This window comes from Danio aesculapii, chromosome 19, assembly GCF_903798145.1.
Source record: "Danio aesculapii chromosome 19, fDanAes4.1, whole genome shotgun sequence".
Lineage (NCBI taxonomy): Eukaryota > Metazoa > Chordata > Actinopteri > Cypriniformes > Danionidae > Danio > Danio aesculapii.
Window position 1 is genome coordinate 33,882,555 of NC_079453.1, and position 133,736 is coordinate 34,016,290.

Sequence of the window (133,736 nt, forward strand, 5' to 3'; positions counted from 1 at the left end):
CTTTCTTTAGTGCTGTTTTTGCTTCATTGTAAGATGTACTACTTATTTTTTTTAAACAGTAGGTTTTAAAATTTAAATTTGTAAAAATACAAATTTTTTATATAAATTTTAAGATTTTTTTTCTTGGATTCCCATTATGATGCAGTTTGCATCCTGTTTGTTGCCATGTATGGAGCCAGATCAGTCTCAAAAGAATACATTTACAAAATAATATTCATACATTAGTAAGTTCAAAACATGATTCATAAATACGCAAATCCAATTAATTATTAGTTCAAAACATTATTAAAAAATATGCACATTCAATTTGTAAGTTCAAAACACTATTCACAAATACACAAATCTAATTTGTAAATTCTAAAACGATAAAAAAAATACACAAATCCAATTCGTAAATTAAAAAAAGAATGAATCAAAAATAAGCAAATGCAAATCGTAAATTCAAAAAACGATTAAAAAATACACAAATCCAATTCGTAAACTCAAAAAAAAACAAACAATTAAAAACACGCAAATTCAATTCGTAAAGTCGAAAAAAACTATTAAAAAATGCACAAATCCAATTTGTAAATTAACAAACTGATTAAAAAGTACGCGAATCCAATTCGGAAATTCAAACAAGGTTAAATACACAAATTCAATTCACAAATTAAAAACACAATTAAAAACACAAATTTAATACGTAAATTCTAAAACAATTAAAAAATACACAAATACAATTTGTTAATTCATAATACGATTCAAAAATACGTAAATCCAATTCACAAATTCAAAAAGTGATTCAAAAATATGCAAATCCAATTCGTAAATTTAAAAAGCGATTAAAAAAATACACAAATCCAATTCGTAAACTCAAAAAACAATTAAAAACACACAAATTCAATTCGTAAAGTCTAAAACGATTCAAAAACACACAAATCCTATTTGTAAATTCATAAAACGATTTAAAAATATGCAAATACAATTAGTAAATTCAAAAAACGATTCAAAAATACACAAATCCAATTTGTAAATTCAAAAAATTATTAAAATCATGTGAATCCAATTCGTAAATTCAAAAAATGATTAAAAAATACACTAATCCAATTTGTAAATTCATAAAATGATTTTAAAATAAGCATATCCAATTCGTAAATAAAAAAAACGATTCAAAAACACGCAAATCCAATTCGTAACTTCAAAATTAAAAAAAATACACTAATGTAATTTGTAAATTAAAAAAAATTATTAAAAATACACAAACCCAATTCGTCAATTAAAAAAACTTTTAAAAACACGTAAATCCAATTTGTAAATTAAATTTTTTTTTTTAAAATACACAAACCCAATTCGTCAATTAAAAAAACGTCTAAAAACACGTAAATCCAATTTGTAAATTTAAAAAAAATGATTAAAAATACACAAACCCAATTCGTCAATTAAAAATACGATTAAAAACACGTAAATCCAATTTGTAAATAAAATTTTTTTTTTAAAAAATACACAAACCCAATTCGTCAATTAAAAAAACGTCTAAAAATACGTAAATCCAATTTGTAAATTTAAAAAAAATGATTAAAAATACACAAACCCAATTCGTCAATTAAAAATACGATTAAAAACACGTAAATCCAATTTGTAAATAAAATTTTTTTTTTAAAAAATACACAAACCCAATTCGTCAATTAAAAAAAACGTCTAAAAATACGTAAATCCAATTTGTAAATTTAAAAAAATGATTAAAAATACACAAACCCAATTCGTCAATTAAAAATACGATTAAAAACACGTAAATCCAATTTGTAAATTCAAAACCCGATTCACAATAATGCAAATCCAATTCATTTGGTGCATAATTATGATTTTCACTTGTGAGTTGTGTGTTTACAGATGTAAAAAAAAGTTTTTTGTAAATGTGAATTGTTCTGTGCATATATGAATTTTTTTAATGTATTATTTTTAAGACTGATCTGACTCCATGCATTAGATCTAAAGGAATTTTAGTGGAATTCTCCATTCATCTTTGAAGGACACACAACCCTGCTAAATATATATTTGCACTTTGTGCTCACATGACCAGGTTGATCAATAAGTAGACAGGTCAGCGTTGTGCAAGAATCACTCTCAGACCACTCTCTAAACACAGAAGTATATTTGTCAACGTCAGTAAAAGGGGACAATCATTATGTCCTCGCATGAGGTTTTCATGCAACATAATAGAGGGAAAAGTTGCCATAGAGGGTGCAGCATCAAATATGGTCTCGGTACAAATATGGAAGCAACACGGATGCCAGCAAAAGTAAGAGCTACACGTGTACTGAGAGTGTGGGCATGTATGGAGTTCATGAGCTAATGTGTTTGTACAAAGCAGGAGCACCTGGAGAATTCAGGTCATGGAATGTCAGTCATTGCATAAAACAAAAACAAAAAACTCATAAGCAGTGCCGTTCTCTTTACACCTGTTCATTCAATAGTGGAAATAAGCCCTTAGTGATCACTTTCAGTATTCATAGACTCTATCTAAAGGTGAAACATGATCATAAATTATAGTGTTGTACATTCCTGTCTATGTTGTTTAATGGAAACCTAACAATGATGATTTTGAGTACCATAAGATGCAGAGTAAAGTTGCCGCAGGATAAAGTCACGAGTTTGCTGCTTCAAATCGGGGTTTCAAAAACGTACTTGCATACAAAGATATCATAAAGAGCTACACAAAGTGATACTATAAACGTAGCACAGACACACACATACGCCAGAACATGCAAACCTTCACTCTTGCGTATACAAACAAACGCGCATAACCGCACGCACACAGATGAAGCGCTTCAAATGATATGTGCTACCAGTGTCCTCCGTTCAAAACACAGCGGAATGTACGCCAAAAAAAAAGAGAAAAGCTTTGAATTATCTCACATCTCGGTTCAACAATAACAAAATCACCCTTGGTAAAATACACGGCATAAACATAAAAAATAAATCAAAATAAATAAAGAAATATGGAAGCAAACCATGTATTTACAGCAAACCAAATGAACAGAATTCAAGAATGGGATCCTCAGCCTTCTCTTTGTAAAAATAAAGATCATGAGCGCCAGAGCGGAAAAATCCCAACATTCAGTCCATCAGTCCATCGCGGGTCAGCAGGAGGCTAAGATTTGGATACTGTCTGAAGCTACATAATACTGCCGTAAGATGCACGCGAGTAAAAAGACGCCTATAACTGCCTTCCTTCGTAGTCCTAACATGGTTCTATATGCATTTATACTGTATATACACATAAATATCGATATAAAAAGTCGAGCTGTGCCCTCACAAAACAAAGGGAGCAGAGAAACAAAACAGCACAGATTTTAAACACAAGAGGCTCGGGAGCGCATGCACTGCACGATTCCTAAAAAGGAACATTCCTTTCCAAAATAATCTGGACTCTGGAAGAGGATCAGCTTTTTTTTTTGGAGTCGAAAACTCCGCCAGCTTCTGCAGAGACTAGGCCGGATGACACGCAGCAGACAGAAGATCTTGTCTTGGCAGGTGTTGTCTTTGTTCTTCAGATGTATGCATGTCCTTTCTGGGAAAAAGAAACTGAAAGTAAAATCGTTGCACTTTTTTTTCTTGAAACTATTCCGTCTGGAACACAAAGGAGAATGAGATATAAGAGCTTTCATGCATTTAGTGCCGGTTGTCTGGAGCGACTCAAAACTGCGAAGCGCTGCTGGGGTCACACTGCAGTAGCCGCACAATGGAGGGATCACTTTTGGCACCTTTTATGAACTCTTCCAAAGACAGCTTGCCTAGAAGGGGAACACAGAAATGGTGGAGAGAGAAGTTGAGAAGATATTAAAAAAAAAAACCTGATGTTTGCCAAGGACACTGCACAGTTCAGTTCAAAATAACTCATTTGAATTATTTAATGACAAACATTTCACTTGATAGAAAACCCTTTTTAGGATGTTCTCAAGGTAACAATGCTTGTGTAATACAGTGGGTACAGAAAGTATTCACACCCCCTTAATTTTTTCACTGTTATATTGAAGTGATTTGCTAAATCTAAGTTCATTTTTTTTCTTCATTATTGTACACACAGCACCCCATATTGACAGAAAAACACTGAATTGTTGACATTTTTTTCAGATGTAATAAAAAAGAAAAACTGAAATATCACATGTTCCAAGTATTCAGACTCATGTGACACTCATATGTTTAACTCAGGTGCTCTGCATTTCTTATGATCATTGGCTGTTTCTCAATTCCAAGAACGCAGAAAACGGACTTGCGTTCTTGTGGTGACCGGTCTTACCAAGTTACCTCAGAAGAACGAACTTAAGAGACCACGAAAACAGAGAATGCGTCCTGTGAGAAATGAGATGCTGTGTTTTTCCCTGGTTCTTCCTGATGGTCACAGGACCTTTTTAATGGAAGATTATTTAAATTATGTTATTTAAATAAACATTACAGCATTCATACATCGATTTTTTATTTTTCCCTTTTTCACAATATATACTATGCATAAACCTTATGCTGTTCATGCCCTTATTAAGATTTTTATGGTAATGTTTACTTTCGTTGTTTCATTTGAGGAAACTCCTGAGATGAATAAGTTATATCTCCGAACTTCAATAATATATCTATATAAAATGCTGTGCTTCTCACCTCCTTTATTCAGTCATGACTTCTGGGACTTCTAGAGCAGTGCTCAAGTCTGCATCGATGTGTCCTCGATATCAAGAGCACATCCTGGAACTTTCACCCGTTTGGTTTCAACTTTGGCGGTTGATAATGACGTTACACGAGAACATGAGGATGCAGGATCGCTGAAGAACGCATATTGAGAAACAGCCAACCTTGAGATGTTTCTACACCTTTGAGTCCAGCTGTGTTTGATTATACTGATTGGACTTGATTAGGAAAGTCACACACCTGTTCATATAGGACCTTACAGCTCATAATGCATGTTAGAGCAAGTGAGAATCATGAGGTCAAAAGAACCGCCTGAAGAGCTCAGAGACAGAATTATGGCAAGGCACAGATCTGGCCAAGGTTACAGAAACATTTCTGCTGCACTGAAGGTTCCGAATGCCGAGTTCAGACTGCATGATTTTCACATTATGGCCTCCATAATCCTTAAATGGAAGAAGCTTGGGAGGACCAGAACCCTTCCTAGAGCTGGCTGTCTAGCCAAACTGAGCTATCGGGTGAGAAGAGCCTTGGTGAGAGAGGTAAAGAAGAACCTAAAGATCACTGTGGCTGAGCTCCAGCGATGGGAGAAAGTTGTAGAAAGTCAACCATCACTGCATCCCTCCAACAGTCAGGGCTTTATTGCAGAGTGGCCCGATGGAACCCTTTTCTCAGTGCAAGATGCATAAAAGCCTTTGGTCTGATGAGACCAAGATAGAACTTTTTGGCCTTAATTCTATAGCATGGTGCTGGCAGCATCATGATGTGGGGGTGTTTTTCAGCTGCAGGGACAGGAAGACTGGTTGCAATCAAGGGAAAGATGAATGCAGCCAAGTACAGGGATATCCTGGATGAAAACCTTCTCCAGAGTGCTCAGGACCTCAGACTGGGCAGAAGACTTACCGTCCATAAAGACAATGACCTCAAGCACACAGATAAAATAATGAAGGAGTGGCTTCACAACAACTGTGTGACTTTTCTTAAAAGCCCAGCCAGAGCCCTGACTTAAACCCAATTAATCCTATCTCGGGACAGACCTAAAAATGGCTGTCCACCAACATTTACCATCCAACCTGACAGAACTGGAGAGGATCTGCAAGGAGAGGATCCCTAAATCCAGGTGTGAAAAACTTGTTGCATCTTTCCCAAAAGACTCACGGCTGTATTAGATCAAAAGGGGGCTTCTACTAAAAACTGAGCAAAGGGTCTGAATACATGTGATATTTCAGTTTTTCTTTTATAAGAAATCTGCAAAAATATAAACATTTCTGTGTTTTACTGTTAGTATGTGGTGCTGTGTGTACATTAATAAGAAAACTAAATCAACAAATTTTAGCAAATGGCTGCAATATAACAAAGAGTGAATACTTTCTGTACCCACTGTTTATAAAAACCCTGATATACGTCAAGCGAAATTGAAGAACAAACTGTTATGTCATTTTTAACAAAATCAGGACAAAATTCAATTTCAAGAGTTCCCACTTAGATATGCTTGGCGTTTAAAGCAGGTTTGGCATGCTGTCCTGGGAGAGAACCCTGAGCTCTGAGATATTTGAGCCCAGGGCTCCCGCCCAGTCGATAAGCATATCAGGAGATCCGAGATCAGGTAGGTCTCGAAAGCTCCCCTTTTAGAAAAGGGAGGAAAAGGAGGAGAAGGGGTGGAAGGGGGATTCTTCCAAACGAAGATAGAGCAGTAGGGAGAAAATGATCCATTTATAGTAAACTAGGATCACTCTGATTGGATTATTACTGATTACAGATGAGTGGCCAGACGTGCTCAATCATATCACGTGTCCTCTCGAAATTAAGTTTATGAAACTTCACTTAATTGGTTTGTATTTCAGGAGTGTGAAGTGTGAAACAGCTTGGCAAAGATTTCTCACTTTATTTTAAAGGAGTCCCATACACTCACCAAATGTACATTTAAAAATACACAAAATACAGTAACAGTAACAAGAACAGTTAATTTGACAAAAAGAGAATTGCTAAATTATTATAATTTCTGTCACTTTACTGACCAAATTAAAGCATCCATACTAAATAAAGTACTGGCTTCATCCGTGTTATATTGTATATTTTGTTTATTATATTAAATGTATATTGTACAGCTCTGAAAGAATCACTTCAAAGTTATTATTGGTTCTATGGATTTTCCATTAATGGGTATGTGTTTTGAGTAAAATGTTCATTTCTGTTTTATTTTATAAACTACTTGTGTGTGTTCAAAAACAATATTTGCAGAAAATGTACATAGGTCAACGTAATAATATTCCATGTTTCAGACCTCAGAAAAAAATGATCTACACGTGAAATACTTTAGATCAACTTATTAAAATTGTCTGGAAATACATATATTAATTGATAATTTTCGTATTTGACATTTCCATTTAAATAACACACAAACATTTTAGTTAAAACGTATTTTTTCCCAGAGCTAAGTTCATTTAGCTAAAATAAAAAATATTAAATAAAACCTTTAATTTGCTGTAAAGTGTGTAAGAGTATAGACTATACGTTTAATGAAATAACTCGCTATTTAAAAATGACACCAGGCCAAATTGAATTCAAATACTCAAGACTCTGCTTACCATCATTGTTCAGGTCCATTTGTCTGAATATCTTATCTGTCCTCTTCTCTGGTGTGGATTCATCCTCAGGCATTTTCATCACCGAAGACACCATCTTATAAATGGCCTGTTAGAGATATGAATAATGAACCAGGTTAAAACAAATGACCTAAAGTATCAGCAGACCCCCTTTATCTATCCTTCACAGATTTAACTGAGTTTATATTCTATTTTATGTTGAATTCTAAGGTGCCATTGTTTTTTAGATAAGAGCATAGCTAAAGTAGTTTCAGCCAGTTCTTGACAGTATTAAGCCGTGGTCACACTGGACTTTTTGCCCCCTTGACCTCCTTTTATGTGCATGCAAATGTATTAAACCAAAAATTTTCACAATCGTGGTTAACTTTGGTAAACCAATGGGAGATTAAAATGTGATCAGTATCAGTATCGTATCATCTTGTTTTATCCCACTCCTTTTCGCAGCATCGTCCAACCAAATTTCGCATATTCAAACTTTAGTGACCACGGCTTTACAGTTCCATATCATAACACTGAATTCTGTTAGTTATTTCACAGTCTACACCTGTCAAAAATAATATTAAAACAAAAAAAGTACCTCATTGCATACTATTCATCCTAAATAGTATATTAAATTGAGTATTCCAAAGATACCCCAATGTTTCTGGTAGAAATTCAAAGTGCCCACAATACACTAAACATTGGATGTGAATTTGATTACAACTACAGGCTACAAACATGGTGGCTGCATATCATCAAAAGTTATGTGGTTAGACTATCAGTTGCCTACAGAGCGCAATGAACTGCCAATTACTCTGGCATATGTTTTATGCAGCAGATTATCTTTCAGCCACAACCCCAGCAATGTGAAACCTCCCATCTGTTATTACTAAAATACAGTGTTCAATAGTTCATTGTCAGTTATACCTTACACATAATTACCAGTTTATTATAGTTCACAGTTTCACCGTGAACTATAAAGCAAACTCAAACTCCACCAGACAAACTTCATATGCTTTTTCAGCTCATATCCAGTAAATCAGAGATTAAGTCAATCAATTATGTAGTGTTTTTGAGGGATAATGATATTCACAGTCAGGCAGACTACTCTCGGCTTAGCCCTCCACCTTTTAAAAGCAGCCGCCGTGATAAAATATGCAACACGCTGCAATCTCTGAGTGCCAGCCAACTGTAACCTCCATGAGCTTGCGGATAATCCCGCCGTTCTGCACACACAGGGATAAACCCCGGTTAAATTTAACTCGTTAATCCCGCAGAGTCCAAGACCATCGCGCAGAATGAAGCTCTGCCAAACCTGGCTAAGGTACCGACCGAGCACGCTAAGCACATGCTAATAGCTTCTGTACTCCCCAGTGCAGAGCATTCAGATCTGGGACGGCACACACTGATGTCTGCACTTAATCTGTCCACCAGGGGTCAGCCTTCACATCTCAGAATTTCTGCAAATTATTAAGACTGTACTGTATGTGTGCTTTGAAATGTCTGCTGGTTAAGAAGAAGAATGTATGAATTTATTACGAATTCAAGATTTATTAAAGATTGTTTGCTAATTAAAAAAAAGACCAGTCAGGCCTCAGACATACATAGTATTTATATACATACTATAAACAGAAGAAATACTAATAGATTTTTTAGAGTATGTATGGTCAGAATTAAAAAAAAATATTAAGAGGAAATGTACAGGTTTGGGGAAATAAACACAAATGGTAAGTTATTACTTGGTGTGTGTTTTGACTAAAATGATCATTTTTGTTTTGAATCATATAGTATTAATTTTGTTTTATTTATCACTTCATTAATGAAAAAATACTAATAATGTGCATTTAAAACATCAGATTCTCAATATTATTATTACAAGAATATACATGAGGAAATGACAAAGGGTTGATAGTAGGGGGTTGGGGGGGGGGGGGGGGGGGGGGGGGGGGCTGGTACGTCCTCCTCACTTTTAGAGACAAACCATTTAGAAGCAGGTGATTAATAATTATTTAACTTTAACATGTCCTCTACGCCCTTGGTTGATATAGACACTGGATATAAAAAGATATTAGATAGACAGACAGACAGACATAGATAGATAGATAGACAGACAGACAGACAGACAGACAGACAGACAGACAGACAGACAGACAGTTAGACAGATAGATAGACAGATAGATAGATAGATAGATAGATAGATAGATAGATAGATAGATAGATAGATAGATAGATAGATAGATAGATAGATAGATAGATAGATAGATAGATAGATAGATAGATAGATAGATAGATAGATAGATAGATAGATAGATAGATAGATAGATAGATAGATAGATAGATAGATAGATAGATAGATAGATAGATATATAGATAGATAGATAGATAGATAGATAGATAGATAGATAGATAGATAGATAGATAGATAGATAGATAGATAGATAGATAGATATCCCTGGGGTATGAAATATTTTAGGCTTGACTGTCAATATAAAGTTGACATCAGAATTATTTGCCCCCCTGAATTATTGCAATCCACCCACCACTTTATTTTTTTCCCCAATTTCTGTTTAACAGAGAAAATTTTTTCAACATATTTCTAAACATAAAAGTTTTAATAACTCATCTCTAATAACGGATTTATTTTATCTTTGCCATGATGACAGTAAATTGTACTAGATATTTTTCAAGACACTTCTATACAGCTTAAAGTGACATTTAAAGGCTTAACTAGGTTAATTAGGTTAACTAGGCAGGTTAGGGTAATTAGGCAAGTTATTGTATAACAATGGTTATAAAAAATATTGTTAAAGGGGCTAATAATTTTGACCTTAAAATGGTGTTTAAAAAATTGAAAACTGCTTTTATCCTAGCCGAAATAAAACAAATAAGACTTTCTCCAAAAGAAAAATATAATCAGACACACTGTGAAAATTTTCTTGCTCTGTTAAACATAATTTGACATAATAAAAACATAATATTTATATCTAAATTTTTATATATAGCCTATATATATGTGTGTATATATATATATATATATATATATATATATATATATATATATATATATATATATATATATATATATATATATATTATAACTTTTTTCATTTATACAATGTTTTCTAAGGATGGATTGAATTGTTTTATTTTTTAATTGTTTTTAATTACCCGATTAATTGGTTTTTATGACCAAATATTTAAATGCAAGTTGCTTTTACAAACAGTTGGATATACTGCAAACTGTCACCATTAATAAACTGCTACAAATCATATTTTATTATTGTTGATTAGCGAATATTAATACAATTGATACGAATTGACATTGATTTATCTTCAGCCATTACGGGTAAATGGTGTAGGAGTGTTTTTTTTTTTTTTGCCCCTTATCTTGATTTCTGCCACAATTCCCCCATTAACTTCTGACCCTGAAATAAAACAACCCTGAACATTATCTGTCAGTTTATGATCAGTAAAATAGCTTATAGTATATACATTTTAACACGTTTGAGAAACATCAAAGCACACTGCAGCAAGAAGAGCTATGAAAGGCTATGACTGCACTCCTAATTAGTCTTGTATTAGGAGGGACAAGAAGAACTGCTCAACATAAATTAAAAATTGCATCTGCTTCTTTTTTGATTCTTTCATTTCTTCAATGATAAAAGCATTTTCCCCTTTTCATCTGACATAATAAGGACACAATAAGTCACTCAACAAGTCAACAAACATGAGAAATATTTTGAGCAATGATTTGCGAGATGCTAAACACTAAATTCAAGCCATCATAAAACTAGTGTTGCTTATTAAGGCTAAATTTTAGAATTATCCCTTATGTACTGTTGGGGATGTTTTCATCCACTCTGGGGTGATTTTGAGTCTAAATTTGGCCACAACATTTTCTGTGTTTCAGCTAGCAGCTAGCAGCTTTTGGTGACAAATCTTATTTTGACACATATTGTAGGAAAATGTTTAGAATTTTTAGAAAAACCTAACAGGGCAGGTTTACTACCCTTCGTTATGTTCATGATGAAAACATCCACTCAATTAAACTGCTGTAAAAAGGCATCAGATAATTATTTTTTTCAATTTTGTTTGCATAAATCTCTTAATTAAGCTCAGTCTTGATCAAAACTACAAAACTGTTTGGAAAATTACAGGATTTTAACTCTTTTAATTGCCAAATTCATAAATGATGTCACTGATTTGATGAAAAAAACACACAAAATGACTGGATTTATTTGGTCATGTGAAACAACATTGCCTTTAATACATTTTTTTGATTAATTTTCATTTTTTTTCCCCCTAATTTACTGTTGGTGGCTGTTTTTGCCCCATTGACTTTATTATTACTACTCTTGACGTCTCAGAACGACATGAAGTAAAAACAAAGACTGTGTATTTACCATCAAATGTGGTTATAATGGAAGTTAATGGGGCAAATACAGCCACCAACAGTAAATTAGGGAGAAATTACCTTGTAATTTTCTAAACATGTTAGTAGTTTTGATCAGGAATGAGGTTGATTTATAGCTGTATGCAAAAAAAGAAAAAATATTTATCTGATGCATTTTTACAGCAGTTTAATTTAGTGGATGTTTTCCTCCTGAACATAACAAACGGATAGTAAATTTGAACAGTGCACAAAGGGTTAAATATATGCGTGTCTGTGTGTGACCCTGGTCCAAAAAACCAATCATTCATACTGTAAGTGTCAATTTAAAAAAAATGAGATTTACATTTTACCTGAACACAGAATAAATATGCTTTCCATTGATGGGTTTGTTGGAAAGAATAGGACAATACTTTTCAATATTATCATTATTTGTGAAAATCTGGAAACTGAGGGTTTAAAAAAAAATCTAAATATTGAGAAAATCACTTTTAATGCCATCTAAATTAAATCCCTAGCAATTAGTAATAGCAGATATTGCTAATCAAAATTGAGTTTCGATATATTTACAATAGGATATGTACTTACTTACAGGGCCATTTACATCGAAGTTGATATTTAGTTTAGCGGCACCATATTGATGTATCGTAACATTTATTTTTTATGAGGAGAGTTGTTAGCTCAATGCTCAAGCCCCAATCTGGAGGACCAGGACATACACACATACACTACAGACCATCTAGCTTATCCAATTCACCTATAGCACATGTCTTTGGACTGTGGGGGAAACCGGAGCACCTGGAGGAAACCCACACGAACACGGGGAGAACAAGCAAACTCCACACAGAAACTGACTTAGCCAGGACTCGAACCAGCGGCCTTCATTCAGTTTTGAACACTTCGGTATGGAACGACATGTAATTATGGCACCCTTGATAGTTTTCACTCTAAAGTGCACTTCAGACGGTCATAAATCCTGTTAGAAACTCACCAAAAGACAGTCACTTGGAGGAACAAAAGAACTAATCCTTTTATTGAAGTATTCAATGAATAACTCATTTAAGAGTCTTAATTTTGTCTCATGATGTTTTCAGGTGTTTTTCCTGCTGTGAGGCGACACCGTTATCCACTGCGCCACCGTGTCGCCGCAATAGGAAATGTCCAAATCAAAATATTGAGAAAATCACCTTTAAGGTTGTCTATATCAGTGGTCCCCAACCTTTTTATCACCGTGGACCGGTCAACGCTTGACAATTTTACCGTGGACCAGGGGATGTTGAGGTTTGTAGGTTGCTAGGCGACCATCAATCGTTTTCATACAGGATGACAAGCTGACAAAACATTGCTGTCACTCTGATACAAGTTTTATTTATGGAGAAAATTTTAAAACAATGCAGTGTTTGGGCGTTCTGTGTTTGTCTAAGGTAATTAGTCTACCGAAATGTGTATATTCCATACAAGCTGAAGCTGATTGATCAGTTCTTATCACGTGACTCGTGGTGCACTGGAAGGTGCGAGCACATCTTAGTGCTTGTGCGCACAAGCCACACACCTCCATTGGAAATAACAAACTGCTAGTGTGAACTCTAAAAAAGACTTGATTTGCGAACGGCCCCTAAAAGGCCCTGTCATTTGCAATCTCCAGCAGTTGATCTTCTTACACAGACATGGTGGATTCACCTGATTTGTTGACAAATGGGTTGCAGATCTATTCCTTGGCAGTTCGTGGGTCCTTTACTGGGCCTTTTCCCCTTCGCAAAAAAACTTTTGTTTCTTACTTATTTTGCCTCTTGTGGGTTAAAATTGGCCGCTCAAGTGACCAAGATGTTAGCGAGAGAATGCAGTCAAAAATTAAAGATTTTTCAAAATAAAAGATCGTTCAGTCTCAGATAGTAAATAAAACTGAAATAATTAATGATTTTTTTGTGCCAATTGATGCACGGGCATGCTTGAGAACCACTTGTCTAAACGAAGTCTAATCAAAAATTAAGTTTTGATATATAAACGATAGGAAATTTACAAAATGTCTTCATAGAGCAAGATTTCTACTTACAATTCTAATTATTTTTGGGATAAAGGAAAATAAATCCATAATTTTGACCCAAACAATGTATTTTGGACTAATTACACAATGCAATTCTTGTTTTGTGGTCATATACACTTACAAATACTGCATTTCTGGCTTCCATATTATGCAATTAATGATTACTATACAATTTGAGTGTGGAACTGGCTGGTTTTAATACCATTATTCAAAAATTTGACTATGAAATAGCAAAAATAGTATGATAATATAAAACTATAACTTTACAAAACAACAACAAAACAACAAATGTGTACATATAATATCATTTTACCTTTACCTACAATTTTTCTAATTGCATATACAGTTGAATTATTAGAATTATTAGCCCCCTTTGATTTAGATTTTTTTTTATATTTCCCAAATGATGTTTAACAGCGCAAGGACATTTTCACAGTGTGTCATATTTTTTCTTCTAAAGAGAGTCTTATTTGTTTTATTTTGGCTAGAATAAAAGCAGGTTTTTTTTAAACACCATTTTAAGATCAAAATTTTTAGCCCCTTCAAGCTAAATTTTTTTTTGATAGTCTACAGAACAAACCATCGTTATACAATAATTTATCTAATTACCCTAGCCTGCCTAGTTAACCTAATTAACCTAGTTAAACCTTTAAATGTCACTTTAATCTGTTTAGAAGTATCTTGAAAAATATCTAGTCAAATATCATTTACTGTCATCATGGCAAAGATAAAATAAATCAGTTATTAGAAATGAGTTATTAAATCTGTTATGTTTAGAGATGTGTTGAAAAAATCTTCTCTCCATTAAACAGAAATTGGGGAAAAAATAAACTGGGGCTAATAATTCAGGGAGGCTAATAATTCTGACTTCAACTGTACATTTTTTATTTACATAGTCTGTAAAGACATTGTATACAGTAATCACTTCATTACATTTCAAATGGCATGAAAGCTCTTTGAAATGAATCTTTACTATCCCTAAATCAGGCTTGTTATTTTGTATTTTAGGCTCAATTTGATCTCTTTGTCAAATATTGCGAGTATAACCGTATTGTATTATCAGTTGGTCAAAGAGCAACAACAGTTGAGCAGCCAGCATAATGCCAGATCAGCTATAGCCAAAGGTTCAGGATCATTGAGCATACTATCCTTGACAGTTAGCATTTAGCACTTAGCATCTCACATCTCAAGTGGAAATAACACAAGATTAATGTCCCAGAATGCCTCTGACCTGCACGATCTCTAGCATTTCCTCGCGGCTGATGTAACCGTTGCCATCCAGATCGTACATGCTGAAGGCCCACTTCAGCTTCTGCTCCAGTTTTCCCCGTGACGTCACGCTCAGAGCAATGATGAACTCCCGGAAATCGATGGTCCCGTCGTTGTTGGTGTCAAACGTACGGAAGACGTGCTCGGCGAACTTCGAGGCGTCACCATACGGGAAGAAGTTGGCATAGATCTTCTTAAACTCCTCGACGTTCAAGTGTCCACTGGGACAGTCCTTCAGAAACCCCTGTTTGGAAGGAACAAGATATATTACGATTAGTTGCATGGTTCTTTATTAAAATATGACATCTAAAGTCAAATACAAGCATCCCAAGATCCCCAAACTCATAAAGCAATTCTCTTGATGATGCTGTAATTTCCTCTTAAGCCTTCATCCTTCACAATCAGCCATTTAAAAACAAATGGAAAGATGTAGTGATGCATTCGTGTCCTACTTTCAGGTTTGGACATTGTACTTCAAACATAACGTGTGTTCAAGTAATGTTTTTTATATTATTTGAACTGATTCACCATATAATTTCATAATTCTGTCTTTTTTTATATCCCCTCCAAAAAAGACAAGGCTTTGTTAGTACTAATACAACATAATGAAAAAGAAAATGATCCATTAGGTGTGCAATTATGAAATTTGTGTACTTTATGATTTTGGGTAAGTGATGGAAATGTAGATGGTTTGTTGATTTCCATGTTTGGCCTCAGACAGCCTCAGGGCCTCATGTTACAGTAGCTCAAATATACATATACATACACATACTGTACATAAACCCTTAACCTTCTTTCACAAGGGACAGTCATATCTCAGCTTGGGGAAACAACTCTGGGATGTATATTTTACTGAAAGTCATTTCCCACGACCACCACTTATGGAGATATACAGCTAATGTTACATTTGCCCCACTTTTGGGGAAGCAGTGACTGTTATTTCTCCTCAAATATAGTTACTATTCAGAAATGTTTGATGATTATATTTTTAAAATATTTCCCAAGGGATGTTTAATGGAGAGAAGATTCTGTCAAGACTTTTTAAAATCGAATAGTTTTTATAACACATTTTTTAAAAGCTAATTTCCTTATTCATGATGATAGTACAAAATATTTTACTAGTTATTTTGCATGATAGTATTCAGCTTAAAGTATAATTTAACGGCTTAATTAGGTTAAATAGGTTAACTATTGTCAAATTAGGTTAAATAAGTAGGTCACTGGACAGAGGTGGTCTGATCTGTAGCCATTAATTTTCCTTCGGCTTACTCTCAGAAGTTGCCACAGCAGAATGAACCGCCAACTATTCCAGCATATGTTTTACGCAGCAAATGCCCTTCCAACTGCAACCCATACCAGGGAAATACTCATTCACATACACACTCATACACTATGGCCAATTTAATTTATCCAAATCACCTATAGCGCATGTCTTTGGACTGTGTGGGAAACCAGAGCACCTGGAGGAAACTCATGCAAACACGGGGAGAACATGCAAACTCCACACAGAAACGCCAGCTGGTCCAGCCGGGACTCAATCCAGCAACCTTCTTGCTGTGAGGCGACAGTGTCCCTATTGCCGCCCCTGATCTGTTGCCAATTGGGAAAAAAAATTCTATAATGTTGACCTTAAAAATTATTTTTACAAATAGAAAAACTGCTTTTATTGCAGCCAAACTAAAAGAAATAAGACTTTCTCCAGAAAAAAAATAAATACTGAAATATTGTGAAATATTGTCCTTACTCTGTTGGAGACTATTTGAAAAAGAAGAAAACAAATTCACAGGATGGCTAATCATTTTGACTCACTGTGTGAAACATTTGAAAAGTGAAAAGTTCTGTAAATTGTTTGAAAATAAAAAGAGATGATGCATAAAACCATAAATCATACAGGGGTTAGAAAAGAAAACTAAATCTCATTAAAATGAATAAACTGAATTAAACATCATTAATTAGCAGATGTAATTAACCTAATTAGCAGATGTTTGTTTTTGCCTTAAACATAAACTCATTCACTTAATTTAATTATTTATTCATTAGAAAAAACTATTATATTAAGCAGTATGTGCGTCTTAATTAACCCTCTGACTGCCCCTCTATCAAACGGTTGACCATGTTTTTACTGTTTTAATTAATGACTGTTAAAGTAATTTAAAGAATGACTGTTTTAAACAATGGTTTACACACACGGCATTGTTGGTCTACAAAAAAAAAATCTAACATAATCCTGTTGCACTATTACACTTGTTTTCTTGTTGTTGTTTTTTTTTACAATAAAACCAAAATCATGTTAAATAAAATCTTAAATGTTTTATGACATACTTAAAAAGGCGAATTAGCACTCAAAAACGTTTTACTTAAAAAAAAAATAAATAAAAAATTGGTCTTACACTTAATATTTTCATAAGAACCGACATATCAACTATTTGGTAGAGTTTGATATTTTAGAAATTATGGGATGTGTTGAAAAAAAATGCATTGAGTGTGTTAACTAGCGACATTAGGAGTTAAGAAATGCAATCCAAAAAATGTTTTCTTGATAGGGTAGGTAATGGATTAAAGAATGTTGAAAATTACTGGCACCTAAACTATGAATGTTACTGAACTAATTAAGGCTCAATCCCAATTCTATTTTTGTACCTGTACCTCTAAATTTTCTTACCTCTTTGTTTCGAGTGTGCTCCTGAAAAATCTCAGCTTTAAGGGTTATCTAGCCTTTCCCCTTAGCCCTATATCTTCAAAGAGAATTGGGACAACTCTACCGCTTCACATGAATGTGCAAAATGAGGGGTAGGGGTAAAGGGGCCATGAAACCCCCCTCTTTCGATTCAAGTCTACCTCTGAAAATTTAAAAAAAATGCTCCGAGATGGGTGTGGAGCTCTGCGAGCAGAGGGAGGAGTGGGCGTGGCTGGCAGAGCGGGAGAAAAAGAGGGGAGCGATCAACTGTTGTCTGTAATCTGGAGGATTTAAAAAATAGGTGAACACAGCAGCGCAGTAGGCCAAAGTCTGCCATTCTCTGATTCTCGTACGGCTTTCTCGATAAAAATGCTTGCTGCAAATCAATAGCTTTGGTGTATCTGCCCAGACAGAATCGTGCGGAAAAAAATGCAACAAACTCTGTTGATCATGGAAACAAACACATACAAGCCTTCGTGGACGACTATATACCTGTGCACGGACGCGGTCTCACCCAGTCATTGGATCTCACAGCTTTGCAGGTCTGACTTGCCTTCAAAAAGCATGTGCTCTTCTGAATAATTAAGAAGCAGAGTCTTATAGGATAAGAAAACTCCGTTATGAATAATAATGAGAAACCGCCGCGTCATCACTCTACTAGTAGCTACATGTAGCTCGTGCTACATCACCGATTTTGATCCTGCCCCAAAAAATTATTTTAAACCCAGAAAATGGAATTAGCTAACAAAAATGATCCCGTTTTCTCCACAATTAAAGCTGACAGATGCTAATGTTGTCTCAACTTATGCTCAACACACACAAATCTGTTAAAATCTCAAAAAAGTACTCCAGGGTTTCTTGAACCTTTAATACACATTCAAAACGAAAACTAAAAAGTGTCTCATACAGATGTAACTTGCACTGTAAAAAATGCAGGGTTCCACACATTTCCTTCATATTGTTCTAACACAAATCGATTAATTTAACTTAATTTTTTTTTATTTAGTTGTCCAAAAAAAAAACCCAGGAATTGTGTTGATTCAGCTCATTTAAATAAGTAAATGCAAACACGCAAGCAGACATCCTGCAGCACAATTCACGGAAATGACACAATCGGAAACACAGCTGAAAGCGGCCATCATACAGGTATAGTTTCTGGAGGAGTTGATGAGCTCACAGAGCTAGATGCACCTCTGAAAGGATCTAGTGAACTCAGACATGACGCCGAATGAATATAAGCTATTTTTCAGCCTTCCTAAAGCATATAAACACAGCTATTCATTCAATAAAATCCACGTCAGCCATTTAGCAACGAAGCTAGAGTCACTGGTCAGACAGAACCCCTGCCCATGACGGGAATCCGCATTTGTTGTGAAGTGAATTTCATGTGCAAATGAAGGGAATTTGACACACATTTCCTTCATTTTTTCCTAACAGAAATCGATTAAGTTGAATAAGTCGATTAAGATTAAATTGTTTTTTTTTTTCAAATTTAAGCGGATTGAACATGAAACAATTAAGTTGTCCCAAAAAAGCCGCAAGAATCGTGTTGATTCAACTCATTTTAAATAAATAGTTTGAACAATCAGGAAAAAAACAAACATTTTTTAGTGTGTTTTGTTGATTTGTAAATAATTCAAAATTCAAACTTGTTCCCACGTAAGATCCCATGTTTCTCAATATGTTCTCACCTTGTACCATTCCTGCAGCTCGTGGTCAGTGAACTCTGTGTTCTCCCTCAGGTCCTGTAGCATCTCGGGCCTGAGTTTGCTGTTCTGTTTTCCCATGATGATACGTCTCTGTGCTCGCAGTGACAACACCAAGGCCCCAGGTCAAACCTGTCCACAAAAATGACATAAGAGCCAATGAGGTGAGACCTGGAAACATTTCACAGCAGGAGACAAGTTCAAGTGATAAGACAGAGTTTTAGTTATGAGGCCAGGGCTCAAGTGATTAGGCACAGCAAACATGAAATTTCAGCTAATTAAGAACCGTAGTCTTCTTCCAAATCATAACAAGTGTGTCTGAACTCTCTTGCTACCGGTGTACCACCCATCAGGGCTCAGTGTACTCTAATGTCTCCCCTGACATTACATGGATAATTAGAGCCAATGTGTTTGTGTGTCCGTATATGTGCGTTTGAACATATCCATTAGTGAATGAACAGCACCCTTCTGAGCTGACTCATTCTCACTTCCTGCGCTCTGATAAAAATACATAAACTGCCTGTACGCCGGCTGTTCATAATAGGAAATGTACAAATTAATCGGTCCAAATGTGCGGCAGAAAAACAGCCGTTCTCTCTTGATGTTTCGTTAACATAGTTAGCTACCTGCGCTAATTAATAACAGAGCCGCCTACAATTACTGCGATCTGAAGCCAAACAGTGAACCGTGGTAAAAACACTGGAGGAGGATGACTGCACACAAACAAGACTCTCTGAGATGTATGAAAGCATCCAGCAATGAACACTAGAAACATTTATCTCAAACGCACAGGGAGCGCTAGGAGCTCAATGAAGAGCGATTATCTGACAGTACGAGACTGAGCTAGAGTTTAAGCTAAATTACCTTACATAAGCATTGAGAAAAAAGAACATCCTCCAAACTGTATCACTTTCAGGGATGCTAATTTTTTTTTGCGCGATTATGGATGATAGCAGCCTGTCTGATTTGATTTTCCAACCCCATGCTGAGTGTGTGTGCTCTCTGGAGAGAAATAATTCCCGGTGGAGAGGGATGAGATGAGGAAAACCTAATTTAAAGCTACTTTTTAGCTCTCCAGATGCATTATCTGGGGGAGGAGTCCGTATTTTTTTATGAAATGACACAGATCAAGTTTATTTGAGTCCAGGGGTGGGGCTAAGGTCGGGTTTGCAATAAAAACTGCCAATAAAAAAGTCACTTTCAGCTGCATTTAGAAGAGACATGCTGAGAAAAAAGATTTTACAAGTCTCTGGTGGCCTACAATGTGTCTGTGAAGTTCTAGCTCAAAATACCTCACTGTTTATTTATTGTACCAAACTTTAAATGCCTCTTTTGAGCTGCATGCACTGCTTTTAATGAGCGCACCTAACCCCGGCCCTAACCCTACCCTTTACAGTGATGTCACTAGCTCCATTGAGTGCATTGTGTCTGACATTGCATGTCTGAGACTGAATGTCTCAGCTTGCATTTGTAAAAGTCTGCAGTCAGATGCTATTGGCTTTTTTGAGTGCAAGCAAAAACACAATTTGCTCATATGTGTCTCTTTAAATGTAAATTAGCCGTTGTTCGACGCCCCTTTTTCAGACAGGTGTGATGGTGCGTTCACACCAGACACGGATAAAGCGTCAAGCGCTAGTGATTTACATGTTAAGTCTATGCAGAGATGCAAACAGACATCCTGCAGAGCGATTCGCGCGAATGACGTGATCGGAAGCACGGCTGAAAGCCTCCATCATACATGTATAGTTTCTGGAGGAGTTGATGAACTCACAGAGCTAGGTGCATACTGAAAGGATCTAGTGGACTTAGACACGGCGCCGAATAAATATACGCTGTTTTTCAGCATTCCTAAAGCACATAAACACAGCTATTCTCTCAATAAAATCCATGTTAGCAATTTAGCAAACAGAAGCGAAAAGCGTTTTAAAACGAAAACGTATTAGTGTAAACGAGGCCTAAGTCAACAACAAACAAAACATCTGAACGCAGTTCTTTATACTCAGGATACATGTTTAAAAAAGTTTTGTTGTGTCAACTATTAAATGCACATAAATATACATTACAGCATGCACGCAAAACTAAGCAAAAATAAATTTGCTAAATGTTGGCAAGGGCTGTGAATATAAGTAGTTTGTGGTAAATAGTTCTTTACCAGTATATTACATCTGTGTGTGATTCCTGGACATACTTTGAAAAAAAATTATTTTTTTTGCTTGTTTATGTTGCTGGTTTTTATCATATGATGCAAGTAAGTTAAGTCCGAAATGTCTTTGGACCCCAGTAACCTTCAGTGTATATCAGTGTAAAGTAGTTCTTAAAAATATCAAAACAAATTTAAGTCAAATAAGTTTGAAATGACATTAGGAAATATAAAAGAGGAAAAATAATATCTTTACACAATTTATAAATATTTACTTAATTGTAGTACCAGTAGGCTTTTTATTCATAGTCGTTCATATATTTTATTTAGTCATAACTAAATCATTACTATCATAATAGTTAATAATATTTAAAATCACAATTATAGGAAGTTTGACATTACACTATTTATTTGAAATCACAATAACAATGTACACTACCTGACAAAAGTCTTGTCGCCAATCCTTGTTGTAAGAGCAACAAATAATTAAAAAATAATTGAAAAAGTGGCAATAGGTAGATTTTTCAGATGAATCATCTGTTGAACTGCATCCTAATTATTACAAATACTGCAGAAGACCTATAGGAACCAGCATGGACCCAACATTCTCACAGAAAACAGTCAAGTTTGGTGACAGAAAAGTCATGGTCTGGGGTTATAGTCAGCATGGTGTGCGAGAGATCTGCAGAGTGGATGGCAACATCAACAACCTGAGGTATCAAGACATTTGTGCTGCCTATTACATTACAAACCACAGGAGAGGGCAAATTCTACAGCAGGATAGCACTCCTCAAGAGTCAAGATGCTCCAGGATTGGCCAGCCCTGTCACCAGGTAAGAACATTATTGAGTATGTCTGGAGTAAGATGAAGGGGGAGGCATTGAAGATCAATCCTAAGAATCTTGATGAACTCTGGGAGTCCTGCACGAACGCTTTCTTTGCCATTCCAGATGACATTTAATAATCATAATAATGAATTATTAATAAATTGTTTGAGTCACTGCAGAGATGTATGGATGCAGTCCTCCAAGCTAATGGGAGTCATACACAATATTAATTATTTTTCCACTGCACCATGACTTTATATTCTATACTCTACATTATTTCTGTTATGTGACAAGACTTTTGTCTAAGCAAAGTCAGATCTTACTGTCCTAAACCAATAATTAAAAATCAAGACATGATCATATTTTATTTTGGTAAAATAAGCGTAATCTAGAGGCCTTTGCCTTTAATAAGCCACTTCTGATACCAACCAGATCAACCAGAAGTCAAGTTATTATTTGTTGTTACTAAAACTTGGATAGGCGACAAGACTTTTGTCAGGTGGTGTATATTAGAAAACTCCAAACTTCCTCATATCATGCAGTGCTCATACACCACCAGGATCCAAAAAGCCTTTAACCTCGGCCTAATCCTATGATTATATGTCCCGAACAATTTATGCTTATAGCTTGAGGCTGATTTACAGACTTAGCCATTTATGGTTGAAGCAAAGGCAAATGATTTAGCACAAAGATCACAACCAGGCCAATGACGGAGCGTTGGGGGGAAGGGTGAAAAATGAGGAAGAAAAATAACAACAATGGCAAGAATGCAGAGCAGGAGCTGCTTACACTGGCAGGAGGCCCAGTGATGATGAAAGAGCATCACTGTCGAGTGTTGGTGTTGGACTGACCAGCAGACGGCTCTTTGACGTGCCTGTTGTTTTCATTACGCCATCTGATTTGTGCCTCAACCAGCCCTGTGGATATTCACTGGATTTCAGCGTTTGATGTTGCGCTTTTGCTAGAGCCAGAAATCAGAGAGCCAATATTAAACTGAAACTGGAAATTGTGCCGATAACCCTTTGTATCTGGAAGCAGATACATGTTTACATGTTTTTAAAGCATTTATTGCCCCATACTGATTTGGTCACTAATATATTGTGCATCACTAATTTTTACATGTAAAAGATTTTATTTTACAGTTATAGCAAAGCTTAATTTTCAGCGTTCAGTCTGACTTATTTTGTGCCTCAACCAGTCCAGCCCTGTGGATATTTACTGGATTTCAGCAAACTGAATTTGAAGTGTAAGAAAATGTAAAGCCAATAGAAAACTGAAACTGGAAATTCAAGCGGATACCGATAACTCTTTGTATTTGGAATCTGATAACTGATATTTAGGCTAATAAATACAAATCCTGATATAGAATTTTATCAAACTTAAAAAAAGTAAACAAATACAGCAGACATCTGATTTTATTTTTTTTAATTATGGGCCAATATGGGCTGCTAATATATTGTGCAGCACTAAGTTTAATGTTTAAACCTTGAATATATTCCTGTGATGGTAAATTGTTAGTATCTATAATCCAGTCTGTCTGATTTTGTACCTCAACCATCCTGTGGATATTTACTAGATTTCAGCATTTGTAATTGATGTTGCACTTCTTGTAGAACCAGAAAACATATAGCCAACATTAAACTGAAACTGGAAAAGTGGAAAAGTTCCAAATTACCGATTTGGAAACCTTTTGTATTTGGAAACCCATAACCGATATATAGGTTATAGATAAGTACAAATCTAGATGCAAACAAATACATTGGGCAAACAATTTTATCTTAAAGCCTTTTTAAAGCATTTATTGGCCCATACCGATACAGTCACCAATATATTATGCATCACTAGTTTTTAATTGTGGAAATGTAAAATATTCCTGTGAAGATAAAGCGGAATTTTCAGCATCTTCCTCTAATCTGACTGATTTTATACATCAACCACCCTGTGGATATTTTCTGTATTTCAGAATTTGAATTTGATGTTGGTTTCTACTAGAACCAGAAAATGTAAAGGCAATAGAAATCTGAAACTGGAAATTCAAGCCGATACCGATAGCTCTTTGTATATGGAAGCCGATGTATTGGCTGATAAATATAAATCTTGATATAGATTTTTATGAGCCTGACGTAAAAAAAATGCAAACAAATATAGTGGACAAATGATATTATTTTAAAAACGTTATATTGGCCAATACCAATATGTTTGCCAATATGTTGTGCATCACGAAGGTTAATGTTTATACATTGAATATGCTCCTGTGATGTGAGCTGAATTTTTAGTATCCCTACTCCAGTCTGTCTGATTTTGTGCCTCAACTACCCTGTGGATATTTTCTGGATTTCAGCATTTGCGATTGATGTTGCACTTCTAAAACCAAGACCAATATTAAACTGAAACAGGAAAAATGGACCATTACCAATAACATTTTGCATTTGGAAACAGATAACCGTTATATACAGCAGAGAAAATAAGCATTGAACACGTCATGTTTTTTTTCCTGGGAATAAGCTGTTGACATGAAATTGAACCAGATTTTAATAAAACCCAAACAATACAAACATAAAAATAAAACTAAACTAAAAATCTAAAAAAAAGAGTTGTGTAATAACAATGAAATGACGCAAGGAGAAAGTTCTGAATTACTGAAACATACTTAATACTTTACATAAAAGGCTTTTTTGGTGATGGCAGCTAAAAGATGCCTCTCATATGGAGAATGAAGTCGCATAAATTGTTCATTGTGTGAGTTTTTCACAGACTTCAACAGAGTTTAAAAATCATGATGGTTCTGTGGGTCTCCTTTATCAAATCTGATCTTTAATTTGTATTTTCTATTGGATTCAAGTGAGGTGATTGGCTGGTCCATTCTACGGCTTTATTTTCTTTCTCTGAAAGCATTTGATAGTTTGCTTGTCTGTGTTCTGGATCATTGTCTTGCTGAAATGTCCATCCCGGTTTCATCTTCGTAATCCTGATAATGTACAGTAGATGTTAGACTGAAGCAGCTAATATTCATTTACAATGACGAAGGGCAGAGGGTTGCTGAAGAACTACTGAGAGATTTCAGCTGCTGTCTGGGCTTTCACTGCCTTTCTACGCCTCCCTTTCTTCATGTGTTCAATAATTTTTCCCTGCTTTATGTCATTTTATTATGCATTACTTAATTTGCAAACAATTCTTTGGTTGTTACCAACATCCGGAGAAAATTTCAAGTCAAAGGCATTTTTATAAATATGTTTTCTGAGAAAAATGGTGACGTGAATTCTTCCTGCTGTAAGTTATAGATAACTGCAAATCTTGATGCAAACAAATACATAGGACAAAATAAAAAAAGCCTTTATAAAGATACACTGATATGGTCTCCAATATATTATGCATCACTAATTTGAAAGTGTGGAAATGTAATACATTCCTCTGATGATAAAGCTGAATTTTCAGCATCTTACTTCAGTTCGACTGATTGTCTGCCTCAACCAGCCCTGTGGATATTTACTGGATTTCAGCCTTTGGATTCAGTTTGATGTTGCGCTTCTACTAGAACCAAAAAAAGGAATATAAAACTGCAGGCTGCAGCAACCGTGTCTGCATCAGTGACTGGAAAAACTCCAACTGGGTAGCAGTGCAATGTCAAGCAACATGTCTCTCTCAGTGAAGCAGACACCTTGCTGATATACTGGAAGGAGTGCCGTTCCCCAGGGCTTGAATGTCATCACTCACACTGAGACATGCCACGATAGTTTTAACACTCTACATTCATTAGACTTTATAAAGGACGGCTGATCCAAGCCTGGCTTTAAAAAAACAGTGCCCTTAGCTCCAGCCAAGAAGAGTGGAACAAAAGACATCTGGAGGAAGACGAGGACAATATATAAAGAACCAAGTGACTTCATCCACTTGCTTTTTCTCACATAACTGTTCCAATCCCAGAGGGAAATCACATCTTTCAAATATCTTGTTTCATGAAGGAGGTTAAATTTCCTGCTTCATAGAACTCTACCCAGCGACAAACACTAATAGTCTCCTCTGGGGTTTTAAAGTTCTTATACTATGCTTAGATTAGTCAACAAAGAGTTCAATCAAAACGGTATTTAGTGCTATTTACAATGCCATCATGGCATACACCGTTAAAAAGTTTGGGGTTGTTAAGATTTTGAAATTATTTAAATAATTATTCTCACCAAGGCAACATTTAATTAGCTAAAATACAGGAGTATTATAAAATAATGTTACCATTTATTAACAATTTAAAGTCAATTAGTCATGTAATTAATAATGATGATAATTCCTTACATTTTTAGATGCATTTTTGCGCTTTTCTGGACACTCAAAGCACTTTAAGCGATTTTTGGGGGGAATCTCCTCATCCATCATTAGTGTGCAGCATCCATCTGAATGACGCAATGTCAGCCATAATGCGCCAGACCATACACCACACACCAGCTGATTGGTGGAGAGGAGAAGGATAAAGCCAATTATGATATGGCCCAGCAGGAACAGGAGGTCAACATGATGTCAGATTGATGTTGCACCCCGAAGCCTTGGGACGTTGCATTTTGTTTGGGAATGAAAATCAGGTTGACATCAGAACCCAATGTTACGCTGACATCAATGTCCAATGTCAGACAGATGGTGCATTTTGGTTACTTTCCAACACAATCTAAAAACAACAACATCTAATGATGTTACAGCTTGACGTTGTGTGGATGTTATCACTATGATGTCTATCAGACGTTGGATTTTGGTTGCCATACATGATGAGTAAATGTCAGTATTTGAGGTCAATATGATGTTAGTTTAAGATGTTATCTTCCAAATGACGTTGTCCTTATACATTGGCGACCTAAATCCAACCTAATATTAACATCTTACGATGTTGTATGTTTGCTGGGGTGGATGGTTAGGAGGCCATGATGAACATAGGGCAAATTTGGCCAGGAATCCAGGGTTAAACCCCTACCCTTTTTTTTTCGAAGAACATCCTAGGATTTTTAATGACCTCGTTTTAGGGTCTCATCCAAAAGACGGAGCTCACTGAGCAGTATAGAGTCCCATACTCTAGGCCCCACACATACCGCAGGTTGAGCACCCCCTGCTGTGAGAGTTGCAGAGAGCTAGCTGCCGACAAATGTCTTGATATTTCGGGCCGATAACCGTTTACTCTTGCATTTGGAAGTTGATAACCAACATATAGGCTGATAAATTTTGCTATATTTTTTCTGAACCACTAAAAAATGTAATCTAATAACGTGGACGACTGCATTTATTCAATATTATTTACAGCAGAGTACTACGAAAACTTCCTGTCAAGTAAACATGTAGATCTTTTTTGTCATGTCATGCTAAAGGCACCAATTAAACCAGCAGAAAAAAATCAAGCATTTATAGGCTGATAATACATTTATGGGTCGATAATAGCAACATTAAAAACTAAGCACTACTGACCCATACCGATATGGTTGCCAACATATCAGCACCACAAATTTTAATGTTCCAAATCTGATGACAAAGCTTAATTTTCAGTAATTACTCCTCAAGATCAAACGAAATTTCTTCTTATTTAAACATTCATTCATTTTCCAACGTCTTAGTCCCTTATTTATCAGGCAACCCAGGCTCATTCTGAAAACGTAGTCCCGTGTACGTTTCTGGAGACAGCAAAATACGTCCCGAGAAGTACGTATTTTTGCAGTTTTTGTTTTCGCGAATCCACGAGAGGCCGCTGTGTGCGATTTTCCGCTTCTCAAATGTCTCTCGTGAGTGCCGTTCGCACCCGCGCTGTTCTCGCGTAACCCACCAGAGTCAGATTTTTTTACCACGTTTTCGGATTTTACCACATTCTCACCCTGTTATGAAGTTGTTCACATTATTTCTTGGATTCTGTTTTTGTCTTACCTGATTTCTGGAACCGCTCTTCCCCGGACTCGAACCTGGTCGTCGTCGTCGTGGTCAGCTCCTCTCTGCATCTCAAGTCCGCCGACGTACAGGACGAGCTAACCGGACAAACTGGTTGCGGCAGGAAAGCCCTCCACACGAAGGTAAGAGGTCAGCCGGTAAGCGCTAAAAGGAATGGTGTCATACCGCCCCGTAGCGTTCGCTTAAAAAATTAAATACAGCCATAAGTACCTCCGGCTACATAACTCGCAGTCTCCAGAAACGTCCACTGGACTACGTTTTCAGAATGAGCCTGGGTTGTTATCAGGGGTTGCCACAGCGGAATGAACCACCAACTATTTTAACTTTCCAGCCACAACTAAGTACTCGGAAACACTCATATACACCCATTCACACACACACTCATACACTATGGCCAATTTTGTTTACCTAATTTACCTATCCTGCATGTCTTTGGACTGTGGGGGAAACCAGAGCACCTGGAGGAAACACACACAAACACGAGGCGAACATGCAAACTCCACACAGAAGTGCCAACTGACTCAGCCGAGACTTAAGCCAGCAAACTTCTTGCTGTGAGGCGACAGTGCTAACCACTGAGCCACAGTGCTGCCCATTATTAAAACAGTAGCAATTTTTTAGGTTTCTCTGATGAACACATTCAAAAGACAGCATTTATTTGAAACACAAATCTTCCGTGCACTTATAAAAGTCTTTATGGAATAAAGCACGGTGATAAATTCCTTCTCAGTAATGCCAAGGCAAGTGTATGAACAAAGTAAATGTGATCATTTACATGTCTCCTGAGTTATGAACCTCTGAACAATAAAGAGTTCTGTTGGAAAAGTCTGCAAACACAAAAGTGCACAAAGAAGGAAATCACAAACAGAGCTTGTTTATGACATCGAAGTGGGACAAGAGCTTTTGAAAACCCCTGATGACAGCAGATTCAAGAATGTAAGATACGGCAAACCAGGTTTGCTCACAAACCCCCACAAAACCTCAAACAGAATTTCTCCTTTTCTTGTTCTGTGCAGTTTCTCTTATTCCTCCCCCTGGATGTTTGGGCTTAAGGGGTAATCCTCTCTCTCTCTCTCCAGTGTCCCACATGTGTTAGTGGTTGTTCTGACTGTTAAAATCCAGGACAGCCTTCCCATCCCATGCTACAGACAGCTGTTCCTCTCTCCTATGTGGGTCAGCAACATCTGGACTGCTAATCCAGCTGTAGAGAAATGGATGAAGGGGAGAGTGACGCCGCGCTCACCGGGAAAAAGACGGAGGTGAAAACTCACCAAAAACAATTCTGCACAATTCTGCATCTGCACCACCAAGTGTCAGTGTAGTCCCAACTGCAGTATCAAATAGCAACTCAACCAGAGGCTGTGAAATGTTGTGACATTTCATATGTAGTTTTGCTGTAAGTGATGACATTCAATTCAATTCACCTTTATTTGTAAAGCGCTTTTTCAATGTAGATTGTGTCAAAGCAGCTTCACATGAAAGGTCAAAGTAAATTGAATCCGTGTCAGTTCAGTTTCAGTGTTTAAGTTCAGTTCAGTTTAGCTCAGATCAGTGTGGTTTAATAATCACTACTGAGAGTCCAAACACTGAAGAGCAAATCCAACGATGCGCAGCTCTACAGATCCCGAACCATGCAAGCCATGGTTCCATAATGGAGTGCACATAGATGCGCCTGGATCAATCAAATGTGCCATCTACATATAGATATCTATGGTCAGATGATATAAACAAAAAAGTGTGTTAAAGAGCCCCTACAATGGGTTTTTGAAAATGACCTGTAGTTGACACATGTAGAGTGTAACACAGCCCTAAGTGAAGTGAAATATCCAGCTAAGGCTTAAATCTGAAAGTGCACAGTGTTTTAAACTATTGATTCATTTATAAAAGAGTCTACTCATCATGCTTCAAATGAATCGTCTTGATAAAGAGTCTTTAGCCGTTTCAACGTGACGTTGATACGAAACCCCGCTCAATTGTTGCACACGCAAACTCTGAACTATTGAAACCTGCAGCCCCACCCACAAACACTGTAGCAGATCCCGGTTGAATCAAGTCATGGAGACGCTGTGCTGAGCTGGATATTATTGGAAGTGTGAGGGAAAGTTAGTGTTATTTTCAGGGGGTTACAAGTACAACACTGTACAAAGTGAGCTATTGAGCAAACTGACCACGCCAGAAGTGTTGTCCATATGTATATGTATATTTGAAGCACATGATCCCAAAGAGGTTGTGTTAAGAATAGTTTCACCTATTGTTATTTTTTAGCTTACAGAAGAGTACTGAGTGCGACATGGTGGCACTCAGGTGAATTGGACAGTACTGTATTGGTCGTAGTGTATGAATGTGTGTGTGAATGCAAGAGCGTATGGGTGTTTCCCAGTACTGGGTTGTGGCTGGAAGGGTATCCACTGCGTAAAACATATGCCAGAATAGTTAGAGGTTCATCCCACTGTGGCGACCCCTGATAAATAAGGGACTAAGCTGAAGGAAAATGTATGAATGAATGAAGATTCTTCACATAAACAATGGAAATGAAAGGTCAATTCAGAGGAAGGCTAGAGGGTTTTAAAGCAGGATTGTCCAAACTTGTTCCTGTAGGGCCAATGTTTAGTTTCAAAACTATTTATACACAGCTGAACCATTGAATCAAGGTCTTCGAATTCAGTAGGAACTTGCCGGCAAGTGTGTTGGAGCTGCTTGAAGTGTATTCAGGAGGAGGACTAGAAACCCTTGGCTTGAGGTACCATCTGAGATTGGGCTTTATGCTGCATTCCATTCTGAAGGGCTCATCTCTATGCACTAATCCGTTTTAAGGGTTTACCCTCCAGAATGAGAGATTTGAAGGGATAAATGGTGTAGGGAACCAAAAGACTGTTTATTGGAACACACTTATACGTCATCTAATAATCAAACATGCGCAAAGACTCATGGGAGAAGAAAGGATCCATCACTTGTATCCTTCAAAATACGTCATTACAAAGGATTCTTGTGGCCAGTTTTGAGCAATTCGGTTTGGAATGACGCTTCAATATAAGAATGTTCTTAATCCTAAATGACATTCAGAGGCAGATTTCCTTTGTTTGTCCCATTTAACTATGAATGACGACATGTTGACCATTCCAAGTTTGCTGCCACATTGATGTGTGAGCATATATATCTAAAATCAGTCAAATATGAACCAAAAATAAGCACTGACAAGAAAGAGTTGAGTCCAATCTGTACATTTATGCTGCCTTCCATTTTAAGGGGTTCATTCCTATTCCTTGATCCTTTCGAAGGGTTTCACTCCCAGTTTAAGAGCTTCGAAGGGATGAAGGGTGCAGCAGACAGCTGAAACATGTATGTGCATTATAAATTAAACATGAGCAAAGAACCATGGCAGAGAAAATTGTCCATCAATGGTCGAGTTTATGAAGCGTCTGGTTTTAAACACTTCAGTTAGTAAAGATCATTCAATAATGCCCCTACCATATCATTGACTCCAATGTTATGTTCAAACAGAGATTTTTACATTAGATGTTGCTTACATTTGTGTTGCCTATTAGATGGAATGTGCAGTGGAGGACTGGCCATACAGAGCCCAAGATATATACACATACATGCACTGTTGTTATCAGGCACCCTTGTAAGTAACTTCAAAAACTAGCCGTTACTTCACTTAACCGACATTAATACAAGTTTCTGGCACCGCAGCATCTTGTTATCATATTTCATTTACATTGTTTGCTGATTTTATTCACCACAACTAGCATAAGCCTAGAATTTAGTGCAAGTTGGTGCTACTTTTCTTTATGGTGAATGCAGTAAGTGACTGTATTATCCAACATAGGCTCATTTTGAAAAACGTAGCCCTACAGACGTTTCTGGAGATCCGTATGGCTGCATTTAATTTTTTTTTAATGAACGCTACGGGGCGGTGTGACAACGTTCCTTTTCTGGCTATCAGCTGACCTCTTACCTTCGTATGGACGGTATTCCGACTACGACCAGTTTGTCCGGTTAGCACACCATGGACGTCGGCGGACTTGAGACGACGGGGTTCAAGTCAGGTGAAGAGCCGTTCCAGAAAGCAGGTAAGACAAAAACAGAATCCAAAAAATAAAACAAACAAGTAAATAGCAGGGTGTGAATGTGGTAAAATCTGAAATCTGGAAGTCTGGAAACCTTTTGGATTGCTTTTGAAACGTGTTGGTTTGGTTTAGGGGAGTGGGTGGGCGGGTAAATCGATAAAACTGGTTGGGTTTAGGAAAGGGGGAGGGTTGGTCAGTCGATCGTTCACTCAGTCTGTCAAAAAGTCAGTCGACAGCAGCCTCAAGGAGGTTTACGCAAGAACAGCAGGCACGAATGACACTCGCGAGGGAAATTTGAGATCTCAAAAAACGTCCACAGCGGCCTCTCGTGGATTCGCGAAAACAAAAACTGCAGAAAAACGTGCCGCTGGGACAGATTTCGCGGTCTCCAGAAATGTCTGTAGAGGTACGTTTTCAGAATGAGCCTAGGTTGATATTATCATCAATAACAATACTTGTTGAGTACAAAAGTTCGTAACATACAAAATAGTAAAAAACGAAATCTTACCTATGAAATGTTCTGCCTTTATGCTTTGTTTATTGTTTGCTTATTACTACACCCGTACACAGCGCAAAGGTCCAGCATCTTCAGATAGGCTTTGGTCTTGACTAACTGTGGTTGAATGACATTTGTCATGGGAGCACTGTACAAATATGCCTGCAGTATTGATGCATGCTCAGGGTCTGTGTGCGATATCTAGTGTATTAACCTATGATGCTCAAAGGCAGATTTAAATGCAGTTTTAATATAAATAATTGATGCATCAAAGCAATAGCTCACCCAAAAAATGAAGTTTCCTTTGTTCAGTTAAACACAAATGAAGAAATTTTAAAGAATGTTGAAAACTGGTAAGCATTGACATCCAAGAAAAATTATTAGTTATTACTTCCCAACATTCTTAGTTTCCAATATCCAACATTCTTCTAACATAACCAACATGGTTATTAGTTTCCAACATTCTTCCTATATCATCAAGTATACTCTTAAAACTCACACTGGTTTGAAACGATCGAGTCAAGTACGATGACAGAATTGTTCATTTTTTTGAATTAACTATACCTTAAAGTGTTCATTTCATTGCAGGTGGTTAGTGTACCGCATTCAAAAGTGCCGCAACTGTTCAATGAAATCACCCCAAAGTTGTTGTTGTTGTTGTGTGGGAAAGCCTGAGGGCTGAGGAGGCTGAATATCTGAAACACAAGAGCCTCATTAAAATCCCTGCCAGCAAGAGGGCAGAGAGTGAATGAGCCACTGCACACCAGTGAAATAAAAGTGTAAGGCCGAGAGGAGAAAAGAGAAATGAAGGGAGGGAGTTAAAGTGCATCAGAAGAGGGGAGAAAGAGCCAAAAGATGAATCTGACAACAAGAGTATCTTATTCCTGCATCTATAAAAAGGCAGAGGAAAGAGGATGACAGAATTGATTTTTTTCCCCTTCCCCGCTCCTGCTTTTCTATCTCTCATCCATTTATGAGAAACAGAGGTAATCAGAGAATCAATCTGACCCGACAAGCGACTTTTGATCTTTCTAAATCAACCGCCATCTCTTTCTCTGCCTCTTCCTTTATAATCCGCCAGCTCTATCCCTTCCTTCATTTCGCTTGCTTAAGACCCTTTTAATTCCTCTAAGGTTTAATTCTAATTGCGCAACCTTTGCATGAACCATCTCCTTTTTAAAATATCTGTCTCTCTCTTTCCCAAAAGTCCTGTTCCAAAAACTACCGAGTTGTCTCTGTAGGCTGCATTTTAAGAAATCATATATACCAAACTGTTCCAAAAATGAGATAGCATAATTATGCAGCCCTTTAATATACCACCATTTTGAGCCATATGCCTTGCGGGCAAGACAATCCCATAATGCACATTAAATGCTGGAAAAAATTGATTAACCGGCTATATCAAATTAATAGCACACTACATTTCAGTATACACAGAGAAAAGCTCGTTAATGAATACGAAGACAACATATGAAAGACATTAGTAGCATGTGGGACAGAGATGAGCTTCTCAAGATGAACGCGCACCTTCGCTCTAGGGGTCAAACAATAAAAAATAAGATCAAGAATCTTCTGGAGTCATGTCAAAGCAGTAAGTAAATCAGTATACTATCATCTCAAAAACATTGCAAGAATCAGATGTTTTGTTACCCATTAGGACTTGGAGAAACTTGGTCATGCTTTTATCACCAGCAGGATGGATTACTGTAATAGACTCCTCACTAGCCTCCCAAAAAATACAGTCAGTTGCAGCTGATCCAGAACGCTGTTGCCAGGATTCTGACCAGAACCAAAAAATCAGAGCACATCACACCTGTCCTCAGGTCTTTACACTGGCTCTCAGTTACATTTAGAATAGACTTTAAAGTATTATTACTTGTCTATAAATCACTAAACGGCCTAGGACCTCAATACATTACAGATGATCTCATTGTATACAAACCTAACAGGTCACTCAGATCTTTAGGATCAAGTAAATTAGAAATTCCAAGAGTTCAGTCAAAGCAGGGTGAATCTACACCCCCCACCCCCACTGGTGGAACCGGTTTCCAAAAATGATCAGATGTGCTCCAACATTAGGTAAGTGCAACTCAAGACCTAAAACACATCTGTTTAGCTGTGCCTTTACTGAATGAGCACTGCGTTACGTCAAACTTACTATTATGTCTTTAGTTTCTTTTTCATTCTCATTTTTATTTTCTGTTGTTTTCATTTTCTTATACTTGTTTCTTTTATTCCTGTTTATGTAAAGCACTTTAAATTACCATTGTGTATGAACTGTGCTATATAAATAAACTTGCCTTGCCTAGCTTTATGTCTATTTATTTCCACATTATGCCATTCATTTTGTGATGGGTCTGTCAATCTGTTGGAAGGGGAATTTAATGTAACTTATTGCATTTAAATAACAGAGCATGACAAAAAAAATACTGACAGCTGAAGCAAAGGAAATATTGATTTTAAATATATTTTATTTGACAATAAAAACTATTGATTTCAAAACAGTGTGACTGAATTTGAAATGATGGGTTATATATTACAATATTTTTTTGTGCTGTAATTTTTCGCCCAAACCCAAGAGCCAATATTTAATTTGAAGTACTGATTGATAACATGCTGAAATGATTTCTAACGCTAACCTACACACTAACCTTGACTTTAGTATAGTGTTGTTGCACATCCAGATCAATAGCATTACTGCTTGCAGCGACTGGATCCGCCATGAGCTTTGAGCTGGATCCATGAAGCCTGACCTTTTCTTGACAGGTAACTGCGTGATTGAGCTGACCAATGAAATCGACTGTGGAGTTCTTGGTATTAACATGCATTTTAAGCAATCCGATAACAAGTGGTCAGCCATGATGCATCACTATTGCATTCAAATGCGTGTTTTCTGACCACTTGTGTTTGGATCTCATCCAAACCTTTCCTTCCTATATTGTCAGATTTTACATCATATTTGCAGTCACAAAACACATTTGAATCAATGAAACGATGTTACACAGCTTTTGAGCAAGCAGGAAAGCAAGCAGAAGTAAAATATCATGATGTTAATTCATGTGTTCTGGTGCAATGCAGCAAAGTATGAACACCCTGTTTTTCTGTCCTTGGTGGTCTTTTTTGGGCTAAATGCTTTCAATCATAAGAGCATTCATACTATGAAAGCAATCCATTTTTGACAAACTTTAAAGTGAAGAAGCTCAAAAAGATTTAGACCCTGTTATTACATGTTTTTATCACAGCTTATGAATAATGAATCTTAAAGAAACACTCAGGGTTTTGGCAATTCCCCTAGGGCAGGGGTGCCCAAACTGTATGCTGAAAGGCTGGTGTCCAGCAAAGTTTTGTTCCAACCCCAATCAGACACACCTGGGCTAGCTAACTCAGCTCTTACTAGGCTTTCTAGAAACATCCATGCAGGCATGTTGAGGCAAGTTGGAATTAAAATCTGAAGGACACCGGCCCTCTAGGACTGAGTTTGGGCACCACTGCCCTACCCAGCAGGCACAGGACGTCAATATGTCAGATTGACATTGTACCCAAATGTTGTGGGACACTGCATTTTGGATGGAATTGAAAATCGGGTTATCATCGGAACCCAACATCAGACTGAGGTCAGTGTCCAATGTCAGACAGATGTTACATTTTGGTCATTTTCCAATGCAACCTAAAAACAACCAAATATCAACGTCTAATGATGTTACAGCTTGACATTGTGTGGATGTTACCACTATCAGATGTTGGATTTTGGTTGCCATACCTAGCAAATAAATGTCAGTATTTGACGTCAATATGAGATTGGCTTAAGATGTTGACTTGATGTTGGATTTTGGTAACTTTGTGACACAACCTAAAAACAACCAACTATCAACATCATTTGTCCAAAAATGTCCTATTGTCGTAAGTGACGTACACTGAATTTTGGTCACCCGGCATCGTCAACCTATATCTAACCTAATATTAATGTCTTATGATGTTGTGTGCCTGCTGTGTAGAGTCATTTAGAGTCCACTAAACAGTTGTTTTTCCATTTTTTTATCCATTCATCTGATATCTGGAGCACCTTTCACTTAGCTTAGCATAAATCATTGAATCTGATTAGACCACTAGCATCTCCCTCAAAAAATAACAAAAAGACTTACGAAAATTTTCCTATTTAACACTTGACACTTCTGTAGTTACATCGTGTAGTGAAACTGACGGAAAATTAAAAGTTGCTTTTTTTCTATGGATCTAAGAACTACTATGAACTATACTCTCATCCCAGGGTAATAATCAAGAGACTTTGTTGCCGCACCATGGCTGCATAGATATATATACTCTAGATATTGCATATGGACCCTGAGCATGCGTCAATCCCGCCGCCACATTTGTACAGTGCTTCCAGGACAAAAGTCATTCAGCCGCACTAGTCAAGAGTAAAGTCAGTCTGAAGATGCTGAACTTTTGCCCTGTGTATGGGTGTAGTAACGAGCAAACAAAGAAAACAATGGTAGAACATTTCATAGGTAAGATTTAGTTTTTACGATTTTGTTTGTTACGAACGTTTGTGCTCAACAAGTAACACTATTGAGGATAATGCAGTCACTTACTGCATTGACCATAAGGCAAAGTAGCACCAACTTGCACTAAATTCTAGGCTTATGCTAGTTTTGTTGAATAAAAGTAGCAAATAATGTAAATTAAATATGACAACAAGATGCTGCAGTGCCAGAAACTTGTGTTATTGTAGGCTAAGTGAAGTAATGGCTAGTTTTTGAAGTAACTTATTAGGGTGCCTTATGAAATAACAGTGCCTACGGCTCAATGTGCGTACTGTACACCCTAAATTATTGAATATTACAAGTGCTATATACCATTTAGATTAGAAAGGTGGACATGCACACTGAGCTGCAGAGATATTGATGGTTCACACTAATCATTCATAACGGAGATGCATTCACAAACGAATCGCTCCTTTCGTTAGAATTAGAAGTGAAAGCAGGAGAGGGGGTGTGTTTCAGGACATGGGTTAGATCAAATTTAACAGGAAGGGAGGATAATACACTTCCAGGCACACAAACACGCTCTTTGTCAGCAATGCCTGGTAGATCACGTATCCATTGATGTAGAAAAGCGATGGAAAAATTATCATTTTTGTAATTCATAAAAATATTTGCATATTACTGACCACTGGGAAAACTGCAGATCATAGATATAAATATATATGTTTACATATCTCTGGCTCTGGATGGCCAGTCCTCCACCACACCTTGGTCCCACATTCATTTCAAAGGAGCGATACCCTGTACTAAAATGGCAGCTCTATTGACGTATTCCTTCCAATAGACCAGTGTTTCCCAACCCTGTTCCTGAAGGCACACCAACAGTCCACATTTTCAACCTCTCCCTAATCAAACACACCTGAATCATCTTATAACATCAGAAGAAACTCCAAAACCTGAAGTTAATGGGTCAGATTACAGAGACATCCAAAATATGTACTGTTGGTGTGCCTCCAGGAACAGGGTTGGGAAACACTGCAATAGACAACAACAGCATAGGTGACATCTAATGTAAATATCTATGCCATGGCTGAAGCCAATGTCTCAATGACATTTGTAAAATGCCTATATCCAGAAACAAAGTGTTCCTTTTATACTAGGTGTAAACAGGGCCTTGGTGTTTTGTCTTTTTCTAGAAGACACATTGTCTAAGCAGACAATAAGGCAGCACACTAAGTTTTGGAACGGAGCCATTTTTTAATTGTTTCAGTCTTTCTTTTCTGTGTGGTGGAGACGAGAAAATCACAACCTGCTTTTTTTAACACGCCGCACACACATACACACGCCTCCCAAAATGATTCCTCACGCTGACATTTTGACAATATCCTCGAACATCTCTCATGAGCCAAAGGATAGACCTTCTCCTCAAAAACACAGTGCTGAAATCCCCAGTCCATCAAATTTTGGAGCTTACAGGGGCTAAAGGCTATCCGCCAATCTCATTCCACAAGTGTACAACAACAAATCACTACGTCTAAACACAGATTTCAAATCACGCTTTAGCTGCTCAACAATCCTATGACGTGACATCAGCGTCTGAAAAGACTCAAAAGCCATTTCGAGACGTTTCCAGATTTGGAGTAGCATTTGAGCGTAGCGTTACATAATAGCCGGAGACCGGTTGGTTCATCCAGCTGTCAGGTATGGCTTTTATTAAAGACAGCAGGGGTCGAGGCCTGACCTGAATCAATGAGTCTACTTCACATTACTCGAGAGAGAGGGAGGAGCGAGAGGACATAATAACAAGAAGAGACAGAGAGAGAGAGAAAGAGAGAGAGAGAGAGAGAGAGAGGAAGACAGAGAAAGAGCACTAATGAAAGAGGTAAAAATAAGAATGAGGCTGTGTCCTCGGTGGGTGAGGTCCCTTCAGTCGGCTCCTGCTCTAGACGTCATTTTATACCTCTTGCCAACAGGGACTTCAGCTGATCTCAGCTGGCTGCCCATCAGAGAGATGGAAGTGCGCTGGCTGGGTGTGGATAGCGAGATGCTTGGCCTTTTTACCATTTTTATTGATGGAACAGTCGAGAAAGGACAGGAAAGGATGAGAAGTAAAGGGGAGAATGGTATCGGGAAATGACGCAAATCTCTGTTGAATCAAATCCAAGTCTCTGTTGTAACCACAGCCTAATGGAAAGATTCAAGGAAAATTTCATGGGAAGAATATCTTTGGGTATTGAAAAAACACTTTACTTGAAGGGAGTTTTCATAAGACTGTCATGAGACAGCATCATAGAGACAGTATCTTTAGGATCATAACATGACATGCTTATGATAACTGACATTAAGCATCATTCACTCAGGTATGTCGATTTAAATGCAAAGGTGAAATTGTTTGAGATGTCTTTGTTATGACCAGGGGTGGGTGTAACACGTTCCACAGTAACTCATTTTTGTGGAGCTCAGTAACGTTATGAATCACATTTTAAATGTGTGTAATTTGATTACTAAAGTTACTAAAGCCAGTGTAATTGCGTTGCTTACGTTACAAATATAGTTTTTAGAAGAAAAAACGCTTCTTTTAAATAATGTTTTCTGCTGCAACATCAGTTAATAAGCATGCGCCTTTAAATTTCTGAAGAACGAGCTGAACTGGTCGCTGACAAGAGTGGTTGCATCTTCAAGTGGAAATGCAGACATTACTTGGATTTCATTGAGCGTAAAAACAAAAACAAATTGCTGTGAAATGCAGTCAATGTCCAGTCTCTAAAGAATTCAACCAGCATCTTGTTCAAGCACTTGAACAGAAAGCATTCTATGACAATACTCATCACCAAGCAGGACACCGGTGCCCAAAAACTAAACAGGCTAAATTGAATTTTTTTGCAGGATTGGGAGTGAAGGTATCTCCTAATTGTGTAGAAAAGCATAACTACTTATGGGGACGTTTACATATCGCATACTGTCGGTATTTCCAATTGTGGTGCGTGGCCTGCGCACACATATTCGGAGTGCATATTGTGTGCGCTCACATTTTCCAGGCGCATCAGTTAAAAACCGCGAGTCATGCGACAAGAACTGACCGATCAGCTTTGTGCTTTGTATGGATCAGACAAACACAGAACACTCAAACACTGCAGTGCTTTTTCCTACTATAAACGTCAATGGTTACAGATATCTAGTTTTCCTTATGTCTTCAATTTATCATGTCAAGACAAACAGGTTTGCAATAAGTTAATTATGAGAGAATTTGAAGTTTTGGATGAACTCTTTAAGTCTTGAATATGTGGAGCTGCTGTGATCAATCCATTGGAATGTTTTTCAGTGAATATAAAACTACTGAAAGAGCTGCAGTTTATTCTGAATGTTTATAGGCATATTTTATATGTTTTAAAAGTAACTTCTAAGTAAAGTAAATAATAATCTGATTACTTTTTACATGAAGTAAATAGTAATGTAATTGGATTACAATTTTCCAGTAGTAGTCAGTAATTTGTAATCTATTACTTTTTTAAAGTAACTTACCTAACACTGGTTATGACAACTTGACATTAACAAATACATCACAACCTTTGTCCTTGTCATGACAACTTGATATTACAAAGACAACAAAATCTGTCAGTCTTTGTCATGATAACTTGACATTACAAGGACAACCTAACTTATCATAAATCTGTCATAAACAGAATTGTTATGAGGCCATTATATATGCACGAATTTTATAACGAGGTCTTAAATATTTTTTTTCAACTCAACTTCAACTCAAGAACAAATTGAATTTGTGATAAATTGCCATTATATATAATTTCATAAAATATAAATTATTTGACAGTGTTGACAATTTATTAAGATATTTTGATTCTTAATAAATTGAATCAAATTCGGTTTGTTCTACTAAAAACAAGTGATCAAAAAAATAGTCATGACAATTATAACAGTGTAATCATGTTATGATTAGAAAGGTGAACACCCATTCAAGTAAAGTGTTCCCAAAAATTATAAATTGGGACTGTCACTGCTACAAGTCACCTAGACCAACTTATAGCTGCCTTGGAAGTCACCCATAACCTGACTGCAACTGTAATTTAACACACTAAACTCACTGGCAACAACACTGAACAGGATGTTACTGGATAGCAACAAACAAAAGCATGGCAATGCCTTGGCATCCATGTAGCAACAGTGATATGGTCAGAAAATCATACCTCAGTATTTCTTGGCTGAATTCATATGTAGTATAGATGAATTACCGGTTTGTAAACATTCAGGATGCGCACAGAGTTTGTTGTTGTATTAGAAATAAGTTATATTGATTACATATTATATATATTACTTACATAATGCTTTCGGCGAATTATAACAGCTTGTCACCCAGTGATAAGCACAGTTATTCTGCAAAATTAACGTTAAAGTGAGCGGCGTTCGTCTGTCAGGTTCATTTGCGATAGCACCCACCCAATGGATAAGACGAAATGGCTAAGCATTCAGTCCGAAATATACTACTATCTCATTGAAGTGATTTTACAAGAGAGAAGTTAAAGGCCTACAAGTCATTGGATGCCTACAATTTTGTTCTGTGAGGTCATGTGCAAGAAATAGTGTTCCATGATTACCAGAATCAAAACTTTGTAGTGCTAAAAACCGAGGTTCTGCCTAGCCAAAGACAAGGAAAGAAGACAAAACTGTACAAGGCCTGAGTAATCATCAGCAAGCAAAACAACTGCATTCTGACAATGAACTGCACCAGTATGGCAGGGGAATGTGAACTTACATTTTTACATTACCTATTTTTACATTAAGTTCATGGTGCAGATGCATTTTGGTGAAGCTCATTTACAACTAGATATTAAAGTTTGAGGACAAACTTTATGGTGGCTTGAAAAGCCGAGTCTGAATTAGCATGTTACTAGCATGAATTAGCAAGTAACTAGCAAGATTCTAACATAAATTAGCATGTAACTAGCATGATTCTAGCATGAATTAGCATGATTCTAGCATGAATTAGCATGTTACTAGCATGTTTCTAGCATGAGTTAGCATGTTACTAGCATGTTTCTAGCATGAATTAGCATGTTACTAGCATGATTCTAGCATGAATTGGCATGTTTCTAGCATGAATTAGCATGTTACTAGCATGTTTCTAGCATGATTTAGCATGTTATTAGCATGATTCTAGCATGAATTAGCATGTTTCTAGCATGAATTAGCATGTTATTAGCATGATTCTAGCATGAATTAGCATGTTTCTAGCATGAATTAGCATGTTATTAGCATGATTCTAGCATGAATTAGCATGTTACTAGCATGATTCTAGCATGAATTAGCATGTTACTAGCATGTTTCTAGCATGAATTAGCATGTTACTAGCATGATTCTAGCATGAATTAGCATGTTACTAGCATGATTCTAGCATGAATTAGCATGTTATTAGCATGATTCTAGCATGTTACTAGCATGATTCTAGCATGAATTAGCATGTTACTAGCATGATTCTAGCATGAATTAGCATGTTATTAGCATGATTCTAGCATGAATTAGCATGTTACTAGCATGATTCTAGCATGGGTTAGCATGTTACTAGCATGATTCTAGCATGAATTAGCATGTTATTAGCATGATTCTAGCATGAATTAGCATGTTTCTAGCATGAATTAGCATGTTACTAGCATGATTCTAGCATGGATTAGCATGTTACTAGCATGATTCTAGCATGAATTAGCATGTTACTAGCATGTTTCTAGCATGAATTAGCATGTTACTAGCATGATTCTAGCATGTTACTAGCATGTTTCTAGCATGAATTAGCATGTTACTAGCATGATTCTAGCATGTTACTAGCATGTTTCTAGCATGAATTAGCATGTTACTAGCATGTTTCTAGCATGAATTAGGATGTTGTTAGCATGTTTCTAGCATGAATTAGCATGTAACTAGCATGATTCTAGCATGAATTAGCATGTTACTAGCATGATTCTAGCATGAATTAGCATGTTACTAGCATGTTTCTAGCATGAATTAGCATGTTACTAGCATGTTTCTAGCATGAATTAGCATGTTGTTAGCATGATTCTAGCATGAATTAGCATGTTTCTAGCATGAATTAGCATGTAACTAGCATGATTCTAGCATGAATCAGCTTGTTTCTGGCATGAATTAGCATGTTGTTAGCATGATTCTAGCATGAATTAGCATGTTACTAGCATGACTAGCATGTCACTATCGTGTTGCTAGCACCTTTCTAGCAAGATTAGCATGTCAGTAGGATGTTAAAACTGTTAGCGTGTGTTAGAATAGCTAGTCACAGTCTCTGGGACAGTTGCTAGGGTGCTGAAATTGGTTGCTAGGGAGTGGCTAGTAAGTTTAAAGGTAATCAGTGATTGGCTGCTGGCTAGACTGAGTTGAATGAGGCCAGACTCTAGTCTGTAGGACAGTCTGATGCAGAGTTATGAGCTCACAAAGGTTGATCCAATGTTAAGTAAATGGGAGTCTTTTACAATGGAAGTCTATGGGACAGTTGCTAGGGTGCTGTAAGTGGTTGCTAGGGAGTGGCTAGTAAGTTAAAAAGTCATCAGTTATTGGCTGCTGGCTAGACTGAGTTAAATGAGTCCAGTTAGAAGTCTGTAGGACAGTCTGATGCAGAGTTATGAGCTCACAAAGTTTGACCCAATGTTAAGTCAATGGGACTTTTGGGTTTTTTCTGGGTCGTTTTTCGGAAAACCCAAGGTCGGATCAGTTAGAAAAGATATAGCAACCCGAGTCAGACCAGTTTGAAGGTTTGACGAAAGTTTGAAGTATGTAGCTTGAAAGGCCTAGGAGGAGATACACTTAGAAATTAGTCTCAGAAGAATAAGAAGAAGAAGAAGAAGAAGAAGAAGAAGAATAATAATAAGTTTAAGATAGATAACAGTATGCTGGCTTTTCAAGCCACCATAATTAAGTTGGCTTCAAGATTGGTCTTGACTAGGCATGAGACGATAAAAGTTTTTAAGGTTTACTGCAGTTTGGAAAAGTCAAGGGTTTAAAACCGCCAACATTTTCTGTAATACCTTTTCTAAGTTATATGCAAGATTTTTTTTAAAGTTTTTTTTTTTTGTTTTTAGTTTTTTAGGACAACAGTATCTCCAGCAAAAAAGATATTGAAAGATGCCGTTTTAAATTGTAAATAAACCTGTGATCTTGAAAATAATGAAGACAGCAAAAGTCAATGATCCATTTGTATGATTCAGCCTGACATGTTTACTGCTCCAAAATACTTAAAATGTTTTCAAAATAAAATATAATTGTGTTCAAAGGGGAAAAAGCTGTTGTTTTTACCCAGACATTTAAAAATAGTATATTTTAGAGCAGTAAACACAATATCATAAAACTGTGACATTTTTATCCAAGGTTATCATACCGTCAGAATCATATACTGACCCATGCCTAGTCTTGACGGCATACAGTTCAATTTCATTACACCAAAATATTTCACACACAAACAATTATAAAGCAACACACTAAAAGATACTTCAAACGCATATTGGCACAAACATAGCAACAACCTGACAACCATTCAATACACCATAGCAACTGTATTGTTGTGGCACCCCTGGGCAAAATAACAACAATATTCTGCACTGTAAAACCCTGCTGTTGTCATTACTAAAGATATTAAGTCAATATAACTTGACACTATTTAAAATACCAAGTTTTGCCATTAAAACTTCAACAGATGTGTTTAACTTAAGCAGACAATAGGCAGCAAAAAACTTTTAATTTATATTTTAAGTTCTCTGAAATTTCTTTAAACGATTCACCACACTTTAAAAAGTCCTGGTTGCCTTAGACTTTTAAGCTGAATCAAATTAACCCCATTGAAGATATATATTATGTTAAACTGACTTAAAACAGCTTACGTAACTTAAAAATTTAAGTTAGAAGATGGTTAACTTGGAAAGTCCTAAATGTCAGCATTAATTGATCATATTTTTTTACAGTGCATGTCTGTGTTTAAAATGATTGGTTGTACTTGACATTTTGCCTTGATTGGTCGATATATGTTATATGACACAAGGTGGTCATTGTGCTTGTGATGCTGAAGTGCAGCAGGACAGAGGCACTAGCTGAATCTGATGAAAGAGAAAAGTAAAAATTAGTAAGCAGAGATTTAAATGCTTATCTAAACTTTTCTCAATTCAATGCAATTCTAATGTTATTTTTCCGTTTCACTTCAGTAGCAGCACAACACTGGCGGCTGGCGGTAAAGCAGGTGGGAAGAGAGTCGTGAAAGATTCATGGTAAAATATAAGAGTAAGCTTCACTTGGTTGCCCTTTTATTTTACTTTTATAGTATAGCAAAACCTTGTCAAAACCCTCAGAGTGTGCCAACTAATTTGGAATTGTCGAACACCACCATTTTCTACAAACAACGCAAAATTTGAATCAAATTATACATCACAGCATAAAACTGACTCTCCGCACAATCAAATTAAACAAACTCAGTGTTTCAGTTAGATCACTGTTTGTGAGCTAACCAAAAGACAAACGCCTCTGACACTAGCGCTGCTTTTAATCACTACAGTTAATGGGGGTCATGCAGGAATCCCACTTATCTCCCAGTCTGATTATAGTAGGGTCATTTGATAGCATGAACATTAGAGATATTAATGAGAGATAGACCGATACGACGAGAGAGATTATATGCAAGAAAAATATGGCATGAGCAAACAGATGGACACACATGCTTTGAGCATCTCCCTCAGCGTATGACCTACACCTCTATTAACAAGCTTTCTGACACATCTGCGCTGTTACACTATCCCTCCTCAACACTGACAGGAGACGCAGGAGAAGTGAGAAGTGTATTGTAAAACATGATGAGAAGTCTAAATTTGTGCAAACATTTTGCTTCAAAATATCTAAGTTAACTAACCATTTTTTTACGTCAAGAGAACTTACTTTTCTGTTAATTCAAGTCTTTTGAAATATCAAATAAACAAATAAGCGTCATATAAACTCCTATTTTTACACAGAAAAAAATTTATCATTGGATTTTCTCTTTTTTTTAAGGTAAGTGATTGCAAACGATTTACTTCGGCTGAATTTAAACAAACAAATGAAGTTGAACATTACTACATTTAATTATTTGAAATTTAGCCCATTTACATTTTTGCAACCACTTACCTTAAAAAGAAATTAGTAAATCCAACGAATCTGTTTGTCAGTGTATGATTATGTCTTAATTAGCAATAGCATGTGTTAATGTAACTAACAAAGAGACTATTTTCTACACAGTTACATGATTATAGTTGTAGATCATGCAGTGTATACAGTCCAGAGGCTCTAATCTAAACTACAGTAGCTAAGTTTTCAGAGGTCACCACAGCGGAATGAACCACCAACTATTCTGGCATATGTTTTACACAGCAGATTCCCTTCCAGCTGAAACCCAGTGCTGGGAAACACCCACTACAAACACACATTTAGTTTTTTTTCAGCAGATAGACCCCCCCCCCCCCTTGTTCATGATCGCCTTCCCACTTTTAATTTTGTCCCTGCATATGCCTCTTGGAAAGTCTCTGCACGGTACTGAACATATTATAACACAAGAGAAACACAAGAGAAACTGTCAATCCTAACATAACACAATATTAAAGACTAAGTTATATCATCCTGTATAAAGTAATCTTGTCCAATAAACACACTGAATAACACTTTATGATGTCAACACTTATTTTCATTCATTTTCATCCGCACTCAGCACCTACAGTATTTTACCCCTTTTACAAGATATAAAGATGTGTTTCCAGAATGTGTCTGTAAAGTTTCAGCTCAAAATACCCATCAGATTATTTATTATAGCCTCCAGAATCTGCCCGTTTTGCTCTCTTGAGTACAGTGTAGCTGTTTTTGTAGCCTGCGGCTTTAAATGCAAATGAGCTGCTTCTCCCCGCCCACTGCTCTGATGTGCGTGTCTGCTTCTCATGTGTTACGTCAGATAAACAGCAGTCAGTGACAGAGACAGACATTGCCTGTCAATCAATTCAGTGGGCGGGGAAAACCGCACTCATACATCACGTTGCGGTGGGCCTCAAAATCATTGGGATTTGGGTCCTATTATCAGGAAATTTTAAAGGAAAACTTGTTGGGTTTATATCACTCCAATATGAGAGTGGGCACACTATACTGTACCTACACACAGTTCTGTCCAAACAGCTTGCAAAAGATCGCAAAAAGATCTAAGATTTCATCATAGATTCCCTTTAATATGACTTTGAGTTCACTTAACTTTATTTTATTAAGTACAACAATCTTTTTAAGATATTTGACTGAAACAAACTCATATCATTTAATTTCTTTCACTGTTTGGTTTTACAATGCAGATCACTGGATCATAATAACAAAAGAGACTTGGAGCTGCTCTTAGTATGTAAGCCTGATAATCACAACAGACTGTATGACCTCTGTGACCTGTATGTGTCCATATATATATGTGTGTGTGTGTGTGTGTGTGTGTGTGTGTGTGTGTGTGTGTGTGTGTGTGTGCGTGTGTGTGTGCGTGTGTGTGTGTGTGTGTGTTGCAGTCATAAGCTGGATAGAGTTGCAGATGGTGCTGAAAGAGAAGAACTGCTTGTGTGTTGTTTATTGCTTCGGGAACAATAATTTCGTTTGACTGCGGCTGCAGAAGGAACACAGTGTATAATTTCATACAATGAAGGAGGGTTATTCTGTTTAACAATGGACAATATTGACTGGGTTTTAATGAAATGTTTTTCGCTATGACTCAATGAGTAGGTTGTGTACGCACATGCTACTGCTGAATACAGGCTTCTCTTAATGTCAAGGGGGAGAATGAATACAAACGTGATTTTGATAGGTGGTAGTGCTGCACAATTGGGGAGGGAAAAGTCAAAATGACATTTACTCTGATAAAAACCATGAATGTGTCATAAAATTTAATTTTTAAAGAAGCTTCATCTGTAAGGCTACAGAATTCAGCCAAAATCTTTGTGATTATATATCAGATTTTATCATAGGAGTGTGCAACGTGGTAATCAAATGACATTTTGACTTTCATTTAAATAATCCATTAAAAACAGATGATTCATTCAGAAATAAAGGGACGTTTATGAATGGTTTACTGAATTATTCACTCATACAATTTATTCAAAACCTATTAATTCAAGAACTTAATATTAACTTTTTTATTGAACTTGTGTAGAATTTATAAATTCAATAAATACAGAATAATAAATATAAATGTAGAAAAATACATTCATTCATTCATCTTCCTTCGGCTTAGTCCCTTTATTCATCAGGGGTCACCACAGCGGAATGAACCGCCAACTTAGCCAGCATATGTTTTACACAGTGGATGCCCTTGCAGCTGCAACCCTAGTACTGGGAAACAACCATACACGCTCACATGCACACACATACACGGCCAATTTAGTTTATTCAATTCATCTATAGCGCATGTCTTTGGACTGTGGGGGAAACCGGGGTAAAGTTCGGATACACGGCCGGCCAGAAGTGCGAGAATTGCCAACTGACCCAGCCAGGACTCAAACCAGCGACTTTCTTGCTGTGAGGCAACGGCAACAGTACTAATTACTGAGCCAATGAGTTACCCCAGAAAAATGCATCCTCTCATATTTTTTTTTTGTTTATCTTCATGCTAAATGCTTGAAAAACTCACAGCCAGAAGACACATAATTAAAAATTACAATATGATACTGATTATAAATATTGCACAATATAACACAAAATAATAATATTATTATTATTACTAATCTTATGATGAATTATTATTGGTAGTATTATTATACAATTTTAATAATAAACTAAACATTGAGTTACAGAGTGTTATTCTGTTAAAAAAACTTATGGATTTAATGGAGATAATAATTAATATTTTCCCTCAATGTTAAATCAAATTTAATTTGGTTGAGAAACCACAGAAAAATAAATCTATAACTTCTAGTTCATTGACAACTGCAGGATCAAATTTGTAGTCATGGATAAAAATAATAAAAAAATAAGCGTAAATCCAAAAATTGAAAACACAGGTAAAAATCTGTTTTCATTTTCATGCATTATAATTTTAAATTTTTATAAACTATTATTTTGGTAGGAATTTGATCCCATAATTGCTTTAGCAAGACAAATGTAACCAAAAACAAATCAGCTTCAGTTCAAGTGGAGCAGTAACTACAGTTGAAACACTGAAAACTTACATTTAGCCCTATCATACACCCAGCGCAATAAGGCGCAAGACGTGTTTGGTGCAATTTGTTGCTATTTTCAGACCAGCGCAACACAAATTTTCACATATTACGCCATGTTGTCTAAATAGTAAATCCATTAACGCCACTTTGTGGACTCATGGGTGTTCCAGTCTAAAAAGGAGGTGTGTTAAGGCGCATTGTTGGCGCTTTGCTATTTTGAGAAACTGAAATAGACTCCATCATTGACCAACTAAAAGCTGGTCTAAAGTCCTAAAGCGAAGAGCGCATTATATAGATATGCACCCATGTGGGTCCAAATGCTTACACATTGCTTAAAACATACAGGGAGTACAGCAATACACAAATATCTTTACATATGAAAAAAATTAAAGAATTAAAATATTACAAAAATGATATAAAAAATACTATTTTTAACATAAATATAAAAACCACTACCTCCATGCCTTCTTCAGTTTTTTTTTCTTCAGTTAATTCATGACAATTTGCATTTGTATAATGTTATTATTAGTAGTACAATTATTAATTATATGCATATTTAAATTTGTTTAATAAAAACAAGATTTTTTTGGACAGATTTGTCCACCTGTCGGGTTTTGGAGGCCTATGCGTTACTATATGGGGCATAAAAATAGGACGAGTGTTTGGATGTTATTATTGTTCATTTATTCATTTGCTTGAAATTAGAACTGAATTTTGAAGTAGTTTTGAAACAAATCTTTGCACTTAAATGAAATTAAATATGTAGGCTGATGGATGTCTTCAGTGGAATGCATACAACACCGTTTCCTTATCCACCAAAGTAAAGGAGTAAAGTAAAGAATAAAAGTAAAGCAAAGAGAAAGCAAAGAGGCTGAATGGAGGAGGCTAGTTCTTTATCCTCGCCCTGCAGATGGTCTGTTTAACTGTTTTCTTGCTAGTGAAGCGTTCAACCTCTTAAAGGAAATGTGAGATGAGATTCTGATTGGCTTAATGCACGTTATGCTCAAAACATACCTATAACTCATTAAGAGAATGCAGAAAGTATTTTTCCTTCCTTATAATAGCAAAAGTAGATTCAGACACACCCTTAATGCTTTTGCACCATGCGCTTTAGACTTTGTGCTTAGATCGTTAAAATAGAGCCCTTTGTGTCAGCGCCAATATCCTAGTAGTTACGTTTGCTGACATATACAGTAGCAACATGGTGCTCACAGCGACCTGAGTTCAATTCCCTGCTCGAGGTCCGTTGCTGATCCCTCCGCTCTCTTTGCTCCCAATGCTTTCCTGTCTGTAACCTCCACTGTCCTATCCAGATAAAAGGTGACAAAACCCTAAAAATAGTTATAAAAAGCAAAAAGAAAACCCACATTGTGAGCAGCCGAAGTGTAAACAAACACTGCGCCATACTTCACTCTGAAAAGCATTATTTAATTAAACCACAGTGATTGTGATTATCACACTAAGCCACATGGCAGTTCTGGCTTTATTCTGATTAATCCTGCAGCCTGGATAGTCAATAGTTACTAAGCAGTTCTGGGTGTTTGCAGGTCCAAGTCAAAATGATGAAATTCTATGAAAGTGATTCAAGTTTGCAATGACTTAAGAAAGAGTAAACAGTGATAGAAGTTTAATTTCAATCCCAAAAATAGTCTGTAAATGAGCAACTGTGCATTAGTAAGCACTACTTCATTACAAAGAAAAAACACTCCTACCACTGTAAACACCTACAGTTATCAAGTCTTTCAGCCTGAGCCAGATGACATTGAGATGGAAAGCTTGAAAAAAAAAGTACATCGAGGTCAACCCAGAGCAAACCTCCTCAGAGAAACTCAGGCTTTTAGAAGCACTTATGGTTATGTGGGTCACACAGAAAGGGACCAGCGGCCTTCATCCACACTGGCACAACATCAGAGCGCAGAAGGAAAGAATAGAGACATGAGAGAAGGACACATATACAAAAGCCCACCAAAACTATTTCACATTCCACTTTAAATGAGCTAAGTACTGCTTTAGTTATTCGTAGCGGCACAATTTAGTAAGGTAACTGAGATCTCACATATGAAAGCTGTATGGATGTATAAAACGATGTTAACTAAGCATTTCACAAAGCAGGAACAGATCGTGAGGTTGAAAGAAAATAGACAGCCACCTATTGGAAAAGGAATGCTGTTTATATTCAGTTGTATATGCATGTTCATTATCAGTGTAATTCATTGCACGGGTATACTGGCATCAAATGACAGTGATAAATGATACTTCAATGAGATGAAAATAGTAATGCATGCAATATTGCAACCATATTAATCATTGGTAACACTTTACAATAAGGTTGTATTAGTTAATGTTAGCTAATGAATTTACTAACATGAGCAAGCAATGAACAACACATTTATTACAGTATTTGTTCATGTTAGTTAATGAAAATACAGCTGTTCAATGTTAGTTCATGTTAACTCACAGTGCATTAACTAATGTTAACAAGCATACATTTGCATGTTAATAATGCATTATTAATGTTGAACTATGATTAATAAATGATTTACAACTGTTGTTTATTATTAGTTTGTTAGTAAATATAATAACTAATGCAACCTTATTGTCAAGTGTGACGTGATCATTTGTATATTGTATCAACTATGGTCAAAATTGCATATTTAATATTTTGTCTTATTTATTTTTTTGCCGACGCAGTGGCGCAGTATAGTAAGTCGAGCCTCAGCTGGTTCAGTTGGCGTTTCTGTGTGGAGTTTGCATGTTCTCTCAGAGTTTGCGTGGGTTTCCTCCGGGTGCTTCAGTTTCCCCCACAGTCCAAAGACATGTGGAACAGGTGAATTGGGTAGGCTAAATTGTCTGTAGTGTATGAGTGTGAATCAGTGTGTGTGGATGTTTCCCAGAAATGGGTTGTGGCTGGAAGGGCATCCGCTGCGTAAAAATGTGCTGGATAAGTTGGCGGTTCATTCCGCAGTGGCGACCCTGGATTAATAAAGGGTCTAAGCCAAAAATAAAATGAATGAATGATTTAATTTATTATTTATTATCATTATATTAACATGGTGAGAATGTGGTTAAATCTGAAAACGTGGTAAAATCAGGCTGCCAGGAGGACTTTTCTTTTTCCGAATTACTTTTAAAAAACACTGTCAGTTTGGTTTAGGAAAGTTGGCGGGTGCTGGTCAATCGGTGCTTTTAAAAACACTATCGGTTGGGTTGAGGTAAGGAGGAGAATTGGTCAGTCGATCGGTCAGTCATTTAGTCAGTCAGTCGACAGCGGCCTCTGGTTGATTTACACGAGAAGAGTAGGCGCAAATGGCACTCGCTAGAGAAATTTGAGATCTCAAAAAGCGTTCACAGGATCCTCTGGTGGATTCGCCAAAACGAAAACTACGAAAAACGTACCTCCTGGTACGTATTTGGCGCTCTCCAGAAATGTTTATATGTGTACATTTTCAGAATAAGCCTGGTTTGTTCAGTTCAATGCAAGTTGCTTTGGATAAAGCATCTCGCTTACAGTTAAAGTCAGAATTATTAGTCCCCCTTTGAATTTTTTTTTCTTTTTAAAATATTTCTCAAATGATGTTTAGCAGAGCAAGGAAATTTTCGCAATATGTCTGATAATATTTTTTCTCCTGGAGAAAGTCCTATTTGTTTTATTTCGGCTAGAATAAAAGCTGTTTTTAATTTTTTAAAACCCATTTTAAGGTCAAAATTATTAGCCCCTTTAAGCTATATATTAGAACAAACCATCATTATAAAATAACATGCTTAATTACCCAAACCTGCCTCGTTAACCTAATTAACCTAGTTAAGCCTTTAAATGTCACTTTAAGCTGTATAGAAGTGTCTTGAAAAATATCTAGTCAAATATTATTTACTGTCATCATGACAAAGATAAAATAAATCAGTTATTAGAAATGAGTTATTAAAACTATTATGTTTAGAAATGCGCTGAAAAAATCTTCTCTCTGTTAAACAGAAATTAGGGAAAAAATAAACAGAGGGGCTAATAATTCTGACTTCAACTGTTTGTGTCTTAAATGTAAACTGCAGTTTTTACACTTAAAATGATCAATAACATGGATAAAAAGAACATAAATAAAAAGTTAAAAAGATATCATGAAAATATGCATCAGCCACACTTTCTATATAAAGACGTCTCTGAGAATACAACATTTCTCAAAACAAACATAGACCTTTTTGAATTCTTTTAAACGTCTTTCATGCCACGAGCAAAAGCCCAGATGGGAAAGCAGTGTTTAAAGGCAGTATAATGCATTCCATTTCAAAGAATTCAAGAGCATGGAGATGTCCGCATTCATGAAAAATTCATTCTCAGGGACTAATCAAGCTTCGCCTCTTTAGAGTCGCTCGTTATAGATGTGGAATTCAATAGATAACAATAGGATCTCTTAAGAGCTTGTTAACCCGAGTCTGTAACTTTACTACCTGTCACCTTATTGATGTGCATTTGGCAGGAGCTTTTACATCGCAGTATACAGCTTTATAAAGTGCCAACACATCTACTGTTCATCTGCCTCATACTTCAACTAACTTTTCGACGCAGTCTGTAAAGATATCAAATGCGCACACACAAAAACGCATAAACGCTCATAAAAGTAAGCTGATCTACTTGCACAATTCCTGCTGAAATACTGCGCAAATGAACAGCCCTTCAACTTGAAGTGTCTCTAAATGCACTTTAAAATTCAGATAAGATGGAAATTTGCTCTCAGCTGGAGGCTAAACATTGACCATGTTTAAATGGAAGTTGAGCCGGACAATATTTTGACATTGTAATGAGCACATCTGCCATAGTAATATTGCCGGATTATAGTTGACCAGGCAATCATTTGTGAAGAGTCATTGTAAAGTTGAACCATAAAAGAGGGAAAGTTTATCATTTGCATTAGTTTTTAACACAAGAACTACTGGGTCAGACTTTTTGATCCAGTTTTTATATTAGTTCAGATAAAACCCAAAATATCTACATCTAAAAAATGCTGGGCTGTCATAACCTAGCATTGGGTCAATGAGGCAGGAACCCAGACAACATGTAATTTCAAATATGGGTCGGCCATATTTGACCCCACTTTGGGTTATGACAGTATTTTTAGAGTGTATTCGAGTGTATTTTTCCTAAATGTGTTTGCGTTTCATTCTGTCATTGATATTCTATTGAAAATACACAACACAAAAGAGTTCTCAATGTTTCTACAATGAATGACCATAGCAATCAAATTGATTGCAAGCTTGATTGCAACATCCCCTACTTTTTCCCATGCCTTTGAAAATGCACGCCTCTGTTGCCTAGCAACTTTCTGCTAACAAAAACAAAACTTTCTCATGTTCAAACATTACTACAGTGAAAACTGGACAAAGCAAGGTACACACTTGTCCAGTAACTCATACACAATTAAAGACTCTGTTACAACAAAGATAATATTTTCAGGTGAATCAATGATTTAATATGAATACATGATTTAATGTTAAATATGAAGGCAGATTTTTTCTCAATAGAAGCTCAGAGTGTAAATATGATGTGACAAAAATTTAATTTGGTACAGAATGATCGCTGTGGGCATTCTGTTATCTATTGATCTAATGAGGAAACAACTATTTTGTGTATTATCAGAGAAGTGGCTAATTCATACAAATTCTTATGATTTCATTTATATGAAAATGTGTGATTTTTAAAAGGAGGCCTCAAAACCCCACTACTAGCCCTACATCCTGGGCGATAAGAAGGGCTAGACAGAATCTGTGGACATTTTTTACACACATTTATTAGGGGTGTGACGAGACGCTTACTCCACGAGCCGAGACGAGACACGACATTGGGTTCACGAGAACAAGACGAGATGAGATTTTTACACTATTTTTAAGAAATCTTCTATGATGAATGAAAAGTCTTTTATTTAACTGAAAAAAAAATCACAAATTGCAAAACTATTAAACGTGTAATAAATGTTATATTACTTTTATTCTAATAAATCATGTACAGTAAAGGACATGCAAACACTACGTGAATGGAAAATTGTCTTTTTATATGGAATTTAGATATTAGCAAAACATTTGCTAATATATGAATGGACAATAGATTTTTATTCAACTGAAAAAAAAAATACAAAAGTTTACTGTGTGTATGTGACCGCATGCTTAGAGATGTGTCTGTGGTCTTTTACTGACTCTGTAGGTGCAGAGAATGTTGTCAAACAGACGTGTGTAGGTCTTATCCTGTCACAAAATGTGGCTAAAAGACCTACACGACGGTAATAATTTGATTACTCTGCACTTCAATAATGCGACTGAAATAGGAATACTCTACGTTTTAATTCTATTTGTTTACGACGATTATGACTGTAAGCATATCTAAAGTGCTATTCCATCACATGGATATGAAGCATGGTTAATGTGTGTGGCTGCAGTTGTAGCCTCTGTTGGACACGGCAGCCGCTAAACTCGAAAAAAAATGGTTACGTCGCACTCACCCAAGGAACCGAGTGGCACGCGCAACTCCCGAGCCTAGGCTGGGTTGCCAGGTGTGTGCAAAGCACTTGATTTGCAGTTCAAATCAAATCCTGCCTCCAACCTTCAGTGCTAAATTCACCTTCACGCTCCATCATAACATCACAACTCACAAGAAAACATTTCACCTCGACGAGAAATCTCATCACAGTTTAATCTCACGAGATCTCAACTACATGTCAGCTTACATTAACCCTAACCCCAACCTAACAATCTACTTATAATCTATTGAGAAGTAGTTGGCATGTAGATGCAATGCAACTTAAATTCAACCAACAGAACAGTAAGTGTGACCTAATTATTAGCTACTAAAGCTAAAAGTTACGAATTGCCATGAGGTTGTGTTGAGGATTCTGATAGTTCAAGTTTTAAGTCTTGTCGTTGTGTAAGAAAGTAATTTTAAAGAATTTGTCCACAATAAATTTAAAATGTGTTTAATTGGACAATGAAGACTACAAAGTTATTCCATATTTAACTAATTTATCTTCTGTACCTGAATAAACTGTTACAGATTTCATTAGTATTTTTGTCCTATGCTTGTTATTTGTTATGTTTATATATATATATATCATTATATTTTATGCAGATGCACTGTCCTACAATATCATTCTAATATTATTAATCTAAAATGATGAATTCCTTCCAAATAGACATATTAATTTAATCTGGTGAGACTTTATTCATAGCGTATTACTGTAATATAGCAGAAAAACTAAATATGGTAACGTCAGTTATTTCCAATATCGTGCAGCCTTAACTGGAAGAAATGCTCCTGCACAGAAGCCACTGGAGCAGCCGGACCATGACCACAATTTGACTTCAATTGCCTCGGGATTTCATGTGTAAGAGAGTGGGAAACAACAAAGAGCTTTAGCTGGGTTTGTCTAATGACCCCTCAGGCTCTTGCTTAAATAGAATGAGCAAGTATTAGATTTCATGCCATTGTTTTCCCAAAGGGTACGGAGTGGTGATATCTCTTACAAAGAGCCCAAAAGCAACAAATGAATGATGGCTGAATTACCAACACAGGCACTGGAAGTAACCGGAGGACTTCTCTAAGCTGTAAAGACGTATAGAAGACAGTGAGTGGAGAAGGAAGAAAAATGGCCACAATAAAAACCCTTTTATTACTGCATGTTATTTTATTCGCGCTTGCTACGAAAGGTACTAAACTAAAGGTTATCATATATGAACAGCCAGTTATGATACTGATCTACATTTCTTGGTGCTCACAGTATGTAATACCTGATTAGTTTCAAGCCGGACACAATTCAAAAGATTCATTTAGTTTTGTTGATTGAAAGAAATGGCTCACAAGTTTGGTTTTGTGTGTATAGCATGCACAGAAAAACATTTCTTACCATTATTTTGCAGTATTTTCACAGTTTGAAGTAGAGTTTAGATTCTCTGCCTGAGCCCTAACTCAGATTTGACCTGATCGTGGGCTGGGTCAGGTCGGGCCGATATTTTTGGTAATTTCAATATATATATTTTTTCAGCCGGGCCAGGCCAGGCCATGATCAAGCATTTGTTAGATTTTTTGTCATTACCTAATTAGCCTAATTGGGTGGAAAACTATGCCATAATTAGAAATATTATACGAATATTTTAGCAAAGTCGGCATAAGTGACACATGTGGGTCTACAAAGTTGCACAATTTGCAGCGTGTGTTACGCGCAGCAAAGCTCTAGCTCCTGCAACAGCGTCTCCTTCAGATGGTACGCGCAAGCGGAGGTAAAGCAGTGTGTATCGATGCATTTATTGGGTAAAATTGCTACTTTTTACTGTCATTCAATGTGTTTTTGGTCATTATCAATGCACTGTCACTTTAATTGAGCATGACGCGCTGCTTTTGGATGCGGTATGAAAGCTCTAATCTGTTAACATGGATGCCGAAAAAAACACGGGCTGATCACACTCTGCTCACACATGTGGTGTGAAAGAGGTGATGGCAAAAAATGAGGACTTCCACAATGAACAGACACATGAAGCAGGCTTGTCATGGCAGAAAGGTTGATAGTCCGCCTTCAATGTCCTCTTTTGTTACAATCCAGTGTGAATAAACAAACAATGCAGTTTTCATGCTTCTTCCTTGCTACCTTATTCATTAAGATAAATCTAAACTCATTTCTGTAGTTCAAACAACTCAGAGTTGTAGTTGAGAACATCTGTTATAATGGCGCACATAGTAAATCAGGTTTAAACTCGTGTTCGGGCTCATAATTACAGTTAATGTGTCGGACCGGGTCGGGCTCAGACACAAGGTGCAGGGTCAGGCTTCATTTTTTAGATTATGTAAGCCCTAGTTCGAAGAAGATACACAAAAGAAGATATTTTAAAAAATGCTGACACCCATTGACCTCCTTAGTAATTTTTTTCCTACTATGGAAGTTGATGGGTGTCAGCATTCTTCAAAATATCTTCTTTTGTGTTCAACAGTAGAACGAAACTCATTAAGCTTTAAAGCTACAATAATGAAGTCATTTCATTTTTTGGGAGAATTATATCTTTAAATGACACCATAATCTCATTACTAAAACTAGAAAAGTAAAGTTTGTAGGCAAACTTTTAGGTGTGTTGAGAAAGCCTTGTCTGAAAGTTTGAAGCAGTTTTAAAGTTTCAAATAATTGAAGTAGTTTTTAAGAAGTTAGATAGAAATAGATAGAAAAGTACATATGTGTTAGCAGGTTTGTAGTATGGATTGGCATGTTTCTTGCAGGGTGGTTGCTAGGGTGTTTGGAGTCGTTGCTAACATGTTAAGGTGTTAAGGCTGTTAAGGTGTTGCTAGACAGTTGTTAAAGTATTTTGAGTGGTTGCTCAGCGGCTGATAAGGTGTTGCTAGGGTGTTCCAGATAGTTGTTAGGGTGTTGATAGGTGGTTGCTATGGTATTCTGGGTGCTAGGGTGTTCTGGGTGGTTGCTAAGGGGTTAAAAAGGTGCTCTAGGTGGTCACTAAGGTGTTGCTAGGCGGTTGCTAGGATGTTCTGGTTGGTTGCTAAGGCATTGGTAGGCAGTTGCTAAGGTGTTCTGAGTGGCTGCTAGGTCATTGCAAAGGTGTTTCTAGGTGTTTGCTAGGGTGTTCTGAGTGGTTGCTAAGCAGTTGCTAAGGCATTGCTATGTGGTTGCTAAGATGTTGCTAGGTGGTTGCTAGGGTGTTCTGAGTGGTTGCTAGGCAGTTGCTATGGTGTTCTGACTGGTTGCTAGGCAGTTGCTAACATAAATTACCATGGTTCTAGTATGAATTAGCATGTTTCTAGTATTTTTATAGTATGAATTAGCATGTTGCTAGTATATTTATAGTATAAATTAGCATGTTGCTAGTATATTTACAGTATGAATTAGTGTTGGGCAGTAGCGTCGCTACAAGTAGTGACGCTACTAGCTTAACTACATTTCTCAGTAGCATGGCAGTAGCGTAGCTACTTTCTAAATCAAATAACTTTTTAGTTGCGAAGCTACTTTATTAGTCAAGTAGCGCTGTACAGTACCACACAAGCTACATCTACCGATCGCGGATCAATAAGTGACGGCACTAACATTCACGGAGCTGTGAGGCCGGTGTCTAGCCAATGAAAGTAAATCCATATGATGGCAAGAATGACAATTTCTTCTTCTTCCTGTTTTACGGTGGCCGACAACAAAGTTTTTGGTGTGTTACTGCCACCTCTGGTAAAACTTGCTTGATGGAAAGATGACTGAGGGAGAGGAGTTATTTCTGAAGCAGGATTCCTCGTGACCATACCTCGAGAAGTATCTTACGATGCAATAACTTAATTTCTGATGCTTTGCTCAAAAAAAGAAAATACTTTAGTATATACTATAATGCTTATTCCAAAACATTTCTCTTTACTATAAATTACTATAGTACTTTAATTGTTCAACACCTGGTTTTATTGGAGTTTTTTGTTTTTGCTGTTATATACTATAATGTGTTTCTGTTTAATACAGCATATTATTTACAGTAAATAACCGAACTGAACTATTATGCCTCATATGATTCATTGACGGTTTTATTGATCACTAAGGTATGACTGACTTTAAGTTGAATTTAAGTTGCTTCGAATGAAAAAAGAAAATTGTAAAAATAGCTTAGATGTAGCTAAGCTACTTTTGCCGTGTAGCTTTTAGCTTAGCTTGCTACATTTCCCAGGGTGTACCTTTTAGTGTAGTTAAGCTACATTTTAAGTAGATTAGCTAATAGCTTAGCTCACTACATTTTTCAAGTAGCTTGCCCAACACTGTGAATTAGCATGTTGCTAGTATGTTTTGTATGTTTGTTAGTATATTGTTAGTATGAACTAGTATGTTGTTAGTATGTCAAATGTAAAGTCAATGGCCGTTTTTTAGAATGGAAGTCTATGGGACAGTTGCTAAGGTGCTGTAGGTGGTTGCTAGGCTGTGGCTAGTAAGTTGAAAGGTCATCAGTAATTGGCAGATTGGTAGTCTGAGATAAATGAGCCCAGTTTGGTCCAATGTTTAGTCAATGAGACTTTTCTGAATTTCCTGGGTCAGTTTTCAGAAAACTGTAAGTGGGATCAGTTGGAAAAGACATAACAAACCGAGTCAGACCAGTTTGGAGGTTTGGTGTTACTTTGGAGGTTGTAGTATGAATGGTCTAGGAGGAGATGCATATAGAAATTAGTCTAAGAAGAAGAAGACGGAAGAATAATAAGTTTATGTAGTATAGCAGTATTTTGGCTTTCTCAAGCCACCATAATTATGAGATACTAGAGCGACTGATGTACAGTAAATTAGGTCATCTTAAAGTTTAGCCAATGGATATTTAAATGAACACAATAATACTGTAAATTAAATCAAGGCCATGGAAGTTCAGCCGGTGAAGGCCTGGCAACAATTTGTTTTTTATATTTTACAATCCCATCAAATCCCAGTATATTAAATCAACTCTCACTCTTCATTTTATATATCCCATTTCACTCTGAAAGGTCAGATTACATAAGTAAAACGGCTTGCGAATGTCATTTCATGTTGACTTTCAAAAGTAATACTTCAGCGTTACCAGCTGCACTGTGCAATTTAATAACTTTCAGTCATTTGAAATGTCACTTTACTCTTATCAACTCGTATTAATACGAAACTCAGGGGAATTTGGACAAGATTAAAGAGACATAAGAGCACTGGGAGAAAATGTACAGCACACTTACCCTAGTTTAACCTCCAATGTGCCTTTTATACACATAATATCAACACAGGGATATATGTCAGCGGGATTTAATTTCCCAGCTGTACATGCACAGATTAATTCAGATAACACCTTACTCTCTCTCTCTCGCTGAAAATATGCTACTCTTATTGTAGACGGATTAACAATATATGTTGAAACATTCTAATAGGGTATATGCTGACGTATGCTAATAGGACTTTTAATTTGCCAGTAACCTGGGTTAAGCGCTTCCGGTGAATTGAATGCCAATGCAAAATCGGCGCGTTTAAGGTCTGTTTTCTTTCAAATTCAGCGATCTCCACTGGCTGAGTGATAACCGATATAAAGTGGGTCTCAGATTGTACAAGAAGCACTGCATTAAATTACATTTTCCCCGTCATGTCTTTATAATATGAGCATTTATTGTACCCCTGTATATTCAATGGAGCTTCTGCGCTAGCCTGCCTATTCTGACAGGCGTTTGCGTGTAAATTTCTTTTTGTCTCGTTTTACGCTTGAGCAACTAAATGAATGCCAAAGTCTGTTTAACTGATTGTATTTTAATTACATTACAAAAAACTCACAATAACAGGTCACCGGAAGTTTATCAGTATGGGAACAACACTAGCTCGGCATACACCCTATTAGCATGCGTTTGATTTAGCTCATTGTGCTACTTCTGCAAAACCACTGGTGTTTAACAAATCTATTAATTGCAGCCTCAATCGTCCACCTGCTTGAAGTTTCTGAGGGAAGTTTTTTGGAGCTCCTGCTGCCAGATTTGGTGGCTCTCTCCTGCCAACCGCTCTAGCCCTGGCTGACTGTTCAACTGAGAGAAGAAACAAACACATAAATCACCTCACAGGGCTGTGGAGCGGCCTGCTGCTGCCCTGTCCCGAGATCTACGGTATCTCCTCAAACTGAGACTGAAGGTCATTAGTCACGATCAGGGCAGAGAAACAAACAGGGCACAGTTTCTAAACCCTGACTCATTTCTGATGGTATTTTGAAAAGGTTGTTGTTGTTTTTGTATGTTGGGCAAATTAGGAAAGTTAACAAAGTGTTCTAGAAAAGTTAACAAAATTGTCACACTGCCACTATTGCTCAAAGAAAACTTTTGAATTACACAGTCTTCATCAGGTCAAACAAGTAATTAAAAATTTCACCACATCACACCTCAAACCAATAGCTATCCTAATAAGGCAATTAACCAATAAAGTGAGAAAAACGTCATTGATGACTCGCAAAATTGGATGGAGGGCAGGAAGTGATTCTGCTACATAGGAATCACTATCAGACCATCAAAATATTTCTGTTTTGGGTTGTTTATAATTGTTTAAATAGGTCAAAATAAGAAATGCCGAACAGTTTTTATAGACTTCCAAATGTTTTTGATCATAAAAGGGGGGGGAGTTCAAGAAACTAGCTAAAATACTGAAGAAAATGTGGCATGTAATAAACATTGATTCAACACATGCATGTGTACAAACTTTTTGAACGTGATAATTCGTTAATAATTCAATAATTCAACAGCACCAATAAATATTATATACAGGCCTAGCTATGTAAATATGTTAATATGTTATATAAAAATCAGATTTAAACACCACCACACTTATACAAAAACCAGGAGAATATAAATAATGTGCCCTGCCAAATAATTGCTGTAATGAAATCTCTGTCTTGTTATGCAATCATCCAAGTCTTTACTGGTGTTTCGGCAAAATAAACAACTGTAACGTTAACATCGAGATGCGCAGCAGCGGTGAATGTTTGTTGATGGTAAGTTCATCGACCAAACAAAAAAGAAATGCAACCCTTGCGACAAAACTAGATGGTTATTATTGGGAAGCTCTTTTTCCACCCTACAAAAATAAATAAATAATAATGTAGTCTATAATGTAGACTATTCGTCCACATCTTTGTATGCCGTCATCTGTTATTTTGTGATGTCTGTAAGATATCAGCATGGGGAAAAACTACAGTAATTTGTAATAAACATGTTTTTGAACCACATAGTAAAGTATATAATGTGTACAACGTTTTGTTAATGAATGCTACAGAACACTGTAGTATAGTAAACTGATTATCTAATAAAAACTGTAACGTTAGTGTAAACTGCATTGTGATGGTGTATAATACCTGAAGCTTTTTGAATCGTTTGTTTATTACTACAGTTGTTGTACCACAGCAACAATATAAATACTACGACAGTTTAATTCAAGTAATTATCTATAGTATGCTTTCAAACACTGCAGTATTTACTATAGTATTTTTTATGTGACATAGCTTACACAGTAACTACTGCCTCGATGACAATGAAATATGGTATTAATCACAAAAATACAGACTTTCCTCTCTGTCTCGAATTCAGTTTTTTACTTCCTGCCCTCCATCTGAATTTTGCATGTCACCAGAACCACGTGATTGTAAACAACCTATACAAAATATGCACATACACGCAATTTTTGGATAAATAAAAACAAAATAAATAAAAATAAAATAAAAATATTTGATAGAAAAATAATTTTTAAGTGCGATAGTGGCAGTTTGAAAATTTTTGTTTGTTTAATATTTATTTAATATTCATTGTAGTTTCATTTGATTGAACACATTTCTTTGGGATCTGCTCACATTGACTTTTCATATTAAAATATTCATTCAATCATTTATTTTCCTTTGGCTTAGTCTCTATTTCAGAGGTCGCCACAGCGAAATAAACCTCCAACTATTCCAGCATACGTTTTATGCAGAGCATGCCCTTCCAGCTGCAACCCAGTACTGGGAAACACCCACATACACTCATTCAGACACACACTCAAACACTACGCCAATTTAGTTTATTCAATTCATCTACAGTGAATGTGATTGGGCTGTGAAACCGAAGCACCCAGAGGAAACCCACACAACAACAGGGAGAACATGCAAACTCCACACAGAAATGCCAAGTGGCCTAGCCGGGACTCAAAATAGTGACCCTCTAGCTGTGAGGCGACAGTGCTAACTGAACCACTGTGCTGCCCCATATTAAAATAGTTAATATTTTTTTTAAATACATTGTTTTTGTTACACTGTTTATTATTGCAGGACCTCTATTTCCAGCTGGCCTGAAATCTTCTTGGAACAACACCAAACTACGATACTGTGATGCACTGTTTATGAAATTAACTATACTATCAAAATAAAGGTTACAAAAGAGTGTTTTTAATGCCATAGAAGCATTTTTGCCCAAAGCAGTAAACAGTTTTCAGTAAACAGTTTTTATTAGACCATTTTAAGAATCAAAAGGACTTTTTAACACTATAAAGTATCTTTGTGCAAAGAAAATATTCTACCATTGATGCCAGTAAACAACCTTTAATTTTAGGAGTGTAGCAAGAGAGCCGTGAAGTATAACATCTGCTAATTAACTTGTTAGAGATCCAAATAATGTCCTCTTTTTTTAGATCTCCATTATTTTGCTATTATGTGGATTTTCTAAGTCACTCTGTGGTTTTGGAATGGTATTTGAATTATGCACACTCTTCTTAAACTTTGCTCCTATAGAGATTTTATGTAAAAACCAAATTAGCATTTTATAACTTCGGTTTTCATCTTCTACAGGGTGTCAGTGGGCTTTTTGACTGAAATTTTGCTTAAATAGCTCAACTAAAGTCTGTTGTAAACTCAAACTCACCGATTTTTTTTTAAAGCTGTTCGTTTTCATAAAAAATTTGCTAACAAGTTGCTAAATTGGATTATAGGTGAAGTATGTAAGTTTGAATTTTAGAAAAGGCTTCCATTTCTTGCAGCTGAATAACAGGAGAAACTAACAATGATCACCTCAGGTACACCTCGTGTGCTTTATTCAGTGATAAATGCTAATAATGTGATTTTGAATGCCATTTTACATGACATTTATTGCCATACTACTGAAAGCAGCAGCAGATAGTTCACCTCAGATCTCGAATAATAAATAAAATAAAAATTTGAAATTGAACTTTTGAACTGTGACTCAGTGTAAACCAACACATATCAGTGATTCAGCATCTACATTTAATAATGTTAAAGAGGTTTAATATGTATTAATTTGATTATAAACACTACCATTTTGTTGGAGTGCAGTGAGTGCACTATTCTGTGCATCTGAACAGCTAGATTTAAATTTCTGTCGTGTTTCGTCTGGTGCAAACAGCCAAATTGCTCATCACTGCAAATCTTGTCACGTAGCTTGTTATTAGGACATGGGTTACAATGTAACCTGCTCAGCTAATGTTTACATTTGTAATATTTATATTATTTGCTGATTAATAATAACCTCATGTGGAAATCTGAATCTGCGTCTCATTTCGGAGGATTCTCATTGTCCACAGGAGGTTGCATTTTGGTCGCGGATGCACACTTTCGGAGTCTTCATGACTTAATGAATGAAATACTCTGTTTTCCATCAAGGCAACCTGGCGTGCTGAAATATAATTGGCTAAATTGGCAATGGGCAAGTTAAATGACCAAAACAAAGACAGCCGTTCTGTCACGGAAAGCACATTTTCAAAGCAAAATATCTGACTTCAGCGTTGTTTTTCAGATAAACAAGAATGTTCACTTCTTCACTTGTGTTTCTTAAATATCTGCAAATATAATATGGTATTTTTATACTTTAGATGAGTCAAAACTTACATATACTTACATATTTAAGGTGTTGTCAGAGACATTAAACAACATCATATTTATCAGGAAATACAAGAAAAATTTCTAAAAAAAAAAAAAAAAAAAAAACTTGACTAGTTATCACAGTTATTGAGGTGGTAGAGAAGGCGAGCGACCTTGGTGTAGTTTATTTATACCCTAAGGTTAGTTTTTAAATGCGTATCTTGTGTAAGTATAATGAACTTTGCTTGAACACAGAGCTTATTATTTAGAATAATTGAAAAGCCTATGAGAAAATTCTATGGGGATTTAACCAGTGTAATGCTAACAGCCAATTGGCCAACAAAGTGACGGCGTAGCTCCTCCACTCGATTTGTATAACTAAATAAAAGATGCTAGGCCATATTTACTAAGCAGGCCAAATCAACACGAGAAAACAATGGCACAAAACATGCTTTTTCTGAGTGTTAAAATGATGCAAATACCTGTAAACTGACTACTGCAAGCCTTTGTAATCTCACCGCTTTATCCATTTCAGTACTAAATAGAAAATAGAAAACTACTACAAATACATATGCAATAAGGTCAGTTGCAGAAATCCTTTTCAGGGTTAATGTTTCACAGCATGTCTTTAGTAAACCCTGAAAGTAGTCTTTTAATGCCAACAGAGGATTTGCACTTACAAAAGCTGTTAGTAAATCTGTCCCATGGAAGGAAATATGCAATGTGAGATATACTGTAGATTCTACTGTATGTTGGCTTGCTTGTTTTCCTAAGTGAGTGATCTATTTAAGCCTATATCTTACTGTTGTAAGAAAATATATTTATAAATATGCTTCTAACCATGAATTGAAAGCTCTAGTTCCAATCATACAAGTTCACAATGCTGTTTCTGAATATGTTAGTTGTGAAATAGGAAACACTAAATCTTTGAAATATGTGGTAGGGACAGAAACTGCAACTATTACTGACTAATGATGCATTTGGGAAATGTTCAAGTTTCTACAAAGCCCACTTTCTGAAATGCCCGGAGTGCTTTGATTGGCCAGCTGACCCAATGCACTGGGTTTTTGGACACCAAGAGCTGTGGTGAAAAATCCTTCAAGAAATTGATTCTGAGATTTTCAAAAGGCTTCTCTATTCTCTATTGAACCGATTCTGAGCGTAGATTTTACAGAATATGCCACTTTATGCTTTACAAACAGCCGTATTCTGATAGGAATGGTTTAAACAAATGACAAGAGCTGTGTGTACATTCATCTCTGGATATAAACGGCAATTTACATGACTTTAGGCTGATTTATACTTCTGCGTCAAGCGCACGCTTATGGTGTGGCGTAACCTTCACGCAGTTACATAGCCCTCATCGTGGCTGACGCTGTCGCTAACGCACACCTATCAAAAAAGTAACTACATGTCGCAACGATGCATAGCGCAAGCTCTGTGATTGGTCAGCTTGGTATCCCTGCCGAGTGTGGTCGATGCTGAGAGCCACGAGCCCGATGAAGCGATTGTTTATAACTGTCGAGTCCCCTGAAGTAGCTCTAGAACTGCTGTTTTATTTTATGATTAACGTTGCTGCACATCCAGCAGATTCTGCCTCTGAATAAGCGAGTTTTAGCTACTTGTAAATTAAGGTGGTAGTGTTTAGGAAAAAACAAATCACCTGCGAAGAAACTCGATACAAAGGAACATAACATAACCTACTGCCAGCGAGCGTTTCGGAAGTGTTATTGCAGAGCAACACAAACATCACGCAGAAGTATGAACGCACAACTATGCGCAAGGCATGCGCAGTGGGTCACGGTATTTGAGTGTATAGTTAAAATTTAACGTAGAGCGCCATCTGCTGGTTAAAACCAAGATTTGATATGAGAGAATAGCAATTTAAATGTTGATTCGCCATAGCTCTAGCTAGTTTGTGGGGCAGCTGTATCCTAATGGTTAGTAAGTTGGACTGGTAACCCAAAGGTTGCTTGTTTGATTCTTGGTCCTGGAATTGAAGATGGGGAGGAGTGAATGAATATATGTATGTATGTATGTGTGTGTGTGTGTGTGTGTGTGTGTGTGTGTGTGTGTGTGTGTGTGTGTGTGTGTGTGTGTGTGTGTGCTCTCATTCCTCACTTATTATGTGTGTGTCCATTTGAATGGGTTAACAGCAGAAGACCAATTTCGAGTATGGAGTGTACAAGTATATATAAGTATGGATTATGAGTATACAAAGCTTATTTCACTTCACTTTACACAAACAGTTAATAATAATATTAGCATGTATTTTATGAGCCTCAGGCCCTGTTCACACAAGCACAGGTATTTTCGAAACCATAACCTTTTCTATGCAGTTTGGCTATTCAGCCAGATGCAGTATTGGGTCACTGAAACCAAAACTTTTTAAAAACTTCTGACAGGTTGAAGAATTTCAAAAACACTGGGGCCTGTATAGTTGGCTAAACTACAGTTTTTGAATCTCAAGGCAACAGTGCTAACCACTGCGCCACCGTGCCACCCATCTATGTAAGGAGGAGGAGTAGAGGTGGAAGGGGGGATTCTTCAAAACAAAGATGGCTGTGATATAGAACTCAGGGTATTTATAGTGGCTAAGGAATCGTCTGATTGATGAATCATAAATTGAATAATGCGGGACTGGCTGCAAGCAATCATAAGCACGTGATCCTCTCGAAATTAGTTTATAAATAAACTTCATTTTTCGAGGCTTCTAATTGGCCAACATAACTTTACAGTTAGGAAAATATTGCCACCTGTTGCTTTGGCATGCTCCTGACAGCGTTTCTAAGGGCGTTTTTGCATTTTCATGTGGATGAAGATGTGTTTGGATGAAATCTTTTTGAGGAAAAACTAAATCCTACAAAACAGCCACTATTGATGAAATATGAATTAGTTTAAATGGGCATTTGTATATTTGCTCACTCACTTTCTTTACAAGGTGCAAGAAGAAAACATTTCTGTCATTGCTGCTTGCAGAAACAGGCTCCAGTATTCATTTGAACCTTTGCGTTGCGTTTGATATGAACAGATGCATGTGCCATTCTGTGTTGGCAAGCATAGTCGCTACCAAGCAACATGGGTAAACAGCTGCCACTCTGATGATGCAAATGTGGCATGGTTCAGACCCAAAAACCACCATGCGAACACAATACCGTGCAAGGCAGGGGGATGGGGGGGGGATTGGTCAAACTCTGGTTTGAATCAGGCAACCAAATCAAGTGTTTAAATCCTCCAGAGACCACAAATAGCACAAACAGATGCATTACACACAATAAAGCACATTACAAAGCATATGGTTTCTATAAGGGTTTGGGTTATGGTAATATTCTGCTTCTCTCTGGACTCCACGTTAGCTCATGAGATGGCGTAATTAGAATGTAACTTCTGCTTTGGATTCCCCATTTTTCCTTTGGGAGCGCAATGCAATGGAGTGAAGCGAAGGCTGCATATCATTCATCCCTGTGGAGTTACCTGTTGCGTGAGTCCTTATGCGGCTGTAAATCCCACTGACTGGGATTTGGGCGTCAGCTCTCGGTGTACTAGCTCGAGGAACACAAAGAGCTTTTCGCAGAGAGTCTGATCTTATTAGTGAAGGAGGTGATCAAGGTTGTGAGCAATTTAGTATTCAAAGATATCATCCTGTCAATAAAGGTAGACACGTGAGACGAGGGTATAAACAAACCTTAATTCAAACCTTGTGGAAATTGAATGTGATGTCTTTAGACACTGATGGCCAGATTTACGAATAGCTTGCGTCACTTCAAATTTAACCGTAGGATATGCAGTGAGAACTATGCATGATGAAAATGCATGCACAGTAAATTTGCTGGCTGACCTTGTTGCATATGCATTTGTAGGAGTTTCCTTTTTGGACACATAACTTATAGCTTATTGCATGGTGATTTACTTATGTTCATGGTAGTCACTTTACTGGTTTTTGCACCATTATTTAATTGCCAACCTGATTTCACCAAGTAGGACATGTTACTGGAATAAAATCTATGTTGATCTTGAAACAGCATTCCAATGAGCCAAACAGAATTAGGGTATATGTTTGCCATTTATGTTAAGTTTAGGCTTATGGTTTGATTTATGCACTTCATGATTGGTATTTATCTGATTTTGGGAAGTTCTGTGGGCACAAATGCCTTGTTGATGCCAGAGGTCAGATGAGAGTGGCCAGACTGGTTCAAGCTGATGGAAAGCCAACAGTAACTCAAATAATCACTCGTTACAACCGAGGTATGCAAAAGAGCATCTCTGAGTACACAACACTTCGAAACTTGAGGCAGATGGGCTACAGCAGAAGAAGACCAAACTGGGTGTCACTCCTGTCAGCTAAGAACAGGAAACTGAGGCTACAATGAGCACAGGCTCACCAAAATTGGACAATAGAGATTGGAAAAACTTTGCCTGGTCTGATGAGTCTCAATTTCTGCTGCGACATTCAGATGGTAGGGTCAGAATTTGCCATCAACAACATGCATGGATCCATCCTGCATTGTCTAAACAGTTCAGGCTGCTGGTGATGGTGTAATGGTGTGGGGGATATTTTATTGGCACACTTTGGGCCCATTAGTACCAATTGACCATCGTGTCAACGCCACAGCCTACCTGACTATTGTTGCTGACCATGTCCATCTCTTTATGAATACAGTGTAGCCATCTTCTCATGACTACTTCCAGCAGGATAACGCACCATATCATAAAGCACGAATCATCTCAGACTGGTTTCTTGAACATGACAATGAGTTCACTGTCCTCAAATGGCCTCCATAGTCACCAGGACTCAATCCAATAGAGCACCTTTGGGATGTGGTGGAACGGGAGATTCGCATCATGGATGTGCATCCGACAAATCTGCAGCAACTGCGTGATGCTACCATGTCAATATGGACCAAAATCCCTGAGAAATATTTCCAGTACCTTGTTGAATCTATGCCACAAAGGATTAAGGCACTTCTGTAGGCAAAAGGGTTTCCAACCCAGTACTAGTAAGGTGTACCTAATAAAAAGGCCGGTGAGTGTATAATGTAAACAAAAGTTCATGTGTTTTAATGTTAATCATTAATTTAACATTAGTATTTAAATAATTTTTATAACATAATTTACATTATTTTTATTTATTTAACATAAATAAAATACAAATTACTGTTTGTTAATATATTTTAATAGAATGTGAACGTGAAAATGTACATTCAGTGCAATTAAACACACTTTTTTACTAGGAAAGACCAAACAATTAAGCAATAAATAAGGGTGATCAGTAACCTATTTTGCTTCATTCTTGCATTGCTTTAGTAAGGTCAGAAGCATCCCGAGGGCAAGCAGAGGAGGTTAAAAACTCTGTCTTCCTGCTGAAAATCACATAAAAGCAGCAAAACTGATTGGAACATCTCTACACTCTATGGCTCAGCCTGCAGTCACTTGTCTGAGCTTGTGTATTCAGCTAACCTGGTTTCTGGTGGTCTTCAGGCACTTAAAAACCGCTAGACATACAAATCGCATCTGTTCCTCCCGTCAGACACTTGTTCCAATGGCCATATTGTGCCAGAATACAGACACGTTCCCTACGCCTCCATTACCAACATTTCAGAATCCACTAATGAGGAATGAGAGAGGAATGAAAGCAGACAGTGGAGAGAAAATACCAGATGCAGTCTCTGTGGCTACAGCTAAATCATATCAGGGTTTTATGCCATATTTTCCATTCAGTTCAAACTCATTTAAAGTGTATATATATAACCCTTCTGACAATACAAGTCATTACATAGCAACTATATATACATAACAATGAATCAAGACTCCTCATTAGTTTAGCAGGTTTAAACGGACACAAGGCTTGTGGGTGATCTTTGTGGAGCAGATTGCATTCGGACAGAATTTATAAAGGCCTTTGGTCCTGTGTCAAACTGCATTAACTTCATCTTGAGATGTAAACAATGTAAACTTCTTTTCTCTTTGGCTTTTGTCCTATGTTATTTTTAGATGGCAGGTATACTTTACGCTTCGTTACAAATAAAACTCACCTAAATGCTAAATTTGAAGTCATCTTGAACAATACAGTACATACACATATATATTTATATAGTTGAAGTCTGAATTATTAGCCCCCCTTGTTTATTTTTTCCCCAATTTCTGTTTAATGGAGAGAGGACTTTTTCAACACATTTCTAAACATAGTTTTAATAACTCATTTCTAATAATTGATTTATTTTATCTTTGTTATGATGACAGTAAATAATATTTTACTAGATATTTTTCAATACACTTCTATACAGCTTAAAGTGACATTCAAAGGCTTAATTAGGTTAATTGGGTTAACTAGGCAGGTTAGGGTAATAAGGCAAGTTAATGTATGATAATGGTTTGTTCTGTAGACTATCGTAAAAAAATAGCTTAAAGGGGCTAACAATTTTGTCTTTAAAAATTGTGTTTAAAAAAATTTTAACTGCTTTTTTTCTAGCCAAAATAAAACAAATAAGACTTTCTCCAGAAGAAAAAATATTATCAGACATACTGCAAAAAAATTCAAAGGGGGGCTAATAATTCTGACTATTCTTAAAGAGATAGATCACTAAAAAATGCTGTTAATTTATTTATCCTCCTGTCACTCAAGATGTACACTCAAAAAAATGACTTTTAAAACCCTTCTCTGCCCAACTAATTTCATTGGATGTGTGACCTGTTGCAGTTTATTCAAATAGAGAAAATCAGATATGCAATTAATGGCAAAAGAGAAGATTTCTATACAGTTTGGCAACCTTTTCTGTTGTATTTTTAAAAATTGCTTTTTTTTTAATATAACCTGTCTTACATATCTGTTATGAAGCGGACAGGAGACAGAGGTAAGGAAACGTTAGGGTGTTTATTAAATGACAACAAGGAGCACATGAAGGATAGCCAGGAGGATCAGGAATGATGTTGGGGTCTTTTCCTCCGTGGCTGGGTAACAGGAATACACGAGGATGGACAGCACACACCAGATACAGCTGACAGAGGATGACACAGACTTGGAAGGACTGGAAGACAGGACGATTCGGGAGGACCAGGAAGACTAGGAGGAATACAAAGAGAACAGGTAAGTAAATCGTTTGTTTTAGCTGAGGATGACTACGCTGAGTGGTCGCTCAGTTGTCCGCTTTCGTCGAGACGAGCCCGGACAATGAGCGACTGGAGTGCTGTGCTTTTATCTGGTGCTCGTGAATGTGATGCAGCTGTGTGCTCATTAGAAGTCAGGTGATGGTGATCTTCGTGAGTGGGGGTCGTGAGAGCCTGACCAATCCATGACAGTACCCCCCTCCCCAGGGCCCGCTCCTGAGGGCCGACACCTCCGACGCCGTGGTGGTCTCCCTCTGCCTCTAGGCGCTGGGAACTCAGGGTGGCTCTCATGAAACTCCACCATGAGACTAGGATCGAGAATATCAGCTCTGGGAACCCATGTCCTTTCTTCGGGGCCGTACCCTTCCCAGTCCACCAGGTACTCCAACTGGCCACCACGACGTCGGGAACGCAAGATCTCCTTCACTGCGTAGACGGCTCCTTCTTCTAGGAGCAGTGGAGGAGGGGGTTCCTCTTCGTGGTCAGGCTCTGTGGAGGGAAGAACAGGATCGTGATAGGGTTTCAGGAGTGATACGTGGAATGTAGGGTGAATACGGTAGTGAGAGGGTAATTGTAGTTTGTAGGTGACGGGGTTAACCTGTTCCACGATGGTGAAGGGACCAACAAATCGGGGACTTAACTTGCGAGAGGGCAGTCGCATGCGTATGTCCCGGGTGGATAGCCACACCTTTTGTCCGGGTGTGTATCTGGGTTCTTCAGACCTTCTCCTATCGGCGGTTACCTTGCTTCGACGGACTGCCCTCTGCAGATGTTGATGAGCCTCGTCCCAGACTCTCTCGCTCTCCCGGAACCAGTGATCCACTGCGGGGACATCAGATGGTTCGCCATCCCAGGGAAAGAGCGGTGGTTGGAAGCCCAGGACGCACTGGAATGGCGTGAGTCCGGTGGAGGGTTGCCGCAGTGAATTTTGGGCATATTCTGCCCAGCCCAAATACTGGCTCCAGGAGTTCTGGTGACCACTGCAGAAGGTCCTCAGGAACCGTCCCACCTCCTGAATCTTCCTCTCTGTCTGCCCGTTGGTTTGGGGATGATATCCAGAAGAGAGGCTGACGGCCACACCTAGGAGCTTGAAGAAGGCTTTCCATAGACGTGAGATGAACTGTGGACCTCTGTCCGACACAATATCTTCTGGAATACCAAATGACCTGAAGACTTGATTAAAGATATTGTCGGCAGTTTCAAAGGCTGTGGGAAGACCTTTCAGAGGGATTAGTTTGACAAACTTTGAGAATCTATCTACTATGACTAGAATACAGGTATTACCTTCTGACGAAGGGAGGTCAGTGATAAAGTCCACTCCTAGGTGTGACCAGGGACGGTTCGGAATCGGCAAGGGATGGAGCTTTCCAGCGGGTAGATGACGTGGGCTCTTGGATTGGGCACAGTCCTTACAGCCCTGAACATATTGCCTCACATCCCTTGCCATGTTTGGCCACCAGAATCGTTGGGATACTAGCGAGAGAGTATTGTTGATCCCTGGATGTCCAGTGCCTAGCGAGGTATGTAAGGAGTGGATCAGATCTACCCGGTGTTCAGGTGGTATGAACTGCCGATGAGGAGGGCATCCCGGCGGAGCAGGGGCTTCCGGAGTGGCAACGACTGGAGGAGCGTTCCAGGTGATCGGACAAATGGAGATGTGTTCGGGAAGAATCGTCGTTGGGAGTTCTTCATGATCGTGATGCTCGTGTAAACGAGAGAGAGCGTCTGCTCTTAGATTCTTGGGTCCTGGACGATAGGAAATGGAGAAATCAAAACGTGAGAAGAAAAGTGACCATCTGGCTTGACGTGGACATAGTCTCTTGGCCTCTTTGATGTATTGGAGGTTTTTGTGATCTGTGATCACCTGGAACGGATGTTTGGCTCCCTCCAACCAGTGACGCCACTCCTCCAAGGCTAGCTTGATTGCTAGAAGCTCCCTGTCTCCTATGCTGTAATTCTGCTCCGCCGGGCTCAACTTCCGAGAGAAATAGGCACAGGGATGCAGTCGGGGCGGTGTATCATGATGTTGAGATAATACTGCCCCGACGCCGGTGGTGGATGCGTCCACTTCCACCACGAAAGGAAGATTTGGGTCAGGATGAGTCAGGAGTGGGGCCCTTGTGAACTCCTTCTTAAGAAGGCGGAAGGCTGCGGCTGCTTCTTTGGTCCACTCCAGTCCTTTGGGTTTACCCTTGAGGAGATTAGTGAGAGGTGATGTAATCCTGCTGTAGTCCTTGATAAACCGTCTATAAAAGTTAGCAAACCCAAGAAACCTCTGGAGCTCCTTAATGGAAGTGGGTTCTGACCAGGATAGAACAGCCTCAATTTTCTTCCCATCCATACGTATACCGGTTTGGTCAATGATGTATCCCAAGAAATGAATCGACTTCTGGTGGAATGAGCATTTCTCCGCTTTGAGGTAGAGGTGATGTTCTCTCAATGTGTGTAGGACCTCCGCAACGTGTTGGCGATGTTCGGCCTCACTCCGGGAGTAAATGAGGATGTCATCTATGTACACTATTACACAGTGGTGAAGAAACTCCCGGAGGACTTCATGAATGAAGTTTTGGAATACGGAGGGGGCGTTGACCAGACCGTAAGGCATGACCTCATATTCATAGTGGCCAGTAGGGGTCACGAATGCTGTCTTCCATTGGTCCCCCTCACGTATTCTTATCAGATTATACGCGCTGCGGAGGTCCAATTTAGTGAAGACTTTAGCTTCTCGGAGCTGTTCCAAAGCGGCTGGTACCAGAGGAAGGGGATATCGGTATTTTACTGTACCGTTATTTAGGACCCTGTAGTCGATGCATGGACGCAGCCCTCCGTCCTTCTTGGCCACAAAGAAGAAGCTTGAGGCGGCTGGTGATTTTGAGTGACGTATGTACCCCTGACTCAGAGCCTCCCTTATGTAATCTTCCATTGCCTGATTCTCTGGAAGCGAGAGCGGGTAGATCCTACCTCTTGGCAACTGGGCATCTGGAACTAGGTCGATCGCGCAGTCCCATGGCCGATGCGGCGGTAGCTGGGAAGCTCTCTTGGGGCAGAAGACATCATGAAAGGAGCTGTACTCCTTAGGAATGTGGATAGACTGCTTCTCAGGAGGGCTCTCGACCGATGTTGCAAACAAAGAAATGGGGTTCCGACCTTGAAGAGGGAGATTTGGAAAACAGGCAGGTGTACATCCAGATCCCCATTTCTTTATCTCTCCTGTGCCCCAAGAGATGATGGGATCGTGCTTCACCAGCCACGGGCGCCCTAGAATGATGTCCATATTTGCACCCTCCAGAACCAGAAATTGAATCCTCTCTTGATGTAACAACCCCACTTGAAGAAGGATGTCTTCGCATTGTCGATGGATACGGGTCGAAGATCGAGTGCACTGGGTTATCGGTTGTATCTGGTATATATGCGAGGACGCCTCAGTACGGAGGTGGAGTTGACGACAGAGGGATTGGGAGATGAAGTTCCCTGCTGACCCGGAGTCGATGAGGGCTGTGACAAGGAGAGAAATAGAGGCAGTAGTTATTTGTACGGTGGTAGTAAGTGGTTTACATTGTTCAATATTCGTACTGAATACACTCACTGAAGTCCGAATGGGACGAAGGGGACACTCCATACGGGTGTGTCCACTGACACCGCAGTATAGACACAGACCCCGGGTCAGCCTCCTCTGTCGTTCCGCTGATGTCAGTCTTCCAGACTCTATTATCATGGGTTCTGGTTCTGGAGAGGCTGTTGACTCAGGCGATTGGAGGAGTGCAGACGAGGGGGTGATGGTGTCCTGTTGATAGGAACGGAGACGATCGGAACATCGGAGAGAATGTTGGATGAATCTCTCCAGACCCATTGTATCATCTAATGTGGCCAGTTGGATTCGGAGAGTGGGTTCCAAGCCGAGCCGGTACGTGGTCAACAACGATCTCTCATTCCATCCACTTGCAGCTGCTAGAGTGCGAAACCGGAGAGCATATTCCTGTGTAGATAGAGTACCTTGCTTTAGATGATACAGCTGCTCTCCAGCGGCTACTTCCCCATCAGAACGTCCAAACACCTCTTTGAAATACTCCGTGAAGGTAGTGATGGAATTCATGACCGGCCCGGCTTGGTTCCAGATCGTCTCAGCCCATTTAAGTGCAGGTCCAGAGAGTAGAGATACGATGTAGGCGATCTTCGACTTATCTGTGGGATATAGAGAAGGTTGCATTTCGAATATGAGGGAACATTGTAACAGAAAACCATTGCACTCCCCCGCTCCGCCTGAGTAGGGCGCTGGTCGGGCCATGGGACTGGAAGGAAGGGCCGAAGAAGAAACTGTGGAGGCGGAAGTGCTCGGTGCTGGTGGTGCGTTGGAAAGTGGAGCTGGTGGCTGTAGAATCCGCTTCAACTGGTCCACCAGCTCTTGAAGGTGATCGGGGGTGCTCATGTTGTCGTCGTTATGGGTCCGGGCTTCTGTTATGAAGCGGACAGGAGACAGAGGTAAGGAAACGTTAGGGTGTTTATTAAATGACAACAAGGAGCACATGAAGGATAGCCAGGAGGATCAGGAATGATGTTGGGGTCTTTTCCTCCGTGGCTGGGTAACAGGAATACACGAGGATGGACAGCACACACCAGATACAGCTGACAGAGGATGACACAGACTTGGAAGGACTGGAAGACAGGACGATTCGGGAGGACCAGGAAGACTAGGAGGAATACAAAGAGAACAGGTAAGTAAATCGTTTGTTTTAGCTGAGGATGACTACGCTGAGTGGTCGCTCAGTTGTCCGCTTTCGTCGAGACGAGCCCGGACAATGAGCGACTGGAGTGCTGTGCTTTTATCTGGTGCTCGTGAATGTGATGCAGCTGTGTGCTCATTAGAAGTCAGGTGATGGTGATCTTCGTGAGTGGGGGTCGTGAGAGCCTGACCAATCCATGACAATATCTATCCCTGTCTGTATCTGTCTTTTTTTTTTTCTTGCTTTTGAATGATAAAAACTCATTCAAAAAAAAGGTATTGTCTGATATCTGACATTTAACAGTAATGGCTTACTTATCACTTGTTAATTTATTATTATTTTATTATTTTTTTATTATTATTTCTTATTGTTTTGTTTGTTTTGTTTTTTCTTTTTTGTTGTTGTTGTTTACTTTATTTTCCTCTGAATATGGTTCAGAGAGTAAGGAATGTGTTTAATTGCCACCCAATATTTTTTTTTCTTCAATATTGTGAAATTTATGCATTATAGTTTTTCTTTCGTTGGATAAGTTGGCAGTTCATTCCGCTGTGGTGACCACTGATGAATAAAAGACTAAGCCGAAGGAAAATGAATGAATGAAACAATGCCATTAGTTTTTTGGGAGGACAACTTAATTGTCTTGTCAATTCACTTAAATTTGTAAAAACTATTCAGTTAACTTAATCGATTTGTGTTGTGAAAACAAAGAAATTGTGTGGAATCCAGCATTTTTTACAGTGTAAGTGCCTGTTTTTTGTTTTTAATTAAATGGAGTGGGGGGAATTACAATGCTTTATTTGCTTGCAAAAAATAGCTTCAAAACATTAGCATTTTGCAGCAAACAAAAAAAATAATTGTCGATCAGGGGAAGAATCGACAAAGGACCTTGAGCCAGGAAATGAACTCAGGTCGCAGCAGGCACCTGGGTGCTATGTGTTGATGCACTAACCACTAGGCTGTTGGCGCCGACACACTGATACATTTTAATACATTGGCCAGGCTGATTTAAAATTTTAAAAGTGTCTCCTGAGAGATTTTACAAAAGTATAATGCACTTTTTTTCATATTTTCATCAGCTGAATTTAAATGAACAGCAGTCGAATGACATATTGGCTATCGTTTATTTCTATCAGTTATATTGCTATCACCAAAAAAATCAGGAAATAGCTAATACTTGAATTCCAGGTATCAGCCTTTGAATAACCCATATCAGTGAACAAGCAGCAGAAAGTAAAGCTTCTTCATGTTCACAGATATATCAGCTCTCAATTTATTCTGTGATTTTTTTTTTCACGCCAGAGAGTACAGCAGATTTTGTGGAAGTTTCCATTAATGGAAACAGAATGTAGCTCAGCTCATTCCCATTTTTAACACTACACACTGAAATGTGCCAGACTCAGAGGACACCCTCCATCCCACATCGTAATTATTCTCACCACACCTTAATTGCCTAGAGCACCACAGTATTCAGGTCAAGGAGAACTGATCTCTCACTTCGCAGGTCTCTGACGATGAACAAAGCAGGCTTCAAAGTGGCAGGTTACAGCCCGATCTTCAAAGTGCTGACCCTTACGGATGTCCAGACATCAGTCCGGCATGCCAAACTCAGCAGCACGTCCCAAGAGATTACAGCAAGACAAGTAACTCTTTCCAGTCACACTGTTCAAGCTTCAGTTTTCAATCTGTGCAAACTCATGCACTGAAAAGAAAATGATTCATTGGATTTACTACATTTTTTAAGGTAAGTGGTTGCAAATAATTTATATAGGCAAAATTTAAACAAACAAATTAAATTTAGTAATTTTCAATGTAATTTGTTTGTTTAAACTCAGCCCATTAAAAAAGTTACCTTAATTTACCTTAGAAAATGTTAATCCAATGAATAATTTTTTTTCACGATTAAGAGGCACAATACACTCAAATATCGATTTATCTGGATGTTGAATTTTTAAAACATTCAAAAGTGCCCTTTTTATGCTTGAATATTGCCTTGTAATGTAACTCAGGGGTTCCCAAACTTTTCAGCCTGTGACCCCTAAAATAACAATGCCGGTCCCCAAATTCCTCGCAGGCGCCTATACAAACACAAGCATACTGATAACACAAAAAAGTGCAACAGTCTTAACAACCAAAAAATTTTGTTTAGTCATTTATTAATTTGTTTAATTTAATATTAACCTCAGCTAAAGAGACTGGTGGACACAATGTTTTCAGCACAATTCTATTCTTGGTTTAATTTTGGAGACCGCCAATCAGAGATCATTCTCAATCTTCAGTTGTGGCCTGTATTTATTTGTATTTGACTGCCGTAAAGGTGTCAGCAAGTTTAACCTGGTGCTATAAAATCAATCTGCTGCAGCTGATGCTTTTGTTGTGTTGTTAATCTAACATAAACACACCAATCCTATGAAAAAAATATTGAAAGGCTGATGGCTTTTCATTTGCATGTTGTTGCTTTTTAGTATTAAAAACTACTATTTTTATCTCTGTGGGTTATGGTTAAAATATGGTCATTCTAACATTCTATCGATTTATGTAGCTCGATTTGTAGGGTATTGCTTTACAATAGTGCAACATTTGTGCACTGTTAATTTGTACCTGTAGCAATGTTCAGCCCCAATCCCAATTCTACCCCTTAGCCCTTACCCCTACCCCTTGTTTTGCGTGTTCATGTGAAGGGGTATGGGTGTCCCAATTCTCTTTAGCTTGAAGGCGTAGGGCTAAGGGGAAGGGCTAGATAGCCCTCGAAAGGGAGATTTTTCAGGACCACACTCAAAACCAAGGGGTAAGAAATTTTCCCAGAATACACCATCTGCAACAGTAACATGGCTACACACGGAAGTCAGAAGGTATTTTTGTCATTATTGCGAATTTGTATGACAAACAAGCACATGTTTTAATAAATTCATAACCGCGTTCGTGGTTTACCGTCATGCTTTTTTAAAAAACGCTAAAATAAAAAAACGTCGAATTTCGCTATCTATAATCCATAATAATAACTCCTGTACAGCAGTCCCACAATGTACTTCCACAGCTGTAACTCGATGACACTCGAATACCCTGTCAGAAAAGTCTAGAAAAAACAAAAATAAAAAATAGAATTGGGATTGGGCCTAAGTGTACCTTACACTGTAAATCAATCTGCTAATCTGTTAATATACATTTTGTAAGTTGGAAACAGCAGGTTAGAGACAGTTTAAAGTCCACACATTGTATTTCAACAAACTAGCCTTTTGGTTAGTATTTTCATAATGACACATAACAAAACACCATCATTATTTTTATGCCAGATAGAGGGCATAGAGAGCGCTTAACTTTAAAATGGTCGTCATTATAATACGTAGGTAGTGTAAACAGCCTATTTGTTTTATTAAAGGAAACTATTGATCATTTACGGTCTCACTACCGAAATGAGTCGTCATCAGTTCCAGTTTCACTTCTGTAACTGATCTTTGCAGATATATTTCCGTAAAATATCAGCCGATGGTCTTTATTGGCTGGCTGAGAACAGCATTTACTTATTACTAGGGCCAGACAGAATCGGCGGGCATTTTTTGCTATTTCTGCTGAGAATTTTGTAAAAAATCTGGATTTATACGGAATGATTTTAGGAGTGTCAGAACTAAAAACTTAATATATGAAATAAAAAATGATACACTTTTAACTTTTATTTAATATTTAAATGCAAATCCTCTTAGATCCACTTATTTGGTAAACAAAGCAAGTCTTTTATATGTAATATATCTACTAAAAGAGTAAATAAATCATATGAACATTTGATTGCTATCCATCTCAGATGCACAAAAGATAGTCCATGCTTTTATGACTTCTAGACTGGATTACTGTAATGCTCTGTTTGCTGGCTGCCCAGCATCCTCTATTAACAAACTTCAATTAGTACAAAATGCAGCTGCCAGAGTTCTTACCAGGTCTAGAAAATATGATCACATCACCCCAATTTTATCGTCCTTACACTGGCTCCCTGTTAAGTTTCGTATTGAATTTAAATTATTGCTTCTTATATATAAAGCTTTAAATAATCTAGCTCCTGTTTATCTAACCAATCTTCTGTCTCGCTGCAATCCAACCCGCTCTTTAAGATCTCAAAACTCAGGGCTTCTGGTAGTACCTAGAATAGCAAAGTCGAGTAAAGAAGAAAGAGCCTTCTCATTTATCCTAAACTCTGGAATAGCCTTCCTGATCACGTCCGAGGCTCAGACACACTCTCCCAATTCAAAACTAGATTAAAGACCTATCTGTTTAGTAAAGCATACACTCAGTGCACCACTTAGCGGGTTTCCACACAGGTTTCTGCATCTTGTTTATTTACGCTATGAACAGCAGCTATGCTAATTATTCTCTTTATTCTCCATTTCCACCTGAGGATACTCTTCCCGAGGCCCTCAGACTATGCAGAGTCACTAATTCAATCCAAGACCAATGACGAGATGATCCCAAGGTTTCCATATCCTAGACCAGTCCGTATCCTGAGCAGCTACAGTGGTGGTCATGGAGGAGTGGAGAACATGCGACTGGTTCCTGTGACGCTCCAGGGACAGATGAGTCTTCGCTAAGGCCAGCTTCCAGCCTCTGCCACTGAGACTGCAGCTGTGCACAAGACGTTTGGCCAGCGGAGAAATTAAAATGGTCGTGCCCAACTGAGTCTGGTTTCTCTCAAGGTTTTTTTTCTTCACTTTCGCCAATTAGTGAAGTTTTTTTTCCCTCTCCGCTGTCACCTCTAGCTTGCATGGGTTGGGACCGGTTGAGCTATGCATCGATGGATTTGCTCTTCAGTGTTTGGACTCTCAGTAGTGATTTTTAAACCGATTTTTAAACTACACTGAATTGAGCTAAACTGAACTGAACTTAAACACTACAAACTGAACTACACTGTTCCAATTTACTATGGTCTTCTATGTGAAGCTCCTTTGACACAATCTACATTGTAAAAGTGTTATACAAATAAAGGTGAATTGAATTGAATTTTAATATTACTATTATTATATCACAATAATATTAGTAAAATAAATTTAAAAACTGAATAAATATAAGTTTATACACATAAATACATAGACTCAATGATAGTGGGCCTACTTATTACTTAGTATAATGCTTGTTTTAAAATATTAATGGTGAACACATTATGTTGATTCTAATTAAACAGTGATCTATATTTTTTTCTGTCCAATCTTACAGTATTTATCTTCTGGTGAGCTATGATCTCTATTTGACATTGCGCATCCTATGATATTGATGCAGAAACAAAATATTTTGCAGTCCTAATATAAGAAATAATAAAGGAAAATGAAAGTGTAATGCAGATAAACATAGTAGGGCAACCTTCAATAAGACATCTAATTCCAACTAATAAATACACATAACCTAGCTTTAACAATATTGTGATGCACAAATCCATATGAGGGTTTTACCATACTGACATGACATTCCCAAATAAGGATGAACTATTTCACCTATTGTTTGGTGGGAGGGCTTGGGAAACTGTTAAGGGTTGGGAGGAACGAAACAGAAATGTCTCAAAAAAACAAAAAAAAGTATGTTATTTGAGACATTATGGAGCCCACTATCCCATTTCCTGTCGTGATGAGGCCAAGACTAAAAATACACATCCCCTGTTTCGTCAGAACGCAAATTGCCCCCTCAGCACGAATTTCTCCTTCAGCCGCTATCATGTAGCACAGTCTCCGAGCAGGAAATGAACCCCCACAATCCCCAGGCCTGGGATCATATGTGCCACACGCTTGGCTTACTTTGATCCTGTAATGGGTTGTGTCTGTGTAAACTGTGTTGACCTTATGAGTCCACTGTCTTGACACGACCAAGGGAGTCTGAAAACTAATTGTGTGTGCTGACCTTCAACGGTTGCTCTCGTTTTGAATATTACAGTATCCTCCTTTGAGATAATAAGAGTATGGGCTGAAAAAAAATCATGATATTTTCTGAAAGTAGGAATGTCTAATACTTGAACGTCCTGCAGAGTTGAGCGCCAGCTTTAATTAAACACACCTCAGCCACTCTTTAGGAGTGTTAGAAGAAACCAGCTGTGTTGGAGCAAATATGCTAGCATTGCTTATGCTTTACTTTTTTCTTTTGGCTTCACTGGTTTTTATTCATCTTCTTAAACAACTGAAATACCAATGGTCTTAAAACTTTATACTGACACCTTGTGGTGTGGATGTAGTATAAATGTAAAAAATAAATGCTTTCAGGTTAGCACATACTTCAAATTCGCCCAATGCAATATTTATTCATTCCTTTTTTTCCATTTACCTTCAGCTTAGTCGCTTATTTATCAGGGGTCAACACAGTGGAATGAACCGTCAACTATTCAAGCATTTGTTTTATGTAGGGGATGCCTTTCCAGCCACAACCCAGTACTGGGAAACACCCATTCACACAATTCACATACAGCACATGTCTTTGGCCTGAGGGGGAAACCGGAGCATCTGGAAGAAACCCACTCGAACACTGGGAGAATGCCAACTGGTCTAGCCGGGACTCAAACTAGCGACCCTCTTGCAATGAGGTGACCACCGAGCCACTGTGCCACCCCCAATGCATAATCCATCCCCAAAATAGCTAAAAAGTACATTCTACATAGTATGAATGAAATTAAGACCTACTACTTTTGCCTTGTTGCTATTATGACATGACCCTACCAGTGTCTTCTTCGTCATTGACAGAATTCTTTATGATGATTGAATATAATTGTATGCAAGTTTGTCAAACAGTTAAAAGTAGATTTAGTTGTTTTATTTAAAAATAATATAATATAATATAATATAATATAATATAATATAATATAATATAATATAATATAATATAATATAATATAATATAATATAATATATTTATTAATATATATATATAATTTAATCAGTCACAGGTCTTAAAAACACATTCAAATGAAAATCTTTCACTCTATCTTAAGGTTGAACTTTGCGATAACCCCAAAAATCCCATTCTAAAACTGTGGTCCTGATCAACTCTCATCCCAACTTGACATTGCTGATCCTGCGATGTGACTATTGCATGTTCACACATTGTGATATCGATGCTGAAACGATATACTGTGCAGCCCTAATTTATTTTTTTTCTATCTACATTCATTTATTCATTATCCTTCGGTTTAGTCTCTATTTCAGAGGTCGCCACAGCTGAATGAACTGCCAACTATTCCAGCATATGTTTTACACAGCAAATGCCCTTCTGGGGGCCCAGTATTGTGGAAAACTATGGAGGAAACCGGAGCACCTAGAGAAAACCCATTCGAACACAGGCAGAACATGTAAACACCACACAGAAATGCCAACTGGTCCAGCCAGGACTCGAACCAGCAACCTTTTTGCTGTGCAGTGCTAACCACTGAGCCACCGTGCCTCCCCATTTATATTCTTTTGACAAATATTTAATTATTGGTAACATAGTTTCTCAGTTTAGATAAAGAACTTCAGTGTTGGTCTGTATAAATTTTCTCAAACGGGGAAACCCCATACGCCACTGACTTATATATATATATCTCTGCTTTTCCTCCTCTTATCTCTGTCTGCTAAGTCATCCCTAAACACCAAGTTTAACTCTCATCAAGTACACAAGGTCCTCCAAACTCCCCAGTGTCATCAAAAGGTCGTTTAAGACTTGACAGTGAAAGGAACTGACTCACCAGTGCGTGCTACAAAAATAAGCCAGTCCATCTGAACAGTGGGAAGATCCACTAAAAGAGCCAAAAAACCATCGTCAGACTGGACAAACAGAAGCACTGCTGGTCATCGTGACCTCACAGAAAAGCAGGCAGAAGTTCTTGAAATAACTTAACACTAATGGATGATAATAATAAAACTGGGAATCTGGAAGTGGTTTGGTCAGGGATGTACAGTGTGGCAAAAAAAAAACTGGCTTGTCAATGAATAAATATATTACAGTAACACTTGTGCAAAACTGTACATTTCTGCAGTGGTATAAATAACTTATTTTTCTTTCCAAATGTGGGTCTAATATCAAAGAACGAGTACAAAAAAAAAAAAAAAAAAAATCACACTTTTTTAATAGATGGAATGATAGATGCTATGTTGATTAGCATGTTGATTAGCACCATTATAAACACTTTATACTAAAAGGTCTTGAAATTAACATTTTCTATTAGATGTTTGATGCAATCTCAACTGAAACATAAAGGCGGGGCGGTGCATACTTATTGTGCTTATATTTCATAAATGTAATGTTTCTTTTTTGTTTGCTCAGCTATAGGTGGATGTTTTTACTTCTGTGTTCCAATTGAGGAGTTTATGCAGTAGGGTGCCCTCTAACATCCTGTAGGAATGAATGGATTTAAAATAAAATATGAAAAACATAATTTTTTTTTAATGTTTTTATTATAAATAAAGGCAATGCTGTTCTTTAAAGATACATTTTTTATGCTCTCAGTGGATATATAACCTCACTGGGCACTTTATCAGGTTGTAATGCTTTTTATGATTGAATCAGACAAAGAGTTTAACTTAATGAAATGCTGACAACCCATACATTACTAAATCATAGCGCACATGACTAATTTCTATCTACCTAATATAGATTTTTATGTTTTGGCAAAAAATCATAAAATGCTATATACACTCACCGGTCACTTTATTAGGTACACCTTACAAGTACCGGGTTGGACCCTCTTTTCCCTTCAGAACTGCCTTAAGCCTTTGTGGCATAGATTCAACAAGGTACTCGAAATATTCCTCAGAGATTTTGCTCCATATTGACATGATAGCATCACGCAGTTGCTGTAGATTTGTCGGCTGCTCATCCATGATGAGAATCTCTCATTCCAACACATCCCAAAGGTGCTCTATTGGATTGAGTTCTGGTGACTGTGGAGGCCATGTGAGTACAGTGAACTCATTGTCATGTTCAAGAAACCAGTCTGAGATGATTCACACTATATGACAAGGCACGTTATCCTGTGGACAGTCAAATCAAAAGATGGGTACACTGTGGTCATAAAGGGATGGACATGGTCAGCAACAATACTCTGGTAGGCTGTAGCATTGACATGATGCTCAATTGGTACTAATAGGCCCAAAGTGTACCAAGAAAATGAAAATATCCCCCACACCATTACACCCCCACCACCAGCAGCCTGAATCGTTGATACAAGCCAGGATGGATCTATGATTTCATGTTATTGACGCCAAATTCTGACCCTACCACCTGAATGTTGCAGCAGAAATCGAGACCCATCAGACCAGGCAATGTTTTTCTAATCTTCTATTGTCCAATTGTGATGAGCCTGTGCGAATTGTAGCCTCAGTTTCCTGTTCTTAGCTGACAGGAGTGGCACCCGCTGTGGTCTTCTGCTTCTGTAGCCCATCTGCCTCAAGGTTCGACATGTTGTGTGTTCAGAGATGCTTTTCTGCCTCTGTGGTAACGAGTAGCTATTTGAGTTACTGTTGGCTTTCTATCAGCTCAAACCAGTCTGGTCATTCTCCTTTGACCTCTGGCATAAACAAGGCATTTGCACCCACAGAACTGCCACTGACTGGATTATTTCTCATTTTCAGAAACCCTAACGATGTAGAGATGAAAACCCTAGAGATGGTTGTGAGTGAAAATCCCACTAGATCAGCAGTTTCTGAAATTCTCTGACCAGTCCGTCTGGCACCAACAACCACCTTCAAAGTCATTTAAATCCCCTTTCTTCCCCATTCTGATGCTCAGTTTGAACTGCAGCAGATCGTTTTGACCATGTCTACATGCCTAAATGCATTGAGTTGCTGCCATGTGTTTGGCTGATTAGACATTTGCGTTAACGAGCAGTTGGACAGGTGCACCTAATAAAGTGGCCGGTTAGTGTATGAATTATCATTATTGGTAACATTAACGTATTCGCCATCAATACCAGAAAATATAATAATATAGTCCATATTGGCCATCCCTACTTCACATTTCAGGCTACTTAATTTCTCAATGATGCAGACTTCTGGAAGCTATGATACTTAAGCAAAGCACTTGTGCATTTCCAGCAATAGCCTCAGACTTTCTATTGCTCTTAAGATTCTCTGTAGCCAGCGAGCATTAAAAGCAGCACGCCACTGATTGCATTTACTCACAGACTGAGGCGAACCAAGAAACACTTGACTACACACACAAGCGCACATCCTACCACACACGCTTTCTCAGTAGAACAGAGAGAGCTCCTCTGAATCAACCACAGCGCGGCTGCTGAGAGTAATTGGCCTCCCTTTCAGTGGTCTAATGGAAGGCGCAGAGCAGGGCTGGATCTGAGTATATGATGAAAAAAGGAAGCAAGAACAAATCAGCAGGGGGCAAAAGCCACATCCTTCCCTAAAAAGGTTCTCAAACTCACAATCACATCCCACAGCGCAGCCACAATTGGGCTGAGTGGAACGCAGTGGTCAGGTGAAAGGCTCACACAAGCTGGCTTGCTCAGTGTTCAAGTGAGCACCAGGGTTGCCAGGTTTCCGCAACAAAACCAGCCTGATGGCTGATCAAATCTAGCCCAATAATATCTAAACTCAAAATATGCCATTGTCTGTTTGTAAAATACATATTTTGCATCACTGTATGCATTATACATGGTTTCGTCTTTGGAAATAACTGTATATATATGTGCTGTCCTGGTAAAATGCGACAAATGCAGATCAACTCTGGAGTGGTAAAGTGGAAGTGAACCTATTTATGTAGACTAACCATATTCCGTACACAATGATGTTCCGTACAGATTACATTTGAACGCCAACGTCTGAATAAATGCTTACGGGTCGTAGACAAGCTATATATCTGTGCAATCTTTGTTTCTCACTCTTTCACCCCCAAGAACAACAGAGACCCTCCTACCATATGTTTCCGAGAAAATTCAATAAGTTTGCTACGTCCACCTAATGTGCTTGAAAATAGACTGTGGGCAAGCTAAAGGGGCGAGTGTCGCTTGGGAATGGAGACATTTAGAGCAACGACAATATCCATTTGCATTTATGCATCACACAGTATAACAGTCTTTATGACATTAATATTATGTTATGACAAATTATTAAATAAATTATCTTTTGTTGAATAAATGCTGGCGGTTCATTCCACTGTGGCGACCAAGATTAATAAAGGGACTAAGCCAAAAGAAAAGATATAAATGAATAAATAAATGCTTTGAAAGGGGATATTTAAACGTCAGTTGTGGGTGATGACTGCATGGGGCAACTCTTCGTCAGAGAGAGCCTGAGAGACAGGCTGCAAACACTGTTTGGATAATCTTTGTGCAATGATGATGTTTATATTCATAAAAGGTCAGTCAGGTTAGCGTTAATTTGCATGAATTTAATGTTTAAATATTCTAAATTGTCAAGCTGTAATAAAATAAACATGATATACAAATTAAATAATTGTATAGTTATATCATTTCAACCTTTCATAAAAAGGTATTAAATATAACATTAACTTTAAGTTAAACACAATAATAGTATATGGTGACGTTGTTTTTTAATAAGACTTAAAGTAATGACCATTTTGGCTGGTTAAATGAAGTTATGCGCCCTGTATGGAACACTATTTTAATCATGTACAGAACACGATTAACACCTATCATCTTCCGTACACATGTGTTGGCGGTACTTTTCCCATCTTTTCTCAAAAACTACTGGTTCAAAAGACATCTATGAAAATTTGGATTGTGCAATAGGTATTCACCCAGAGAATGATTACACAAACATGCTTATCTGGCTTTCAGTGATGGAGGAGTGGTCATTTGAGTGTGCTGAATAGCAAAAAGTGTCCGGAACATGTTTAGTCTACGGTAATCAATAAAATCAACATTCCAAACCAATCGATCGAATTTTTCCAGGTGTGTTCATTTCAGTTGTTCAATACCCCCTTTCACATTGCAATACCGGTAAATATCCAAAAAATTACCGGAATGACTTTATGTGCTGACAAAAAATGGAATGACAAAAAAAGTGCTGTTCATACGGTCAAGGACGTTCCGGAATTTATCCGGAAAAGACCATTCACACATCCATTCCAAAATACCAGTAAATTCTGACATCATTAACCAGAAATAAGCTGCGCTTGTATTTGTAAACATAGAAGGGGTCGGGCTTTTGTTGATGGTTGATGGTAATGTTACATAATATGTGTGTGCTGGCGCTCACCGGCTGCTTCACGTGCACACACGTCAAGCAAGAGCTTGAAGGTAAACAAACAGCGGTTTATCATAAGCATCTTATCAATGATTTTTTACACAGTTGGCATTAAGACGGAACATAGAAACGTTATCTGGCTAACATCTAGCAGCTAAATGTGTCTGGAAAAATATTCAAAGGTTTTTAATTTCATAAACAGCACAGATGTGAATGCATCTGAATGTTGTACTGGAGCAGACATCTCACGTCAGCGAGTTCTAATCGTGAACGTGCTCTTTCCGGCAATTTTTCTTCTACGTTCACACAGAGCAGCTTTCCAGCAAATTAACGGTAATGTTACAACTTCTCTTTCCAGAAATTGCCAGAACGAATTTACCGGTATTTTCAAAAAGAGCCTGTTCACATATAATCCATTTCCGGAAAATTGCCGGTAATTTTCTGGAAAGGTCTGCATGTGTGAAAGGGGCTAATGTTGATGCTAAATAAATAATCATTGATAGTAGATAGTGTGCATCCTTCATTCAAAAATCTCTCACTTGTAATATGTGAGCATATTTACTGTACAAACCTGTCAGTGAACTATGAGGGCAAAAATAAATAAACAAATAAATAAAAAACATATTTAATCATAATCGAGTTAAAATGTTCAATTAATCAAGATTTTGTTTTTAGGCCAAATCGCCCAGCCCTAAGTGACCACCAAACAAAATTATGTTTTAATAAAAAACATTTAAAAATCCAAAATAAACATTCAAAATAATTATTCAATTATAACAGACTTTCTTGTAAAGACTACATATACTTTTGCTGCTAGGCCTATTGTTTACACCAAAACTATTTATTTAGAACTTGTTGAAACAACACAATTATTGATATTTTTAGGGATAGCTTAATTGTTTTATATTCAATCCACTTATTCTATTTGTGTTAAGAAAATATGAATGAATTGTGTGGAATGCTGCATTTTTTTACAGTGAAGCAACAATCTTGGAGAATCCTGCCAATCTGTTACCAAGGTAACAAAAACAGCCTAATACAATCTCTCCTCTAGTGCCCCTGCACCTCACAAAAGTGTGTTTCATCATCCTAAAACATTCTTTTAACATTGATAGAATATAAATTTGATAGAGTATAATTTTTAACACAACCATATAAATATAAATAATGCAATATGTCAAACTTTTATCACACTGAATAATAATCAATAAATACTTCTGTTTTTTTGTGGGCTGTGTGTAGAGTGTGTGACATGAAGTATGTCTTAAGTATAAAACACACTCATATTTCGGCTTACTTACTCCCAGGGCCGTTTATATCAAAGTTGAGATTTAGTCACACCATATTTGTGTTACGTAACATCTAATAATTACAAGGTGGGTCGTTAGCCCAACACTCAACCTGGAGGATCAGGACATACACACTACGGACAATTTAGCTAATTCAATTCACCTATATCGCATGTCTTTGGACTTGTTGGGGAAACTGGAGCACCCGGAGGAAACCCACACGAACACAGGGACAACATGCAAACTCCATACAGAAATGTCCACTGTCCCCGCCGAGGCTCGAATCAGCGACTTTCTTGGTGTGAGGCAACAGCGCTACCCACTGCGCCACTGCACCACCCCTGCGTACTATTCATTTTTCAAAATATAGATTACCAACTGTCGCAATCAACTGTGCAGCTACACTAATGTATTTGAAATAATTAAGTATAGTTTGGGCTGAATATAGCGAAAATATATTTGTTTTTCTCCAAATTCCTGCTAAAAATGTTAATGGCAGCAGCACGGAAGTCATTAAAATTGAAAACGATGGCACTTAACATGCCTCAGATTTGATTTCCATATTCATATCTTGATGATCTTAACTACAAAGGGCTCTTTAATGTATTCAAACAACTACTATAAACTTCATCTTTATCTCAGATTAAGTGCCATGACTAATATTATCACTAATGTCCATTAACTCGCAAGCTAGTAATGTGGATGTTTTATGAACCAGTGTTTCCGCCATAACTTGTCCCATAAAGTTGCATTTAATGTGCAGCAAGCCACAGCTTCTCTATACTGAGTCCAACTGAACAAAGTTGAAAAGATTCATGCTATATCAAACATTTACCACACTGTAAAAAATGCAGGGTTCCACACAATTCACTTATGTTGTCCCAACACAAATCGATTAAGTTAACTTAACACTTTTAACAAATTTATGTGGATTGAAAATAAAAAAATTAAGTTGTCCCAATGAAATCTTACGAATTGTGTTGTTTCGGCTAATTTTAAATAAGTAGTTTGTACAAGTAAAAAACAATTTTTTTGAGTGCAATGCCAAAGAAGACCATGTGTTTCGAGCCACTAAAGAAAACAGCCCAATGAGAACTAATGAGACATGAGATTTCTACGGGAAGCCCAAGAAAACCCCCCTGACCAGAGATTCTGGCCTTACAGAGGCAATGCATCATGTGTAGCACTGATCCTATACTTGGAGCCCTTGGGTCATTTGCTGGGGTTTTAACAGCCTGTGTTAATGCCCGTTTTGCATAGATATATACACTAGATCAGTGTTTCCCAACCCTGTTCCTGAAGGCACACCAACAGTACACATTTTCAACCTCTCCCTAATCAAACACACCTGAATCAACTCAGCAGAACATTAGAAAGGACCCCAAAACCTGACACGAATGGGTCAGATAAGGGAGACATACAAAATATGTACTGTTGGTGTGCCTCCAGGAAGAGGGTTGGGAAACACTGCACTAGATAACGTATACGGACCCTGAGCATGCGTCAATAGCACCGCCACATTTGTACAGTGCTCCCAGCACAAATGTGATTCAATCGCACTAGTCAAGACGAAAGCCAATGTGAAGATGCTGGACTTTTGCGCTATGTACGGTTGTAGTAACAAGCAAACAAAGAAAACAAAGCACAAGGCAGAACATTTCATAGGTAAGATTTCTTTTTTTTTTTTACGTTTTTGTGTGTTATAAACTTTTGTGCTTAACTAGTAGTGTTATTGATGATAATACAGTCACTACTGCATTCACCATAAGGCAAAGTAGCACCAACTCTCACTAAATGCTAGGCTTATGCTAGTTTTGTAGAACAAAATAAGCAAACAATGCAAAAGAAATACGAAAACAAAAGATGCTACGGTGCTAGAAACTTGTATTATTGTCGGTTAAGTGAACGAGTCGCTCATAACAGATATTCATTCACAAAAGAATCGCTCCCCCCGTTAGTATTAGAAGTGAAAACAGGAGAGGGGGTGTGTTTCAGCACACGGATTAGATCAGATTTAACAGAGAGGGTGGATAGTACATTTCCATACACACAAACACATGCTCTTTGCCAGGAATGCCCGTGCGGTCACTTATCTATCAATGAAAAAAGTGATGTAAAAGTATAATTTTCGTAATTAAAAAAAAAAAGAGCACAATGACAACCGGAAAAACTCCCGATCATAGATTTATGTGTATATGTGTATATCTCTGGCTCTAGATGGCCACAGACCTCCACTGCAGCTATAGGTCCTGCATTCATTTCAAAGGAGCACTACACTGTACTAAAATGGTGGCTCTATTGACGCATTCCTTCCAATAGACAACAACAGGGTAGGCGACATCTAATGTAAATATCTATGCCCGTTTTGAAGTATTGCATGAGAAACGAGTGACTGAAACGTCAACTTTCAAAATAAAAGTCACTTAAGTCTCAAAAGGGTTTGTCGCTCATTTGAGGTGGATTTGGACTTGGGCAAAAACTTGTTAATGCAATAGAAGATGAAGACGGATTTGCTGTGAATAAATTCTAATGTTGCTATTATGCTTGTCTTGTTTACTGTTGGTTGCTATAGGTTACCAATACTACAGTCGTCTGCTCTAACAACTTGATGGAAATGCAACTAATAACTTTGAAAAGATTTGCTTCATGTTCAGATGGAAATTTAGATATATATAGATATATATAGATTTGATATATATATTTATATGTATAGTTATATTACCGCTCCAGTGTGTTATGTATAGATTTAAAAATTGCTCTTACGTCCAGTGTTGTGTATATATTTATGATAATAATTTCTTTATGTAGCAATATGATCCTTCAAGTCATGACATTTCGTTCTACTTTATGTCCACACATATACACGTTGTAATATGAAGTGGACGTTGACAACGGAGTGTGGATCTAAAAGCAAGATTTTTTCAACAGAATGGTCAGGCAAGCAACAGTCAACACAGGAGCAAACAGATTTCTACCGGCAATCCAGAGTCATGGGCAATATACAGGTGAATGGTCAAAAGGCAAGCAGCATACAACGTAAACAAACAAAGAAGGTGATGGTCAAAACCAGCATGGCATGGTAAGGAAACTCGTTGAAATGTAACAAGACTTAGCAAAGTCTGTGTGTTTGTGTGCTGTATAAATAGTCCAACTAATCTGTCTGAGCAGTTTTAGCTGTGTTATAATCAAACGGGATCAGGAACCGGTGTGTGTGTGTGGTGCATGACGGGAACTTGTAGTTCTTGAAATGGCAGATTTGTAGTCCATTAGCGATCTGTTTGTATACCAGCGATCTGCACAGGCTGGAAGAAACGTTGTAAATATTGCTTTTTGTTCAAACTACTTATTTAAATGAGCTCAAACAACACAATTCAATTCAAACAAAGTTTTTTTTCTTGGAGGGGGGGGGGGCAGCCTAACTCTTTTATGTTGTCAAGTTAAAATTGCAAAAACCATTAGGTTAACTTAATTGATTTGTATTGGGACGACGTGAAGGGATTGTGTGGAACCCATCATTTTTATAGTGTAGCAGAATGATAAAGATAGAAATTTTGAAAGTCAACTACTGTCAAATCCTATGTTATCAACTCCCCTAAGATACAAAGTAACTTTCAAATGAAAAAAAAGGGAGGGGGTTGTGTTTTCTTTTCTTTTTTTAGAAATTTAATTATTTCCTTTTTTTACTCCGAACTCACATTGTTTTACATTTTATATATTAGAGAATTATGCTGCTCTTCCCACAACAGTGCCATAATTCAGTCTGTTCAACAAACCAATATGGTACAGTATGACTTTAAACTTTGTGTTGAATTTTTTGCTTTTTTCAAGCTTCAAATAACATTTTAGTTTGTAAATTATATGGAAATAAGATGCAGAACAATTCTAAAAATACAATTGAAGTCAGAACTATTAGCCCCCCTGAATTATTAGCCTTCTGTTTATTTTTTTCCCTAATTTCTGTTTAGCGGAGAGAAGATTTTTTCAACACATTTCTGAACATTATAGTTTTAATAACTCATTTCTAATAACTGATTTATTTTATCTTTGCTATGATGAAAATAAATAATATTTTACTAGATATTTTTCAAGTCACTTCTATTCAGATTAAAGTGACATTTAAAGGCTTAACTGGGTTAATTAGTTTAACTAGGCAGGTTAGGGTAATTAGGCAAGTTGTATAACGATGGTTTGTTCTGTAGACTATCGAACAATATATAGCTTAAAGGGGCTAATAATTTTAACCTTAAAATGTTTTTTTTTATTAAAAACTACTTTTATTCTAGCTGAAATAAAACAAGACTTTCTCCAGAAGAAAAAATATTATCAGACATACTGTGAAAAATTTCTTTCACTGTTAAACATCATTTGGGAAATATTTAAAAAAGAAAAAAAAAAGGGGGGGGGGGGTAATAATTCTGACCTCAGCTGTATATATCTGCCAAAAAATTCTAAATATGTATATGCATTTGGATCAGTGTGAGGGTTTCCGGGTGAAACATTTTTTAATGAAATTCTAACATCTCAACCCTCCCCATATGAGTCAACAGACAAAAAATTAATCTCACACTTATCAGTACTTATTACGCACGAAAGAACCCTGACCTCACCCTGACCTGATGTCATAAACCCTCCCATCGATCAATGTGTATCTTTGAATAAAGTGTCCTGAAGGGATTCAGAATGACCAGCAGCCTGATTACAAACAGACTGCTGCAGATGAGCCAGCCTTTCCCACTTTTATCTTCTTACATAACCGTAGCCTTCACCAACATCAATGGCATGGAGAAAACCCATTCATATGCAGCATCAAATGGAATGCCTCATTCAGATTTATTAAAGGACTTTATTTATTAAAGAACAAATCCGATTTGTGTTAGTTTTTGAAGTAAAATTGGGACTCCTTGGACCTGTGGGACCATCGGAGAAGTTTCCATGTTATATACACAGTGTCATTGTACTGATGGGTCAAAAAAATGTTTACTGTTTAATATACAAAGATAACATATTTAATGCAAGTAAAGTCGTCACCTTAGAATAATAAGGTTCTATCTGACATTTTTGTCAAAATCGAGTTATTGACATATTCGTATTAAATGACAACTTATTTACATTATGAGATGTTTTTTTTATAAGTTGTTTACATTTTAAGACTTTTTATTTAATTTAAATTTAATTTTATTAAAATAAAAAAATAAAAAAGCAAATGTTACACATATACTGTTTGCTATGGAATGCAAAAACTTTGAAGCTCAATATCTCAAAATCCTTCAGAATGCAGATAGAACCTTATAATTCCAAGGTGACGAAGTGTCTAATGTTTCAAAGGTGAAATTTGTTGGGGGTATGGGTGAAATACATCAACATATATTTATGTAAAATGATACAAGATACTAATTCTGACTTGTACTTATTAAAAACATGCATGGATTTTATTTTACTCTAAATTATTATGAACATTTTTGCTGGCTAAAGTGTGGTTTCAATGATAATGGCAATAATTTAAGATTTAAAAATAAAACTTTTAGTATTTTGGGGTTGGACTGTGTAAATTGCCCTTTAATTGATCATCTAGTTCTTAATAAATACTCAAAATAATTGTTTTTGCTTATAAATGACAATCAATGTAAGCTAAATCAAGGCAAAAAAATAAGATTATATAGTTTTTAAAATTGCTCAAAAATATATTAATTCTAGAAATGCATGCAATCATTAAAAACAATCACACAAAATTGTTTTAAATAAGCATAATCACGGCCATGCATGTATATTTTTTATTTATCTCCATAATAGCAGTGTATCAATAGTAAATATGCTGCTTTATGGTTATTTATTCGAATCATTTAGGCTAGATTATAAGCAGATTAGCAGTTAAATAAGCGTCCTAAAATAATTGCGTCATAAAATACGCACTCACTCACTCACTCACTCACTTGTGCGACTAACGTTACAGTATAATGGTAAATACATCACTTTTTCAGAGATGTTGTGCAAACAACGTGCACGGCGAACTGCTTTTGGCGTCTGCATCTGCTTAATGCAGTTTGCTATACCGCATGCTACATTCCTAACAATTGCATTCGCATGGTAGATATTAGAAAATAATTTAGCATTAAGCACTTTCTGAGCAGCCTACAGTAGGCTATGCGGGATCCCAGCAGCCGCGTGTTGCCTGCGCAGCCTTCATCATGTCCCGCTTCCTCGAGCTCTCCAGAAGCTCGGTCTGAACAATAGCATCGTCCGACTGTCCAAACAGAATTACTGGAAGCGCGCACATCCGTCCAGCGCGACCCCTGACCCGTCCAAACATTCCTTACATCCGTCACGATCACAAAACTATCGATTCATTCATAAAGTACAGTTCACACGACATGGAGGCAGCACGATGACCCAAATCCCGTGTTGTGAACTATCGGTCAATGGAACAAAAACATAAAACGCGGTTTTACAATCGCTTTATTCATATCTCCTTTCAAATTAGTAATTATTTGACGCTTTTTAAAACTATAGGCTTTATTTTCCGTCATATAACCCCATGCATAGCCCGTTATTTCACAAGTGCTCGTGATGGGATGCTATTTGACAAACATACACTCACTGCAAGAGGAGAGCCCACGTTCCGTCATTAAGAATTTAAAAATATATATCAATATTTTACAGTAAAGAAAGCAGAGCGCTTCGATTATCCGTCTTACCGTGTCCAAAATACGCGAAGTTTCCCTCGGTGTATGGATATGTTGTGGAAGGAGAGCGGGATAAGCACCGAGAGCGCCTTCTCTTACGGTCCAGCGACACTGCTCTACTGCTGCCGCGCGCTGCTCACCATCTTACCGGAGGAACACGAGCCGCGGCGCTGCTCTGCCGGAGGAGGAGGCTGTGCGTCTACGGAACTGCACCGGACGAGCGGATTTTAAGCAAGGGAGGGTGTTGGTAGGATTACGTGGTGCCGCTTTAATAAGATGTCACTACGCCGAATGGGACCGCTGTTACGGTGTCAGGGTCTATAAACGCATCTTTCAGAGAGATACAACAACACCCTCAAGAAAAAAAAAGTCACGATTGAGAGCTTACTGTGGTTGCAGTTTCTGTAGCTTTATTGCTTTATGTTGAGGTCCCATAGATAGATAGATAGATAGATAGATAGATAGATAGATAGATAGATAGATAGATAGATAGATAGATAGATAGATAGATAGATAGATAGATAGATAGATAGATAGATAGATAGATAGATAGATAGATAGATAGATAGATAGATAGATAGATAGATAGATAGATAGTTAGATAGTATCAAAAACAAAAGTGAGCACACATCACACAATTTAAGGGATGGTTTACTTAAAAATGAAAATTCTGTCATTTACACACCACTGACTTGTTTCAAACCAGTTAATTTAACTTATTTATTTATTATTTGTGGTAGTTGAACTGGTTCGAGTTGTCACTGGTTCGAGTGGCATTCTGTGTGGAGTTTGCATGTTCTCACTGTGTTTGCGTGGGTTTCCTCTGGGTACTCCGGTTTCCCCCACAATCTAAAGACACACGGTGTAGTGAATTGGATTAACTAAATTGGCCGTACTGTATGGTGCATGGGTGTTGCTGCTGGGTTTTGGCTGGAAGGGCATTCGCTGCATTACACATAGAGTAAGTCTGAGCGACCTCTGATAACAGGGTCTAAGCCGAACGAAAATTAACGAACTGTTGAACACAAAAGAAGATATTTAGAAGAATGTTGAAAACAGTTCATTTATTTCCATAGTATTTATTTGTACTTTTTTTGTATTAGTATATCCATAGTTCTCCCCGTGTTTGAGTGGGTTTCCTCCGAGTGAATTGGGTAAGCTAAAACTGTCCATAGTGTATATGTGTAGATGGGAGTGTATGGTTGTTTCCCAGTGATGGGTTGCAGCTGGAAGGGCATCCACTAAGTAAAACATGTGCTGGATAAGTTGGTGGTTCATTCCGCTGTAGCGACCGCAGATTAATATAGGGACTAAGCCGAAAAGAAAATGAATGAATGAATGATATCCAAAGTAGTGTACCCTGTAACCCAATAAACTACTGGCCATAGTGTATGTGTGTGTGAATGAGAAAGTGAATGGGTGTTTTCCAGCAATGGGGTTCAAATGTTTGTGGGTTGCAGCAGGAAGGGCATCTACGATGGTTGAGAGAGCTTAACATGCTGCAATTTACGAAAAACACGTGCAATTACAAAAAACACATGCAAATGGAGGAAAGATCTTCATCCGTTTGACAGCACACATGCTGCAAATTCTCACAGCGTATACACATTTTTAAAAAATGCACTGCATTTCACACAACACAAACAAATTAGCACTTTCAAATAGCACGGAACACAACAGAAATATTTCAAGGGGGCCCTAAAACGTGACGGACATGGCTATTTACAGTAGGTTATGGTTATTTGAGCTAATAAAATACAAAAGAGAAGGGAATCAGGATATTAATATAAACAAACAAAAAGCTCACCTTTCAAAGATCACCTACAACTTCACTGAGCAATAGTCAAGGCACAGTGGCGTCCTTCACGTTTTTGAGTCCCCTTGAAACATTTCCGTTGTGTTTTGTGCTATTTTGAAATTGTTGTAAGAAAATGTAGCTTGTTTTTGTAAATTGTTTTCATTGTGAGAAAATGCAGCACATTTTATTAATTTGTTTGCGTCGTGGGAAAATGCAGTGCGTTCTTTTATGTGTTTTCGAAGATTTGCAGCACATATGTTGTCAAATGGATGAAGATCTTTTCTTAATTTGCTAGTGTTTTTTGTAATTGCATGCGTTTTCTTAAATTGCAGCATGTTAAGCTCTCTTAGCCACCATAGGCATCAGCCGGTAAAACATGCCAGAGTAACTGGTGGTTCATTCCCCTGAAGGAAAGTGAGTGAGAGATAGATTGACTTTCAAGGGGTTTTAAGGGAAATATTTTCTGTAAGTCGTTAAGCAATACAAACAGACTCCCAAAGGTGGTGCCAGAGTGCACACCCTCATAAAAAAAAAACAATGTTGACAATTCTAAAATATGTGGCACTTTACATCCAGTATGCATTGAGCTTCGCATTTACTATTTATAAATATTTTACAGGCAAAGTTACAGGTCACGTCAATAGTAATCCATAAAAATGGGATTTTTAAGTGAGGCCGAGAAAGTTCACCATGCAGATTTCACAAAAGATTGAACAGATTCACAAAATGGCTGACAAATAGTGCTTTGAAAGTCATCTTTGAGCTTAACACACACCTGTTGACAGCAGAAATTATTGTGATGAAATTTCCACATGCACCTTGATTATTGGATAAAAAAATTCTGACAACAAAAACATCAGATCATATACCCTTACAGAATGTGGTAAGTTATCTTGTTTTTACTTTCAATAGGAATACTTCTGTACATGATGCATGATTTCACTGCATGTGGCCCCTAGGGGTCTGGGGACCCTATGGCGTATGCCTGGCATGCCCGATCTGTAATCCTGCCCTGGATATGAAGGGGTATTTGTGACAACTGCTGAGCGAAGGAGAATAACATCATAACAGCATAATGGAAATCTGAGGCTCTAATAGTCTCATTAGACTCTACAGTAGAGAAAACACGTTTTCTATTCACTAAACAAATGACTATGAAATACAATAAAGGCGAGGAGGATCCAAACCACGAGATCTCTCTGGTGTGAGACTAAGTAGCTTTAAAACCTCTTAATGCATGATCTTAAAGGCTACCAGCCAGGCAGAGCTTTGACAGAGATCCGGCTAATTAACAGCTTCCCAGCAGGATCTGCCCAAGATGCAAGATGACCCACCAGGAAGGCAAACATCATGACAAAAATCTTGCATTTTCCTGACACCGTGTTCTACTGCTTGCATCATTTTGCAAAAAAAAAGAAAACATGAATTGTTTTTGAAACACTTCTTATTATTGGGCAACAGGGTTCAGGATTGAAATGAGGATGGTTTAAACTGAGAATGCACACACTGTAAGATTTGACAGTACTTTCCGATTGCTGCTTGTCAGGCTGTAAAAACATGCTCTCAGCTGTCACACTGTGTGAACTCGGTTGTCATTAATGCCATACTGTACAACAGTCAAGACTTCTTTAAAAGAGACTTATGCAAGAAGACTAGTCTGGAGCTTAACATCACGAACCTGTGACATGTATGGTGAAAAAAGACAATGTTTGTGGAGCAAGTGGCCATTTGCTATATAAACAGGGTCTGTGCCACTATTGGTTCTTCATTTGACAGTTGAGTAACATCGCTGGAAGGTGCCTCAAAATTTCTGACACTTGCAGAATTTCATCAGCGCTGGAATCTGGTCATTAATTATCATTAATCAAAGGATCTAGGATTAGAGGATTTGCAAAATTTGTCTCAGGCTGTCTAATCGTTTCCACACTGCAGTGCACAGCTTTACTCTGATTCAGGATTTTAATATAAAATCAATCAGACAGGATGCAGAACTATTTGAGCATTCAAGTTCTTCAGGGATGTTTGAATTTATGAGTTGGGAATCATAATTACGTCAAGTGCATTTCAATTTATTTTGGTCAGAATGAGACCTTTTCAGTGTCTACTTCTACAAAACGATAATTTAAAAAAGTTATGAAGGTGCTGAAAACTAGAAATGTATCCAAACATCACAATCAAATTAAATCTAACTCCTAATTAAATTATCTGATTAATTTTACATGATTTTCGTAAACGACACAATATTTAACTGTAGATTTAACTGTATTATACCGTAGGACTGGACTGTTATCCGGTATGTTACTGTATTTTAAAGTCGCATTGTGAAATTTACTGTATATTTTACAGTAAAGATACACAAACAATTCTGTAAATGCATATACAACAAGATAAATGGTGCTGTAAATGTAAATACAGTATTTTGCTGTAACTGATTTACAATAAGTTACTGGCAAACTACTGCCAGTAAGTTACTGTAAATTGATTCTATAGGAAATTGTTAACAGTGTATTCAAAATCTTACTCATGAACTGAAATGATTCAGTTGCAAACCTGCATCAAGTTCGTGACTTATCTACTCAGTAAAATATATCTGTAAACTAACTGTTTCCTGTAGTGTGTTTTATTGGTACTTGCCACTCTTTTGAATCGCATTATGGGGCCTTCATCCTCGCTCATATTTTTAGTAGCTTAAAAATATAATATTGTTAAGTCGAGTCAGTGGTAAGACAGAAAGAAGGACTGGCATTTCCATTTAACAGACTGTACTTTTCAGACCGGCGGGCCTTAAATAGACAGCAACTAAAACAGTTTATTTTTAAACTCTAAACTATGTACATGTATTCTAGAAAACATTCATTTATTTAAAGGTGCAGTATGTAAGTTTGACACCCAGTGGTTGAACTAGGTATTGCACCCCTGGTTCAAAACACACACAAGAGCAGGTTGCCAGATTAACGATACCAGCAAAGGCTGTTTAAACCGTGTTCTAAATAAAAGCAGGAGCAAATAGTTCACCTCAAGTCTTGAAAATGAAATAAACCGTTTGAAATTGAGCTTTAAAACGGTGACTTGGTGCAAGCCAACACATATTAGTGATTCAGCATGTACATTTAATAATGTTAAAGAGGTTTAATTGGTATTAGATTTTAAACCTTACCTTACTATTTCATCGGAGTGCAGTAAGTGCACTATTCTGTGATTTTCATTCAAAATGAATGAAATACGCTGTTTTCCACCAAGGCAACCCGGGATGCAGAAATATAATTATTAATAATAATAATAATAATAATATAATAAAAAAACAAAAACAAAGACAGACGGTCCGACATGTAACACATTTTTAAAACAGAATATCGGACTTCAGCATCGTTTTTTAGATAAACAAGAATGTTCACTTAGCATGTTTTTTAAATGTCTGCAAATATAATATGGTATTTTTATGCTTTAGAAGAGTCAAAAACTTAGTTAAAGCACCTTTAATTATTTAATTAAGCTTGTAAGTGACAATAATATGGTCCTATAATCTTCAAGTTTTAACTTTCAGCAATAAAGTTCAGATTCCAGTTTAACAAATTCAATTTAAATGCCCACTGTCCTGAATAGGATGTGGAATTGTCTGCTTTTAAATCACACCACCGGTCATTACTAAGTCCAGTCCCTAGAAGCGTGACTAAAGAGTCTCATGGAAGACTGGGCAAAGAATTTGAAAAGACATTAATCAAATCCTGAGAGAATAGCGGATGATCAAGTTATGATCTATGAGGGAGACTGTGAGTGTGTGCGTGTGTGCTTGCATGTGTGTGTGTGTGTCCGTGCTACTGGTGGATGGCTGGTGTGGAGTCTTATCCGTGGCCAAAGCTCTGACTCAGCTGATGTTGATTGCATTAGTGTTGCTATATCTTCAACTCCCTCCTCTCACACTCTCCTCTCTCTATGTGAATAAGAAACTGATGTGATTGAATTTCTCCAGTGCTCCTCATGCGATTCCACTTCTCGTTTTAGTTAGCGGTGTCAATCATTATTCTGTTTCTTATACAAGCTCTAGAGAGTAAAGCAGTTCTTTCACTCCTAATGTTATGTGTATTTACCCATTTTCAATGTGCTTTCTTTTTCCAGGGCATTCGAAATACACTGGACTCAAAGGGGCTAGAGAATTTCAGAACACAAAAGGGAACTTCACTGACAGGAGATATGCCAAGAACAAAGCCTGCAGACTTTTTCCACATATTCGAGCAAGACTTTTAAGGGGAATATTCTGTGACATGGATAGAAACATGCAATGACTTCCTGCATCTCAAACAGTAAAGTGTGACACAGCAATACCAAGGTTCAGTGGGTCTGAGGGATGTATTAACCAATAAAATCTATATCCTGAATCCGGCAAGCCGTACAACAGCGCTGGGTAAAAATATCGTTTTTCTGGTCATTTAAATAGAGTATTTATATATAAGAAGTGCAGCTAGTGTAGCCGGATTACCAAAACAAATGATTCTTGTGATTTGGTTATTTTAATGAGAGTTTAAAATAGAATAGTTAAAGATCTGAATCAGTTTGAAGCCCTGTAATTAACAGTTTCAGTTAAATAAGCAAAATTAACATTCTAACTGAAATATACCCAAATAAAATGCTATCAAATTACTGCGAATATAAGTATTTATATATGCGACAAACACATTCAAAAATTCAGATATATGATGTGAGTGCAGAGTCTGTGATTCACAAATAACTTACAGTTAAAAATAATAAATAAATAAACCTGAATAAACTGACTTTGGAGCCAAATGCAGACATCTTGTGAACTAAAAAAATATATTAATTGGATTTACAAATTCTTTTAAGGTAGGTGGTTGCAAACAAATTATATGGGGTGAATTTAAACAAATTAAATTTCGCAGTCTTCAACTCAATTAGATTGTTTAAATTCCTCCCATATATAAATTATTTGCAAGCCCTTATTTTTTTTAAAACAAGACTCATATTGAAAATGTACCCCTGTATATGTTTCTGGAGATCATTAATAATGTTGCCAGAACTATGTATGACTGAATTTCATCTTTAAAACAAACGCTACAGGGCGGTATGACGCCATTCCTTTTTGCACTTACCAGCTGACCGCTTACCTCCATATGGATGGTTTTCCCGCTGCTACCAGTTTGTCCGGTTAGCTCTCCATGTACGTCGGTACTTGAGACTCAGACCACGATGACGGGATTTGAATCCGGTGAGGAACGGCTCCAGAAAGCAGGTTCCAAAAACAGAATCAAAAAAAGTAAATAAACAAGTAAAGAATCTCTGCTTTTGAAAATACTATTGGTTGGGTTTAGGGAAGGAGGAAGGTGGGTCAGTCGATCGGTCAGTCAAATAGTCAGTCGACAGCGGCCTCTGATAAATTTACGTGAGAACAGCAGGTGCGAATGACACTCGAGAGAGAAATTTGAGATCTCAAAAAGCCCACACAGCGGCCTCTAGTGGAAACATAGCTCCTGGGACATATTTAGCGGTCTCCAGAAATGTATATAGAGGTACGTTTTCAGAATGAGCCTGAGTTGCTTAAAAAATAGTAAATCAAATTCATAACTTTTTTTCAGTGTACAATGTACTCAGTGTTTTATTTTTTATATGAACGTGTCATAAAAAATTGCGACATATACCACAGCAAGTTACTGTACCAAACAACAAAATCAGTGACAAATCTGTGTTAAAACAACTGGAAAACAGTGAAAAGAAATGTTACAATGCATGATGAGACCATTATTATTATCATTCTGTAGTATATATTTATTTTCGTTTAAAAACCATGCAAATAATTTGTAGTTGCCAGAGTATTCAAAGCACATGCAGTTTAGGCTCCGCCCTCTTCTGTAACAATTTGCATTTAAAGAGACACACGTGGAAATAGAATGTTTTGGCTTCCACTAGAAAACCATGGCATATTTACTTGGTATATTAATTTATCCATGGGGGGTATTTTGAGTAATGACTTTGCAGAGTGAAAAAAGCTCAGCCCTACAACCATGTAACCTCAACACTGAAATTAGCACACATACAGAAACAAACTCCCTCTCTGACAGCAGCTCTGCAAGGTAACACACCCGATCAGAGGAAGCTGTGCATGGGGTTACTGGTGTTACATTTCTGCCTGACTCAGAGACCTGTGAAGCAGGAGACACTTTCACCTGGCCACCGTCTCACTCGGCGACAGCTAATCCTTACGCTGTTCATGTCACCTCTGCACTGTTCGAGGATTATCAGGTTGAGCTATTTCTGGTCAAAGAGGACGCGCTGCCCCTATAATCTTAGCGGAAGCTTGACCAACCAAACAATAGTGGTCAATGAAGACAAGCACAGGTCTTAACTCGAAGCAAAAGCTGACGATTGATTTAATGTGCTTTTCCCTGCTGTAATGCTTTGACTAGGTGTTACAACACCTTTCAGTAATCGCCTCTGAACTGGAATAAAGCGGAAACCAAAGAGCGCAAAGGATTATGAATGGATGCACAGAAGGATGAATGAGAAGAGCTTCTCAAGGCTCTTTGCTGTACTCAGTGTGTTGGATGTTTTAAAGAACTTTTTAAATTGGATAAATTCTCTGTGCATGCTAAAAGGTCAAATTTGACAAGAAATATAAAGGTCAATAGGCTACTGATCTGCTAAGAGTTTTGTGTTCTTTGCTATTAACAATACCTGACCTCAACAGATGTTTAGTCTCATGAAGTCTTCTGTCACTGCCACCTGTGGCCCACGTGGTTTAACCGAAGCTTTAGTCTGAATAAATGCAGGGCAGAGTGGAGAAAAGTGCCTTTGACATGTGTTTTCTGTGATGTGGAAGTCATTTAGAGTCTGCAGCCTCCCTCCATATAGGATATTACTGTAATTACGATATTGGCAGGGCTGGGTAATGTCCAGAAGAGAACATCTCTTTCCACTGGGCAGGGCCGAGGGATGAACCTCAGCGTGTGGAGGCACATTAGTGAGAGTGCTCACAAAAAGCTGATTAATACACCTCAATTTTGAACCTCGCACACTTTCTCTCAGATTAATAGGGCTGGGAATTGATAAATGGTTCTTATTCAGAAAAACAAAACTGTATGCGCATTTTACATCTGAGATGTGAACAGAATACTAAAACACTCTGGCAGAGTTGACTTTTTCTGCCTCAAGAAGACAAAACTTATTAAATAAAATTAGCTAAAATGAGTGAAAGTCAATATATTTATTAATTTTTGGATGAACCAGATATATTTGCACAAGCTGGAAATGAAAATGAACTGCACATTTCTAATCAGCCAATCACATGGCAGCAACTTAATGCATTTAGGCATGGGGAAGAAAGGTGGGGAAGAAAGGTGATTTAAGTGACTTTGAACGTGGCATGGTTGTTGGTGCCAGACGGGCTGGTCTGAGTATTTCAGAAACTGCTGATCTACTGGGATTTTCACGCACAACCATACAGAGAATGGTCCGAAAAAGAAAAAATATCCAGTGAGTGGCAGTTCTGTGGGTGCAAATGCCTTGTTGATGCCAGAGGTCAGAGGAGAATGGCCAGACTGGTTCAAGCTGATAGAAAGCCAGCAGTAACTAAAATAACCACTCGTTACAACCGAGGTATGCAGAAGAGCATCTCTGAATGCACAACATGTCCAACCTTGAGGCAGATAGGCTACAGCAGCAGCAGCAGGCAAAACCAGGTGCCACTCCTGTCAGCTAAGAACAGGAAATTGAGGCTACAATTTGCACAGGCTGAACAAAATTGGACAATAGAAGATTAGAAAAACATTGCCTGGTCTGATGAGTCTCGATTTCTGTTGCAACATTCAGATGGTAGGGTCAGAATTTGGCATCACAACATGAAAGCATGGATCCATCCTGCCTTGTATCAATGGTTCAGGCTTGTGGTGGTGATGTAATGGTGTGAGGGATATTTTTGTGGCACAATTTGGGCCCATTAGTACCAATAGAGCATTGTGTCAACGCCACAGCCTACCTGAGGATTGTTGCTGACCATGTCCATCCCTTTATGACCACAGTGTACCCATCTTCTGATGGCTACTTCCAGCAGGATAACGTGCCATGTAAAAAAAGAGTGAATCATCTCAGACTGGTTTCTTGAACATGACAATGAGTTTACTGTACTCAAAAGGGGGTCCAACCCGGTACTAGTAAGGTGTACCTAATAAAGTGGCCGGTGAGTGTATATAGCATGTTATGATATTTTTTTGTCAAAACATAAAAAGCTACATCAGGTAGATAGAAATTATCCATCTGCTCTATAATTTGGTAATTTATGGGTTGTCAGCATTTCATTAGGTTACCATACTCTTTGTCTGATTCACTTATAAAAAGCATTACAACATTTACTATCAGCTAAATGAAGAATCAACAGACAAAAAAAGAGATAATGGATAATGAATTAACATAATGGGTCATGATAATTTGCAATGAATTACCATAATGGGTGATGAATAATGTATAACCTGTAATTTGGTGCAACAAAACGTTTAGACGTAGCTCAGTCACAATCTGTTGAAAGCTAGTTTTTCTCAACGTCATTTGTCAGTCTGGGAATTTTACATTTTACAATTCAACACGTGTTTCACAACAAGGACAATCTGCATGCTTGACATCCGGATCGATATCGAGTACCTGACGATTCTGTTTCCTCAATACACAAATGAGGCGATGACATTGGTGCATATTAATGGTCCATCAGTGACACCGAATGAAAAAAGATAGTCAATTTATATTGAAATGTCAATATCAAGGTGGCGCCATTCGGACCATGAGGATTAGAATATAAACAAAAGAAGCCAAACATTATCAATTACATTAGTCAGTACGTGAGAATGAATTTAGAGTGTTAAAAGCACTTGCGGTCGGACAGCTTGAATTATTAAAGTGTTTGTCAATGTCACTACTGCTATCAGAAGAGGACTCCTGCTTTAAAGGACAAACATTGATGTAATGTTGTGAAAAAACCCTCTATCACCCAAAATATTCTGCTATGTGGAGCCAGGAAACACTGAGCATCTGCAATGCAGCCCCGGATCTCGTACCAGAGTCAGCTTAAAGTCTTGTATAACAGCAGCTGAACAGCAAGAGACTGAAAAATGAAAAAAAGAAAACAAAGCTAAATTAATAATGATGGTGGAGCCCACCAGCAGCAGGAGAGTGTTGCTGCAATATTGATGAGATCTGAATAGGAACAGAGTCTGAATTCTATGAGCGTTTGCGCTGAGGCTTATACACGTCATGAAAAGCTTGTTATCAGTGTAACATATAATGTTACTTGCTTATTAAGCTACATACGGCCCCCGTTTTGACAAGACTAGGGCATTTACACAATAAATAAACTCACAAACTTGGTTCACTGGTTTTGATGTCAAAAAAGATTGAATAACTTGCCAGAATGCAGGTAAAGATGTTTACACGGTGGGCTTAAGCATGGTTTATCAGGTTATGAAGCATTAGTAATCGCTCTAATGTTTTACATTTAAGTGCACTCAGAGTGCTTTTACATAAAACCTACATTTAGCAATTTTTCTGCAATGCAGTTCCTCTAAAAGTTGTGCTTGAATTATTTGTGCTCCTCAAGGATATGAAATAACTCACACTAGCGCTGAATAGCAATTCATTTGCTTGGTTTGGCTTTCAGGAGTTTCAAATCGATATCTGCCCCATCGTTGATGTGACTCATGTTTTTGCAAAGCATATGGTTTATATAACCCATGAAACTGGGGTGCTTACCTAAAAAACATGAGTTTACAAATTCTTTTACTGGTTTTGACATCAAAAGATTGAATAACTTGATGAGTGAAATCACGGTAATTATCTTATTACAGAACACCAACAGAAATCAGTCAAGTTTGGTGAAGGAAAAATCATGGTTTGAGGTTACATTCAGTATGGGGATGTGCAAGAGATCTGCAGAGTGGACGGCAACATCAACAGCCTGAGGTATCAGGACATTTGTGCTGCCCATTCCATTACAAACCACAGGAGAGGTAAAATTCTTCACTAGGATAGCAGTCCTTCTCATACTTCAGCCTCCACATCAAAGTTCCTGAAAGCAAAGAAGGTCAATGTGCTCCAGGATTGGTCAGACCAGTCACCCGATATGAACATTATTGAGCATGTCAGAGGTAAGAAGGAGGAGGAGACATTCAGAGATGAATCCAAAGAATCTTGATGAATTCTGGGAGTCCTGTAAAACCGCTTTCTTTGCCATTCCAGATGACTTTATTAATCATTTATTTGAGTTGTTGCAGAGATGTATGCATGCAGTCCTCCAAGCTCCTAATATTGAGTCATACACAATATTAATTCTTTTTCCACTGCACCATGACTTCTTCACCACTTCTAATACCAAATGATCAACTAGAAGACAAGTTATTATTTGTTGTTCCTCAAACTTAGATAGATGACAAAACTTGTCAGGTAGTGTATAAATAATGACTGTTGAAGCTAAATAGTGCAATAAAAGTACCAATACAGCACCTAAAATCTACTCAAGTCAAAGTACACATTTTTTAAACTACTTAGTATAGTACAATTCCTGAGAAAAACTACTCAGTTACAGTAATTTGAGTATTTGTAATCCGTTACTTTACACCACTAACTACACTAAAGTGCATTCACAATGCTTTAACAAATATTTACACAAAACTTTATACTGTAATGTTTACTGCAATCCATCTAAAAGTTATGCTTGAATTATTCCCATTCCTCAAGAATAAAAAAAAATAACCCACACACGCACTGAATATCAATTCATTTGCTTGTTTGGGCTTTCGCAAGTTTCAAATCAATATCTGTGCCATCTTTAAAGTGACCCATCTGTTTTTGCGAAAGTACATCACTTGTTTATTCAACCTATAAACTGCTGAATTATTTATACAGGGTAGACGGATGAAAATGTTGATGTAAGAACTGAGAGGAAAAGTACTGAGGCGAAAAAGTAGTTTGTGAATAAATGCACAACTTGCTACTGCTAGGACAGAGATATTTGTGAAGTCTGATTAAGACGAATGATAGTGTTTTCACTGTATATTTACTCTCTTGTTGCTCTCCTGAGTGTTTTGCACAGACCCAGAATGCACGTCATAAACTATATACCTCAACCTATTAACGTTAAGTATACAGTTTTGTTTGAGTGGGTCTATTGTTTCTCACAGGAGCGAAAAATGACCACTTATGACACTGATTATTGATGCTTATCAAGGCAATTTCGACATAGCAGTTTGTTTCCTCTGCTCTCTCATCAGTCTAAACAACAAACACACATGCACATGAACACACATACACACACAATTCAGTTAACAGTGAGAGAAAATGAAGAGAAATTGAGCAGGCTTACTGGAGCACAGAGGCCTGTTGCTTAATGCTTAAAACAACAGAATAAAGAAAAATATCCCCAATAACAGATTAACAATAACAGATCATCTCTGCTAGAATCAGTCTGTTAGGGTGGGGATTCAACCAGCAAAGGGATTGCAGGTTAATTTTTCTGACAAACTAAAAACAATTTTAATTTAAAACAATAAAATAACTCAATAAAAATAAAAAACCTAGAGATTGAGAAGTTAAAATGAACCAGTAACATGGACATGTTCTCATCTAATCTGCAAAAACATTAAAAAGCACAATTTTGAGTCACAAATCTGAGTCATAAAGCAAACCACTTACAATCAATAACAGTAAAAAGCTTTCCTCTGGAAGACAACATGCCCAGACCTCAAATCTGAAACCATTATATAACACAGTGAAGACGAACATCCTCTCGCCATCAATATTGCTGCAAGATTGAGTGGTTGGCAATAAAATTTTTACCAATATGCATCATTTTACGAGCATAACTCCTTTCTTAAGTGTCCTCGCAATGACAGTTAACTTGCTTAAGCATTAAGACACTGATCAATAAGAGATTTGGCCCTCTTATGAAATAAATTAAATATCCAGTGGCACTCCAGAGTATCTGAACATGGGTAATCCAATCCAGTCTTGTGTATCAGTTATGTATCATTATTTCAGAGGCCAGCTATCTTACCATGCCTGAGGTTTGAGTAGAATCAAATTGATGCTGTGACCCGGATAGAAGTGAGGATTGCTGGATGTGTGTAGCAGAGGCCAACTAGTGATTGAGGGTAGATGCCACGGTTTTGCCCTACCTTACATGTTAACAATGCATTTATTTTCAATAAAATACAATCTGCAGGACACCGGCCCTCCAGGACTGAGTTTGGACACCCTTGAACTAAAGTCTTTGAACTAAGCTCTGATTTGAATAATGAACAATGGAATTATGACCAAGGGAGCTGAATTGGTGGCATGACCCATCGATGGGTCAGGTTCAGGTTCTTCAAAGCTCAAATATCCAACTGCACTTCAGAATACCTGAACATTTTTAATCTTGAATTTTGAAAGTAATCACTGTATCAGAAGCCAGATAACGGACCATGCTAGAGACTGTAGTTTAAATCTTGCTCAGAGTGGGGTTGAGAAGGACCGGGGGGGGGTTACATCGGTGCTGTGGCCAGGCGTTAGTGCACCTGCCTCACATGACGGCAACACATTTAAAAAGCCCTTGGAGCATGTACAAACAAAAAGAATACATTGGTAGAGTGCACTAACAACTTTGGGCTTTGGTCTTTAAAGTTATTTTAACCATACAGACAATGAGGATTAGGATCCCCCATAGAGCAGGGCAAAGTAGAACCATAAGTATTCTATTGGTGCAGTAAACCAATTGCACACTATAGCAACTGACACAAGTGGCTAAGATCTTTAACTTCCATGCTGGAAATGCAGATTTGTACCCCATTCAAAATTAAGAGATTAGGAACAGAGAGGTTACTTTGATCAAGAGACTGGTGGGGTTACGGGGGCCTACCTATATATGGAGCTTTATGTTTACCACAACCTCTAACACCACTATTGAGCATCATGAGATCAGCAAAGTGAGGTTTACATTCACAGTATTGATAAGCTTGCCACTAATACATTCACCCATAAACTTCATATCTACCCGGGTCACAACACCAATTTAATGTAGTTTACTCAAATCAGTGTTTTCAACGTGGCAGGCTCTCTAACAAGGATGCAAAAGTGCACAGTGCCAGTTACTACTGTGCCTTGAGGACAGGGAAGTGAGGTTTACTCTTGCTAGCTGACCTCCGTTACATCACCACCAAATAAATCTGTGATTCCAAGCTGCTCAAAGCTTTAATCGAAGCATCTTTCCTTTCCAACTGTTGAATCCACAGAGGCCGAAGTGATTATCAAGCACAAGTGGAGTGACGTCCACAGAGCTGCCCTCTTGCTGTTGCAGAGATGGCACAACATGTGACTCCTTTCTCTTGAAAAACACGTTGGGCTTTATTAGAGTACAAATTACGCATAAATGAGGATTAGAAGGCTCACTATGCAGCAGACACCTACAGTGCACAAGACTAGTTCATTTGTGTACGACGGCAATGGTAAATCCTGTTAAAGTGATGCTGTAGTGGAGTAATTGGCTTGATGTCTTCCCACAGCTCTTGTGCCAAACTGTGACACTCGACTCATTCTGTACTGCCAGAGAGATTCACTGAGGTGGGTTAATGTGGTCGGACAGTCTTTTTTATCTCGGGTCTTATGAGTCAAGATTCTCTCAAAGCACCTGTGTGATTGGATCAATATTCAATATCTTGTGCGGACATCCGAATGTGCTTCAGGTGATCTTAGGAGGTTTGCTGGATAAAAACAGAGTGCATATCTCTTTACACACGCCTCTCGGCTGTTCAGTGACTGAAACATCAGCCATCAATTATGCATGAGAAGTAATGCACACTTTGTCTATACTGTAGAGAGCAACGGGCAAAAACTGAAAGCTCCATGTAAATGTTGTTAGGTAAATATTAATTAAACAGATGGTTTGCAATGTTTATCCTAGTGGTATTCCGGGTAGATTTGTCTGATTCATTAACAAAATTCTTGAGTGATTTTTTTAAGAGTCAGATTATCCAGTTCACAAAACTAGTTTGTTCACATATTGATCATCAATTCAGTGATTCACAATTAACAGCTCGCTGGAAGGGAAGATTATTACTGAATACTGACTTTTCAGTCTATTCATTTGAATGGATGACCCGTTTGATTTTCATTCATTCATTCATTCATTTTCCTTTGGCTTAGTCCCTTCCCAGCAAACAATTTTGTGTTTAATAGACGTCTAATAGACATCTAAATGTAGACAGCTTGGCTAAAACAAGGCTAAACTTGGGCTGTCAAATAGACAGATTTTAGATGTGTAGTCATTCATCTCTGTTTATTTGATGACTAGTCTAGTTTTGGCCTGTTCTTAGACGTCTACTAGATTTTCACTGACAGCCCAAAATTAGCCTTGTTTTAGCTAAGACGACTATGTTTAGACGTCTATTAGACATCTTTTAAAAACAAAAAGTGCTTACTGGAATGAACCGCCAACTTATCCAGCATGTTTTACAAAGCGAACGCCCTTCCAGTCGCAACCCACAACTGGGAAACACCCATACACTCTCACATTTACACACACTCATACAATACAGCTAATTTTGCTTAGCCAATTCACCTATAGCGCATGTCTTTGGACTGTGAGGAAAACTGGAGCACCTGGAGGAAACCCATGCAAACATGGGGAGAACATACAAACTCCACACAGAAATGCCAACTGGCCAAGCCAGGATTCAAACCAGCGACCTTCTTGCTGTGAGGCATCATGCTAACCACTGAGCCACTGTGCCGACTAGTGTGATTTTTTTTCTTTGTTTTGTTGCCATTTTCTGCAAATATTCATTCATTTTCAGCCAATCAACAATAAATGGTCAGTAAAATTCTAAAAAAAAATATTTTTTAATAAAGTGGCAATTATAAATAATAATAATAATAATAATACATTGTAATTATTAGAATCTGTAATTATGAGAAATACACTTTGAATTATGAGATGTAAAGACTATGCGATTTTGAAATTTAAAGTTAGTCTGAAATATATTTAATTCCAAGATTTAATGTTGTAATTACAAGAAACAAAATCAAGTTGCTGTTAAGATGCAACTTAAAAAAAATTACAATATACTAATTCACTATAACAAGAATGTCACGATTATAAAAAAAGTCACACTGTATGCCAAATAAATTCTACAAAAAATAGTAAGTAAATCATGTTATAAAAGATGCAATGTGAGTTATAAAAATGCTATTGCTGATTGGCAATCATTTGTACCATTATAACTAATATGGCACAAATATATCATATATCAAAGTCCCTTTAAAGTCATTTCACTCGGCAGTCATCTTTGAAACGCCTGGGCAGTATGCTTGGGCATTTTGTCTGAATGGGTAAACATCAAATTCTCCAAAACTGTTAGCCAAGCTTACGACTACATTACATATTTGGAATCGCCAATAAAATTAAACAACAATCATCTCATGAGTTTTGTTTCTGAACGTTTGACCAAACAAAATGGGTAAATTTTCAGGTTGCCCGAGCTAATGCGCATGCACACTCGAAAGGAACAAAATCACGACACCAACCTCATTTATTTATAATCCACTGGATAATCGTCTGATCGCGCTGGTTTTCTGAAGTATTTCACAACTTGGTCTCGATGGCGAATCTCCTCTAGAAGTTTGTGGGCATTTGAGTAGTTACTGTCATGTGATGTGCGTTTGACAGGACAGACTGCACCTCGCGTTCATTTAATACAGATTACAAAACCAAAATACTTTTGTTTACAAGTCTTACAAACCTTAGAATTATAAGGTTCTATCTGACATTTTTGTCAAAATTGAGTTATTCACATATTCTTATTAAATTACAACTAATTTGCATGATGTGATTTTTTTAATAAGTTGTTTACATTTTAAGACTTTTTATTTAAAAACAAAAAAAGGTTTTATCTACAAAGTCGAACTCTAGCTTGGCTCATTTAAGGTTCTTTCTGTGAGCCAATAGGCATTTTGAATGCACGCATGAGGACCAATCAGGATCAGCTTTTATGTGTTTTGTTTTTTTTGCCGGTTGACAGCAGAAAAAAAACAGAAAGAAACACGTAATCAAAGTCGACTAAATGTTGCACCATACAAAACTTAGACGAATCTTGAAACTGAAAAGGTGTGCATAAATTTGATGATTTAGAAGCATTTTTTGACATTGAGATGAAATGTTAAATTTTACATTGTTGAAAAAGAAACAATTAAAAACAAATTATATATTAAATGTGAAATATTTTTATTTGTGTATTTATAGTCGGTGAAACATTTTTCAGTGTTTCAGTGTTCACTTTTTGCTCACTGTCTGTTTTCTTTTAAAGTCTTTAAATTTGATATTAAACCTTGAAGGGAAAATACTTAATTTAATTCATGGGGCATATAATTCAATAAATTTAACTCAATAATTCATATAAAGCAAAGTACAGTCTTCTATGCTTAATTTCAACAAGAAAAAATATTTTCATCCTAAAACATTAAATAAATGTTTTAATAAGCAAAAATCGAACTTTCTCAAACATCAACATTATGTTACAACACCAACTTTGATTTTGTTATTACTAAATTAATAAGCAAACTGATTGTCCAATGTCCAACCTAAAAACAACCAAATATCAACATCACACCTTGATGTTGTGTTGACATTACAACTATGACATCTATCAGATGTTGGATTTTGGTCACTTTCCAACACAACCTAAAATCAAGCAAATATCAATGTAATTTGGCGTTGTTATTGGACATCCAAATAACGTTGTACTTAGGCGCTGGCTATACATTGAATTTTGGTCACCTGACGACATGACCTAAATCTAACCTAATATTAACATCTTATAATGTTATGTGCTTGCTGGGTTCATTTAAAAGCACAGATTTCAAGCTTTATGTGTATATATTTCGCATGTCTGTAAAGCAAGTATTCGCTGAGACTCCAGTGCATCTGTTGACCACCAAACTGTCATAAAAACACACGCCTGGTCAGAACTTCTTCCTCGGAAAAACATCAGTCTATAGTGATCAACGACTGGCTCCTGTACTAGTAGGCAGGGTTTCATTCGCCATATTGATGTTACACTTTTCCCCATTCAAAACTATACAAGTGACATGTCTTGTGTATTCTCTAGTCTTTGCATTTATCCTTAGCAGCATGACAAAATGACAAAAATAAATAAAAGAAAAGGAATCCCACTGATGTCAGTATCCAATTCACTTCACCAAAGACATTTGTCTGTTTGATGCTGTTTACTCAAAGTCTCTGTGAAATCTACTGTACAAGTGTCTCTTACCCTTTCCATATCTCCGCCATCGCATTTCATTAGGAAAATGTCACCACTTCTTGTCAGCTGTACAGCAGAGTGTCTCTTTTTATTCCTAGCCCGACTGTCAGATCACAGCCTGGGCCAATTTCACATCCGGCGCCCTCATTATAATGCTACTAACAATGCTTTTGACACAATTACGTTGAATTTCAATAAGTGTTAATCTCATCTCCGTATCTTTTCATGTCCAAATACTTTGTAACTTGCTCTGTTTACAAAGCCGTCGGACTCGGTCATAAATAATTAAAGGAAGAATGAAAGAGGATTTGAAATCAAACCACATACACTATTCCCTGTAGTGCTGAGCAATATGTGCTCCAAGACCCTCTGTTTAAGAAGCTCACGATCAAAGAACCAGAGCTCAGCCTTGGCTCTTATGTAAACATCCAGCACATTTGCAGCAGTCCTTCCATTTAAGTCCAATTTGAGACCAGCTTCACATGGGAGCGATTTTAATTAATGTGGATTGCCCTAATTAGCCTCTTTGTGACTGTCTTAATTACCAGGACAAAAACCGGGACACCCCAGTCTGAATTAGCGTCATGCTAGTGGATTCTGAACCTTATTTTTATGCAGCAAGGTCAAATGTTTCCGTTCTGCTCTCCCTGCATTAATGAGGCTGAATTTGCATGTGTATTGAATTATATTTGACAGATTATCGTTCCTTAGCTAATCTCTGCCATTGGTATGGAGGGAGTATTTTATCAACATAGGCTCATTCTGAAAACTTAGCCCTATATACATTTCTGGAGATCACGAATTATGTAGCGAATTCTACGGGGACGGCTTTTCCGCTTTTACCAGTTTGTCCAGTAGCTTACCATGTATGTCGGAGGACTTGAGACGCAGAGGAGTTGACCATGACGACAGGGTTCGAGTCCGGCGAAGAATGGTTCCAGAAAGTGGGTAAGACAACAACAGAAGCCACATAATAAAATAAACAAGTAAATAACAGGGTGATAATGTGGTAAAATCTGAAAATGTGGTAAATATCAGGCGAGGGCTCTTCTTTTTCTGGATTTCTTTTGAAAACTGGGTTTAAGGAAGGGGTGGGCTGGTCAATTGGTGCTTTTGAAAACACTATAGGTTGGGTTTAGAGGACTGAGGACTGAGACACAGAGAGGAGTTGACCATGACGATGGGGTTTGAGTCTGGTAAAGAACGGTTCCAGAAGCAGGTAAGACAAAAACAAGACAAAAAATTAAATAAACAAGTAAATAACAGGGTGAGAATGTGGTAAAATCTTGAAAACATGGTAAAAATCAGGCTGCCATGAGGGCTTTTCTTTTTCTGGATTGCTTTTGAAAACACTGTCAGTTGGGTATAGGGAAGTGGGTGGGCACTGGTCAATCAGTGCCTCTGGGTGCCTCTGGGGGATTTACGAGAGAAAAGCAGATGTGAATGGCACTTACGAGAGAATTTTGAGATCTTAAAAAGCGCACACAGTGGCCTCTGGCAGATTCTCAAAAACAAAAACTGTGAAAAAAAGTAGCTGCTGGAACGTATTTGGTGCACTCCAAAAATATATATAGTGGTAAGGTACAAAATCAGAATGAGCCTGGGTGGCACATGACACTTAAAATCTCATTGGCATTCATGACACAGTCTTATGAACACCCCTTGAAGTAAAGTGTTACCGAAAAAAGTTTCAGTCAAAGAGAGATTTGAGGCCTGAGGAAAGGATTGTGTGAAATTAAATTGCAAACACAAACTAGAAACTTGCAGTTATGAGATATAATGTCCCACTGTGTGAGATATAAGATGGCTTCAATGCAAAAATGGGAGATTGATTTATTGTCCCGAATAAAAAATGTCAAAATTCATAAAAGTCTATTGAAAAGCAGAGGTTTTTCTATCTGCAATGAGTTACATGTGGCTTCACATGCCATTTTTTATGAATTTCCATTGCATCCGAGATCCTCAAAGGAGACAAGAATATATGAAAACTCTCAGAAGCTCAGAAATTCCCAGTATTGCCAGCAGCCGAGGATTTATGACGTTCCATAAGTTTGCCGGCCACGCAGCAAGAGTCAAAACAAACATGATTTGACAGAGCTGATGTACGCAAAGTCGTATGCCGAACAGCCTTTGGCAGCTCAGGAGCCTTAATTAAATGGAGATTGAAGAATGAGAGGCTTCGCCAAAAGGATTGAGCTTCCATGGCAACAAAGTTGGGGAGGTTTAATTTGTGCGTGAGGATTTTCTCTCGCTTTTTTCCCCTTCATATTATGGGGACTCTCAATAAAACATCAGTGTATAGTGATGACATCGCTTCTATTGGAAACCCTTGTCACCCAGGGCTACTCATTGGTCTGAAGAAACAGCTCATCAGGCGCTGTAGATTTGGTTATTGGTCTGGCCTAAAAATAGCAGCAGGGCCGCTAACAGATGAGAGCAGACAACTGGTCCCTGGAGTGAAGGAGCATTTGCAGAGGCATTCAGGCAGTGGACATCTAGCAGACACTTAGACGCAACGCAGGGAAGTGAATTGGGGTTTGAATTTCATTTAAGAGCAATATCGCTGAGAGACTTTTAAATCAAATATAATGCCGTCATTGATTAAAAGTGCATGAGAATGAATCTCGAACGGTGCTTGTTAGAGATGTGAGCTTATATTCGACAAATGATAAACACAAAGTAGGGTTGCATGATATTGGAACAATCTGACATTGTGATATTTTGTTTTTCTGCGATAAGTGAAGTTTATTTATAAACTAATTTCGAGAGGATCATGTGCTCATGATTGCTTGCAGCCGGCCCCATATTATTCAGTTTATGATTCACTAATCAGACGATTCCTAAGCCACTAAAAATACCCTAAGTTCCATATGACTGCCATCTTCGTTTTGAAGAATTCCCCCTTCCACCCCTACTCCGCCTCCTTTCATAGATGGGTGGAACGGTGACCCAGTGCTTAGCACTGTTGCCTCACAGCAAGAACTTCACTGGTTCTAGTCCTTACCAAGCCAGCCAACGTTTCTGTGCAGAGTTCACATGTTCTCCCCGTGCTCACGTGGGTTTCCCCCGGGTTCCCCAGTTTCCTCCTACAGTCCAAAAACATGCAACTTAAGTTAATTGACAAATCCAAATAGGGAACCTAGACATGCTCCTAGTAAGTAGTTATCTCTTAAGAGCAATCACTATCTGTTCATTAGCTACTACGGCAGGGGAGTTCTTGAGATCTACCTGAGCTCAAATTCCTCTCTCACCATGCAAAGGGAGCCCCGGGCTCGAGGATCTTTTGAGCTCAGGGCTCTCTTCCGGGACAGCATGCCAAACAAGCTTTATAATCAATCATCAGCTAAGTGTGAACTCTTGAAATAGTGTGATATGAATACAGGTTCATCAGATGTCTTGAATAACTCTATTTGGAAAGTGTTCATTAATTCAGATTGATCGCAATAGGGGATTGAATCATGCATAAAAATAATCAACAAAATTACATGTATTGTTGCGTTATGGTTTTGTTTTCAGGTACAGAAATTGGAAAAAATCTAATGTAAAAGAACACCGCATCATCTTCATTGTGTAAATAATAAAATAAAATGTATCTTTACTACACTGTAAAACCCAAAAAGTTAAGGTAACTCAAACCATTTAAGGAAACCGATTGCAACAAACCATTTAAGTTCAAAAACTAATCCTAATGAGTACTGTGAACTTAATCCATTTGAGTAAATGAAGCAATTTGAGCACAGTAAAACACAATTAATAAAGAGAACTCAAACCAACTGAGTACTGTAAAACCCAATAAGTCAACTCAAACCGTTTGAGGAAACCGATTGCTACAAACCATTTGAGTTAAAAAACTAATCTATATGAGTTCTGTAAACTTACTCCATTTAAGTTGAAGTAATGCTGTATTTAATTAACTCATTGCCTTCAACACTGAGTTCAAAACTCTTTTCAAATGAGTAGAATTAACTTTCACAAAATTCTGAGTTAACTACACTCATTTCATTTAATAAAGGTGACTATTGTGTTTTACAATGGAAAGGTACAAATGCGCTTTTATAGGTGCACTCTATGAAATGTTCATACAGTCACAGGCGGATAAAAGCAGACTTCCACTTTAAAACAAGACAAAAAAGCAATGTCTTTAAAAGCTTATCATTTTTGCTTATTGTTATCGTAAAAAAAATCATTATTGGTAAAAAAAAAATGTAGAAAATGTAGATTGTTTTTAATACTTTTTTTAATTGAGCATTTAATTAAACATGATCAATGTTTAAGCTCTCTTTTTGAGTACATTTAAGAAGTAAAATTTCAGACAATCTACTTTTCTAAATTTACCAAATTCATTGTTTAATTAGTTTAATTCATTGTGTGCCTTGCTGTTTCTTTGTATATGTGTTTTTCTACACCAATATTTTCAAAATATTAATCCATTACTTACCTAGCAATTATACAGAATTTTAAATATTGTTAATTTTACTGTTCAGTAAACTTTTCAGTTGTTAATACAATTTGGTTTCAAATTCTCACCAACCCAGGCATATTCAGAAAATGCACCGCTATATACGTTTTTTGGAGAGCGCCAAATCCGTCCGAGGAGATTCGTTTTTTTGCAGTTTTTGTTTTCGCAAATCCACCAGAGGCCACTGTGTATGCTTTTTGAGATCTCAATTTTTCTCGCGAGTGCCATTTGCGCCTGCTCTTTTCACATAAATCCACCAGAGGCCGCTGCCGACTGGATGACTGAATGACTGACTGACTCACCAATCAACCCACCCACCCTCCTCCTTCCCTAAACCCAATCAACAGTGTTTTCAAATGCAATCCAGAAAAAGAAAGCCCCTCAAGTCCAAGTGATTTTTACCACATTTTCAGATTTGACCACATTCTCACCGTTATTTCCTTTTTTTTTTGGCTTTTGTTTTTGTCTTACCTGCTTCTTGGAACCGTTTTTCGCTGGACTCAAACCCGTCAATTACAGTCGACTTCAATCTGCATCTCAAATTCTTAGACGTACACGACGAGCCACTGGAAAACTGGTAACAGCGGGAAAGCCGTCCATATGGAGGTATACGATCAGCTGGTAAGCACGAAAAGGAACAGCGTCATACCGACCGGTAGCGTTCTTTTTAAAGACTAAATTCAGCCATACGTACTTCTGGATACAAAATTCACGATCTCCAGAAGCGTATATAGGGCTACATTTTAGAATAAACCTATGTTGTTTTTCAGTCTGCAGTCTATGGACCAGTCAAAGATGATTTTTAACTTGTTCACATGTCAATCATGGCAATATTTGTACAATATACTGTAAGACACAAATACACACACACACACACACACACACACACACATACTGTAGCAATCTTGAAATTTAGACTTGAAACACTTTTTTTAAGTATTGCCCCAAATTAAAGTCTCTGGTGCTGTTTGGGTTTGCAGGGAGACATCTGATGTAATGCTATTGACATATTTTATTGGAATACCTCATGAGGAATAGACTTGCACTTTTCCAGAAGGGCCATCTGAACAGATTCTGTCAATGCGCAACCATATGATCTGAAAGCGGTCCAGTGCACAAGCGGGTTGCCATGGTGAGCAGAGGAAAGGTTCTCCCCCATGGAGACTGACTGACTCTCAGACTAATTCCAATCGGGCAAAAATCTGTTCAGTTGCTGTTTGACGGATGTTTAGTCTGAGGGACCAATTAATTTACAACAATGCAAATCTTGTGAAAATGAGAAAATATACTTTACCCTACCGCAGGATCAATGTAAAAAATGAAATGCTTGAGTCAGTATAACAAACATCCATGTGTAATGAAGTGCAAGTCAACAACTCACCTTACACTGTTGGTGAAATTGTATTTTAATGTGCGGCTTTTAGTTTTCCAAACACTTATTTTATCAGATATGCACAACATTTAATGGTTTATAGTAATTAATTAAGTTGTCATTTTTGAAAAGTCTTTTTAAAGGTGCTGTTTGTAGGTTTTTGACTCTTCTTAAGCATCAAAACACCAAAATATCTTTGCAGATGTTTTAAGAAACATGCCAAGTGAACATACATTTTTATATGAAAAACAATGCTGATGTCAGATATTCTGCTTTGAAAGTGTGTTTTCCGTGCTGGAACGTCTGTCTTTGTTTTGGTAATTTTAACCCACCCAATGCCAGTTTAGTCAATTATATTTCAGCACTCGGGTTGCCTTGATGGAAAACAGCATATTCCATTTAATGAAATGAGATGCAGAATCAGAATTCCACATGAGGTGATTATTAATTAACAAATAATATAAATATTGCGAACATAAAAATTAGGTGAGCAGGTTAAATTGTAGCCCTGTGTCCTGACAACACACTGCATGACAAGATACACAGTGATAAGCAGTTTGGCTGTTTGCACCTGTCAAAACACAACAGATATTTAAATACAGCCATTCAGAAGCACAAAATACTCACTCCCGAAACAGTAAGGTTTATAATCTAACGAATACATATTAACCCTCTTTAACAGTATTAAATGCAAATGCTGAATCACTCATATGTGTTGGTTTTGAGCCACAGTTCTGAAGTTCAATTTCAAACGGTTTATTTTATTTTTGAGATCTGAGGTGAACTATGGCAATAAATGTCATGTAAAATAGCATTCAAACTCACACTAGCTATGTTTCCTTCCAAAAATGCAAATGAACTTTATGCGCAAAACTGGATTATTGCATGAAAGACGTGCAGCGTTTCCATCCAACGACTCAATTTGAACAAAATCGTCACTTCCTGATTAACTGGGGCCAAATATCAACAGTAAAAACTGAATTTGCTGTGGTAGGAGAAGCTGTGTCAATCTTTTCTTCATCTAATGAATGTTTTGCGCCTCAGAAGGCAATCCTGACACGCAGTGAATGTGTGGTGGCGTTTGAAGGTGTCAGACGCGGAGCACAGACGCTCTTGATTCTGGAGGTCATTATTAATATAATAACACTAATACTTAAACGGTAAGGCGTTTTAGAAAGACTAAAATGTTCAATGTGGTCAGCCGGCTGGTTTATCCATTCACACACATTTTCATCATCACATGATCTCTTATCACAAAATCACATGACCTTTTTTAATGCGCATACTGAAATGTGCGTTAAAAGTGTTTCCATCGTAATTTATGAGCATCTTTTCTTATCGAATAAAACGTTTATCTTACTCAGTTATGCGTATAAGATTTTTATGAGCATTTTCAAAATTTATTAGCATCTTGCTGTTTCCATCAACCGTTTTTTATGCACATATCCAAAATGCGCATAAAAATAGGTGGATGGAAACATAGCTACTGTTAGCATTTAATACTGAATAAAATACATGAGGTGTACATGAGGTGATCATTGTCAGTTTTCTGTTGTTCAGCTGCAAGAAATAGAAGCCGTTTCTAATATAGCAATTCGAGGTGTTGGTTAAGACATAAACTCCTTTTAATATGGAAAATATTCCTTCTATTGGGTGCCGTTGCTTTTATATAGAACACGGTTTAAATCACTTACAAACTTACATACTGTACCTTTGAATAAAAGAATAATTTAATGCAAAAGTGACAATGAAGGCATTTATAATGTTTTAAAACTACTATCAAAATTAATCTTTACATTCTTCAAAGTATCTCGAAAAAATTGTATTCCACAAAAATAGCAAGCAGAACAGTTGCTTTCAGTATTGTTGATAATCAGTAATGTTTATATCACTAAATCAGCACATCGAAATGCACAGAAAAAGCAAGTACTACGACATTCAAATCAATTAATAATTTGTCTTTCGTTTCAGTTAACTATTATTTGTTTCATTCATTATTCCTTTTCCTTCGGCTTAGTGCCTTTTTTATTAGGGTTCGACACAGCAGAATGAACCGCCAACTTATTTAGCATATGTTTTACGCAGCGGATGCCCTTCCAGATGCAACCCAGTACTGGAAAACACCCATACACGCTCACATTTACACACATACACTACGGACAATTTAGCTTACCCAATTCACCTATATAGCGGATGTCTTTGGACTGTGGGGTAAACCGGAGCACCCGGGGGAAACCCACGCGAACACGGGGAGAACATGCAAACTAGAAATGCTAACTGGCCCAGCCGGGGCTCAATAATAAATTTTTCTCATACTCTTTTATTACAGTGTTATTTGAAAATAGCTGATATAAGATATTGATCTGACTACATGATCTAAAGCAGGGAATGAATAGTTTCTATTGGGCTATATTTTGCAAAGTTATGAAAAATCTGTCATCATTTACTCCAACCAAATTCACTTGTCACAAACCTCTTGAGAGTTTCTTTTTTTATTTAACAGAACACAAATGGAGTTATTTTGAAAAATGTTGAAAATGTGTAACAATTTACTTCCATAGTATTTGTTTTTCCTACTATGGAAGTCAATGTTTACAGGTCTCTAACATTTTTCAAAATAAATGATTTTGTTTTCAACAGAAAAAGAATAGCCATAAAGGTTTATAACCACCTGAGGGTGAGTAAATGGTGAGTAAATTTTCATTTTTGTGTGAATTATCCCTTTTACAGCGTTAAGCCTCATTCACACTATGAGCGACTCTCTGTGGCAAAGCGACAAGCAACCGTTCATTTCAATAAAGAGAAGCCACTTCCAGCGACCTCCGTCTACATGAGCGACAGCCACCATTGGCGATCAGATGGGCATGTCGAGTGGTGTGACAAAGTTGAAAATCCTTTAACTTTATGCAAATGAAGAGCAACTTTCTTGAGCGAGAGCCTATTGGAGCACCAGTAGTGCTCATGTGATCCTCTCTCAGCTCGCTCAGAGGCCAGTTGTATTCGTGCTGTATATACCTACACAGACTTGCGTTTTGCAGCAGGTCATCACCCAGAGCGACAGGCAGCTGCAAAGTCGCTGCTAGTGTGAATGAGGTATTAGTCGGAATGTTTCAAAAATTGTGAACATTGATAGAGTAGTAAACAGTGAATTAACATTCAACTATCATCAGTGATAGCTCAAAAGACTACCGTGATAAATTTTGCATACACTCAATAAAATTATATTTGCGGTTTGTTCAAACTATTTTTTTTAAATTATAATAATGATAATGATAATTTATTTTAAAAATATTTATTTTTTTATGTAAAAAAATATTTTACATATTTTTTTTGTTCAGTCCACTTAAATTTGTAAAAAAATTGTGTTGTCACAACACAAATTGATTGTGTGTAACCCAGAATTGTTTACAGTGTACAACCCCAAATCAGAAAAAGTTGGGACAAACACGAATAAAAAAAGAAAGTAGTGACTTACGAACTTACTTTGACTTGTATTTCATTGCAGACAATATGAACACAAAATATTTTGTCTAGTCAACTTGATTTAATTTGTAAACATACATTCTTTCCTGTCATTCAGACCATACGAAGTTACATCCACAACTGCCTATAAAAAAACGGTACTGTGTCAAAAGAAAGCCCTATGTTAACAGTGTCCAGAAGCGCTGTCAACCTCTCTGGGCTTGGAGGCATCTGGGATGAACCATCACACAGTGGAAATGTGTACTGTGGTCAGATGTTCAGAATCAGTATTTCAGGTTTTTTTGGCCGTGTGCTCCAGACCAAAGAAGAGAAGGATCATCCAGACTGTTACCAGCAACAAGTCCAAAAGACGGGGTCTGTATATGGAGTTGTGTCAGTGCCCTTGGCAAACGTAACTTGCACTTCTGTTATGGCACTATTAATGCTGAAAAACACATCGAGATTTTGGAGCACACTATGCTGCCTTCTTTTCCAGGGACACCCAAGCATTTTTCAACAAGACATTGCAAAACCACATTCTGCACACATTACAATGTCCTGGCTGCGAAGGAAGAGGATACAGGTACTTGACTGGCCTGCCTGCAGTCCAAACCTGTCTCCAATAGAGAATGTGTGGTGCATTTTGAAGTGCAAAATGCGACAACGAAGACCCCATACTGTTGCCAACCTTAAAACTTGTTTGCAGGAAGAATAGGACAAAATTACACCTGAAACACTTCATCACTTGGTGTCTTCACTCCCTAAATGTATTTTAAGTGTTGTGAAAAGGCATTTAAGACATTATAAACTCGTAAATGTTTTACTGTTCCAACTTTTGTTTGAAATATGTTGCAAGAACCATTTTGAAAAATAAAACAATAAAAATCCTGAAGTATTGTATTATATATATGTTTTGTCTGCAATGAAATACAAGTCAAAGTAGAAATCACTACTACAAAATTTAGAAATCACTACTTTCTTTTTTGTGTGTGTTTTCCATATTGTCCCAACATTTTCTGATTTGGGGTTGTAGAAAAATAATAGTTGGGTTTGCTGTTTACCATCAAAAGCACAAAACAGGCTGACTGAAAAACACTGAGTGTCATATCGTTGCCTAATGACTCAGTGATAAGATTCTAAATGATGCCTGGCTTAAGGTGCATAATCTGCGTGACCTCAGAGGAGACTTGTCGTGTCTGTGCACCCCGGGTCCCTGTTATTACATTACTGTCTGATAAAGTCACAGAGAGAGACGGATGCAGCCATTTGAGGCTAGCGGTGCAGCCTGACAGGGATTGGAGATCAACAACGTCAGGGGGGACGCCTGTTGTCCAGGATCAAACTGACAGAGACATCAAATAACCCTGATTTCCGGGAACAAGCATTTCACACATAGGGAGAAGTGTGACTCAACAGTTAAAATGTCACTGGGAGGTGAACAAGTGACCTTTAAAGCACATTTTGGTTCTAATAAAAAGCCACTAAAATTAGGCCATCAATATAACTGTTGGAGGACAAGCACACATCTGGAGGCAGTCGGAGTCTATCAGCTCCCTCCTTCATGAGGCTGAAGTGACGGGTTGGTTTTTTATTCTTTTTTTTTGTTGTTGTTGTTGTTGTTTATTTAAGATTTTGAATACCAGGAGTCTCTTTCAAACAGTAATCCTACCCGACAGGCACACAAAGTCATAAGATGTTATTATTAGGTTAAATATAGGTAGGGATGTCAGGTGACCAAAATTCAATGCCTAGCCAGTGTCTAAGGACAATGTTATTTTGATGTCAATTATGATGTCAAATGACGTTGATATTTGGTAGATTTTAAATTGTGTTGGAAAGTGACCAAAATCCAATGTTGAGCCACTATGCAACTATCTTAACCCAATATCATATTGACGTCAATTACTGACATTTATTTGTAAGGTATGGCAACCAAAATCCAACATCTGATAGATGTCATAGTGGTAACATCCACACAATGTCAAGCTGTAACATTAGTAGATGTTGATATTTGGTTGATTTTAGGTTGCATTGGAAATTGACCAAAATCCAACGTTGGACACTGATGTTTGTCTGATGTTTGGTTCTGAAATCAACTTAATTTTCATTTTCACCCAAAATGCAACGCCATGTTGACATCCTGTCCCTGCTAAGTACACTGTAAAAATTTAAATGGTTACTTTGACTTCCTTTGACTTTGAGTTTTTTTACTGGCGACAATAAATCTTCAGCTTCACCACATAATTACATCAGCATTCACACAAAAAAACAACACAAATACATTTAATATCATCTCATAAATCACATTAAAAACTCAATTAATCCTATTCAAACTTGACACCCAGTTTTTAAAATCCTAATGGCAGTTGGCACAAATGACACTTGATACACATTTTCCTATCTTTTTGATGGCAAAAGTTGAAATTTTATATTTAAGGGATGGGAACTATTTTCAATAATGACATGTTTTTTGGTTTAATTCTCATTATATACATTTCATTAAGTTGTCTTTGTGATTTACCAACAATCGCACTGGCAATTTTAACTTCTCGACAGTTTTTGCTGTTCTTTAACAGGCAACAGTCAGTTCTCAACTCACATTTTCAAGAGTTCACATTAAGCTGATGATTGATTATAAAGTGTGTTTGGCATGCTGTCCCAGCAGAGAGCCCTGAGCTCATAAGATCCTCGAGCATTGGGCTCCCTCCCGTTTTATCGGGAGAGAGGGGAGTCTGAGCTCAGGTAGGTCTCAAGAAGTCCCCCGTTACTTACAGCTGATGACAGGTTATAAATTACTATATAGAGATATACTGCTGGTTAAGAGCTCGACTATAGTGTTAATTTAGATTGATTAATTCACTTATGACAAGTTTTTGGACTGTGGGAGGAAACCGGAGAACCCGGGGGAAACCCACGCGAGCACAAGGAAAACTTGTAAACTATGCACAGAAACGTCAATTGGCCTGTTAAGGATTTGAACCAGTGACAATCTTGCTGTGAGGCAACAGTGCTAATCACTGGGCCACCGTGCCGCCTTATAAAGAGAAAGGTGGTGGAGTAGTGGTGGAAGGGGGGATTCTTCAAGGAGAAAATAACTAAAGTAAGAAACTCTGGTTATATATAGCGAGTCAGGAATCATCTGATTGGTGAATCATGCGTTAGTTAAGGCTGCGACAAAGACTTAGCAGGTTGGGGATCCATTTGCAGCTTAATTAACAGGAAGCAGCAGATTGCGGAGTATGAAAAAGGCAGGCTAATGTCGGGGCAGGCGGCTAACAGTAGTCGGAAATCAGAGAGCAGGCTAATGTCAGGGCTGGCGGCTAACAGACAGAGTACGGAAGGCAGGCTAGGTGTCGAGGCAGGTGGCAAACAATCAGAAGTCGGGAAAATCAAACCAGGATAAACGCTTAGAAATGTTCGCAGAGCAAAACAGGACTTCGCATGCACTGATGGGTGAGGAAAGTATATATAGTGTGTGTGTGAGATGGACATCAGCTGTTGCTGAAATCAGTTCCTCATAAGTGGGCTGATGGGTAATGTAGTTTGTATACATGTCAGTACTCGGGTGAGTGTTCCCTCTGGTGGTACGGAGAGAGTAGCATGAGTGTCTCACTCATAACAAATGCGTGACCAGCTGTGGTCAATCATAAGCATGTGATCGATCCTCTTGAAATTAATTTATAATAAAATTCACTCCAATCAATTTCTTATTTACTGTCTCCAAAATATTTGGACTCACACCAAATTGATGCAACCTCCAAATAAGTTATAATCTCTGCATTGCTTTTTAAAAAATAAATTCTACATTTTAAGCAAAAGTCAATTATAAGTTGCATTACGGGACCTTGATTTCCATTCTACTTCTGATATTTATAAAGCCATGAATCAGAAAATACGAAAAACTGTTAATTTGCATCTGTTTTTTACAGAGTTATCAGTAATTGCCAGAATGACCTTTTCTGTAAATAAACAAATGTGCTGTTGACACTAGCAATGGCATGCAGGGCCAAAATACCAGTAAATGACATTTGATTTCTAAATATTTATAATCAATACAGATTCAACATCCATTCCATGTGACTTGTTTTCTCAATGACAAGCTAAAAACTCTTGAAAGTTCAGAGCTTTCCGACTCGTTATTTTGACTTTATGGCAACATTCATGTGAATTCAACTCATGAATCTAATTTTTCTATCATGAGACATTTCACTAGTATTTTTTACCCAGTCAACCAACTTGTTCACTCACAAGTTCCCAACCTCAGTTTTTTTTATTTCAATATATTTGATAGGTCATACTGCTCAGGAAACACCAACATTCTTCAGCATATTTCAAACTATCTTCTTTTTAAAGGCCTTGAAAGTTACTGTAAACTGCCATTAAAAAAAAAATGCAATAGTAAATGCAGAACCTATAGCAGAGATGATGCAAAAAATAAACCAGGGTCACAAGCGTGAACGTTCAACTAGTTTTTTTGTAACACGCTAGTCAATTAGTCAATTAGTCTGACAAATACCCAGACAGTCAAAAGCAGTATAAACAATACATTTAAAATAGCATTCAAATGAATCTATTAATCAAACATAATAGCCACTTTTAAATTACAAATGCATGACTTTGAACAAATGTATCCAGAATAGGGAGCAGTGTTGGGGAAACTATAAACTTCTCATAAGTATACTTCAAGTAAATTTCAGAACAGTTTTTTCCAACTGCTTATATTTTCAAAACAGACACCTTTTTTTCAAAACTCTAGTCCAAAACTGCACACACAGAATGGAAAATGCCACACACCTCCTTTAAAATGTAACACTGATAAATACATTCCAGACTGAAGTATTTGCACCAAATGGCAAACATGCCTTTGAGTAAATGTTTATAAGGACATCAGTAATCGAATTATTTGTCTTAATCTGAATAAGACAATAATATGATTTAGGCAACATGAGTTGCTTTTTAAAAGTTCCTTACATGTTCCTGTTTTACTTGTTATAGCACATAATTTGATTAAGATCATTGTGTCATCACACTATCCACATTTCCTCTGGAGTTTCATGTAATTTTGTGTGTTTCTTTTTTAATTTGTCGACTTTAACTGCAGTTTGGCACTTTCACTTTCATTCAGGAACATTTCATGCATGCTCCCCAAGACAAAAGAGATATTGGATGCGAGTATGAACTGCTGGAAGAGTGTTGTTTTAATGAAATTTGATATCGCACACCGTACAGGGAAATAAAAAGCTCTGCATTTCACTATGCAGGTCTCTGTGGTCCTTCACTGACTCGGTAGATGCAGAGAATAGTGTCAAACAGCCATGTGTGTGTGGACTATCCTGTGTATGAAATATCCTATCTAAAAATCCTACTTGACGGTAATAGTTTGATTGCAGTGTTTACATGTCTGTACTGCACTTCAATAATGTGACTAAAATCGGCATACTCCACATGTCTTAATCTGATTTCTGTTTAGCTCGATTACGACCTAAATCAGATTAAATTAATCAAAACCGCTGTTTACATGGTAGAGTCTTAATCAGAGTATTGTCATAATCGTATTAAAATCGGATTATTGGTGTCCATGTAAACATATTCACTGTTGTTCTAAATCCATTGCCTGGAGAAGCACCATGCAGGCATAGGGTTGGTGATCATACACTGGCTGAGAAGAATTCCTCTATGGGATTTAGAAAATGTGAATATGGGGGTAAGTACAAAACTACAAATTGTGGATGGGTGGTAAGTTTTGCATCACAACAGTCCAGTGAAAACTAATATCTGCCAGAGAATCTACAGTATAACAGTGACTGGTTAGTGATCAGTTAAGCAATTAGTGTTTGCACATGTGAGATGTGTTTGTGTGTGTGACCTGCTGATTAAGTGTAGCAGTTTGATTGGTTGTGTTTGGAAAAGGAAAGCAGGTAGCTTCCTGTAAGATTTTTGCGTTTTAGGTAGAGAAATGTGTATAGTTTGGCTTATGCAATAAGCAGCAATTGCAATTGTAGCAATGTTGTTGTTTGGTGAATACAGTATGTTCATGTACTTTATAGCAACCCTGATTATATCAGTATTAGTCAGTTAAAAATGATACAAGTGTTTAAGATTGATTACAGCAGTGTGTAAATGAAGCAAACAGATTTCTACTGAATGGGGCGTGTGTGTATGTGTAAATTGTGTGTAGTGTTTTGACAAAATGAGCCTTAATTTCAAAATTGTGCTTAAGCAATCAGAAAAAACTGTAATTGCAGCAAGAAAATTTGATGGTGTGAGAAGCCTACTGCACAGTTAAAGGGGTACTGTGCAATTAACAACCCTGCTGAGCAATTTTAGCCAACCTAAACTGTAGTTGCATGCTTACTGATATGTTGCCTGACTCGATTAGAAATCCCCAAACCCCCTCAAAAAGCTTAGCCAAGCTGAGAAACCAGCTAATTCCAACAAACAAGCTTTGGCTGGTTTTACACCAGATTTTACACCAGAGCAGGAATATACATGATTAAGCCGAGCACATCTACAGTAGTTCTCTCTTTGTGCTCTCACTTTGTGCAGCAACACAAAGATCTCCTCATCAGATCAATGTCTAGACTCCTACAGACCAAGAACAACAACCCAATTTGAGAGTGAATGAGTCCTGACGGATCCATCGAGCTCCACCAAAATGCCTCTGATCAGCTTGAGCCATCAGTTCTGGTTGACGAGCCTGAATAGATGACAGCAAGGAAGAAGGAGCCAAATATCGGTAGAAAGCTTCGCTCCCTTAGCGACGGCCCTACTGAAATGTCTCCATAAGCAAGCATGCAGATCTAATCAATAAGCTCATACACTGCTGGGCATTGATTTCCGTTGCGACTAAAAGCAACAGTTAGACACATTCTTCTACCTGCGTCTAAAAAAAGAACAGCGGTTTCTTTTCTTCTTTTTTTTTCTTTGCCGCAGAGCATCAATGTTGAGTCTCATGGAGGCAGAGAAGAATAAGTTCAATTTGTTAATGCTGACATTTTGGCCACATGCTCAAACATCTGATGTTAGTTCAGAGAATGTTTTATAGCATGCAATTTATTAGCAATTTATTTTCCTGGTGTTGAACGTGGCTTCAGTGGTCGACAGGAGGAATCCATGGCAACAGGATGAAGTTGTCCCTTGGTGTGGGCAATCTATGGTCCATCTTTACAGTATTTATTAAATTAGAAACAGCTTACGACTGTCTCCATAGGAACCAGAGCCCAAGTCGCACCATTAGAGAAATCATGCATGACTTCGCTGGAGCTCCACCACACTTAAACAGGGCTCTTTTTAATAATCAGCACCTTCATGAGTGAACTCTCATTTTTTAAGTGGAAGGGAATGCTTTTTTATTTTTTAATTATGTATTTAATTATGCAGCCAACATCTCTATTACATATATATATATATATATATATATATATATATATATATATATATATATATATATATATATATATATATATATATATATATATATACACATACATACATACATACATACATACATACATACATATATACTTATCTATATATATATATACTTATCTATATATATATATATATATATATATAAGAAATTACATTTTAGATCATTAGGTTTTATATGTTATTATTTTTTAAAGAAGTGGTCCACTGATATC

The 133,736-nt window shown here is 37.4% G+C and overlaps 1 protein-coding gene across 1 annotated transcript; it reads right to left on the reverse strand.

Annotated features, from left to right (window-relative positions):
* Positions 1-2,116: 2,116 nt before the first annotated feature.
* Positions 2,117-98,004, reverse strand: hpca (hippocalcin). The gene is made up of 6 exons (XM_056479535.1): positions 97,733-98,004; positions 19,313-19,459; positions 14,907-15,188; positions 7,245-7,350; positions 3,650-3,773; positions 2,117-3,550 (listed from the first exon to the last, which is right to left on the reverse strand). Exons 2-5 carry the CDS (start codon positions 19,406-19,408, stop codon positions 3,676-3,678), a joined length of 582 nt encoding a protein of 193 aa, XP_056335510.1. The 5' UTR covers positions 19,409-19,459; positions 97,733-98,004; the 3' UTR covers positions 2,117-3,550; positions 3,650-3,675.
* Between the last annotated feature and the right edge of the window lie 35,732 nt (positions 98,005-133,736).

Excerpts from the sequence above, each read along its gene's own strand:
- hpca (XM_056479535.1), bottom strand. The coding sequence starts at position 19,408 with ATGGGAAAACAGAACAGCAAACTCAGGCCCGAGATGCTACAGGACCTG. Across the intron at positions 15,189-19,312 it reads AGCTGCAGGAATGGTACAAG|GGGTTTCTGAAGGACTGTCC; the intron begins GTGAGAACATAT and ends CCTTCCAAACAG. Across the intron at positions 3,774-7,244 it reads AATGGACCTGAACAATGATG|GCAAGCTGTCTTTGGAAGAG; the intron begins GTAAGCAGAGTC and ends TTCCCCTTCTAG.